General features: G+C 32.1%; 13 protein-coding genes across 16 annotated transcripts; 5 read left to right on the top strand and 8 right to left on the bottom strand.

Moving 5' to 3' along the window:
- Nucleotides 1-5,003: 5,003 nt before the first annotated feature.
- On the bottom strand, nucleotides 5,004-8,339 carry LOC105792560 (YTH domain-containing protein ECT3). Of its 2 annotated transcripts, none has more exons than XM_012621182.2 (7): nucleotides 8,192-8,339; nucleotides 7,425-7,501; nucleotides 6,811-7,320; nucleotides 6,156-6,710; nucleotides 5,856-6,068; nucleotides 5,604-5,750; nucleotides 5,004-5,525 (listed from the first exon to the last, which is right to left on the bottom strand). In XM_012621182.2, the coding sequence occupies exons 1-7, from the start codon at nucleotides 8,205-8,207 to the stop codon at nucleotides 5,343-5,345; spliced, it is 1,701 nt and encodes a 566-aa protein (XP_012476636.1). In that variant the 5' UTR covers nucleotides 8,208-8,339; the 3' UTR covers nucleotides 5,004-5,342. The 2 variants fall into 2 exon arrangements, with proteins under 2 accessions (XP_012476636.1, XP_012476635.1); XM_012621181.2 differs by having other exon boundaries at nucleotides 8,165-8,330.
- Nucleotides 8,340-9,128: 789 nt separating this feature from the next.
- On the top strand, nucleotides 9,129-10,689 carry LOC105792559 (putative H/ACA ribonucleoprotein complex subunit 1-like protein 1). Its single transcript, XM_012621180.2, has 4 exons — nucleotides 9,129-9,331; nucleotides 9,671-9,819; nucleotides 9,908-10,023; nucleotides 10,313-10,689. Exons 1-4 carry the CDS (start codon nucleotides 9,187-9,189, stop codon nucleotides 10,482-10,484), a joined length of 582 nt encoding a protein of 193 aa, XP_012476634.1. The 5' UTR covers nucleotides 9,129-9,186; the 3' UTR covers nucleotides 10,485-10,689.
- Nucleotides 10,690-10,849: 160 nt separating this feature from the next.
- On the bottom strand, nucleotides 10,850-12,980 carry LOC105792558 (probable glutamate dehydrogenase 3). The gene is made up of 9 exons (XM_012621178.2): nucleotides 12,765-12,980; nucleotides 12,529-12,642; nucleotides 12,221-12,442; nucleotides 12,048-12,122; nucleotides 11,843-11,959; nucleotides 11,517-11,767; nucleotides 11,343-11,418; nucleotides 11,177-11,263; nucleotides 10,850-11,106 (listed from the first exon to the last, which is right to left on the bottom strand). The coding sequence occupies exons 1-9, from the start codon at nucleotides 12,870-12,872 to the stop codon at nucleotides 10,921-10,923; spliced, it is 1,236 nt and encodes a 411-aa protein (XP_012476632.2). The 5' UTR covers nucleotides 12,873-12,980; the 3' UTR covers nucleotides 10,850-10,920.
- A 10,266-nt stretch (nucleotides 12,981-23,246) lies between these two features.
- Nucleotides 23,247-24,505, bottom strand: LOC105792557 (probable histone H2AXb). Its single transcript, XM_012621177.2, has 2 exons — nucleotides 24,209-24,505; nucleotides 23,247-23,626 (listed from the first exon to the last, which is right to left on the bottom strand). The coding sequence occupies exons 1-2, from the start codon at nucleotides 24,407-24,409 to the stop codon at nucleotides 23,405-23,407; spliced, it is 423 nt and encodes a 140-aa protein (XP_012476631.1). The 5' UTR covers nucleotides 24,410-24,505; the 3' UTR covers nucleotides 23,247-23,404.
- A 16,118-nt stretch (nucleotides 24,506-40,623) lies between these two features.
- LOC105792555 (gibberellin receptor GID1C) lies at nucleotides 40,624-43,035 on the top strand. Its single transcript, XM_012621175.2, has 2 exons — nucleotides 40,624-40,998; nucleotides 41,582-43,035. Exons 1-2 carry the CDS (start codon nucleotides 40,960-40,962, stop codon nucleotides 42,575-42,577), a joined length of 1,035 nt encoding a protein of 344 aa, XP_012476629.1. The 5' UTR covers nucleotides 40,624-40,959; the 3' UTR covers nucleotides 42,578-43,035.
- Nucleotides 43,036-44,189: 1,154 nt separating this feature from the next.
- LOC105792554 (uncharacterized) lies at nucleotides 44,190-46,484 on the bottom strand. The gene has a single exon (XM_012621174.2). The coding sequence runs from the start codon at nucleotides 46,348-46,350 to the stop codon at nucleotides 44,419-44,421; it is 1,932 nt and encodes a 643-aa protein (XP_012476628.1). The 5' UTR covers nucleotides 46,351-46,484; the 3' UTR covers nucleotides 44,190-44,418.
- A 4,336-nt stretch (nucleotides 46,485-50,820) lies between these two features.
- LOC105793716 (protein DMP10) lies at nucleotides 50,821-51,447 on the top strand. Its single transcript, XM_012622561.2, has one exon. The coding sequence runs from the start codon at nucleotides 50,821-50,823 to the stop codon at nucleotides 51,445-51,447; it is 627 nt and encodes a 208-aa protein (XP_012478015.1).
- A 1,352-nt stretch (nucleotides 51,448-52,799) lies between these two features.
- LOC105792553 (pentatricopeptide repeat-containing protein At1g63330) lies at nucleotides 52,800-54,743 on the bottom strand. Its single transcript, XM_052634900.1, has one exon. The coding sequence runs from the start codon at nucleotides 54,741-54,743 to the stop codon at nucleotides 52,800-52,802; it is 1,944 nt and encodes a 647-aa protein (XP_052490860.1).
- A 6,643-nt stretch (nucleotides 54,744-61,386) lies between these two features.
- LOC105792551 (protein FANTASTIC FOUR 3) lies at nucleotides 61,387-63,812 on the top strand. Its single transcript, XM_012621172.2, has 2 exons — nucleotides 61,387-61,530; nucleotides 62,872-63,812. The coding sequence occupies exons 1-2, from the start codon at nucleotides 61,387-61,389 to the stop codon at nucleotides 63,505-63,507; spliced, it is 780 nt and encodes a 259-aa protein (XP_012476626.1). The 3' UTR covers nucleotides 63,508-63,812.
- A 3,002-nt stretch (nucleotides 63,813-66,814) lies between these two features.
- On the bottom strand, nucleotides 66,815-70,850 carry LOC105792550 (uncharacterized). 2 transcript variants are annotated; one of them, XM_012621171.2, is made up of 12 exons: nucleotides 70,611-70,850; nucleotides 70,343-70,374; nucleotides 70,090-70,193; nucleotides 69,892-69,966; nucleotides 69,579-69,658; nucleotides 69,087-69,138; nucleotides 68,728-68,817; nucleotides 68,553-68,621; nucleotides 68,300-68,401; nucleotides 67,934-68,002; nucleotides 67,597-67,653; nucleotides 66,815-67,197 (listed from the first exon to the last, which is right to left on the bottom strand). In XM_012621171.2, exons 1-12 carry the CDS (start codon nucleotides 70,685-70,687, stop codon nucleotides 67,111-67,113), a joined length of 894 nt encoding a protein of 297 aa, XP_012476625.1. In that variant the 5' UTR covers nucleotides 70,688-70,850; the 3' UTR covers nucleotides 66,815-67,110. The 2 variants fall into 2 exon arrangements, with proteins under 2 accessions (XP_012476625.1, XP_012476624.1); XM_012621170.2 differs by having other exon boundaries at nucleotides 70,343-70,377; nucleotides 70,611-70,849.
- A 1,742-nt stretch (nucleotides 70,851-72,592) lies between these two features.
- On the top strand, nucleotides 72,593-75,879 carry LOC105792549 (uncharacterized). Its single transcript, XM_012621167.2, has 10 exons — nucleotides 72,593-72,865; nucleotides 72,942-73,011; nucleotides 73,171-73,299; nucleotides 73,390-73,450; nucleotides 73,545-73,632; nucleotides 73,929-74,013; nucleotides 74,108-74,164; nucleotides 74,643-74,759; nucleotides 75,107-75,177; nucleotides 75,345-75,879. Exons 1-10 carry the CDS (start codon nucleotides 72,765-72,767, stop codon nucleotides 75,772-75,774), a joined length of 1,209 nt encoding a protein of 402 aa, XP_012476621.1. The 5' UTR covers nucleotides 72,593-72,764; the 3' UTR covers nucleotides 75,775-75,879.
- Nucleotides 75,880-75,964: 85 nt separating this feature from the next.
- Nucleotides 75,965-77,983, bottom strand: LOC105792548 (U-box domain-containing protein 38). Its single transcript, XM_012621166.2, has one exon. The coding sequence runs from the start codon at nucleotides 77,888-77,890 to the stop codon at nucleotides 76,244-76,246; it is 1,647 nt and encodes a 548-aa protein (XP_012476620.1). The 5' UTR covers nucleotides 77,891-77,983; the 3' UTR covers nucleotides 75,965-76,243.
- Nucleotides 77,984-117,001: 39,018 nt separating this feature from the next.
- LOC105792544 (transcription factor bHLH94) lies at nucleotides 117,002-118,509 on the bottom strand. Of its 2 annotated transcripts, none has more exons than XM_012621164.2 (3): nucleotides 117,801-118,509; nucleotides 117,291-117,716; nucleotides 117,002-117,210 (listed from the first exon to the last, which is right to left on the bottom strand). In XM_012621164.2, the coding sequence occupies exons 1-3, from the start codon at nucleotides 118,263-118,265 to the stop codon at nucleotides 117,181-117,183; spliced, it is 921 nt and encodes a 306-aa protein (XP_012476618.1). In that variant the 5' UTR covers nucleotides 118,266-118,509; the 3' UTR covers nucleotides 117,002-117,180. The 2 variants fall into 2 exon arrangements, with proteins under 2 accessions (XP_012476618.1, XP_012476617.1); XM_012621163.2 differs by having other exon boundaries at nucleotides 117,002-117,197; nucleotides 117,801-118,505.
- Nucleotides 118,510-121,896: the final 3,387 nt, after the last annotated feature.

Below are 121,896 nucleotides of genomic sequence, written 5' to 3'. Positions count from 1 at the left end.
TACCACTACGAGTGTCATCAGAAATTCCAGGTCTTCTACCTCTTTGTGGAACTGAGCTACCTCTCGCAGACTGTTCTGTAACACTTTTTGACATTTTTGGACAATCTCTGATCAAATGATCTCTCGATCCACATCGAAAACAAGCTCGAGAATTTAGTCGACATCCTCCCCAATGATATCTTCCACAATACTCACATAATGGCAATGTTGGTTTTCTTCTGAAACCTCCAATACTATCTATAGAAGTCGTCTGCTGAGTTTGTATTGTCTGACTTCTAGATCTTTGCTCAACAATAGGAGAAGTGTATTTCTAACCTCTAGAATCCCTCACTCTTTTTGAAAACGGTGGTGGTGCGGAACTAGTTACTAATCTCTTCCCAGAACTCTTCTCTTTTGAACGAGCTAACCCTTCTCCTAGTCGTTGTGCTCTATCAACCAATATAGGAAATTCTTGTAGATGTAATGATATAAGAGGAACATAAATTTCTTCATTCAATCCCCACTCAAATCTTCTGCACATATCTGCTTCATCTGCTATTAATTCCTTAGCATATTTACTTAATCTGATAAATTCACGTTCGTATTCAGCAACAGACATGTTATTTTGCTTCAAATCCAGAAATTCTCTTTTCTTCTTCTCCAGATAAAGTTGACTCACATATTTCTTTCTAAATTCAGACGCAAAGGAATTCCAATTAATATTTTCTGCAGGATGAATATTCATGATAGTGGTCCACCATTGATAAGCCTCACCCTTTAATAAAGATACCGCACATTTCAAATTTTCATCCCCTGTACACTGCAATTCTTCAAATATTCTTTGACTATTTTCTAACCATTCTTCAGCCTCAGCTAGATCATCATCTTTCTTTCCTTTAAACTCTTTAGCTCTATATTTTCTTATTCTCTCTAAGGGAGATCGATGACTAGTTATAAATGATTGTGGACGTGGAACAGCAGGAGAAAAAGATGGTGGTGGAACAGGTGGAACATTATTAGTTCGTACAACTTGCTGCAATAACTGATTCATTGTTTGTAACAAAGCTGCAATTGGAATTTCTTCTCTAGGCGATATCGGCTCAGTTTCGGTTTGAGTTCTTTCTTTTAATTCAGGCTCCCTATCATCCCCTAAGTTTACCGATTCACTTCGAGCTTGGGCTCTCTGTTGATTTCTTTCCCTATCAAAGTTTAGCGCCCTACTCTCAACTTCATTTTCTGACTCTTCATGAGATCTATTTGACATCTTTAAATTTCTACAATATTCACCAATTTTACAATTAAATAAATAAACATCATCACATCAATACATAAAATGGCATGTACAGATAGACTCATTCTCGACCCAACTCTTCAGAAAACCTAGGCTCTGATACCAATAAATGTAACAACCCTATACCTGGTCTATTCGTACAGACCCGGTATAAGACTATTACATTTGGTGCCAGAACAGTTATGGCTAGATATTGTTTAATTAAAACATTTATACATAGTATTTTAACTTACCAACCATATTTGCAGACATACGTATAGTTTCATTAATTCATTTTATATATACCAAAATATTTCAAGTACCTCAAAATAGATAGAAGTTTAAGAGTTTACATTTTAGTTCCTAATACATGGGAACATAACTGACTACCTATGTACATGCCATTTTAATTCAAAATATGGTACCTACTTTTGAAGCTCTTGAGGATGTGATGAGATGAGAGATCTTCTAATCTAACTTTACCTCTTCGAGTCAAACTGTACCTATGCGTTAAAATTAAACGCGTTAAGCCGGTGAAGGCTTAGTAAGCACTACAATAATAAACAGATAAATAAATTTAAATAAAATATTTCAAACTCATTCTGTTATTACATATTTACATACATATAAACTTCATAAAACTTACCTTAACACATTAATGATTCGCTTTTGTCCACAAATCATAATCTTAGCCCAAAGTAGATTTTATAGAACACACCGGATATACGGACAAATACAAAGGTGCATTATTATGCACTAATGAACAGAGAGCACTAAAGTGCTATACAGAGAGCACATATGTGCTAAACAGATAGCACTGACGTACTAAATATCAAAGAGCACCAACGTGCTAATAATCAGAGAGCACCAACGTGCTAATAATCAGAGAGCGCGCTAAAGTTCCTTAATGGCATGCCACTAATATCCTAGTAGTTCTAAATTCCATCTACTTGGGCATTAAAATTGAATTTCATACATTTAAATACTTTATAGAATGATTTCGAAAAAGATTTCTCATTTCTCCATCATTACAATTTAGTGCACATTTCACAATTCACAATTATCACACCATTTTCACATATATATACTTTTGTCACAACATTTACTTAATGTTCAAACAATATACCATCTTATATTTTCCATCTATAATTTTCTTTACAAATTTCATAGTTCCATAATCTTTTATTTTACTTTATTTTATTTTATTTCTAAATAATTCTATACTATAATATAGACATTTAAATAAAATAATTTAAAAAATAATCTTGTAGTACTTACAACAAAAAGGTTGAGATGATGTCTTCCTTCACTCCTTAGCCTTCTCTTTTCCTTTTTCTTCAATTAGGTCATTTCCTTTCTTTTCTTTCTCTTCAATTTCATATAAAACATATAACATTTATATATTAGAAAAAACAATCAAATGACTTTCCTATATTATTCAATAAAATAAACATATATGATATCATAATTTCATAATTTCTTACCTTAGCTCATATTTCAATTTAATTCATAACTAAAATTATTTCTATTTCTATCACATTCTATACCTTATTTTTACTTAAATTCTACTTATAACTTAACTCTCAAATTTTCACTAATAAATCCTAATTTCAATTTCTTACAATTTAGTCCTCATTATATTAAACTTATAACTTATTTCACAATTTAATCCTTTTCCCAATCCTAGTCTGAATTTCCATCAATTCAATCTCTAATTCATTCACTAATTCAATATAAACTACATAAAAAAATTCTACTAACTTTCAAAATTTCAACATATACCTAATAGTATTTTGTTCTAGAATCATAAAACTCAAAATTTCAAGAAAATAACTTAATTTGACTTACCAATTTAAAATTCAACCTTAAAACCCTAAATTTCTTCTTTACTTTTCTTTCTTTCTTTCTCCCCTGTTTCTTTATTCTTTCTATTATTTCTTTTGTTATAATAAAATAACATTTATTAATTAAGTAAGTATAATATAATATATATTTTAAATTAAAAATATCTTAGATATTTCAACGTTAAACCGCCTAAATTTATAATAATGGTATATTTACCTATTTAGTCCTTTTACTTTCTTTAATTTATAATTAAACTTTCACACTTATTTCAATCTAATCCCTTTTCCTAATTACTTCTAATTAAATCAAATTCACCTAGTCAAAACATAATTAGACACACAACTAACTTCGTAAATATTTATAATAAATATTTACAAATCTGATTTACGGAACGGAGTCCCGAAAATGCATTTTTTTATTTAATCCATTTAAATAAATTTTACCATATAATCAATAAAATTTTATTATCAAAATTTTCATGCAACATTCCTATCATAATATAGACCATACCACAATATTAAAATAATTTTTTTTCTAGCTCGGATTTGTGGTTACAAAACCACTATTCCTATTTACTGAAAATGGGTCATTACAAAGAAAATAGTCGTAGCTAGGATATGTCCATTTCTTCTCATGTACTGAGATTTTAAGAATGTTGGTGTGATTAAAATTCTCCAAAAAGGTTTCATGATTAGCATCAAAAAATAATAATTCTCGATACGCCAAAACTTTTGATAAAAAAATTGCAAAGAAACCATCACCACCTTAAGCTTTGGTTGGATGCATGCTTCTATCTACATCAGTGACCTCCTCTATGCAATAATTTGAACTCAACAAAGTGTTCATCTCGCTAATGATATATCTTTTCACCTCAGAAAGTATGTGAGACAAATCATTCTGACCCTATGTAACAAACAAAGTGGCAAAATATCTCCATGCTATGTGCTCTACATCCTCCCTTTTTGTCACACAAGTTCCTTCCTCACCCTCCAACCCCATCAATGCGATTGACTCGCCTTTGAAACAAAGTAAAATTGTGAAAGAAAGTCACATTTCAATCACACTGCTTCAACCAATTCTCCTTTACTCTTTGCTCTAGTATAGTTCTTCTTTATCAGCTTCTAGACTTAATTCTAACTTAGCCCTAGCAACTTCTTGCAATATGTAAGAAGAAGGATACAACTCACTCAAACCATTAAGTCAGTTTTAAATTCTTGACCTTCCTTCTCTTACTAATCTTCAACGAGTTTGGAAAGGACATCACCCGTTACTCTCCCAAAGTTGTCGGACGTCTATTTCACAGTCTTCCTCTAGCACCCAATTCGCATCAAAACGGAAAGTCTCATCGGTAGGTGAACGATGTCGCGCCATCAATCCTCATCCTTCGTTAATCAAACCAGAAACACCCCAAGGTAGATGCTGCATACTATAATCTGGGGGAACAAACTCCACTAGTTTGGATTAGCCTCTCCCTTCTATTGTTTTCTTCAAACCTTCCCTTTTTCCAAGTAAACCATTACCCTTCGAAATCTTAAATTCCTTCGTTCAACTTCCTTCTTGTTTCTCTTTCCTTCAATTTTCAGATCGTTGTCACTTGCCATTAATGTTTTCTCCATAATTCAATTCCTTCCTATTTTGAAAATTTTACAGTATCCAATATAAATTAGGATGCCAATTAATTTTTACATTATAAATTTATCAGATTCAATTATTTCACCTTCTAAATCATATTTAAAATTTATTGGTTTCTTACTTACAAAAAAAGAAATTATTAGATTCTCCAAACTTATCTTGATTATTTGATTTTAAAATAAAAAAATTACACGTTTTCTCATAAATACCATTAAAAAAACAAAAGAAACGTTATAATATATATATATATATAGGAAATGATAAAATGCAAAAGGTGTAGGAGCAAAAATTTTCCACTCAGGGCAAATTCTTTTCCCTCAACTCATTTCTCATTAAAAAAAAAGGGGAAAACAGATCAAAATGATTAAAACAAAAAAGCTCAAGAGGCTATTGAGCAGTCACATTTCTGGCATTCTGCCCATAGCCTCGTACATAAATGATAGAACACTTTCAAAAAAAAAAAGGTGTTTTGCCTACCAGTCTCTCACCTCATAAAATTGACTCAAAATAAGCTAAATATGATATGATCACACTATCTAGCAACTAGAATTAACCAATCAAAAAGTACAATCCTATCCCATTTCTACCAAAGCCGACTATCGAAAACAACCTGGTTTCATTGAGAGCTGTCTTCAGTTGCAGCAACTGATCCTTTCTCTTCAATGGGTTTTGCGTCTCTGTTCGTTGCATTTACTGCTTCTGCTGTTGCCGTTCGTTCTGTCAAGGCTGCCTCGACAGGTTTTTCCAATGTCTCCTTTGCCATTGCTGGGTTTTCTCCTTTAGGTTCCCCACTCAGAACCTGTGAATGTTTAACCAGTTCAGGAAACATCATTCATAAGTTGGGGGGGGGGGGTTAAGAAACAAGATTCGGGCATACTTGTTTTTGTAACAGCTGATGCTTAGCCTTCCTCTCCTGGATCATCTTTTGACGAGCCTCGTAAAATTCAAAGTCATCAAGGATGCATGTCTTGCTGGAATGGTCCTTGAAGATTTTAAGAATTTGCATCCCTTGCTCGAAATTAACCTACAATAGCCACAATTGTTTTACAAAGAGAAGGATGAAAATCAGGAAAAAGAGCTAAAAAAGCACCCACTCAAACAAACATACAAAGAGAGATGAAGAAATTACCTCCTGGGTATCCCTGCTATTAGTTACAGGTTTATTCTCATTGTTCTTAAGAGTTATGTGCCTCAGTGAAGTGTTCGGGACATCCTTAACAATATGCCATTTCACAGGGAAGCAACCAGTCCACTTGTCTTGTTGCCAGTATTCAACAGTTCTGTTAAAATCAACGGCACCTACCATCTCAGCTAATCCGACAAATTGTCCACTGGTATTAACCTGGGAAAAATGAAGGCTTAGTTAAAATCAAGCAAATCATATACTCGGTAAATCGAGACAGAAGCCGGTAATGTTAATTATACTCACTGAGAACAATAGAAATATAGGGCAGCCATCAGGCTTCTCCTTGGCCTCACAAAATGCTGCATCAAGTTTCCTGTTTCCGTTAGGTGTACTGGCCCACACATTGTATTTGATGCTTTTGTGCACATCATCTTCACTATAGGATTTAATGACAAAAAACTTTGCATCCGAATAACTTCCGGGGAAATCTTCTTTATTATACTGCTCCATATCTAGAACAAGAGAAACACCATTGTCCTTACTATTCTCCATAGGTGGAAGGTTTTGATCCTTGACGGCTAGTGTTGCTGTTTCAAGACCATCCTTGTTCTTATACCCTTTCACTCTAGGCCCTCTGTTTAGCTCATTCAAACCATCCATATTCTCTTTTCCATAACCTTGGAACCTATACTTGTTGTTGCTGCCAACATTATACCAACCTAGTCCTTTCTTTCGAGCACCATAGCCATATGATCCAAAACCCGAACCACCTCTGTAATGACTGTAGGCCATGTTGTTAGGGTACATGTATCCATATCCTTGGCCTACACCCGATGATGGTCTTACATTGTGCAAATTCTGCAAGCATGTTCAGATCATTAGAACAGTTAGGTCAACCGACAATATACTTGCACGACATACAATCTACACAATAAAGCAATTTGGACTTTGGACGTACCATAACATGAGGGAAGGGATGAAGGTTCTGATTCCTGCCAGATGAAAGGTTGCTTGTATATGAAAACCCACCATTTGCAGCATGTTCGGATTGTCCATTACAAGACATTGACATATCTAACCAAGGAATCGGTGACTGAACCCCATCATAGCTAAATCTCGGATCCGGATAACCTTGAGATAGATTACCTGATGACAATCCTCCTCCTTTATAGAAAGCATTCGGATTTAGAGAAGAGCTCTTCAAAGTTGATTTTAATGACCCGGATCCACTATTACCAGTTGCTACAGTGCTCAAGTTTCCTTTATTCGTTTCAACAGGTAAAGAAGCTTGATCAACTGCACTTGGAACCTCCACTTGAAAAGCATCGGCTTGGCTAGTTTGCATAGGTGGTTGATAATAAGGATTTTCTGGATAATAGTATTCTTGCAGCGGCATAGTGTACGCTCCATATGGCATATAACCATATGTTTGAGGATACATATAAGAGCCATTATCACTGTAAAGATCCTGTGGATAGACATTAAACCTTATCACATCGTGCAACTAGTATAGATTCCAATGCAAACAACACATTATCGACTAAGAAAACATTTCATTAATCTAAGTATTACCTTCTTGACAGGTTCGGGAACTTTTGTGGTCTTGACCTGTGAATCCAGAGACAAATTCTCCATTGAATTTGCAATTTCTGTGATTGTAGAAGTAAAGGATAAAAAGAAAATCTGAGAATTTAAAATTTTAAACTCTATCAAAGTTGAAATATATCTAAAAGTACATATCACTAGAAGCAATAAACGAATCATAACTTGTAAGCTATCAATGTCACATAAATCAACCTAGAGATTTATCTCTATATGCAAATAACAGCAAACAAGGATCTAAAGATTAAAAAACAACACATTAAAATTCATAGCTTCTTAGATGAAAATTTTTAGGCAGAAATGACTTAATTAACCAGCAACCAAAAAATTAAAACACCCACACACCCACACAGTAAACCCTACTAAAACCCATCTACAGGAAAATCAAAGAACAGTTTCAGCAGAAAAGATCCAAAGAAAAAAAATTCAAATTCATGAACTTCAAAAACCCATCAGACCCAGATCCATAAAAACTAAATTTGCAAAAACCAGTAATGTAAAAAAAAAAACACTTCTGAATGAACCTCAGAAAACCCAATAAAGACAATCCCGCCCCTACCCCCTCCCCCCCCCCCCCAAAAAAAAAAAAACAAATATGAATGAGTTAACACCTCAAGCCAACTGAAAAACATCAAGAACTAAGAAATCAGAACCCCAAAAAAGATTTTTTTTTATCCACAAATCTACCAAAAAAGAAAACCAAAGCATACCCAGAGGAGTAAAGTTAGCAAGGATACGATCAGAGGTGGCCATGATCAAAGATCAAAGGGCGTAGATTTAGAGAGGGAATGAGAACTATGATAAAGAGAGGAAGGAGAAAAAGAAATTTAACCCTAGTAACGAAGAAACATATTTAAAGGCGTGGGCCGCGAAGAAGGGGTAGCCGCCAAAAACCCAAGAGCCATAGGTGATTGCCGGAGTGGGGTTTAAGAAATATATGAATACACGACACACAAATATATTCTCCTTTTTTAAATATATTTTATTTTATTTTCTATTTAAAATTAATTTAATTTTTAAAATAAATTAAAATTTAATTATATAATATAAAAATAACCATTAAATAAATATAATTGGATATATCAATTTAAAATTTATGTGAAAAATAAAAAATTGATAATATTGGACATAATATAAAAACTTGAACACTACAAAATATTAATCATTAATAAATTAAAATATAAATATATGAATTTATATTTTGATGCATTAACAATGAATCAATAATAGTAAATCATTTAAAATAATTTTAAGAGGATTTGTTTTTTAATAAAAAGCGGATTAAATTTTAAAATTAAATGATTTAATAAGATATGAAAATGCGCAAAGTGAAATATATAATATTATAGACATAACTAGATAGTTATTTAATATATAAATCTAAAATTTTAATTTCATAATATTTGAAAAATAATATATATATTGATATTTTGCGGTGTCTTAATTTCGTTTTGAAGTTAAAATTTTTTACCGTTTATTTATTAAATAAATAATTATCCTAAATATTATGCTTTTAACAAATGTAAAATTATTTAGTCTGTCCAAATGAGAAGAAGGCTTTTAGCCTACCGGGCCTTATGGCCCATTAAAATTTAGAATTAAAAAATGAAGATGGATATTATAGTAATTTAGTCTCCAAACAGAACTTCAAAACCCTACTTCTTTTCTTCAACTATAAACCCTTTGAGAAAAACCCTTGGAAGCCTCAGCTCAGACAAGCGAAAGAAAAAAAATGCGACCACCGAGGGGCGGCGGAGGTTTTAGGGGCGGAAGGGACGGTGGTCGAGGGAGAGGAGGTGGCCGAGGAGGCTTTGGTCGTGGTGGAGGACGTGGTGGCGGTGGGTTCCGTGATGAAGGACCTCCTGCTGAAGTTGTGGGTTAGTTTTTTTTTTTTTAAAGAAATTATTACCTCTGTTTTGCTTTCTTGTTTGGATGCTAAGAAAGTGAGAAAAGTATAAAAAGAGAACATTTTGATGTGATGAGGAGTGAGTAGAAACATTTTGTTTTTTTATTCATGATTGTTTATATTATTTTTCTTTGCAATATGTCTGTTTCTTCTTTTTGGGTGCTGAGGAAATGAAGGTTAATTATAAATAAATAAAAAACCGAATTTGATGCAAATTAAAAGCTAAAAGAAGTCGTTTTCTATTATGGATATTCTCAATTTACCTTATCAAAGAACTTAACTTGATTTTCTCATTTTGTTATTAATGCAGAGGTCTCTACCTTTGTTCATGCATGTGAAGGTGATGCAGTGACAAAGCTTACCAATGAGAAAATACCTTACTTTAATGCTAATATTTATCTACAGAACAAGACCCAAATCGGGAAAGTTGATGAAATCTTTGGTCCCATCAACGAATCCGTGAGTTCCGTTGCTAGTTTAAATTTGTATCTACTAAAAAGTTGGGACTTCGACTGAGTTTGTTTGTTTAATTTTCTTCTTGTTGCAGTATTTTTCAATCAAAATGTTAGAAGGTATTGTGGCAACTTCGTATGCTCCGGGTGATAAGTTTTATATTGATCCGAGCAAGCTTTTGCCTCTTGCAAGATTTCTTCCACAACCAAAGTATGTTTGCTATTCTTATACTCAAAGCCCCGAAACTGTTCTTATTCGAATCATAGAATTAATGATCGGGTCCCCGAGTTTGATTTGTCATTGTTAGTCTGCTTAAGCTTGCACTTGCATACTTTGTTGGTCTAGAATTCATGTTTATTTTCCCTCTATGTTTAGCATATTTTTTCTTCCCTAATGTTTGGCATTAGGTATTGAAATCATTTATCATTTTAATCTACTTAGGAGTTATCATTCATTCTGTTTCTTTAATTTGAACTTCCCCTATTATGTAATGTTGTAGGGGACAGGCACAAGGTGGTGGAAGAGGTGGTCGTGGAGGAGGCAGAGGTGGTGGTAGAGGAGGCGGTCGTGGAGGTGGTGGATTTCGTGGAAGGGGTGCTCCAAGAGGTGGCAGAGGTGGTCCTAGGGGTGGTGGTCGTGGCGGTGGATTTAGAGGTAGAGGTAGGTTTTAGAGCAATAACATTTTGTAACATTATCAAATCCCTTATCCGCTATCCTTTTCGGATGTCAAAGGGATACAACTTTGAGAATTTGATGCCAAGCTTTATTTGTGACTGTTGTGTTCATTGGAGATGTATTTATTTCGAATTTTTTTGGTTTACACAATGTGCAATATCTGAATTTGGTTGCTATCCATATTGAATAGGGTTCATGCTAGATTGTTTCGTGATCTTCATATATTCGTATTCCTTCCGTGTTCGTTTTTTTGTTGCCTTCGAAATTGCTACTAAGATAGAATTCAACATTAAAGCAACAAATACAAATGACAAAACTTCATTTGAAGCTCCTCAATATAAATGAGGTTTTACCACAATAGTGGGCAAGAATCAGAGGGGTCCATAGTATCCTCCATGTTTATTTCAAAACCAGCATTAGCACTAAGCATTCTTATGCTTCCCAACCTCTAAGAACGGTAGCCCGAGCAACGCGGTTAACTCCGAGGGTAAAGGCTCCCATTCGGAGGTCGCAGTTGTGTGTTTGGCACATCTGCTTAACATCTTTAAACCCTTTGGTCATGTATGTCTTTAGCTCACTGTTCACCTTCTCTTCATCCCACATGAAACCTTGAATGTTCTGCAATCGGAACACAACTGATTAGTGTCCAAACGAGCACTTGAAAGAATGTTTATGTTTAGTTGATTACCTGAACCCACTCAAAGTAACTAACAGTGACTCCTCCAGAGTTTGCATAAATGTCTGGCAGTATAATGACTCCTTTCTTTGACAAAATCTGCAGATTTATACAAAGAGAACACATTACAAGCTTTCATTTTATTGTAATTATGTAACTTTAAATCACAATGACCAACCTCATCAGCCTCTGGGTCGGTTGGATGGTTAGCTGCTTCAATAATGAACTTTGCTTTAATCTCATTTGCATTTTCCCTTCATTAAAAGATCAAATGTGCATCAATTAACGCCATTTTTCGAATCATTTCATATCAACAATCTTTCAAGTTCGAATCCAGACAAATGTTATTTACCTGTTGATGACGCCTCCGAGTGCTGCCGGGATGAGTATGTCACAGTCTTCGACAAGAACCGATTTCGGGTCGATGGAATCCCCACCATGGAACCCTTTGATACCCTTGTTTTCTTTCACATGTTTGAGCAATGAGGGAATATCAATGCCATTGCTGTTCTTGATGGCCCCTGTTATATCACTTAATGCAACAACCTTCCCTCCCTTTTCATGGATGAGTTGTGCAGCCCAAGAACCAACATTCCCAAAACCCTGAAACAAAAATCACCATTTTTGAACAATTCTCTCATTTTAAAAAATTTAGGGTTTTTTTGCTGAAAATCGTACCTGAATTACAAATTTTTGTCCAGAGATGGACTTGCCATGTTCATTAAGAAGGGCCTCAGTTGCAAACAGCACCCCTCGGCCAGTGGCCGCATCTCTGCCAAGTGATCCTCCAAGATCCTATATAAACACAAATCCGATCCGAATACACAAATGTCAAAATCTATATAACACGAATTATAAGGTGAAAGTGAAGTGAAATGCTTACAATCGGTTTTCCGGTCACCACAGCAGGTGAATGACCATGGAATTTTGAGTACTCATCTAGTATCCATGCCATTGTCTGTTTAACCACAACAAAAAAGCAAAATACCATTTATCAATGCCCGAATATGTTTCCAATCAGAATACTTTATGAATAACCCATAAAACATAACCTACCTGCGGACCAGTACCCATATCAGGTGCTGGAACATCGGTATGAATTCCGATAAGATCATGTATTTTCTGGGTGAAAACTCGAGTGAGGCGTTCTAGTTCGGATTTGCTCAACTCTCCAGGGTTACATCCTATACCACCTTTAGCCCCACCATATGGGATGTTTGCAACTGCTGTCTTCCATGTCATTAGTTGGGCCAATGCATTCACTTCATCAGGGTCAACCTACATTATTCGATTACAAAACCCGTGTTAAAGCTCGGATACAAGTACGTTTCCGACTCGAATATATTTGCTTTTCAATAACAGACCTCAGGGTGATATCTGATTCCTCCTTTCATAGGACCTCTAGCATTGTCATGTTGAATCCTAAAGCCAACAAAAGTTGCCAATGTGCCATCATCTTTGGGTATGGTGCATTCAACCTGGCAAGACATGTTCAAACATCCATTACAATTAGAATCTATGTTACTCGGACTCGGACATGTTTTTCCTTGTACCCGTTTTCAGATCTGCGTCAAACACGATTTTTTTTGAGAGAACTGACCTTGATTTCCCTGAAGGGAATGAGGAGACTCTTTTCAAGCTTAGAATCCAAACCAAGAAGCCTGGCTGCTAGCTTGAAGTTTCTGTTGGTTGCCACTAATGCATTCATTGTTCTTCTTAAAACACTTTCTCAGAAGCCAAACAGAAGATAAGAAAAAGACTTAGAAAAATCAGAAGATTTTAGAGATTTCTTGTTTATTGAGCTTCAAGATGAAAGATAGCAGAGTCTATTTATATCATTTCCATGTCTAAAGGACAAAATGTGAACCCACATGTTTATATTAAATGGGGTTATCGTCAATTATGTAAACTCGTAATTAATGCTATCCGATTAACGTGGCGACGTTTTTTTATTATTTTACATTTAAATTAAAGGTTAACCCCAAATTTCATCCCTCTATTTTATAAAAATTGAAAATTTAATCCCTTCACATTAATTTACCAAAATTTAATCTCCTAATTCAAAAACTAAGAATTGAGTCCACTGGTTAGTAAACAAATGAACTTGAAATATTGGTTTGTGCTAATTTTTTGAACTAAAGTTGAGGGACTAATTTCTCAATTTTTATAAAATAGATGGATGAAATTCAAATTATACCTTAAACACATACAAAATTTGGTACAACTTTCGTTATTAAAATGCAAATTGATGTTTAAAACAAACAGGTTTAGCCTTCACCAAACCAACTTTTTGTTGATCTAAATAAAATCGAACTTTGAACAAAATTTTAATCCTCCTTGCGCAGACACTGCACGAAATTTTGGGGATTAAAAGAAAGAGCCTATATTTTTAATTTGAATTTTAATATGGACTGTCTAATCTCTTGAATAATGAAATTTTATAATAAAGTTTTTAATAAAACATAAGATACATGAACCTGAATATAATAACGGAATACCTTAGTAAGCCATTTTCAGATTGGCTTCCAACTTTGATCATATAAAATATTTTCAAGATAGGGTTTTGAATAATAGGAGAGCTGGAAATCTTATCTGTGTTTGACTACCAATAAGGAAATTTCATGGTTATATCTAATAATATTAAACCACCATAAAATTATATATATGAAAAAGTGTATGGATCTTTTAAATATATATTTTACTAAGTTATTAATTATCCTAAATTTTAAAAATTTAAAATTATTGGATGATTCGTTTTAGATAAGTTTTTGAAGTGCCTTCCATCGAGCAGTCAACATACTGATCTTAGGTGGAGGTTTTGTCTCTTGTATTTCATTGAGAGCTGGTGTGTCTTGAGCACATGCTCGTGGGGACTTGGTTCATGGAGTTGGGAGTATCTTGAGGAGGCAAGATTCTACGAGGAGGTAATACCAACCATTGTCGGTGATACGATTAGTTACCTAATGAATGATAGTATGAAAATTTTTTCTAAAAATATCGGTTTTTACAAAAATATGTTAGATAAATTTAAATATATTATAAATAAAAACATAATATACATGATTTGATAAATTCTTCCGACAAAAGATTAGATTTGGACCACAAGTCATATAAAGTTGGCCACCAAGACTTGTCAATTTTGTATTTGGTACAATAGTAAATATATATATATATAAAATTTATAATTGTGTCAAATTAATATGTTAAAATTTGTACAAAATATACAATAAATTGTTGGTACGAAAATTAATATAAATATTTGTAAAAAAATTAATACCATACGAATTCACGAGGATTTCAAAAAATATTTTTTAAATTTACATGTATCCCTATTTAACCCATATTTCTATTCGTATTTATAAAAAAATACTCAAAATAGGATAAAATAAGCCCCCAGAAAAGGGAAAACAATGAAATTGCCTTTAAAATTCTAAAAGCAGCATGAAAATTAAATTAAATGTGGCATTGTAAAGAGAATATTTTACGTAAAATATTTCACTAATTTCAAGTTTGATTTTATATTAATATTCATTTTATTTATTGTTTTTATCTTTATAATAATACGGGAAAGTGATGATAGGGTTTGAATCCATATCATCTAAATGGCGGATGAAAATCTTAACAGTATTTCAAACAAGTATTGTCAATTTAAATAGTATTGTTTTAGTTGATTTATTGAAAGATTTCATGTAAAAAATGGGAAAATATTTCTCAAATATTATAATATTTAGATTTAATTGCTTCATTTTCAAACTATGACTTTCACATACGATTTTCATTATTAAAATCATTGATTTAACTGTTAAATGATATATCAAATCTTATGTGACACAATTTAAAATAGAAAATTTAAAAGAAAATGAATGATGTAGAAATCTTGGTCTTGAGGTTTTCGAATCTTTTCATAAACTATTATTCTCTCTTTTTTCTTAGTTTTACATTATTTTTAATTTCAAAATTTAAACTTTACACGATAATATTTACTTTTCTTTAAAATTTTTGTTTTAAATCATGTCACATAAGATTTCCGTATCATTTAATAGTTAAATTAACGATTTCAACAATGGAATGACCGATTGATATAACATTAATAATTTAATGATGTAATTAGAATATTATGAAGTTTGAGGATCAATTTAGAATAAGGATCATAGTTTGGAGATATTCAATGTAATTAACTCTAATATTTATTGTTTTTTTTAAATGATTTTCAGGTCTTTCTTAACTTAGTATCAAATTAACTCACGAACCAGACTCAACCATGTGTAGTATAATAATATATATTATGATTTTCAAAACCAGACTAATCAGTTGGACGGTGAACCAATCAAGGGTAGTGGTCCATAATAAAGTTCACTAATGAATTGGTATGCACTAATAGAATCAAGTTTTTTTTTATAATTTTATAATTATTTATTTAATCAAACCGAACAAACTAATCCAACTATATAAACAAGTGTATAAAAGATGCTATATACAAAATGTCTTACTTGAGTTACTGAAACTTTTGGGTTGAGAATTGATATACGAGAAAAATGAAGGTCAAATTTAACCCGTAAATCTTAAAATTTATATAAACCCTAAACTTAGAATCGAATAACATTAATAGCTTACGAATATAATATATACGAGTATCATATAATAGCTTACTAATATTATTTAAATTTTAGTTGTATTTTACACTTATTCATCTATGAACGAAAAATATACCCCAATCGAGCAATATATATATATATATATATGGATATCCGATACTTACAGTAGAGTTTGGATAACATGTAGCATAAGAATATGATGCTTTCCTTGCAGCAGACAGAAGTGTGTTCCTTCACATTCAATCCAAGTGATTTCTGAATATACAATTAAAAAATAAAAAATAATGTTGCTAATTCATCCTCAATTTGCTTTTCCAACAACGTGAATCCAACGCAAATTCCATTTGCTTTTCAATAATTTTCACCAAATATTACCCATCCACCTTTTTATTTTAAGTGTTTACATATAGAGAATGTAATGCTTAAAATTATTCAAAGTCCATTCTCACCCTTTAAATAGGAGGATGATACGTTTGAGCGTGCTCGAACTCATGTTCTCCTGCGCTATCAACAATACTAGTATCAATATCTATCAAATTAAGACTCAATTGATTATTATATTAAAATATCTTATGTTAGTATTAAAACGGGACAATAAAGTTTAGATTTTATTTTGATATAATTTTTTATCGGTAGGACCAATAGATAAGTACCTTCTAGTATAGAAAAACTTTTTTTTATTATTGTCTTTTTGGGACTCAAAATTTTGAATTTATTTAATGTATGCCTTATAATCAATCATGTGTAGCATGTTTTATATGATTGATTATTATTTTATATTTAAAATTTATTTTATATAATAACGATAAATCTAAAATAATATATTGGTACATAAGGATACTAATATATATTAATATCAATAAAAAATGAAATATCTATTAATACAGTACTAACTACCTTAATTGACATAAATTTTTGTTAAGCTTTGGGTGGCCATGGCCTTTGGTTTCGAGATTTAGAAAAGAAAATAAAACATTTTATTTGGGCTTTTTCTTAAGAAAAAAAAAAGGTAAATTATACAGATAGTTATTAAATTATAAAAAAATTATTTTAGGCACCCAAAATTTTCAATTTAAGCACTCATAATATATAGTTCGGTCATTTCGACCACTCCCGTTAAAATCACAAACGGCAAGTTAACGTGGCAGTTAAAGAAATAACTATAGTAACAAATTTAGCCATCAATCTTTTACATATTATATCGAATTAATAATAAATTTTAAAAAATTAACCTCAAAATTTACAAATATTCTCAATTTGATCTTAATTTTAAAAAATTTAAAAAATATATATAATTTTTTCAAAAAATATAATAATAAATTTAAACTTTTAATATTAAATAAATATAATTATATTAATATTAAATAAAATAAACCCCACCCTCGTCCCTCTCCCACCACTGTCCTTGTCTCTTGTCCCCCCAACCCTACCACCGTTCGGATGTCACCGGACTTCAATGATGTTTATAGGTGCACACAAAACAAACACACGGGAAGCAAATGCATTCGCTCTTTTGTCCAACAAGGGAATTGCTAAAAGAGCGAATGCTTTTGTTTCCCGTGTGTTTGTCATGTGTGCACCTATAAACATCATTGAAGCCCGATGGCACTCGGACGGTGATGGAGGTAGGGGGACAAGGACGATGGTGGGAAAGGGGGAGAGGGAGAGAGGGTGGGGCTTATTAATGCAATATTAATATGAAGATTTTTTAAAAATATTTATATATTTTTACAATTAAGATTAAATTGAGAATATTTATAAATTTTAGGGTTTATTTTTAAAATTATGGTTAAATCGATATAATATGTAAAAGTTGAGGGTTAATTGTTATTATATCGATTTTTTTAACTACCACATCAGCTTGTCGTTTGTTATTTTAACAAGAGTGACCAAAATAATCGAACTATGTAGCATGAGTGCTCAAATTACAATTTATTATTATTATTTTGAATGCCTAAAAAATTTTTAATAATCTGGTGACTCTTTGTATAGTTTACCCAAAAAATTCTTCTTCTTTTTATTCAATGAGAAGAAAATAAAAGTGTTGAAGAGTTCTCGATGATTGACAAATTAGTGTTCAAAGCTTATACTTTTTTCTAAAGCTAATGACATCTAACTTTTATGGATTTTCTTTTTCTTCTTTTTAATATTTGTATTTGAAATTTGATAAATATTTCTATATAAAAGTGCTAAAATTAAATATCTAACAGAAAATTTAAATATTAATATAAATCATTCGTCATAGCTTAATTAACAATTAATTATTAACTAATTTTTAATTTTGTTGATATCAATATTATTATTCGAATTTTCAGATAATTTTTATATGGAAAAAGAATTTCATAACTCGTTAAATCCATAGTTAATCGATTTTTTTTACTAGAAATGGTGAATAATTATTATTATTTGATGATGATGAGAGATAAATTCCACTAAATGTATAAAAAAGTAATTTTTTACGAGATAAAAAGGAATATATAAAGTGCTCCCCACTATGGCCTACGTTTCATCCACTCAAATGTTCATGTTAAAGTGTAGTGTCGTACAATCATGCATATATGGTTTATGTAAATATTACTAATATTCATATATGATTAAATCCCATTTATATTATTTTAATTTTATTTTTAAATTCTTTTTGTAATGTTTATTATTCTTTATATTTTATTTGAAATTTTTGAAAATTTTAAAGTTTTTATTAATTTTTCTTTATAATTTTTTATTTTTAAAAATTAACCAATCACAGCTCAACATTATGTATTATTGAAAATGATTAATAAATTAAACTATTATTTTCAATATTCAACACACTTGAAATGTTCCATAACCCATTTTCTATAATGATGTAGAAAATGCAATTGCATTGATCAAAAATCTTTTAAAAAGAGGTTAAAGGAAACAAAAGTATTAAAAGAGAATTTGAGTTTCAAATAACGTAAGGCTTAGTTTTTAAATAATTTTATTATAAGTCTTGATTTTATATATATGTATTATAAAATGCTTAGAATTACACATAAATAAGAGAATGATTTAACGCACTCGAATCTTCGTTCTCTAACATTAATAACAATATCTAAACCAGTTGAACTAAAACTTAATCATCTTAATATAAAACTATTTTTATTTTACTTGAAAGCTATTTCACATGTAACTAATATATGCTAAAGATGGAAATGACAAAATAATAATAATAATTGAAATGACATTTGAGCTCCCATCATATTGGGTGATGTTTTATTCTCTAAATTGTTCTTCATGGACATTAGAATTACTTAGTCAATGGACCAAGTTGATAGAATAAAGTAGGTATTATTATACCCACTAAATTGTTCAATTATGGGAAGCCCTTTTTCTACCTTTTTCCTTTTCCATCTACTTTTCAATTTCAATAATATCATTTGAAACCCCAATACCAAATAATATACAATATGAGATGAGATGGAAAATAATTTAGAACACTATATAAGTATACATTTCATATCATATATTATATTTTAAATAACATAAACATGATATAAATATAGATTTCATACCAAAATTTGATTGCAAATACAAGGATTTTAACTACAAATAAAAACAAGGTGGGGAACCAAAGGTCCAAGATGATGTTAGGAATGAAACAAACATAGGAGAAGCACTTGCAAGAATCTTATTGGAAATCCAATTCATTAACAACATATATATTATACAACATTCCATTGTCTCCACCATGATCATAGTTAGATTCCTTCTTTACTAAGATTCCATGCATTTTAAATCACATTAAAGAGAAAATAAAGATATTTTTTGCTTTGTCCTGTCTAATTATCAAAAGAACTATGACATGCGGAAATAATATGAATTTGCAATACGAATAAACAAATTCATTGGTCTACTGAACAATAATACCGAGCCATCAAGGTGTACAATAGACCAATATCCGAATGCTTCGAAATAAGTACATCCATCTAGAATCTTTAGCTTACAACATGGTGCCACGGACCAGATTGTGGAAGCAGAGTGAACGATGCTCTTGTCGGGACCGGACAAAATGATCTCATATAAATTGGGAAAGAATCCATTCACATACACATTGTTCTTCACAGTATTCTATAGAAGGAACCTTTTAAAGAAAGATTTTACATTTGTTCTTTAGGAGCTTTTTGCTATTCATGCCATTGATGCTTACTTTCAATGCCGCAGATCTCACTCAGCCAGCTTATGCAGAAGATGAAAACATCTTATTCTAGTTTTACAGTCTCATTAACAACTTAATAATCGACATAGCAAAGTATTTCCGGGTTTATGTTTGGTTAAAGCTGGTTAGCCAGATGAGGTCATACGATTCTAGTTTCCTGGTTTATCTAGCAACTTAATGATCAGCATAGCAAAGTATTCCCGGGTTTATGTACGGTCAAGGCAAAGTAGTTTCATGGTTTCTTTAACAACATAACAATCTAGATTGCTTCGGATAGATGAGAACATCTGATTCTAGTTTCATGGTTTCTTTAACAACATAACAATCTGCATAGCAAAGTAGTTCAGGGTTTATCTTAGGTCAAGGCTGGATTGCCTCAGAAAGATGACAACATTCGATTCTAGTTTCATAGTTTCACTTAGGACTTAATAATCGGCATAGAAAAGTATTTCCAGGTTTATGTTCAACGGAGGCTAGGTTGCCAAATTATGGTAATAACCAGTGCTAGTTAGCAATGTCAACTTAAGGTACCAACAAAACAAACAGCAGAACCAGGTTGAAACAGATCTGACCTCATTTGTTGAAGTGTTTATGAGACAAAGGTTAGCAGGATAAGCAAAAAAACCCATCAACAAGATCGAAACTATAGCCATAAACACCCTAAGAGGGATTTGAGTGTCATGCGAGCCTAACAGCCTCTGCTGGAAAACAAAAGACAATGTATTAAGCTCAAAATATTAGCAGCAAGATCCTATACGTAAAGCAGAAAAAGAAAATGTCTAAAAACTAATGCACTTGCCAGTACAATATGAGGGGCTAAACTACAAAACGAATTTTCTACACCATAATAAAATTAACAAAAAAATAGCCCGGAACGTTTAGTTTGTACATCATTAATAAACTAGAAAACGTAAGTCTGAATCAATCATACCTGTTAAAATATATACAACTTTCAATTCTTTCAATCTTCCAGCAAGAACCAATCCAATAAATGCAAAGAATGAAATGCCTGCAGAACACTTGCTACGATTTTAACATGAAATATGGAAACAAAATGCAGAAAATAGCTCATTTTTGTAGCCCATAGATCGGGACAAAGTAAGAAAAGGATGAGCAGTGCTCTTGATCTCAAACAAGGCTGAGAAATTGCAAGTGACTCATTAATGGACAAAACACAAACTCAGTTACTAGATTTAGATCATCACTTTAATGAAAAACAACCTCGATAGTAATGGAAATCTGGTAAATGTCAAAAGTACTAATCATAGTTAATGGTGGTTTAGGTCGAGTAACTAGAGGATGCTCATGTTCTCCAAGAAAATGTTACCTACTGCAAAATGAAAAAGGCAATTATGTAAACTAAATAGAAATACGGATTGCTAGCAGCTGATGCATGGTGAAGAATTGACCAAAAAAGAACAGCCAAAAGATTGTGTACTTCTCTCCCCAATACAATTATTCTGGACTAAAGTAAACACCATCTTAAGTAGACGTAAGAGTCTGATGTTTTTAATATGCTGTACATAGAACAACTCGCTAAACGAAATAAAATAAAGAAACAAAGAACAGTTGAAGATACAAACCATCCACCTACAATGATGACCAAAGCAGGCAACACATGGATTGCATATGCTGCAATGCTTGGATCTAGAAGGTCTGGATCAAAAGAACAATCTGATCACGTTTTAGATAATTAAAAAGACACACTAACAAACATGACACCAATACAATGAACTTTGGAAGTTTACAAGTCGAGCATTCTTTCTCTCTACATATTGTATTGTCATATGGATAAACGGATAGATACCGTGAAAAATTCTCTGCTGATACATTCCCCAGATCAGAAAAGCTAGTCAAAAGAAAAAGCAGAATCCCAATTGTAACTGCCAGCAAACTTCTGTACCTGAAAAATATTAGATGAAAACAAAAACTTAGAAGAATCAGGTTACAGCAAAGAAATCACTTCCTAGCTTATCATCTGTCATAACAACAAAGCCTGAAAAGGATGGCCTAAATATGAACAACAAAAATGCCTCTGTTTCTTGTATAGAACAAACCTCATCTTTCTCAACAATGGATATGTAAATGAAAATGAAGTGCACTTCTAGATCATGTATTGATACAATTTGAATAAGAAAGCAATTTGTTTCGATAATACTGCAAAGGTTTTGTTATATCTGACGCATGCAGGATAGCAGTGTGTTTTGAAATTTAAATGGAGTTCACTTCGGACTTCGACAACCCTTATAATCAAAGTAAGAACCAAGGCTTGGCCTAGTAACTAAAAGAATCATATGGTTTCAATGTTTTAGCATCAAATTAAGTGGAACTAAACATCATTAACAATGCTATATTGCTTTCTAATGCTCCCAAATAACATAACATTGGTGCATCTCTACTCACATTCTACAATACAACACATGCATATACAAAATCCAATCACAATCGTCCTTAAACATGCTAAGAAACACAAACACAAACTCACTCAAATAAGAAGTGAACCTCGATTACCAGGTGCTTCAATTCAATAATTTCCTTTGGTTAACCAAAAACTTTACTTGCAAGATATGATTAGACCTATTACAACGATAATACTCAACAGAAAGGATGAAATTTATTCCTTTGTATCCAAACACAGCCCCCGAAACTTCCTGAAACAAATCAAAAGAACCCAAAAATCAGTCACCCCAAAAATAAAAGGAACCCGCTGAAGATAAGCTCCAAAAAGGGTGAAACGATAGATAGAGCCGAAGGGAGTTCCTTGGAAGATAGCCATTGCCCACAAAGGAATGAGAGTATGAGACTACTGTAAGAGTTATCAGGCCATGGCATATAAGTTCCCAATGTTGTTTCTTTCTTCTTCTTTTTTCTTTTTTGGGTGGGGGAGGGGGGGGTTTCTTGGATATGGGGCAAAAAGAGGGAATTGGGAAAGAAATTTTGAAAAAAAAAAATTGATAGATTTTAAGACCCTAGCTTGTTTGAACATTTCAGTGTTTTTGCAGCTGTGTGGAGCATAAACTGAACTGGGACAAACGTTCAGACACTCGTGTTTTTCCCTTTGGATTATTTGATCCTGAAACTTTTATTGGTGTTCTGGGAATTGAAATTAGCAAATTTGGCATTAGATTAAGAATAGCTCATGAGCAAACAACTGAGCAGAAATGCAAAATCCCGAGCGAAACACGAAATTGCACCAAAATCCAACATGGATTCATTCTTGCTTGAACCTAGGAACAATATATATATTCATCCAAAATTAAAATCAACAATCAATCGTGCAGGAAAGGAAAAGAAAAAGGGACATTGGAGATTTAATATTAAAAAGCTTTGATATATTACTGCTTCCATCAAAAAGATAACATGGAGAGTTCAAGGCTAAAGCCATAAATAAAAAAATTTAGTACTAAACGTTGCATATCATACAACCGTTTAAAAGAAACTCATGGAAGCAAAAGAGCGAGAGAGAGTTTAAAACTCCTGAGAAGCTGATCCGATATCACCCTTATTTTTTCCCCCTTTACTGGGAAGAAGAGTCTGGTGAATATTCGGCAAAACACCTCCATTTGCAATGGTGACTGAACCCAAAAGCTTACTTAGCTCTTCATCGTTCCGTACAGCTAGTTGGATGTGCCTTGGAACTATTCGATTCTTTTTATTGTCTCTCGCTGCGTTTCCAGCAAGCTCTAAAACCTGAAACAAGTACAACGGGGATCGAAATTAGGGTTTCACTAGTGAAAGTTTTAAGAAACCCAAACAAAAAGCAAAGATAGAAGACGTTTCCGATTAATAAACTAACACTAAAACCTAGCAAACCATTCGTTTTTATTTTCTCGAACTATTCAAAACAAAGAATGCTCGGGAAACAATTTTATTTATCGATCAAAATAATCGAACAGATCGATTTACCCGAAATAAAAATTGAAACCACTTAAACTCTAATTAATAAAAGATGGAAAAGCATATAAAAAAACACATTTCTTATCTAAAAATAAACTACTCGCACAAATCAATAATCCACAAATCAGACACCGAAACCATTTGAAAACTCAATCTAATAACTAGTAATGAAATATATATATGATCTTATCAAATAACATTTTTTTCTCTAAAACTGTTAATCGCACAAATCACACATTGAAATCACCTGAAAAACAATTTAATAACTAGCAATAAAAGATTTAAATTTATAAAATGACATTTATTTTTCTAACAAAACACCACTAATCGCTCAAATCAAACAGCTAGAAATCGAACATCAAACTGAAAACTCACCTCAGCAGCAAGATACTCTAATACGGCGGAGAGATAGACGGGAGCTCCGGCACCAACACGCTCAGCATATTTTCCGGCTTTCAAGAACCTAGCGATCCTCCCCACCGGAAACTGAAGCCCAGCCTTATGCGATCTCGATACCGCCTTGGTTGACTTGGGCTTCCCTCTCCCGCCTTTCGTTGATCCTTCGGTGGGACTCATCCTTCAAAAATAATCCCTAACCCTAAAACTTCTTGTTGTAAATTATGAAAATTGGGGAATGGCGAAAGTGTCGGTTTAAAATTTTACCAATGGAGGATTCGAGAAGAAGGGGCTGCCCGGTGTACATTATATAACAAAGGTTGGTGGAATTTGATTGGTGGACTGTAGGCTAACCAGGATTGCCAACGTGGCACTTGATTTTTTTTCCTTCTTATAATTTATGTTTTGAGCTTTTCTCGATATCTTTGGCGGGCACTTGTCCCTTGGTTTAAATATAACGACGTCGTATAGATATTAGAGCCCATTGTTGTAAATTCCTTTTTTGACAAAACCCATTGTTGTAAATCCATGCCTTCTAAAAGGAAGCCCAATTTGCCTAAGTCCAAATATTATTTGGACTCTAAATCATTTATAAATTTTCATTATACTTTTTTACCTTAAAAATGCCTAAAACAGGCTATGGAGCGGATCGAAAGCATATATTGCTAAATTCATCATTATTTCATAATTAGTATTTCTGTTTCAACATTCAACTAGTTCTAACATATAAATTTTTTATAACAAATTATTATATTTTTATCCTTTTAATAATTATATATATAAAGATGAAATGTTAAATTCATATAGTGAAGCGGAGTGGAACGGGACAAGCAATTATCATAATCGCTTCAATTTATTATCCAAAAAAATCCACCCCACCCCACTTTACGTTCACTTCCTAAAAGAAAAAACATTCACTTCATTCAAAGCGAATTAATTCGAAATTAATAAAATGGCTTAAATTTTACCATCCCACCTAAATTATTATATGCAATCACCTCGTAAAGTTGATCATGTTGAGTGAAAAAAAGTAATCTTGCCAAGAGGAAACACCTTATCCAATTATGTATGATCGTGATAATTAGACTATGATCTTCATCGATATTAACTTTCTGGATAAGCAATACGTGGATTATCATCAAGTCATGTTGAAGTCCACCAAAATATTACATAGCAGCATAGCAAACTCTCGATCATGTCTAAATATATGTGTAGAAAGCCTACAAGTTAGAACTCCAAATGACTTACAGTAGCTCATTAACTATATAATCCCTCTAAACCTTGAAACTTTGTCAAACCTTCTTCAGGAATATTTTTTTGGTATTCTTTACGTATGTTTTACTGTTCATGTTCGAGGTTTGTGGTTGTCCTTCCTAACAATATTGTTTTCAAAGCTTGAATCTGTATCTCCCTTTGAGAATACCTTTGAGAATACAATGTGCCTTACCATTGTTTTCAACGAAACCATCCTAAATGGCTCCCAACACCAACCACCAACACCAAATCATATATAAAAAAATATTTAAATTTAATTATGAATATATAAATATTAAAAAATAAGGGATACTGTCACGTTTGGTATCTATAATTTTATACATCACATATCATAATAAAACATATATCGGTAGTTCAAGTATCACATTAAATATTTTCAAAATAAAAATATTAAATTAAATATTTCATCAAAATATAAGTATTAAATATGATATTGTCTCTAGAAAATAATTTAAAGACACTTAAAATGAACTGACGATTTTTTGTTACCGTTTTCACCATAAAATTCGTGAACAATTCCATTGTAACAGCCCGTTTTCAGTGAATCGGAACAGTGATTTTGGGACCACAAATCCGAGTCTGAAAGGAAATTTATTTTAACATTATTTTATGGTCTACCTTATGATAGGAACATAGCATAAAAAATTTCATTAAGAAAATTTTACCGATTGCATGTTTAAGTGCTGAAAGGACCAAATTGCATAAAATGCAAAAGTTGAGTTCTAGTAGCGAAAGGGATCAAATAGCTATGGAATTCAAAATTTGAGGTCCTTATATGACAAATAGACCATTAAGAGGAGTTAGTAGATAAGTATGATGATTCATCCATGGAAAAATAAATAAAGAAAATGATGAAATTGGAAAGTAAAATAATAAAATATGATAAATGATAAAATAATGAAAATATCATCATATTATCATCTTTCCCAAATTATTTTTACATGGAAACCCTAGTTAGAAGAGCTTGAAGGTAACAAGCTTATTTGGCTGAATTAGGTGAGTATTCAAGTTCCATTTTTAATGATTTTTGTGTTCCCGAGATTATAATAGCTTAATTTAGCTATATCGGGGATTAATTTGTAAAGTTATCAAAGTACTAGGGTTTTTACATGGATGAATATGCATGAATTATGAATTTTATGGTAGAAAATGAAATGTTGTTGATAGATAAACAACTTTTCTAAAGTGATTTTTATGAAATTGTGATTTTGGGACTAAATTGTAAAGATGTAAAATTCATGGGAAATTTCTGATTTTTTTGAAATATGTGGACTGTTATTGTTATATGTAAAAATCAGTTAGGCTTGGAATAAGGGTTAAATTGCATGAATTTCATTTTTCGAGCCTAGGGACAAAATCAGAATTAATTTAAAGTATAAAGGCAAAATGGTAATTTTACCTAAGATATGAATAGGATTGAATTGAATGTAAATTGTAGTAAATTGATGTTAAAATTCATTCGTATAGATCTGGATAGATCAAATACGAAGTTAGATTGAGGAAAAGAAAAAGTGTCGAATTAGTAGATTTTGCATACACGAACATTGTCGAGGTAAGTTCATGTAACTAGATTGTATATTTATATTTTTAAATTGAATGTTGTGTATGTGAATTAAATTGTGTAATTGCCATGTATGAAAATTGAACACACATCCAAATATATCCGACAAGTACTAAGTCTCGTTTGAATAAATGAAATTCGATGGATACAGGGTTCCCGATTGGTTGTGGTCATGCATATGTTGCGGACACACCACAGCTCGAAAGAGCGTCCCGTTATTAGCTTTATTAAGCTTCCCGTTATATGGTTCTTGCGAGCTTCCTGTTAATAGCTCTTCAGAGCATCCTAATCGGTTGTGATCTTGCATGTGTTGTGGACACACCACAGCTCTTATGAGTGTCCTGATATATGGTTATTCGGAGCTTCCCGATTAAAGGCTCTTTGTGAGTTTCCTGATTTATTGCTCTCCGGAGCTTCCCGATATGGCTTGCTTGAACTTCCCAATATATGGCTATCCGGAGCTTCCTGATTAATAGCTCTTCAGAGTTACTCGTTATTGGCTCGTATGAGCTTCCTGAATATGGCTCTTATGAGCTTTCCGTTATATAGCCCAAATAAGCTTCCCGTTATACAGATCACATGAGTTTTTTGTTATATAGCTCGAGAGAGAACTTCCCGTTTATGTACTCATATGAGCAATTCCCAAATATGAATTGACGGATTACAGTTTTGTACACTTCAAGTGTACTACCTGTGTATCCATCGATATTTCAAATAAATTCAACGGATAAAGTTCCGACATGGGATAATCTGAACTTGATATGAATTATTATGGAAATGTATATGTTATATGAATATATGGTGTGTAAAACATATGTATATAAAAATTGTTACATGATGAGTTCATCATTGTTTCTTGATATTCACATGAAGTACATGACTAACATGTTTCTTAAGGTTATATTTGTTTAGGAAAATTGTCAGATTTCTTTAGATGAATTTTACATGCTTACTTTAAATGTAAATGAGTGGTAAGTTAATTTCCCGTTATACGAATTTACTAAGCATTAAATGCTTACTCTGTTTTATTTCCTCTATTTTATAGCACTCGGAGGCTCATAAAGGTTGGAAGCTGGTCGGAGCCACATCACACTATCTCTCAGACTTTTCGGTATATATATAGTAAACTAATTTTGGTTATAATGACATATATAAGCTAAATATGACCAATGATGGCAATGTCAATGTTTGGTTGTAACTAGCCATTGGAATGGCTTGTAAATGACATATTTTGATGTGTTTATATATGATCTTAATGTGTTTGACGAGTCCTTGAATTGGTTAAATGATGGAAATTGTATAGGCTCGTTATTAATTGATTTGAATTAGTATAAATGGTAAGATATGCATGTATGTGAATTGGTTCAATTAGAGGAAATTGAATACTTGGATACATGGGATGTTATAATATGTACTAAACTTGGTTTTAGATTGATTTGAATGATTGTTATTGCCTTGTGTATGTGTTAAAGTGTTGATGTAGGTGGAAGACAATTTGGGTGAGAAAAGTGGCCTTGAAAATTGCCTATTTTAGTCCACATGGGCGTGTGTCTCAGCCGTGTGTGACACACGACCTAGCACATGGGCATGTGTCCCATGCATCTTAAAAATTGAGAAACAGAATGCTTAAAATTATCCACATGGCCTAGCATACGGGTGTGTAACTTGGCCGTGTGACCCAAGTCAGAGAGTTACACGGGTACGGACACGGGTTGGTACGCGACCGTGTGCCCTATTTTGAATGCCGACACGGCCTGACCATACGGGCATGTGTCCCCTGTGTAATAGCCCGATTTTAGGCTTAGTCGGAACAGTGGTTTCGGGACCACAAATCCGACGAAAAAAAAAATGTAATGGCTTGAATTTTTAGAGGTGTCGGAACGGTGATTCGAGATCACTAAATTCGACAAATGGGTAGAAAATATTATTAATTTAGTAAGTATAAGTTAAATATGAAGTTAGGAAAATTTTTGAAATAGTGAATAGTGCACTAGAAATAAATATTAAAATAATTAGAATCGAAATGAGGTATCAAGACCTCGGGGATTTTAAACTGAGCCATAAATATTTTTATAAATATTTATGGAGTGTTAAAAGTTAGTATTAAAGTTTCGTTAAGAAATTTTAAAGTTCCGATAATTAATTGAACAAAAGGACTAAATTGTAACAAATGCAAAATTTTGGGAAATGATTAAATAGCTTAAATGATAAAAGGAAGAGGGCTTAAAGGAAAATAGACCCAAGGTCTATTTGGGCTGGACAACAGAGGCATGAAATCAGCAAGAAAGTAATGAGAATTAAGGGCAAAATTGGAAAATTGCAAAATTTGCTTAATAAAGTTAGGACCCAAGTGGAATTATCTAGATTTCTCTTCATTTTCTGAATTCTCATCAGCTAAAACACCATGGAAGGGCTTCTTCAAGCTGGTTCTTCATATTTTTATTACAAGTAAGTTCAATTCTTGACTATTTCTTGAAATTTTTGTATTTTTATGACTTTTACAACTAGGCCCACTTGTTAAATTCATTAGTTTTGATTTTATGAAAGAATTTGAAAGTTGATATGAATATGTGCTGGAAGTATATGATGATTTAGCATGAAATTAGAGCTTTAAATTGTTCATATGCTGATTTTATTGAAAGAATTGAATAGAAAGTGAATGTTTGGGACCTAATAGTAAAAGAGTTTGAAGATAGAGTTATATGTGGAAATTCTGAATTTCAATAGTTGTGTAACAACTTATAATGTCTAGTAAAGTACTAATTGAGAAAATTAGATTAATTGAGGGTTAATTGAGAAAGGACCGAATTGTATAAACTGTGAAATTTGGGGCAAAATGGAAATCAACATTTTGCACTAAAGCAGTTTTGGACAGCAGCAGTAGTGTAACTTTGAAAATCACCAAAATTGTAGAGATTGAATTAGAGGATGAATAAAATATGAAACTAAAGCTTATTGAGTCTAGTTTCTTATAAAAGAAATGATGTGAGCAATGGAATTGTAAATCATGAGATATAATAGATTTTGTGAGACAAGGTCAGAATGAATTCAGGTTCCCTGTTCTGACTTTGGAAAATCATTAAAATTGTACAAAAATGATTATGAGTTATAGTTTATATGGTTAGAATCCTTAATGAGTCTATTTTAGAAGAAATAAGCTAAAACATCATCCGAATTCTGTACAATGAGATAATTAATTTTTAGTGAAGAGTGGTCGGAACTGTCAGACAGCGAAACAGGGAAACTTTAAAGAATAAACTGTACTATTTGGCTGAACCAAAAATTATGAAAATTTTATGGTATGAAGATATGTGAGTCTAGTTTCAGGGAAAATTAACGGATCTTAATTTGGAGCTCTGTAGCTCCGGATAAAAATAATTTGGTGACTCTGACTCGGATAAACAGCTTTGAATATACATGTTAGTGAATATTGAAATTATGGTTAATGTTGTTTAAGTGTGTTATACACATTAAGGAGGTGGAATGGAGAGGAGGAGGAGGAAAATTGGGAAATATATGAATGATTCGTGTATAAATGATGAAATATGAATGATGCTTATTTTTGTGCATTATTGGTCATGGTTTAAGCTCATGTGTGAAAATAAAGTTTCATAGTATGTGTGTATGGTATATTCAGTATATGATTTGGCATGAAATAATACCATGAATGGTTTATGAATTAACACATGTTGGTAAGCCTGATATATGAATAAATGATCAAATTGAGCGAACGCGGATTTGAGTACTTCTGATCAAGTGACAAAGTGATAAGTGGTAGCTTTAGCTACACTTATCTGATCAAGTGACAAGTGGAAAGTGATAAGTAATAGCTTCGGCTATACTTATCTGATCAAGTGACAAAGTGATAAGTGATAGCTTCGGCTATACTTATCTGATCAAGTGACAAAGTGATAAGTGATAGCTTCAGCTACACTTATCTGATCAAGTGACAAGTGGAAAGTGATAAGTGATAGCTTCGGCTACACTTATCTGATCAAGTGACAAGTGAAAAGTGATAAGTGATAGCTTCGGCTATACTTATCTGATCAAGAGACAAAGTGATAAGTGATAGCTTTAGCTACACTTATCTGATCAAGAGACAAAGTGATAAGTGGCTACACTTATCTGATCAAGAAACAAAGTGATAAGTGGCTACACTTATCTAATCAAGAAACAAAGTGATAGGTGGCTACACTTATCTGATCAGGGACAAGTGATAAATGATCATACGTAAGACCATAGTTATACTATGGCAAAGTGAAAGTGAAGTACTCAATTTTCTATGACCGTTCCCTAATTTGATTAAGGATGGTAAGTGACAAATGGGCCCAAAAGAATTAAAGTAAATGGATAAGTGGTAGTGTATTTATATCAGGACGATGTTGTTATTCAAACTAAAGTGATATTTTCATTGCTAAATTGAGAATTTCATAAATGTGTTATTGAATGGTATAATCAATAAACATTGAGTTAAATGGTAAATACGTATTAGTTTTGAATTTGATGTCATTGAATTGTACGTGAATTAAATGGAAATTGCTAGTGATATGATTTAAATTATGAGCATGAGAAATTGCGAATTGAATGAAATGGAAATGAAGCATTAAATTGCATGAGTATGTATCGGGTCTCGCAGGCCCTAATTATTATGATTATAATATTTTGAGGATATATTGTGAAAAGTTATAGAAACATGTTAATTATTTTGAAAGTTTTAATTTTGATGAAATTTTATAACTCGGTTAAATACGTTTACAAGTGTATGTGTTTTGGTAATGCCTCGTACCCTATTCCGGTGTTGGATACGGGTAAGGGGTGTTACACCCTGCACCTTGGAAAAATTTTAAAATTTTGCGAAAAATTCTCTGAGTACCCGATTTAGTCCCGACTTGTTTCTAATTTATGTTTTGGGCCTCGAGTGCTCATATAAGGGACTTTATGAATAATTTCTGACAGGAATGTTAAATAATATGAAATGTCTGTATTTGATATATTTCGATAATGCTCCGTAACCCTATTCCAACGACGAATATAAGTTAAGGGTGTTACATCCATCCTACATTATCTCATGCTTTTAAATACATATATTTTAAAATTATTAAGACATAGTTAAGAGAAATAAGATCAATATCTAGTAAATACTTCTTATTATTTGTACCATAACCATTTAACAAGCTTTTTTGTTCTCCCTTCTATATTTTTCATCTATTTTATCAAGTAATCAAAGCTTAATACATAAGAGTTTTGTTATACTTCTTTGCATATATTAACAATTGATATAAGGTTCTACAATATATCTCTAAATCCACCTTTCTTTACTTAGAAATTATAACCACACTTAATCATGAAATAGCTAATTGAATTTAGATTAATAAAATAAAATATATTTAAACAATTTTATCAAAATAAATATGAATTAAACTCACGAGCCGGTAAGGGTCTTAATTATACTTGTCTGTGGTTCAAAGGTTTGGTTGAGAAGTTAGAAAGATTGAACAAAAATATAGGCCTGAAAAATGAGATTGGACAAAAACATAAAGGTCGTTTTCAAAACGAGTCAAGCATTTGTGTAAGCTTTTTTGGCCTAGTCCTGACCCGAATTTGCAAAAAAAAATAATTGTTGTTGTTTTTTTATTGTTTTGCCACTGTTTTTTCATTGCTTTGCGATCATTCCGATAATTGTTGTTATTTTATTGTTATTGTTTGGATATCGTATAACTCTTGCTTTATTATTAATTTTGTTAATATTTTAGAGGTATTTGCTTGCTAAGTTACACTTATCTTAGTGTTATTTAAGTATTTTTTCATTTGTTTGGGAAACATTATTTTAATGCTTTTAGTCTATTTGATTTATTATATTTTTAAATTTATTTTTATATAAAAATTTTAATATAGGTGGACTGGATTGGGCTCGAGTTTCAGTATTTTTATCTGAGTCGAGTTTGGGCAAAATTTTAGGCATATTTTCGGGTTGGGCTAGGCCCGAGCCTAAATCTTTTTATTTGGCTCGACCTGAGCCCGACCCATGGACAACTTTAGTCTTAGTCCCCTTAGTTTGGTATATTTACCTTTTAAGTCTTTAAATTTAATGAATTTTAATTATAAATGATAAAAATTTTATTTTGACCCTAAATTTTAAACTAGAGCCACGTGGAATCCACTTGGATGAAAGGGGATGGTTGAATGTGTTATTTCCACAAAAGTGCAACTTGATTGGTTGCCAAAAAGGGAAATCTTGATTTAGAAATGGGCTGAACTTTCCCAAATTTTCCGCAATTTTGCTTGCCAACAATTTCTCATTCATCCATCCTAACCCTAAAATGGCAAAGACATCCCCCACTTACCCATTTTTCGTCTACATCCAATTTTCTAGTATTTTTTTTCCTTCTTGCATATATATATATATATATATATATATATATATATATTCATATTTATAAATACAAAAATAAAGAATGAAATATAAATATCAAGATTTGAGAGTTATTAAAGATAGTAATAGATTAGGAGAAAGTGACCATTTATATGCATAACATGTTCTTTTTGTACTAATTATATAATTCTAAATATAATAAAATACATTAAATATGTTGAAAGTTTAAAGTTTAATACAATATGTCATTAGTGGTGCTGTTTTATAGTGTTTAATCAATCTATACAAGTAAGTTAGTGAGTAATTTTGGTTTCCTTTGTATATTCTACTGATACAACTATCGACATAGATTAGAACTCTTGAAACCCTCAGGTTTCTATCGATACAAGCACACTTTTACCGGTGGTTTGAGTTGCAATGGCCCAATTTTTAAAGACTTCTACCAACACCAGTCCACTTGTACCGATACAAATTGCCTGCAATCTACAATTAATGCTCAAATCTATTGCTACAACGGCTCTAATTTACTCCCGACATTTTCAAATGACTACAATGTTGTTAGAAGTCATAAATGCAAGTTAATAAATCCATATTGAAGCCAATAAACAAGTTTGTAAAGTTAATTGTACAAAATTTTAATCTTTTCATTGATATTTTCTTTGTTCTTCCTACGCATATTTTAGTAACAATTTCTTTCATTATTTCAAGTGTTGTATTGTCATTAAGTGAGCTTGGCCATTATAATATCTTCCTCTGAGACGTGTCATTAATTAGTATTCTTATTTATCATATTTGTAAAGGTTTGCTTAAGGTTTTAGATTAGAAAACCTTAAGGGAATTGACTTTATATTGCTTATAGAAAAGATGGTGTTTGTAAAGGTTAAACATTGTACTTGAAATGTTCAAATTTAGTGATTTGAGAAATCATTAGTTGTGGTGAGCTAAAGGAGTGAAGGTGGTAGACAATTAGAGCCTAACCACTATAAATTTTTAAGTCTTCATTATTTTTCATATTTTCTTAAATCTTTTAAAACATCAATTTACTCCCACGCTTTAGTGATTATCGAGCTTAACATATTTATATAAAATTACCATAAATAAAAATAAAATAGAAGAAAAACAAAATATAGTTTTCATTGATAATAATTTATTAAAAATAAAATCACAACTAATGTGGCCTTGACTTAATGCCAAGGTTAGCAATTTGGGAATTTTAAGATATGTAAACCAATTGTATTTGTAACTTTATAACAAAAATATATTTATTTGTATTAGTTGAAAACATGTTATGTTTAACATATGGTTGTATCAGAATGCAGTGCAATTTATAATTTAATTTAACAACAATTAAATTATTTTATAAATAATTAACTTTTATTATTTTAATTGGAATTTATTGAATAGAAATTTTTAAAAATAGAATAATAATTAATAAAGGGTAAAGTTGTCTTATTATTTAAAATTTATTCAATAAATATACCTTAAAAATTTAGCCCTTAACATTTATATATTTTGTTAAATTGGTTATTATTATTGTTTTAGCTAAATTTGGCCATCAACCTTTTAAATGGAATCAATTTTGACAATTAATTTTTCAAAAGAATTAATTTGATATTTTTTCAACGAAAATACTAATTAAAATGCTAAAATTTTAAAAATAGCAACTCATATGACAATCCACGTGCACTTAATGTTATTTTTTAAAATTTTATGAACTTTTTATATTTTTATTTTCAAATTATTTGTTGTTGTGATATATAAGATAAATCGTGTCATGTCAGTGTAACACCCCCTAACCCCAAACCGTCATCGGAACAGGGTTACGAGACATTACCGGATATATTAAAAATTTACAAATAAACAAATCATAAATTCATATAAACATTACTAATTGACTTCATTCGGTTTTTTTTGTTTTACTTCCTTACTATATTTCTTTTATTTTAACTAATAACATTAATAATATATTATTTAAAAAATCTTTTACTTATTAATTAAGCACATATTTATTTTTATTACAAGTGTACCTATGTAATTATTACTATTACACATGTCTTCAATTTTACCATACATTTGTCATCTATTTACTTTATTTAATATATATAATAATATAATATAATATATTATATTATATAATAAAATAATATACATAACATAAAAATCTCATATTTTTATCACTTATACGCCTATTTTTTTAATGGCTTAATTGCCATTTTAATCCTTTTATTTTCTATTAATCTATAATTCAACTTTTACCCCTAATTCAATTTAATCCTTTTTCCTAATTTCTCTTAATTAAACTAAATTCACCCAGTTAATACCTAATTAAGAACTCAACTAAACTCATAATTATTTCAAGTAAAATTTTTTTTTGACTCAGTTTACTAAGACGGAGGCCCGATAATGTACTTTTCCGATGCTTGTAAATTTTGGGTCATTACAGTCAGTATGAAATACATGTGGATTGCCATGCAGTTGCAACACCAATATCATTAAAAAGATATACGTTTTAATAAATGTTTCTATTTTAAAAAATGATTTAACTATTTTTTATAAGATTAATGGTCAATTTTAACTAAAAATTAAAAATTAAATTGATAAAAAAACATAAATATTAAGAATTAAATTTATTAACATACTAAAATTTAATATATTTCACAATCAAAAGTGAGAAGAGTAGATGGATATTTTTATAAGCAAAACGAAATAAATGAAAATTATTAAAAAAAAAAAGAAGTCCAAAATTTATCCTTATGGAAAGAGGCCAATGCAAAAGAAGCCGAAAACCTATTCATAGTTGTTGACCCAACACACCCCAAAGCTGCCCCTTGACAGTGAAATTCATAGACAAGGACAGCAAGGCTAGATGCTCCCTGTTGGTTTTCTTCTTCATCACACTTAATATTTATTTTTGCATTGGACCAAAATAAAATATTTATTTTCCCAATATGATTGATTATATATATTATTTGAAGTAAAGTTAAGTGATCATAGGTGGAGTAATTATATTTGAATTAAATAATTTAAACAACACATCTATATTTTAATGGAAATCTATAAATAATCCAAAGAGACCATGTGATTACCATTAATAAGATAATTATATACATTATTATAAATGTAAAGGAAAGCTCATTGAAATTTCACAAGGTGAACAGCTTTTCATGCTCTTAATTCTTTTATTTATTTCTTTTGTACATAAAAGCTGGAGTAAAGGGAAATTTTATTTATTTATTTATTAGTTGGAGGGCATGCCAAAGCATGCACATGCATGGCCATTATCATATAAGCTACATATCATCAGGGACTAAATTGATTACTCTTAAGTTACGTGGATTGATTTGAACAGATCTATATAATATAAAATGTTGAGGGAAGGCAAATTCCTTCAGATTTTGCTGTCGGATTTCCGTCTCCTAAGAGATAAACTTGTGATCACATACTTGCTCAACTCATTATATTCTATTAAGGGTTCAAATATAAAAAAAAATTGTAAATATGAGAGTTTTTTGGCTCGCCTTCTTTGGCATTCGGATGAGACGTTCGTGCTTTGTGAATTGACCACCTCTTTATACACTCGAACTTTTGACAAAGTTAGGAAACAAAATTCTTATTGTGAACAATACTAGACGTATTAAGTGATCTATTAACTTCAAGTGAATGAGTCTTTATAGATTTCTTTAAAAAAAATTCCTTTTATATAAGGACATATTGATTGTATTTTAATTAAAAGATTCAATATAATAACTAATTTATGTAATGCTAATAAAAAAGTATGAATATTTAATATGAATACATATATTTACAAAAATTACGGGCCATCGTTGCGGTGTGTGAATTTATTAATGTATTTACGTATAATTATTGGTCGAGTAATAATAAAATTTATTCTTTAAAATGGAATTTAACCCGATTCGATTTTGAATTTAATAAGTCTGTGTATAAAAAGGGTAAAAAAAGAGAGTTACGATTTCTTCAAAAATTGTTTTTCCGCATGGAGATGTAGAAAGATGTGAACTTGTTGGTTCATAAGTACTTCAACGTACATACCTTTTCATGCAAAGGACAAATGTACATTTTTTAAATTATTTTTGGAAAATAACAACTCCTTCTGATTTCCTCGATTTTATAAACATAAATACAATATAATATAAATTGAAAAAATATTTAAAACTTTGAATAAAATATAAAAGATAATAAAAATATCTTATTTATTTTTTTGAAAGGATTATGAAATGTAGTAAGTTTATTTCGTATTTTTATAATATATTAAAGAGATTATCACATTTAATTGTCGTGATAGAGATGGATTGTTCATATTTATTCACACGTGGAAATAAATAAAAGTGGGGTTATAAGAAAAAGCCAAGAAGGGGGCAATTATTATAGGGATTGATCCTTTGGGGCATTATAGATTTTCTTTGGCTGAATGGGACCACATTGTGTAAATTAATTAATTAATTAAATTATAAATTATGGTGGGGATAAGATAGAATCTCAATTTGCCAAAATGGTTCTGGTAAATACTTTTCTTGTATAAAACACCCCTAACAAAGTTCAAAAATTAGATCCGAATTGTCTCGTTTTTCTTTCGATTGGTTTAATTAGAAGTGTTGATGAGTTCAGTCAAATTAAGTTTGGATCGAATTATGCACAGTATTAATATTATGTATAATTGTATAAGTTTACTATTGTTTAAATTTCTAATTTAAACTCGTTTAAGGACTCATAATTTTATTTAGTATTTATGTATATATTTTACTGTCACTATATATAACAACAATGTTTGAACCGGGTCTTTTAAGTGTTAAAAAATAGTTTAATTATTACTCTATTATGATATAATTTAACATGTTTTAAACTTGAAAACATGTTAGGTCGAGATGTTCTTGGCTTTAAATAATTTAGTCTAAACCCAACTTTATATTTTAAATGAATCTCACTTTTTCAGACCTATTTTCTTTAAATTTCAAATGAATATTCAAAAGATAGGTCGAGGAATGAAAAAGCCTATCCTTATATTTTCAAAACATGGTAATGAAGTGATTAATGAGATAACTATTCAAGACAATTTATGAAGATAATGCTAGCACTCAAATCCATGATAAGTGCTTATCAATTTAGTTGGATGATCACCTGAAGAGACCTATAAAGCAGTGACATAAGTTTTTTAGGGTTTTCTTTTCGATTACTTTGTCTAATAATCTTAGTTGTGTAGTTCAACCCTTTTTAAATAATAGAGTTTTGGTATTTAAATTTTAATATGGTTTAATCCAATAAGAATGCATGAAAGAAACCACATGTTGTATAGTCAATTTGTTAATTTGTTAATGGTAAAATTCTCATTATATATTTTAGAATTGAATAAAAATTATTTTCGCTTAAGATTTTTATTTTTATTTTGTATTTTCTATGTTCGTTTTGTAGAAAAATTTATATTTAAGGTTCATGTCCTCTTAATAATGTTGTCTCCAAAATTTAAACTTAAATCTCTCAATTTATAAAATTAATATTTTATAAATAATTAATATATCTTAATTTTGATTTTAATTTATTTTTCAAAAAAATTCAACTTAATATATATTTAAGTTTAGTGTTAGTATTTGGTAAATTAATAATATAATTTTTTTAATCTCGACGGAAACAAAGTTAAAAATTCTCATGTGTTCCATTTATTATATTCATGATTATTGAATTATTAATAAGTTTATATTTTAGTCACTCAACTTTAAAAGTTACAAAATAATTACTTAATTTTACGAAAAATTTCATTTAAGTCAATGAATTGTCAAAATAGCTATTGTATGGCCTTCTTCGTTCTCAGCTTCGGCAACAATCAAAAGAGTAAACTTCACCTCGTCTTCTACATTTTAGTTTTTTTTATGAAATAATTTTGGAAGTCATTAATCTGCTAACTAAAATCCGAACAACTTTCATCTTCGACATCAACTATTAAATCAACTTGAATTTGAGATATGTTCTTCTACTCATTGATGGGTACTGTTCCACCCTATTGATCATCGAATCTTTGTTTAAAGCTCGTCGACCGAATTTTGAAAAAGAATTTAACAGTTGAATAACTTAAATGAAAACAATTCAATAATTCAATGACTATTTTGTAAATTTTTAAAAGTTTACTAAACAAAAACTTGATTTATAAAATTGATTTTTTTTAAGGGTAAACTACACCCATGGTCACTTTTGTTTACCTTAGGTTACATTTCAGTCACTTATGTTTGAAATATTACGTTTTAGTCACTTACGTTATTGTTTTGTAACATTTTAGTCACTGAGCCGTTAATTGTCGTTAATGATGTAATGGTAAGCTGACGTGACACGTTAAATTATCATTTCAAACAAAAACTTTAGGTTAAATTGTACAATTGGTCCCCATAATTTTTCATTTTGAGCAATTTAATTCTTTTATGTTATTTTAACTTTCTTTCTTTCTTTTCTTTATTTTCCATTCTCTTCTGCTTCTCCCTCTATTTTCCTACCTTCTTTATTTCTTTTAACATACCAGGAAGTCGAATTGGTAGTGAAGAAAGAAGCATGGTATGGGTTTATGGGTTTTAGTTATAGGGTTTTGGTTATAGGCAAATGATGACAGTCGACTTCCTACTTTTTTCACTGCCAATTCGACTTCCTAATATGTTAAAAGAAATGGGAAAGATATGAAAACAAAGGGAGAAACAAAAGAGAATGGAAAAAAAAGAAAGAAAGTTTAAAGAACATAAAAGAAAAAAAATTAAATTACTTAAAACGAAAAATATATGGGAATCAATTGTATAATTTAACTTAAAATTTTGTTTGAAATGATGATTTAACGTGTCACGTCAGCTTATTATTACACCATTAACGACGATTAATAGCTCAGTGACTAAAATGTTACAACATGATAACGTAAATGACTAAAACGTAACATTTCAAACATAAGTGACTAAAATGTAAACTAAGGTAAACAAAAGTGACCATGGGTGTAGTTTACCCTTTTTTTAAATCCACATGCAAGGGACCCGCAGAACAGTTAATCTTTCGGCTACTTATTTTGTCGCGTCGTCTCTCATGTCCCACATTCACACTATGTATATGTTAGCATTAGCCCTTGACATTTTCTAACCTGCGCGCACTTTCTTATCCTTCACTACACGACACACATAAAATACATGTTACAACCTTCTCTGTTTTATTCCAGTGAGATTTATGGTTTTATGTTTACAGTTTACTTTCTCTTTTTATCTGTTTTTATTTAAGAGATTATTTTTTTTCTAAAAAAATCAGTTTACTGCTCTTATACAGTTATACTTATGAAGTTGAGCAGCAAAAGAGAAAAATGGAAAAAGGAGGGATAATTGGAGTGGAGAAAAGAATGAGAAAAGGTTAAAAGCTTTGTTGGACTTTTTTTTTTTCATTTATTTGATTTTGATTTGTGATATGAATTATGGGTTTCTGAGTTTTTTTTTCAAAAAGATCTGTTTTTAGCTCTTGGGTTTTGTTTTTGAGTGTTTAAAAGAAAGGGGAATGGCCGGAAGTAATGAAGTCAACCTCAATGAGTGCAAGGTAAAATCTTGTTCTTCTTTTTTTTCCCCCTTAATTTCTTTGGTCAACTTGTTTAATTTCTATCTAAATTGGTTGTCAAAGATGGTTTATTTTAATGGATTTTGATATATTATTGGGTTTTTTTGGTTCAATAAAGTTGAGTTATAGCTTATTTTTTGTTAGAGCTGCTGATCTTATCATATCTTTTCTTATTGATTCCTTTGCTGTTTTTGCTGATTATTATTATTATTGTAATGATATATAGGATTGGGCTTTTTCTGTTTGTTTTCCAAGAAAGTTGGAGTTTTTCTGATTTGGTTAAGCCTTTGTAGTAGTTTTTTTCATTCATTCATTTCCTTTTTTGGTGTTCTTTGGATTTTGAAAATCATTTGTATTTATTGATTTGGATCACCTTGCTTTAGAGGATGATAACATTTGATTTCAATCTTTGTGAAAATCATGGACTTACATGGCCATATCTGCATTGCTTGTTGGCTAGCATAGATTCTTGCTAATTTTTGTGTATCTCTGCAAAGTTAGTTCATGTATTTGATGAATTTTGTTTGCTAACATGCTGTATGTATATCTTATTGAACTTTGTTAGATGGTGGTTCCCCTAAATACATGGGTCCTAATCTCCAGTTTTAAGTTGGCTTACAATCTTCTCCGTCGACCGGACGGCACTTTCAATCGTCACTTGGCGGAGTTTCTCGATCGTAAAGTCCCTGCTAATTTGAACCCAGTTGATGGAGTTTTCTCTTTTGATGTCCTCATTGATCGTGCTACAGGCCTCCTTTGTCGGATTTACAGACCAGCTACTGCTGAAGAGCCTGAGCCGAATATCGTTGAGCTTGAAAAGCCTGTTGTAGGGGATGTTGTCCCTGTTATAATTTTCTTTCATGGTGGGAGCTTTGCACATTCCTCGGCGAATAGTGCTATTTACGATACTCTATGTCGACGATTGGTAGGTATCTGTAAGGCTGTTGTGGTTTCGGTGAACTATCGACGTGCACCTGAGAATAGGTATCCATGTGCTTATGATGATGGTTGGACTGCTTTTAAGTGGGTTAACTCTAGATCATGGCTTCAAAGTCGGAAAGATTCGAAGGTTCATATATATTTGGCTGGGGATAGCTCTGGTGGTAACATCGCACACCATGTTGCGGCACGAGCTGTGGAATCCGGAATTGATGTGTTGGGTAATATACTGCTCAATCCAATGTTTGGTGGACAAGAAAGAACTGAATCCGAAAAGCGTTTAGATGGAAAATACTTTGTTACTCTACGAGATCGAGACTGGTACTGGAGAGCTTTTCTCCCCGAAGGTGAAAACCGTGACCATCCTGCATGTAACCCATTTGGACCTAACGGTAGAAGTCTTGAAGGAATCAAATTTCCGAAGAGTCTAGTTGTGGTTGCCGGTTTGGACCTTATTCAGGACTGGCAATTGGCTTATGTTGAAGGGCTCAGAAAGGCTGGCAAAGAGGTTAAACTTTTATATATGGAACAGGCGACAATCGGTTTCTACTTGTTGCCGAATAACAATCACTTCCATACGGTTATGGACGAGATAAGTGAATTTGTGAGTTCTGACTGCTAAATATAATAAACTTTTCACGATCTCGGGGTGATTAAGAAGTTTGCAGTTACTGTCGTGTGTGTGCATATATATATATATATATCACGAAGAAGAGGTATTTCAGCGTGTAGCTGATAAACCCGCCACTCGGACAATGGATGTTATAGTTTTACGAAGCTCTCTTACAGGTACCCGACCAAAGGGTTGGTGCTCGGCTAATGTTACATAAAGCTAATATTTGAAGACGGATCCGAAAGGTTCCGCCGTTTTGTATGTTTATACATATGTGTTACTGTTAGTATATGTAAAGACGATGGCTTCAATTAGTCTTGTGTTTTTAGCTTCTCTATTTCCTCTATTTTTGATTTATTGCTGTTCTGTTTGCTCTAGTATTGTTTGAAACTCCTTTTCAGGCAACTGTAAATACAATTATATTGTTCCATAAGATTGATAAAATTTTAGTTTTGTGATTTATGGCTTATGATTGTTTATATTTACCATAAGACAAGCAAGTATCTGTGTTCAACATTCGCGTTTGATGCATATCCGGATACAGGTATAAAGATAGGACTTCTCGAGGACCTTACTCGTATCGGATGCATTCTTGTCATTTTTGGAGTGGAAAGTATCAAATTGGCTTGTTTGGAAAAGGGAAGAAAACCCAAAGAGATACATTCAGTTCAATTGATTTTATATTCCCCAAAATAAAACCTAGAAAAAGAACTTATAATAGTGGTTGCAATTTGGATTTGCATTGAAAGGGACCCATTTTTGAGAAGCACACATTTAGGATTTGCTTTCATGGTGTGCTTAAATATTTAGCATAATGATAAATAATAGCTAAGCTTTTGATGAAGACATCAAACCTTTAGTCTATTTGACTTTTTTGTTCGGAAATTCATTTTGGTTTTATTTTGTCCTAATTTTTGTTATTTTCTGCTTAATTTATTCTCCTTTGTCCCCCTCCTAATTTCAGACAAGAATTAGTTTTGTTTCTAATCATGTGCTCTAACTAGGGATAGCATCAGCAGCATGTGAAATTTCATATGATAAATTTCAAAATTCGGAATAATCTACGCGTTTAGTAGAGTTGGTTAATGCAAATATACCGAATTCAATTTTCGATATCTACATGCTCTTTTCCAGGGAGTGCATTTACATGAAACACTTAAAACACACCCGTGTCAAGCACATACTCATATCCAACATTCAAATAGAAATCCGAGTAACATAGGAACAAGGTACAACGAATACACAAATGATTCAACCCCTAAAATCCAAGTCCAACTACCATCAAAGTGAAAGCATGAACAGTTGAAATTGTATGAGCTCTTTGCTTATGAATGTTCCATTGATACATGTTCATGTATATGTACACATGTCTATATTGGATTAGTCATCATGAAAAATACCTAGTCAACAGATACATAGAACTTTAAGCAAACTATCTATCTTCGAGTTTTCATTTTTCTTAAGCAATACTCATGTCAGACACTCGTGTTGGACACATTCCCGTATCTAAAACTCACGAATGAGTCTGGACAACAAAGATTAGCATGATCAAATCAAGCTCTAGTTTAACCAAACAGTATAAACAACAAAATAACATATAAGCAGACAACACGGATCGATATACCTAAACATGAAGCATCAACATATAGATATTATGATCATAAAGCAGTTAAAAAAGTATCCTTTTGAGGTTATGATTCTTGACTTATTCAAGAACCTATTATTTATCACTGAGCTAAGGTTCAAAACTAGACAACATACTATGTCGTCACATTAGAGTTTTCTCAGTTAATCCTAAAAGTAAAGGGGGAAAAGACTGTAAAACTAAGTTAACTACCAAACCAAACCGTTCAACGTCCTCTTGCAGCATATGCAACTGTAATTGCAGCCAAAAGAGTTGTTGCCGACGACACCAAAGTCCAGAAACTCTTTTTCTTTTGTGCTTCCACCATGGATTTCTCCATTAACTCAACTTTCTGCTTCAAGTCTTGAGCCACTGTCTCTTTGTTCTTAAATGCCTTTTTGATTGCTTCCAATTCCATTGCATATAGTTCGATTTCATCTTCGAGTTTCTGTTCAGCAATAGCAGCTTCTTCTGGCGATTTTTCATCTTTAGATTGACATAACAGTGAAGCAGTGGTCTTCAACAGAGTCAATGCTCGCTCATAATTAATAGTTGTGGATTCCATTTTAGCTCTCAAATCATTGAAACTTCTCTTTCTCTCCAAAAGTTCCAAATGCAACCTATCTTTATCTTCAGCCAGTGATCCAATGTGACTCCCCATCTCTTTCTTTTCCTCGATTAGGTTCTGCCATTCGGTCCTCTTCCGCGCTAGCTCTTCCTCAGTTTTCTTGAGCATATTCTCCATTTCCGAAACTTTTGATCTCAAGCTAACACCATTATGCTTCTCCTTATCGAATCCTTTCAAAGCATTGTCCCTCTCAAGTGTTACTTGATCAACTAAAGCTTTAAACCGGCTAACTTCAGAAACCAATTCATCCTTCTTCTTTTGATGATCCAAGCATTCTTCTTGCAGCCTATGCACAATATTCCTCAGCTCACTTACTTCATTGTGCAACTTGATGTTTTCGTTCTCGCCATGGATTTTGGCCTTCTCGATCTCCGTTTTATCTCCAAGCAATTCCTTGATTTTCTTACGCATATCCCTTAATTCCTTCTCATTCATTTCCAACACTCTTCTATTTGCATCACTTTCCTCCAATAACTTCTCAATTCTTCTCTGCCTATCCTCTGACTCCACCATTATTGCCTCCAATGATCTTGACATAAAATCCTTTTCCTCCATTAGTCTCTCAATACTCCTTTCTTTTGCTCTCTTTTCTTCCACCAATGCACCGATCTCAATCGCCCTTTCTGCCTCCCTATCCATTGCTTCCCCACAGTTCTTTTCCAACTCAAAAATTTTAGACCTCAAAACCCCATCTTCCTTCCTCAAACTCAATATAACTTCACTCATTTCCTTTTCCATCTCATCAATCTTCACTCTTTGCTCATTTTTCTCAATCTCAATCTCTTTCTTCTCTCTCACAACCTTTCCATTCTCCCTTCTCAAATGCTCAACTTTCCCAGCCATATCCTTCATGTTTTTCTCCAATAAATTTCTATCTTTCACCATTGAACTCTTCACTTTCTCCAACTCCTCTTTCTCCCAAACCAACCTATCATATTCCACTTTAAGTTTCCCAATTTCTTCCACAAATTTCCTCTCATTCCCCTCCATTTCCGTCAGTTTCTCTTTCATCAACTTACCCTCATTAACCTGCAGCTCAAAATCATTCCTTACCAAATCTCTCTCTTCACAAACCAAACTCAACATTTTCCTCTCCTTTTCAAGACTACCCATTAGTCCACTCACCTTATTTTTCAATGCCCCAATCACCGTTTCCCTCTCAACACCAAGTTCCTTCATTTGGTTCACCATATAAACAGAAACCAACCCATTCTGCAGCTCAAAGCTCACATTTTTCTCACTCTCCTCAGCTTCAAGTTTCTTCCTTTCAATCAACTCAACCTCAAGAGCTTCCTTGGCTTGAACCAAGGAGTCAATCTGTTGCCTACTCTCAAAGGCTTCCTTGACAAGCAAAGAGTTAAGAGACTTTAGATTTTGGATCTTCTCCTTAGGATCTTCCATGGAAGATTGGCGGCTCAAAGGGTTGGAAGCTTTAGAAAAGGTTGAATCTTTGGCAGTATCATGGATTTCCTGAGGCGGGTTTCGTTGTTTGGGGTCATTGGGCCGATGGGTAACTTTCTTTTTCACCATTTTTGGGAGTATTGAGATGAGATTTGGACTTCGAAGGCTAGGGTTTTTATGGTGGTGCAGAAATGAGATATGGTGGTGATAGACTGATAAAATAGTACATAAGAAGAAAAAAAAGGAGGGATTTTTGAAGGCAGAGTAAGGCTAGTTTTGAGATTTAAATTTTGGGCCCAAATTTCAAGGTGTGTGAGGAAATTTAAAAAGTTAATAAAATATTTATGAGATTTAGGGTTTCGTCAACATGTGGGTGCTCTTTAAAGCTTCCGCAACACCTTAATATTTTATTTGATATATTTGTTTTAACTTCAATATTAAATTTAGGGTGAGTTTGGATGGACGGTGCGTTTACCTGTGGTTAGTGTAAAAATAGCGGTGGTGGTGAGATTAGATACTATAGCGATACTGTAGCGTGAGACAAAAAGTAAACTAAACGCATCGCACTGCATCCAATCGCCTATCCAAACCCACCCTTAGTATATTTAAAATTTACTTGACTTTTTTTATAAACTAAATACTTAATTTTAGTTTCAATGTTTAATTTGCATGACTTAACATACATACTGACTATGTTGTCAAAAATTTTGTTCGTTTGATCAAATATTTTGTTCGATGAATGGGATGCTTACTTAAGTCCATAAATGAATCTTAGTAATTTGTAGACTTTATGCTCATTTCATTTGACAACATATTTAGTGGGTTGAGTCATGTAAATGGTCTCATCAAGATAGCCATTAAAGAATATTGTTTTGACATCTATTTGTCAAATATCGTAATCGAGAGCAGCGACAATGGATAAAAGGATACGAATAGACTTAAGCATGACTACTAGAGAAAAGGTCTTATGTAATCGATGTCTTCTTTCTGTGTGTAGCATTTTCCTACAAGTCTAGATTTATGTCTTTCCACTTTCCCTTCCGTATTTCTCTTCTTCTTATAGATCCTTTTACCCCCTATGGGTTTAATCCCAACCGGTAAGTTTATAAGTTTTCACACCGTATTAGATTTCAAAGAATCCATCTCGGCACCCATGACTTATTTCCAGAGCTTGGAATCATTGTCTTGCATAGTCTCCTTGTAAGTGAGTGGATTATCATCCTCATTATTGACTTCCGCATTATAAATACTACTATCATAGATGAAGAAGTCCAGCTTCTTAGAAACTCTTCCACTACGATGGATTTCCCTATATTGTTGATTGTTTGTAGGTCTTTCTACAACTTTCTCGATAATTGAATTTGATGATTATTCTACAACTCTCAGAAGTTTCTTAAGCACCACTTTACTTCGAGGCTTAAAGTTATCCATGTAGCTTTTCTTAAGAAAATTTGCATGAATAAAAACTTTAATTGTATTCTTTTTAGGATTGTAGAATAATCCACCATTTGTTCCTTTCGGATATCCTACAAACATGCACAATTCTATCCGTGCATCCAACTTCTTTGCACTCTTATCCAAAACATGTGCTGAACAACCCCGTATTCTAAAGTGATTTAGAGTGAGTTTTATTTCATGCTACAATTTGTAAGGTGCCTTACAAGTGGACTTGCTTGACACATCATTCAAAATATATATAGGAAACCGTTTGTATCGCATATCCTCGGAAGGAAGTAGAGAGTTGTAAATAGCTTAACATTGAACAAACCATATCAAGTAATGTTCTATTTCTTCTCTTAGCTACATCATTCTATTGTGGAGTGCTAGGCACAGTCAACTAGGATAAAATCTCATTCTTTATGAGGTATCCTAAGAACTCGTTGGACAAGTATGCCCCACCTCGGTTAAATCAAAGATTCTTTATGAACAAACCTAATTACTTTTCCACTTAACTCTCAAAATTTATCATAAATTTCACTTTTACGGTACATTAGATACATATAATCATATCAAAATTGATGGATATTGTTGCTCGATTGTTACTTTTGTTTATATAAGATCATGCAGTTGCTTTATGATAGAGTTGGTGTTCATGATTGGTCAAATGATTCGTTGATTGTACTAACTTGTTTTTTTATGTGTCCCCATATTCCATTTGTTTTGAGTCCCTTATTGATTTTTAAAGTTTGTAGGCACTCAAAATTAGATAATTTTATCAACAATATTCATGTATCATTGAATGTTGAATGCTTACCATTACAAAATTAAAATTTTCAGAAAACATGTTAAACAACGGAAAATATTTTACGCAACATTATTTCGACGTAAAAAATATAAGTTTTTTCAAAAACAAGTCCATTTTCTAAAAAAATTCATTTTCATAAAATATTTAGAAAAACACCCTAAATGAAGTGAATAAATATTGGAATATTTTCAAAATATTTATAATATTCCGATAATTATAATTGAAAAGTTACGAGTGATCCAAAAATTGCCATTTGATTCTAAAAATTATATTCTTGGATTATTAACAAAGTTTATGATTATTCAAGTAATATTTAACGAATAGTTGTATCCAGATAGAGATCTATTCAAGAGTTATGTCTTTGTGAATAATCATGAGAATTTTTATAAATAGGAGACAAATTTCATTGATAAGATATAGTTAAACAAAACTAAATACTCGAAACAAAAATTCTCTTTTCTCCTCAATCTTTTAATATCCAAATATTATTCTATAAAAATTACTACTAATTTTTTTATAGAATTTGATACTATTATTATGCTTCAGTAAGTGCTTAGGCTCCTTTATAATTATAGAGAGAGTTAGTTACAAAAAAAAAAAAAAAGAAACTAAAGGAAAAAGAATTAAATTTCTAGAAATGTATAGGGATCATTTATGCAATTTGATTTAGATTTTTTGCCTGAAACCATGTCAACTTGCAGTTATATCCAATGTTGTTTGACTGGATTGACTGGTTAGATCATGAATTGATATGGAGAAAGGTTTTGAATCAGTTGATACGAGAATCAACATGGACTGATTGAATTATGCAAAACAGTGACTGAACCAAGCAGTTGAATCGGATATTTTAAATTTTTAATAATTTTTTAATCGGATTAATTGAACTTAAAAAACATTGATTATATCATTCATGATGGATAATGGCACAATGACTAATTAATTAGTGACTATATCATAACTTTTGATAATATCAGTGGATATATTATAATTTTTAAAGTTAATTTAATCCAAAAATAAATAACTAAATTTAAAAATTACCCAAAAGAAATTAAAGAGCCCACCCCAATATTTATGCATCTACAACCATCCATAGTGGAGTAATTGGTTTTTTGAATTCTCTCATAATTGCATCCGATTCTAAATGGTCACAGTTATTGCCCATTGGTTGGCTTAAATCATTTCATTTTTGGTTGATTTTGGTGTGGATATATTCCATTTTTTAATGCATTATAATTATTAATTTCTATTATCAATTAGCTCTTTAGTATATAAATTTAGATATAATATTATTTGCGCTTGTAATGGTAACTCGAACAAATATATATATATATATATATAATGATTTTTAATTTCTAATTTATAAAAAATATTTTAGCTCTCTATTTTTCGACTTTTTAGTTTTTGAAATTGCATTTTGTCAAACCACTTCAAAATAGATGGGAAAATTTTGTTAATTTTCTTGATGAGACATACATGTGAATTGTCACGTAGATAACACATCAACATTTAATTAATTTTTAATGATTTTAAATTTTAAAATAGTTTTTATAATTTTTTAACATTTAATTTTAAAAAATCAATTAAATACTAGAGTGTTTAAGAGTAAAAGTTAAAGAATGTTAAATTTTCATTTATTTTAAGGTAATTTAATAAAAACGCATAAGTTTAAAAGTAAAATGTACGAAAAATCAATACAAATAGCTAGTGAAGTGAGCGAAGCATCCAATTTCCAACATATTTCAACGTTGTGATGTGTAAGTAAACAAAAAATGTGGAGAATATGGTTAAAATTTGTAAAATGTCGGATACAAATATATCTGAAAATTATATATGATATTTATGGAGAAAGGATTGTATAAAATTGTGATTTCACGTCATCTTTATCTCTTTCCAACGAGAGAATGACAAATCAAATTTTTTCTCCTGATTTTCAGCTTTTTCGTCTGGACAAAATTCAAATCAAACTAAAAACACTAAAAATCAGGAAGAAAAATCTAATTTGTGATTCTCCTATTAGAAAGAGATAAAGTAACATAGAATCACAATTTCAATTAATCCTTTCTGGATATTTATGTTTGGATATATATGGAGCGTAGAACTAACTTCCATTATGCGATGATAATTGTGGTGGAAACAATAGTAATATACACGTTGCAAAAATTGGAATAAGCAAATGTGACATTTATCATTTTTTGGGAAATAAATTAGGTTCATAAATAAAGGAATCCATGATGCATTGTTTATGATAAAAATGGCTTACGCCCTAATTTATTCCTTTTTTATGCATAAAATCCATAACCCACAACATATGATGATGCCACACAAAGACAAATCTACTTCAAAAGCTCATATCCATGGCAATGGCAATCACCAAAGCTTCTCCGAAATCTGCCCACAAGGCACTGCCGCTCTCAGCCAACCTCTCGAACCTACTTCCTACCGGCACCGTCTTTGCATTCCAAGCCATTATACCTTCATTCTCCAACAATGGAAGATGTGAAATGGCTCATAAATACATGACTTTAGGTGCCATTATTCTATGTTCACTCGCTTGCTTCTTATCTTCTTTCACTGACAGTTTCATAGGCAGCGATGGGAAGCTTTATTATGGAATTGCCACCATCAGGGGACTTTGGGTTTTCAACTCTGAGCTGGATGATGATTTCGGTTTGGACGACCCAAAAGAAGCCGAGGAAATATTAAGGAAGTATAGGCTTACACCCATTGATTTTGTTCATGCTGCTTGTGCTTTAACATTGTTTTTAGTCATGGCTTTTAGTGGCTATGATGTTCAGCGTTGCTTTTTTCCTAGACCGGGACCTAATGGTAATGCATTGATAACAAATCTGCCATTAGCGGCTGGGATTTTGGCTAGTGGATTTTTCATGCTTTTCCCCACCAAACGAAGAGGGTTAGGGTATGCTGACAAGCCTGATCGTGATGATATAAAACAAAACAATAAGATAGATAACTCAAAATGATATAACTATTATATGTCTAATTTTGGTTTTATCTATGTGTCCTTATGTTTAGGTAATAAATAATCATGTTTGTTTTACGTTCTATGTTCGAGGTTAATTTGGGATTATCCCTTTTAAGAATGAATTTTTAAATCTTTTAAGGCACACACATGTATATATACTAGACTTGTTGATTAGGTAAGTTAGGATGATTTTGGATCAAATCAATTTAGATAGGATTAATTCAGATCAATTTAAATTTGAATTAATTTGAGTTGAGATTATTTACATGCCATTAATCTATTTTTACAAATGAATAAAAATCCTTAACACTCTGATAAACATTTTGGATGAGTTAGCATAGAGTATAAGTTTTGAAGTCAACAAGTTTTCTTTTATATATTTTATGTTATTTTTATTGTCTACGATTTGAGATTCGTGACTATCCCTCTTAATAATGTTATCTTCATAGTTCAAATCCATGTTCTCTAAAGTTCGAAGTGAACAATTGTTTTCTCACCAAATACGTGTAACTCACAAGTCACAAAGAAATGTGAGTATTAGAATCATGAAAGACTTGGGGAGATATTTTGGATTTCCCTATCCACACAAATAGAGTATAATCGTGTAAACCCCATAAATTAACAATTTAAAAGGACATGGTTCCTACATCTGCATATAAATATAATCTCACCAATACAATCTGATAGGTTAAAGGCATAAAAGCAAGTCTTTTTGATCCAGTTCAGAAAACCAGACACCGAAAAGGGATACCTTTTACAAATGAGAAAACATTGGAACTCAATAAAAGAAGCCAGTCAAGATCATCAAAGATCAAAATATAACTCAATACTTTCACACCTCAAGCAAATGGAAGGAACCTCAAATGAAAGAAGTCAATCCATTTTAAATGAAACTCAAAATGTACGAATCCAAATAACAACACCATCCTCAAAAGATTCGAACAACATTTTAACAAAAGCAGGACATAAAGCTTCATCAATATTAGAATCATCCCACACAACTCACCATAGCTGGCTCTTCACAAATTCTGTTTTCCCTGCAGCTCCATATGCTACATCAGCTTGAGATCAACTTATGGTCTCCAATGGATCAGTGGGCTGCTTTGACTTCATAAAATCATTCTAAAAACATGCGTACATGTGCGTGCGTGCGTGTATTTGAAAAGTGAAACATGGCTTATAATACTTATTTGTTTCATACTTTTAAAGTACACCAAATTAAACTGAAAATATAACTTTTAACATTCATTGTAATTTCCAAAAGGCTTTAACTTATAACGGCAGTACAATGGGTTATGAACAAATTGATTCCCATTCACAAGTGACGATCTTTACACTATCTGTGACACTTTATACCAAAATTGAATTATTAGATCGTAAGATGAGATCCAAAATTAAAGTGGCAGTGCACAAATTTGCAGAAAAGCCTTTACCAACCATTTCCGATAGAAGTTGTGTTGCCTTTAGCGTATAGCCGTTTCGAAGAAATCCTTGGATCATTACATTGTAACAGAAGCTATCAGGCAAACAATCATTATCTTCCATGCTCCTAAACAACTGGTATGCTTCATCTGGCAATCCGTCTCTACAGAATCCATTAATCATTATAGCATATGTGTAAACATTAGGTTTTAAACCATTGACAGAGAGTTTATGAAATAATTCCTTTCCAACTTCAATATTCCCAGCCTTGCACAAGCCATCAATTAAGATATTATAAGATGCAACATTAAGTTTCAACCTACTGTTCTGCATTGCTCGAAAAAGTTTCAATGCCACTTCAAGTTTACCTCTTGTGCATAAACTATCGAGCAAAATCAAACAGGTCACTAGATTTGGAACTGGCCCAGAAGCAAGCATTGTCTTGAAAAGTTCACATGCAGCAATAACTCTCCCAAATTGACACATACCTTGCATAAGGGTGTTGTATGTCACTGTATCAGGGATTGGTCCGTTTTGAGCTATTTGATGAAAAAGTTCCATTGCTTCGTCCAACCTCTTAGATTTGCAATATCCATTGATCATGATGTTGTAACTAAGTATATCAGGTGCACAACCTTTCTCAATCATCAACGAAAATACTCTTTTAGCTTTACCCATTTGGTTTTGCAAGCAATGGCCGTTTATTATTGCATTATAGGTAACAACATCAGGCTCAATACCCTGCTTTATCATTGTGTCAACAATATCTTCAGCTTCAGAAACCATTGCCTTGTTAAAATATGCATAAACTAATATATTATACGTGATAACATTAGGCTCAATGCCTTGCTTTCTCATTGTGTCAATGGTTTCTACAGCTTTAGAAACCATCCCCTCCTTGCAATATGCATCAATAAATATATTATACGTGACAATATTAGGTTCAATGCCTTGCTTCACCATTGTATCAACGATATCTACAGCTTTATAAATCATCCCCTCCTTACAATGTGCATCGATCAATATATTATATGTGACAATATCACATGAAATATTGTTATCCACCATTTCATTCAAAAGTTGCCTTGTCTCCTTTTGCTGACCCAAATTACAAGTAGCATGAATTAAGCAATTATAACTAACGATATTTGGTCTAATGCCCTTATCCTTCACTTCGGAGAAGAGATCGAAAGCCTCTTTTAGTAAACTATTCTTACAAAGACAGTCAATAACAGTATTATATGCTACAATATTGGGTTCAAAACCTCTTTCTTCTATCATCCTTAGAAACCTAACAGCTCGATCGGTATTCTCGGTCTTACACAACCCATTAAGCACGGTACTGTAAACAATTAAATCAGGTTGATACCCTCTTCCAACCATTTCATCAAACAAACTCACAGCTTGAGAAATCTTACTTTGATTACAAAGTCCATTAATCAAAGTGGAAAAAGTTACAACAGTAGGTTCAACACCTAACTTCAGCATTTTCCCCAAAATAGAAAACCCAAAATCAATTTGACCTAATTGACAGAAACAATTAATCAAGATGCTCAAAGTATAAACATCACGGGAAACTCCGAATAGTTCCATCTGGCTACACATCGAAACAACAATGCCATAACGTTTCATTCGAACAATGGCTCCTAATAATTTGTTGAATTCCACAACAGAAGGCATTGGGTACTTGTGAATCATCATATTAAACAAAAAAAAAGCATCATCAACATTATCCAAACTATCATGCTTTTTTTGCTTTTCCCTTACATGGGAAGCAATGGTGTTAAAAGAATAAGAAGAGTGGAATTTAGAAGGATTCCTTCCGCCATTAACAATTGAACGGAAAATTAATGAAGAATGAAGCTTACCCATATCTTGAAATGAAGCAAAGTGGATATAAGAGCCGAGCTTGAAACGAAACCACAAACGGCGACGGCACTGACAAAGTAGCTTACGTCCTCAGTGTTCAAAATGTGATATCCGTACGGGCTGAAGACATTTTTTATATCAGAAGCGATGAGGAAGATTCACATAATATAATGGTTAAAATATTTCTCCAGTCCTTGTATTTTAATGAACTTTAGAATTTGATCCCTATATTTAAAAGGTTAAAAGTTGAGTACTCTCACATTTTTTTTATTTGAAAATAATAGTTGAGTACTTAAAAACGTTAATGTTTTCGTTCAAAATTTATTAACTTCATGTGTTTAGTAAGATGCAAATTCTATTCATAAAATTTCAGCATGATGTCTCGAGACAATCTATATTTTATTTTTAGAATTTTTACTACGATAATGACACGTTTTGATATATTAAAATTTATGTCTCAAGACATGGCTATTCAAGTCTCGAGACTTGATACAAGCCACCCTTGTTTTGCTATTTTTGCTTTGATGTTTGGATGTCTCGAGATAAGGGGTTTCTATCTCAAGACTTGAAACAGGGCAAAACTAGTTTAGCTTTGATGTACAATTGTATCGAGACTAACATGGAATGTCTTGAGACATTAAGGCTTATACGAAAAATAAGATAAATTTTATTCTAATGATCTCGAGACTTGTTCTTCTTGTCTCGAGATTAAATAGCAAAATGACAAAAAATTACCAATTTTCAAGCATTCAAACCATAGCAAGTTATACAAAAAACATGCCTAAACATAGCACTAACCCAATAATCATCGATTCAACATATGTAATCACAATCAAATATCATCCAAACATACAATCCAACACAGCTAAACAAACGTATCAACTAACATATTTAAACTTGTACAACCATGCATAATTAGCTATCGAGCCAAGCTTGAAAATAACCTTGGAAGCTTTGTAGGTCACCTTACCAAGTATACCATAATATGAGCATATATATAGAAACAAAATATTATAAGAACTCCAAAATACTTCCTAATGACTTTGGTACATGCCACATGTACTAAACATAGTAAAAACATTACATTAGACGGTTGAGCTGAGTATTATTCGCTTGGATGCTGACAACTGATGATCACTTTAAAAACCTACGAAACTTGCGCATGGAAACAAACAAATCTGTATTTTAAGTATTGATTACTTAGTGGTACTAACATAATTTGAAATTAAACTTAATCAAAATAAAAAGAATATTATAATGACATTAAAAGAAATCATTTTTCAGAATAACCTAATATAATTAGAATCATAATGATGCTCGTTTATCAAAATCAAAATGACATTTATTTACAATAAGAATAATGTATCATTTCTAGAATCAAGATGACATAATAAACATTTACTTATAGCCCCTATTAACTAGATGCAAACACAAGTATGGGTATGTGAATTTATCCCCTTACATCCAATCGTAAGCACTGTGGTGCTAATTGGGCATAAATGCATTGATCCCTTTAACACTCCACATAATATAATGTACCAAAATGCCAGAATGAATTGCATCATAGTGCCAGAATACTACCACCAATAACATATGCAATCCTATGCATGCCAACTATACCTTAACCATGTCTAGTATTGTTTAATAGGGGAAATTCATACTTTTACTGTAACACCCCTTACTCGTATTCCACATCAAAATAGGGTACGAGGCATTACCAGAACACATACACTTGTAACGTATTGAACCGAGTTATAAAAGTTCATCTAAATTAAATCTTTCAAATTATTAACATGCTTTTATAATTGTTCACAATATATCCTCAATATATTATAATCATAATAAATAGGGCCTACGAGACTCGGTACATACTTATGCAATTCAATGCTTCATTTCTTTTTATTCAATTCACAATTTCTCATGCTCACAATTCAAATCCTATCACTAGCAATTTCCATTTAATTCATGTACAATCCAATATTAGTAAGTTCAATACTAATACGTATTTACCATTTAACTCAACGTTTATCGACTATACCATTCATTAACACATTTATGAAATTCTCAATTTTGCAATGAAAATATCACTTTAGCTTAAATAACAACATCAATTAAACTCATCATCCCTTTTTTCGTCATTTTTCACTTCAAATATGAACTTACTATTTCATTACCTTTCCACACCCGTTTCCTATGCATATCACACAAGACATAAACATATCATTCAACCATAGTCGCAAGTTAATGCATTTAAACATATTTCTTTTTAGAACTAACCACGTGATAAACCATTTCACTAGAGATTACATAATTTAAACCTTACCACCCCTGTCATGATCATAAGCATATTTCCATTTAGGCACTTACCATCTCAATGCATAACTTATAAGTTTAACGTGGCATAATCCAACCACAACTTGGCTAAAGCCTAAGCATTTACACCAAATATGTTAACCCAAATAAACATATAGCATAAGCATTATAAGCATGGATGAGCACAACATTTGTTCATGTATCAAACTTACCAACAAGTGTTAATTCATAAACCATTCATGACATTACTTTAAGCCAAATGATATTCCAAATATACAATACACACATACTATGAAACTTTATTTTCCCACATGAGGTTAAACCATGACCAATCATGCGCAAATATAAGCATTATTTCTATTTTATCGTTTATCAATCATAATCGAGCATATGACCAATTATACACAAATCATTCATATATTTTCCAATTTTCCTCCTCCTCCCCTACATTCCACATCCTTAATGTGTATAACACACTTAAATAACATTATCCATACTTTCACTATTTTCTTGTATGTAAATTCAAACTGTCTGTCTGAGTCAGAGTCATTAATTTATTTATATCTCGAGCTACCGAGCTCCAAATTAAGATCTGTTAATTTTCTCTGAAACTAGACTCACATATATTCTTACCATAAAAATTTTCATAATTTTTGGCTCAGCCAATAAGTACAGTTTATTCTTTAAAATTTCCCCTATTTCACTGCTCGACAGTTCTGACCCTTCTTCACTAAAAATCAATTATTTCATAGTACAGAATTTAGATAATGTTATCGTTTGTTTCTTTTGAAAATAGACTCATTTAGGATTCTAAAAATATAAAGTTTATCCCATAATTATTTTTGTAAAATTTTTAATGATTTTCCAAAGTTAGAACAGGGGATTTCGAAATCATTCTAGCCCTGTCGCACTAAAATTCAAATATCTCATAATATAAAATTCTTTTGCTTGCTTTGTCTCTTTTATGTAAAAATAGACTCATTCAGATTTAATTTCATATATTATTCAGCCTCTAATTCAATTTCCACCATTTTTGGTGATTTTTCAAAGTCACATAACTGTTGCTGTCTAAACTGTTTGTTGCTAAATTTACTTTTTCATAATTTCACTTTTTCTCACTTTTTTTTTTCACTGATTAAAGTCAGTTTTTCATATTTCTTGATTTATAATAACATATTTAACTTGTTTAACACTCTCATTATTCAATTTAGTCCAAAAATATACTTTAGAAAAATCACATTTTTGCCCCTAAAGTTTCACAAAATTACGATTTTGCCCCTAGGCTCGAAAAATAATTTTTATTCAATTTCTTTACATTTTAGGCCTAGCCGAACCATTTTAATAACTATATTAGTCCACAATTTTCACTTATTCACACACTTACACACATTTTACAATCTTTTTACAAACTAGTCCTTTTATGCATTTTCACCGAAAATCACTTAGTAAAAGTTGTTTCTCTAACCATAAACATGCATAATCTACCATTTACCATCAAAATACACAAATTTCTAACATGGGTCAAAACCTAGACCTTCATCATATCTCAAATAAATGGTAGAAATAAATAAATCATGTTACAAGGATTTCAAAAACGTGAAAATCATTAAAAACGGGGCTAGAACGGACTTACAATCGAGCTTGGAAGCTTGAAAAACCCTAACCATGATTTATCCATGCAAATTTCGGCCCCTAGCTTGAATATGGACAAAAATTGGCTTTTAATTTTGTTTTTAATTCATTTTAATTATTAAATGACGAAAATGCCCTTAATGAAAAACTTTGGAAACATGCCTAACCATGTCCATTTTTGTCCATCAACTTAACCAATGGTCTAATTACCATATAAGGATCTCCAATTTAAAATTTCATAACAATTGGACACTTCTAACATGTAGAACTCAATTTTTGCACTTTTTACAATTTAGTCCTTTTTACTAAATTGAGTGCTCAAACGTTGAAATTTTTGAACGAAAATTTCAAAAAATTATTCCGTGAAATTTTAGACCATAAAAATATAATAAGAATAAATTTTTCCTTGTCGAATTTGTGGTCCCGAAACCACTGTTCCGACTAGGCCCAAAATCGGGTTGGTATATTTACAATATTAATACATGTATTACCACATACTTCCCAATATGACAACCAAGTAGTTAATCATTTTAGCACCATAATGAATTTTATATACATATATGTACTTGTCAAACTTATCTGTTAAGTCAACATTTAATACGATACATTCAAACGTAGTTGTATACATACATCACTAGCAATTTAACAAGACTAGTTACCTAATTAAAATTCACAAGAAGAAAAACAAATTATGATAGTATAAACAGTAAATAGCAAGTCCTCAACTGTTTTCACCTTCCCATTATCTCTCAATGGTTTAGTCTCGTCTTTAGCTACATTCAATAGATTAAAATACAAATACAAAGTTTAAATCACGCATTCAATTACTCACATATTCAATTTAAACATGTTATGCATTTATTCAATTTAGTCTCTAAAACCCTATTATCCGAAATGCTTGTATATTTCAATATTCATTATCAATTTAAAATCGACTTTGAATATAATCACTAGAGACCTCGTACTTTCATTCTATAGAAAAATTTCTAGCGACTTTAAACTTATTTAATTCAGTCCTAATGAAATAAAATTAATTTATATAAGCTTAATTTGACACTATCTACTATAATATTAACCTATTCCACCTAAACTTAATTCATACTAGCTTGCATGAATTTAAACCTTTAAGCTCAAACATTCTCAAGCTTTCTATCAATGTTTCATCTAAATAAACTAAACAATTTCTAAATTCATTGCTTGAGTTGTAATTATCTATTAGTATACACTAATAATCTACTAAAAGTTTACAGGAAAAAGCCACTTACCAAGAGACCTTGGAAGCTCTCGGCAATGGAGGAAAATACCTAAACTTTTTCTTTCTTTTCTTTGCTAGGGACGGTGAAGAAGAAAAGATGATGAAGCAATTTTATTTTCCCTTTCCCACCTCCACTAACTCAACTTTAATCATGGAATCATTATTTTTAAGGACATGATAAATTGTTATCAGGGACATGTATAAAGTTTCAATCAAATTTTCATTTTACTCGCCTTATAAATTAATCCATGTACTATTTATAAAACAATTCGGTCTACTTAATTACTATTTGGTTCAATTTGTTAATTCTTTATTTGACTTACTAATTTCTCGATTTAAAATTTTGAGATTTAAAAAAATTCAATCTTGAATTAGGTTTTTCAACACCAACAAAAATTAGGTCATTACAGTGAAATCACTGCATGGCTACAATCGTGATTTGGAACTACTTGTTAAAGGCACTTGAGATGGCTTGAAATTAGCAAGTTTTCTTGATGGCGATATGGTGTCCCGAATCTTGGGTAATCGACCTTCTTCTAACAATGTTGGGCCAGATATTTGTGGGTAGTGTTTGGTCGGATTCAGGGCTTGTCACGGCAAAAGATGCTTACCGTTCCCTTGTTAGTGACTTTCATTTTCCAATTTGCTTCATATTTACTGATTTCATGGCATATACAATCAAATTGGTTCACCTTTCCTACCCTGCATTTTTCATTTTTCTAACTTTCCTAAACCAAACAGTATAATGCAGTTTAAACAAGGTACAATGAACTCACATATGCTTCCACTTCTAATATCTAAAACCATTCATCCATAAAAGTCGAGCACAAAAGTGAAGAATGATATCATGGCCATACAATACGAATAAGTTGATTCACATTCACAAGTGTCAACCTTTTACACTATTTGTGAAACATTTCAAATCAAGATTAATTTATTAAATCGTAAAATAAGATCAAAAATAATATGGAAGTTGATATATCTGCCTGCAGAAAAGCCTTACTCATCAATTCCTTAAGAAGTCTTGTTGCCTTCGAGGTATAGCTGTTTTGAAAAAAATCCCCGGATCATTATAATATAACAGCAACTATTAGGTAAACAATCATTTTCTCTCATGCTCCTAAACAACTAGTATGCTTCATCAGACAATCTCTCTCTAGAAAATCTGTTAATCAATATAGAGTATGTGTAAATATTGGGTTTTAAACCAGAGCTCATATTAATTATTTATATTCTTTAATTTGAAATTTAGTCATATTGCCAACAACACCTTAATGTGGCTGTTTTTTTAATTTAACTTTTAAAAGTTTATTAACTTGACTTAAATTTCATTTAATTCGATTTGATTTAAAAAATTTTCAAATCAAATTAGGATAATAAAATAAAACTCTATCAACTTTCATCTCTATTAAATCCCAAATAACTGCAAGCCACGATGGTGCTGCCATGTTAGCCCTTAAGAAGACCCTCGCCCCCCCCCCTCCCAATCTCTCGGGTGAACCGACCCGGATCCATGCAACAGGAAACACGTTTTCTGCTCAGAGGACAAGCGCGTCACTCGGATCCAAATTGGTCATCAGAACCTACAAGGTACACTTCCTTCAGATCTTCAGAACCTTGTTGAACTTGAGCGTTTAGAGGTACAATGAAATAACATTTCAGGTCCTGTACCTACCTTAAACGGGTTAAGCTCACTCCAAGTGCTTATGCTCAGCAACAATCACTTCACTTTTTTTTTTCCTAATTTTTGTTTGAACACTTTATCTGAGGTTTTTTTCATTTGAAGGAGGAGAAAAGGAATCAGACCCAGATTGGGTCAGGTTGAGATATGAAATGGGTCACTGAAGATCAAAGGTTTTAGGGTTTTTGCATCGGAGAAAACACCAGTTTCTTCTTCTTCTTCTAATTTGATGCCAACGTGACCAGTTAACATGACATGTGGTTACTGATAACTGATTTATTATTTTTCTAAAATTTAATAATTGAGTTAAAAATTGAGTCACTTTTAATTAAATCCGAGTGAATGTCAGGGTAAATTACATTTCTTTGAACACTATATTAAACTACAAAGATTCCATCTTACTTATAAATTTATGAATTACAAGGCAATCCATTATGCGGTTTTATGTTGTACAATTTCTTTCTTAAAATATCCACATTCCACATTTAAATATGATATAATAATATAAATGTTAAATACATATTAAACACATACGCATAATGTAATATATAATATAACTAATTTTAAAATTCTCAAAAAATTATAGTATTAATTTCAAATAGATACATATATCTGAAACTCATCTTCAAGTCCAAAGTATCTTTAGCAGCCATTGCCAAATGGCTCATCCCATTAATTTGACTATAGAATTATAAGAAGAAATCAAAGAAACTAAATAATTTATTAAGATGATACCGAAGGTTAAGGCAATAGTTCATGGGACCCGGCACCGTTTACTCTATCATTCACGTTGGCACACTCTTCACCATATTTTCTCTTTAATTTTTGTTTTTTCTTTTAATTTTTTTTTCTTTCCCTATCTTTGGCTTGAGGATGTTATTAATAACCCCATCTCCTTCTCTTCTTCTTCAAATCCTTTTTTAAAAAATTAAAATTTTTGTTTTTATTTTTATTTTTCATATGAATATGATCCTTTTCTTTCCATTTCCATTTTCATCTTCTTCTTATCTCTTTTTTTCAACTATTTTGCACTAAAACTTACTTGTATCAATGCTTTTACTACTCACAATTCATGTTCAAGTACTATTTTTGGTTTATTAAACATTAGTATGAATTCTCGTAATTATCTTCGTTTTTCTAAATGTGGATTAGGGTTGATTTTCAATGATGAAACACCTAGGGTTATTAATCCAAATGTTATTGTGTCCTCTTCATTAGTACTTGTCAATGATATTAAACTTATATCGCAGCCTCCGCCGCCGCCACCGTTGCCACCTCCGTCATTGAAAATGAAAGACCCTGGTGGGATAGGATTTATAGATGATATAGGTGGTGGGGTTGACGGGCTTATGTCTTGTACAGAGAGTATAGGGTTGGAGAGTTGTGAAGAGAGAAGGATTCTTGTTGATGATGATGATGATGATAATGATCATCATTATCATCAACAGATGGTGGAGTTTTGTGAAAGAGAAAGGGATAGATGGAGAAAGAAAAGAAGTAATGGAAAAATGAGAATAGAAAGGAATTATAGTAAGTTGTTTCCACCACCACTTTCTTCATTGAATGAAAATGGGCAGCCATGTTTTTACCTAAAACCGGTGAGAAAAGATGGGAGACTGGAGTTAACTGAGGTTAAAATACAGAGACCTGATATTTTACATGCTGTCAGGGAAAATGGTCGGTTGAGATTGCATCTGTTTAGAAGTCATAATGATCAAGATATTTCCTCTAAAATCAATGAAGAAAAAGAAGAGAAAGTTGAAGAATCATGGAAACATAGAGTGACTGAAGATGGTTTGAAGAGATGTCAAGAGCAGGTTATGAACCATCATCAAGATCATCATCATAATCATGGATGGAGGCAGCCATGTGTGACAACAAGATGAATAATCAAAGACATGGAGGATTATTATATAACCAAAAGTTTAATTTGAAAAACAAAAAAAAAATTGAAGTTATATGTTTTATAGGATGATCAAGGCAGAAGGAAAATTGCAGGTGAAATATGGTTAATCTCCATTCTCCACTTGTTAGTATAAATAATTTTTTCTTTTTAAAAAAAAGGAGAAAATGATTTGAAGACTATTTTGCCAATTTCAGTTACTAAACTATTTGACTTTTTATTTTCTTTAAAAGTCACTTATGGAACTTTACCTTTAATTTCTTTTAATAAAATGTGCGTACTTACATACATGTGGATCATTCATATACATATATAAATGATGATAATATTTCATGCATATATATAGATGATATATATTAATACAAGCCAGTTTGTTACTGAATTGTTCAAAGTTTGAGAATGTAAAACTGCAGACAGATGTGTTTACTTACATGTGTATCAAAAATTCCCTTTCATATATCTTCGAATTCAGATAAATATTGGATACATTTTATGCAAATATAGTTAAGTGTCAAATGCAACATATGTCTGACTTAAAGTATGATTCATTTACCCTCAAGCGTAAGAGATACAAAAATAGCAAATTATAACCATTTAGAAGGTGAAATGGAGAAACATGCAATGCACTATTCTACCACTGATTACCTAACATAACACACAAGACAAGCTAAACAATTAGAACTCAAAACATGAAGTCAAATTGTATTTTATCATTTCTATTAAAAAATGAGTGCCTTAAATCAAATAGCAAATCAATCATTTCTATTAAAAATTTCATACATTTTTACAGTTAAAACTAATGTAGCTAACGAAATAATTAAACAATGACAAGTGACGTGCCACGTGTACCTCATACTGATATACAATAACCAATATTTAACAGTAAAAATGGATAGAATTATTAACAAAATGACCAATTTGCTCTTTGATCTAATGTACAGTGACTAATTTGCCCATTTTTTTAAGTAGAGGAACAAAATACAATCTAATTATTAGTGCAAGAGCTTCCATGGTACTTTTACAGGTTTTTATCATACATACCTGGTTCGGGCAAAATGGTTTATTTTTCCCAAGCTCTAAAGCTTTTGCCCCATTCCAATTCTTCTCCTGATAAATAAAATAAAATTTGACTATTATATTTCTTGCAATCTAAGAACACAGTAAACACTAAAGTTTGGGTTTACTAAAAATGCCGCCATTAGAATTGGTTTGCCACCCCAAAAGTATTTGTTATCATCCAAAGTAAAACAATGAAGTCAATTCTGAATATTTGTGTATTTATTGATGGATATATGCAAAGCATGCCAAGCAAAAGTGTTGCCTATGTCATGTTATCATCCCAAGTTAAAAACCAGGAAGACTACTTTGCTCCTGAGTTAATTTCATTAGCTAGAAATAGCACTTCATTTAGGCAAAACATCAAACATCTTTTCAACATAAAACTTTGAGATAATATAGTGAAGAAAAGAAGAGCAAAATAAAATAATTGAAATTCAAAAGAATTGTTGCTCAAATAGAATGAAATTCAATAAAGTTACAGATCAGATTGATGTTGTATATCAATAGAAATCGATGAAAAATAAAATAAAAAACTGAGATCGTTGACGAGAGAGAAAATATAATGTACCAAAGCAGTAATAGTTACGAAATTTGAAGCAACCGATAAAGCTCTCAGTTTGTTCTTGATTCCACCAGCAAAATCCAATATTTTCTCAGGAACCAAACAAATAATGAACGAGAGAATCGAGCAGAAGACCACTGGCAACGCGAGTCTGATAGCTTGCCAGTAAGAATTCAAATATTGATTTTGTATTTTCCTCAAGTTATTTTAAGCTTTTTCCCGCGCATTATTTCCTGGTAAAAAGGAAAAGCTTAAAATATGCAGTTAATCCCTGTACTTTGAAAAAAATTGAGATTTAGTCTCTATATCTTAAAAGTTTAAAATTCAATCCTCCTACTTTTTTTATTTAAAAATCTTAGTTTAGCCATTATCTCGGTTAGTAGGTTTCATTAAAATTTGTCAACTTAACATGTTTATTTTTTCCAATCATATGCCACATCACATGGGGACAACCTAATCAACTTGTCAATTTGATAAATTTTGACGAAAAATATTTAAAATTTTAATAATTGAACCTAAGATTTTTAAATTAAAAAGTAAGACTTAATTTTAAAATTTTAACTACATGAGCTAAATATCAAAATTTGTCAAAGTGCAAGGACTAACCTTATGTTTTAACCAAAGGAAAATGATGAAGTTTTGGGTAAAATAATAAAAGCCCCTCAAATTAAAGAAGCCCTTGTACATATTTTGGAGTTAAATAAATAAATAATTTTAATTAAAGTATTCTTTTATCTTTTATTTTATTTTATATATGTCATAATTTTATTAGTTAAAAAGATTAAAACTCTTTAAAAATAGCATCAACTCTGAATAATTTGTAAGTATTAGGATTAATATTATTGACACCCACGAACTCCAAGATCATTTTACATGTTACACAATTTTCTAGTCGTCGCTATTTTTTATTTTTAGTTTTTAATTTTGATATATCAAGCTTAGGAAATTATTTAGATTAAATATTTGTAATTAATAAAATTATGACATGTTTAAAATAAAAGATAAAAGATATTAATTTAATTAAAATTAATGGATTTAATGATTATGACATCTTTCTATTACAAGCTAAGTATAAGATGTTTGAATAGATTGCAATAGTTTAAGAATATTCCTCAATTTTCTTCACAAGTTAATGATGTATATAGTTATTAGATTTGTGGCACACTTTCAGAGTGGGTGAAACATTTATCATACATGATGTTCTCGATTCAAATTTTATTATGATCAATTTTATCCAGTTATTATCTAAAAAATAAAAAAACTTCATAAAAATATAACTTAACAGGTATAATTTTATAAATAAAACATTTAAAATAATTATTCATCTCCACTAATACTAAATTCTTTCGAGTAATGATTAAAACCTTTATTTTACAAAAGAAATTATATTCTTTCAAATTTATTTTTTTACTTTTTGCGATTTCATATATTTTATACAGAATAATAATAGGATTTAAACTAAAATGTCTATAATTTTAATAATTGTATTGAGCCTTATTTATTAATCATATCAATTTTTCTAAAACATACTTCTTATATAATTCTATTTTCACCCACATAATGAGTGTACCATAATCTAATATTTATAAATTTAGAAACAACACAACATTGTTAGGAGGAATAACTAAAACCTGAACCCAGACATGAAAAATATCAAAAAACTTCAAACTGAAAACTTAAACAAAAGTCCTTATTACTCTATCCAATAGACATTGGTTCAAGTAGTTAAAACTTTTCAATATTTTGATTGAGGCAAGTTACAGATCCTGAAATATATGTCATTCTGAAAACTGTGAACTGCTAATCAATTTTAGTCTCTTTAAGAAATCATTCCATGGATTGAATCTATCAATATGCATAGAATTAATGTACAAGAAGCTCGGCAAACAAAATCGGGTAAGCGTAAATTATTCGTTATTGCCATCAGAACTATCAGTTTGAACTTTGCAGTAAATAATAGTTGGCTCACACTTTAATTCGTCCGCAGAGACGCCAGTGAGCCCCAGAATGAAAGAGAGACTTCTCGAATACCCAGATGGAACGGACAAGAACCTGCAGATCACAGAGACAAGATTTTTACATGGATAGTTCGAAGCAGAGGAAGTCAGACATAGTCATGGTATCAGCTGTGATACAGGATACATAGACAATAATGCATGTGAATATGGAGTGGTGATGGTATACCATCTAAGTGCGCCCGACTTTTCATGAATGCCTTTTCATTCCACAGTCCTTTTTTTTGACACAATATATCTTTTCAAATAGGTTAATTCCAGAATCTCCAAGTATCTAACTGACCAACTTAAAATAGATTCTTAAGCAATTCGAATTTTAAGTCTTCTAGAGTGAAGTCAGAATGTCGCAAAAAATTAAACCGAGCAAACAGAGGAGAACTTAAAAGGGAGGAAACAATCGAGGGTCCACATCATATAAAAGAATAATGAACAATACCTCCTTAGTTTTATCCCCAGCAACAACAGCGCCTTTAGAATCATATGCTTCGAATTTCTGCCAAAACAACAGAGACAATATCAAGGTCAATCCATGATCAATGATATTAACAAGTGGTCTTCTACAATTGTCGCGGAACCATCAATAACACAGTATAATGTTCATCCGATAAATGACAAAGGATATGACTGCAATGTCATATAAGCAGCATATCAAGGATGGATATCTTCAAAGTATGGATCGACCATGTTCTGATTTAAATAGGTTAATCGATATCTAATTAACAAGCATGTAACCATATGAAGATGTGTAGGAAATTGAAGTAGGATCAGTTTACCTCCTTAGTCAGGAACTCGAGAGTAAGTTGGATGAAAGCTTTATTAAGGTCATTCTTATCAACACCAATCTGTAATGTAGAAACACCAAAAGACAAGCCACTAGTTAGAATAAAGAAAAGGTGACACCGGTAATTAATTAAGATTAGGAGTTTAATCTATATTTTTCCTCCATTTTTATAAAATATTCTTTATGATTTAAAACTATATGACAATCTTATATAAAGGGTCTGATTTGAATATTGCAAGCATACAGACAGCATTCATTATGCTGATTGAAATATTTTAGTTACCATGCCAAGATGCAAGACCTAAAATTTGTATTGGGTCAATGACACCTTCAAAGAAATAATGAATTGGGTACTAACCAATCGGGCTCGCAAAGTTCGTATTTTAACAATAGGTTCGACCAACTCCCAGTAAACCTTACTCCATATAGATTCCCTTTGCTTAATTTCATTCTTGAGTGCCTATCAGATATCAAACAATGAATCACGTGGAATTAGGTATAAATTAGAAAGCAATATGCTGTTAGTAGCCTAACCAACCCATAAAAAGAGGAAACACGAGAAGTTTAGAAAACAAACAGAATGACCACATGTAGAAGGAGCAGAGACATACAGAGAACATATTTTCCGTAACTGCTTTCCGTAATGATGTTTTGTCACCATTTGCTACTAGAGTACTTATCTGTGAGAAATGAGAAGTAGTTTCAGCAATGGAGAGAAAGAAAATCAATGGAATAAAGTGAACAACATAATTGTAATAGCAAATTCAGGTTATTGGATCCGCATACCTCTTTGTATAATTCTACGGCTTCCTTATAGAACTTCTGTTTTGAGTACCCCGTTTTCCTTAACTTAGCAATTGCATAGGCACTCTTGAGCTGCAAACAAGAAACTAGAATGTAAGTTCGCTAAACAATGATGCAGTGGATCTCTTCTAGTCTATATCTTCATTTCTACAATGCATTTTGATTATGATTCACATTATTATTATCTTGTATTCACGGTATTATAAAGGAAAGGAGAAGAGAGATCGTTCAGAAAAATAATATATCATGTCCAGATGGTGTTGCAAAAGGATGGTCATGGCATCATAAAGCAAGATTTTTTAACATTATAAAGTTGAGTTAGAATAAACAGTATAAAGTACCTCAGACTTGATATCTTCTTTTGTTTGTCTCCAACCGGTTCTTGTAAAATACCTGATACACCACAGATTAGAAGACATTTGAGGAAAAATGCATATTGATGATTTGTATGGGAAAATAAGTTGAAAAGGATGCATACTAAGACGTAAGTCTAATGAGAATGAACCGAGCGATTTTCTAAATTTCAACACAATATGAAGTTGGACCGGTTCTAACATGGCAACCAAGCCATTTTTAAAATTCTAGTTTGCCCTAAATCTTGAAATTTATTAACCTTGTCCTCGAATAGGTATGTCCAGAAAAGACAACCACCCAATTTAGTTTCAAGCATTTTTTATCTGCTTCTTCACAATATCGATCCCGTCCAACAAAAAAAGCTTAAATATTGGGTTGAATAAAATAGACAGTTGACTTTCAATATAGTGCTACAGGTGCTTTTAGGAGAATTCTTTTTAAGCATGGTCTGATAACAACTTCACGAAAGTCAGACTAACCTCTTCCAAAACGGGATCGGTTCACGAAGTGCATAAGGTTCATACACAAATCCAGGGCTAGTCATAGAAATTTGAGCTCCCTGAAATTAAAAACGATGTGAGCATAGGCTTAAATTAATTTGTAAACCTGATTATAGAATAATAGAACACCATTATAAATTCCCTCCATCTACGGTCCAACTAAGAACAAATCAGAAAAACATATATGCATAAAAATTGCATCATAATAGGCACCATGAAGGAAATAACAATCATTCTGAACCTGAATAGAAATGAATAAAAATAGAATATGGGCAGTTCAGGTGTTACAAACCACTTTCCGTGTTTGTGTAGGCGCTTGTGTGGATAAGGACTTTTTGTCATTCAAAAAGATCAACAATTCAGCAGCCTAAAATCAAAAAAAGAAAAAAAGAAAAAGATGCCACATTAACTGCCTCAGCATCTAGCATCAAGAGATCTAACAAAAATAAAAAATAAATTAATTTATGCATTTCATACTTCAGAATGTTACCATGGTTGAACGAAGTGTCAGTGTGTTTCTACATGTCCAAGGAAGAGCATTAGTTTGTGTCTTATATAAGCAAGAAGTTACACCTTGGCCGTAGAATTGAGATACTGAGAACAATGAAAAGGATATAAATTTATGATCAAAAGAAATACTTTCTATTTATTTATCTATTTTTTGGTGGCATATGAAAATTAACTCATGTTATAAACTAAACTTATCAGATTCCGCAGAAATTTACAAAGTGAAATTTACTTACCATTTGAAAACCCACTGGAATAGCTTATTGAGCTTCTGGTAGGAAAAAAAAAATTCAAAGCTTCAATATATAAAAAAAATGGATATTCTTCTATTTTCTATCCAATTTCCCTCCATTTCTCAGTAACCAAACATTGCATTTTATAATTTCTCAAATATGTAAGACAAACCCATAAATTAAAACATTTGTTAACATTTGAAGGGTTTTTTTTTTCCTTCTTTTTGAAGGACCCAAAGTAGAAAATTCAAAGAAGTAAATGAGAACTTACAGGAATGAAGAAGATTGATGCATCTCAAGGGTTTGATAAAGAGAACGAACAGTATTGAATCTTCTTAAAAGAGCCATCTCCTTTTGGGTTGTAAATCGAACTTCGAAACTTTTATTGATTTGAGAGATTTTGATTTGATTTGATTTTGATAATTATAGAGAGGGCAGAGGGGTTTTGGTTCACGATTCTTCAAGGGTTTAAGGAAGAAAAAACTACACTACATGGAAGATCTATGCAGCATAAATTTTGGGCTTAATAGGCCTTATATTGGACATATGTTGCTAAGTTCTAGAAAAGGGTTAATACATTTTTTTTTTAACTTCCACATCTATTTTTTTTTCAAGTTAGTCCTTGAATTTACCAATTGTTATCATATTGAGTCTAAAATTTATTTGTCTAATTTTTAAAGAAAATATCAAGAACTAAGTTAAACAAACAAAAAAAAGTCTAAATATGAGAACAATTGTCAAGATTAGACTAACTTAGATAAAAAGTTCAAGTCCTAATGTGAGAGCAATAATCAAGTTTAGGACTAATTTAGATAAAAAGAACTTCAAACCCCAATGTGAGAACAATTGCTGAATTTAAAGACTAACTTAGAAAAACTTTAAGTCCTAATACGAAAAGATTTGCCAAATTTAAATCCCAAATAATGCATTTCCCTTTAAAATAAATATGTGAATATATATTATTTGTATACAAATTCGGAATGAAATAAATCTATATTATTTTATTCTTTTATTAAAAATAAAATTATTATAACTTTTTTAACTGCATTGAATAAAGTTAAAAGTGAAATATTTTAATTTCACCTATACTATTATAGATAAAAGGAAGGAAGGAAGGAAGGGCCTTCCTTTACATGACATTTGTCTAGTATATTTCCTTTCTCTCTTTTTACATGAAATAATAATGGTTAAATTTCAATTATAATCCTCTATTTTTTAAGGTTATATAAGAATGATTAAACTTCAATCTTAATCCTTATATTTTGTTCAAATTTGAGATTTAATCTTTGTATTCTAATTTGACACCTCAACTTTTATAACATCATTAGTTAATTTAAGTATTCTATTCTAATTAAAATGCTTATGTGAATATTTAAGAATTATTATCTGTTACAATTCTTTATTAAATTTAGGTCTATTATAATATTATTCTTTTGCTACACTTGAAAATTTTAAAATATTACACCTGTAAATTTAACAAAAATAAATAGTGGTATTAACAAATGAAAAGAGATTAAAATCCTGAAAATAAAAATATAAAAATTAAATTTTAAATATATAAAAAGTAGATATGATAACCTTTAAATTTTTATTATATGATTTAAGTAATAAACTTAACCAGAATTTTTTTATAATTTTAATTAGTACATTAAATTATACCTTCTAAGTTGCTGAGTTAAGTTTTTAGCTCAAAATATATTTGAAGTTTTTATATTTAATAAATTTGTGATTTAATTTTTATTCTTTTAATTTAAAATTACAGTCTAATCATTAACATTATTAATATTTTTTTATAAAAATTCAACCTAGTAGGTTTATTTACTGTCCGTCTGTCTACATCATATAAAATAATTTAATCAATATGTCATATTGTCAAATTTAACCGAAAATATTAATGATTTTAATAATTATATTAATATATATTTTATACTTTTAGTACATAAGTTAAATCTTAAACTTTGTCAAAGTATAATAATTAGCAATTAAGAGTGTGATTAAGTTGAAGCGGTTCAAATATTAAAATAATAAATTTGATGTTCGATACACGTTTGAAATTAATCGAACACCGATATAAAATCGAGTAACTTATTCATCAAATTTTCATATTCAAGCTCAGATTCAAGATTAATTATTATCTCAATAATTAAACTTAGAGTTAAAAATATATATTAGATGTAATAATGTAATTTAATAATATAAATTATTTAAAATATATATTAAAAAATGAAAATCTATTTGATTTGATAAAATCGTGTTGGCCATTTGAAAACAATGTTAAACAAGATCGGATTGAGCTCGAGATAGGGCTTCTGAGCTCGACTCGGAGAATTGAGTCAACATGGACCGAGTCAGCTTCTACCTGGATAATAAAACCTAAAACCTCCAAAAACCCTGGCATATCCCAAAGAAACGCCAACGGGCAACGATGGCCGAAAAGGAGCTGGATTCGATGTCTCTTTCGGAGCTCCGCCTGCTCTCCGCTTTTCTCGCCATGGAAACCACCGATTCTCTGCTCTGTGTAGCCAGGTTTGCTTTCATAAACCCTGCGCACGTGAACAACCATATTTATTTTTGCTTGTTTCATTTTGAGATATTTTGCCAGGGAATGTGGTGGAGGAAAGTTAACTGAGAAAGTTCAAAGCTTTATTTGGGATCATTGCTTAACCAAAGCTGTGAGTTCTACTTTTAATTTCAAATTTTCATATTTTAAGTTTTATTTTGGATGATAAGGGAATTTTAGTTTTATGAATAAGCCAATCTTTTGTTTTGTTTGTTTCCTTCTTTTTATTAGTGACCATTAAAGCATGGTTCAGTTTTATGAATTATAACAGGTAGGGAAAGGCTATGAATCTTATTCGAAGAAGTTTGTAAAGAAGCTTATTACAGAGATTGAATCAAACCATGGTAATGTGTTGGATGAATTGTATGAACAATATGCTTCCTACATGATTTCTTTCAAGGTAATGATTTTGGTGCAATTCGGTTTTGTTTTGATCTTCAAACATTAATCTTTATGCAACTTCTATTGTTTTTGATGAAATCTTTTCTAGGACGATAATCCAGTCAAAGAAAATGAGAGAGTCTGCAAATGCATTTCTTTTCTTTTCCCTGGTAGTAACAGATACTACTTATCTCTTGCTGGTTTTGAGAGCTTTTACAGTTTATTTGCATCAGCTCACATTTAACTGTTTACTGGATCACATAGATTGTTTTAAACTATCGATTTGTCCAAAATCACGGAAACTGGTTGTCCCGCTACAGTGTTCACTCAACATGCTTGAGGGAGATACAGGGTATGTTTAGTTTGTTCATATTTGTCCTATAATTTCTATCTTGCATGTTGTATTTTCTAAACCGCCTCATTTTTTCATAATCACAAACAAGAAAAACACATCCTTTTACATGTAATCATACGAGGAATATCAAAGTTTTTTCGTAAGCTTTTAAAAGTCATTGTGTCTAAAACTTCACAATTATGCATAAAATGGTTTTCAATTATGCATGTAATGGTTACTATTCTTTTTGCATTTTCCTTTATTTAGCATGTAAGTAAAGATGAATTTGTTTATAATGGCTTTGGTTTATACAGGTGTTCAGTTTGGCCTTCCAGTCTTTTCCTCTCTGAGTTGATACTTTCTTATCCACATATTTTCTCGGGGAAATCATGTTTTGAGGTTAATTACTCGTTCAAATTCTGGTTGATTGTATACTATATCATCTCGAATTCGACCTTTCTATTTACTTCAGGTTTTTATTATAAAAAAACAGGTCGGATCCGGTGTTGGTTTGGTTGGAATTTGTCTAGCTCATGTAAAAGCCTCCAAGGTTTGTTATTTAACTGAGTAGTATAATTAAAAAATTATCTCCATTATTAAAGCATCGATGTAGCTTATGTTGAATGAATCACTTATTTTCTTAATATTTATTGTTTGGTTGTCTGCTTTGGTGAATTATATAGTTGAACTGGAAATCTTCCGCCACATGAGCTAGGACATGTTTAAGTAGTCACTCTTTATGAGTCATACAACCGTCAAAAGTATGTGCATCTTCAAATCTAAAAGCAGTTTAATAGTTGTTCATGTTAGTTAATCTTTCATTTCCTTTTCTATTATTCTTTGGCAAAGGCTGCTCAAAGCACATCTTCTGTTATAACTGATAATGAGATTGAAAGAGCATGTTTCGTGTTTCCTGGATCGAATGTCTCCTAAATTTTTTCGTGAATCTTTACCATCATAGAGTTCATAGTCGTTTGATGATAAATGATAATCAGCAGTCAACACCGTGGTAATTTTATCTGGTGCAGGTGATATTAAGTGATGGCGACTTGTCGACTTTAGCTAACATGAAGCTTAATCTGGAGAAGAACCGGTTGAATACAGAAACCAATTTACCCGAACCAAGTATCGAAAATCAAAATGTGGTGAGTTCTAGTCACGGACATTTCATTCCTTGCCATCAGGTATCTTGATATTGGTTTTATTACGACATTCCCGGATATAGACCTGTAAGCTGAGATGATGATGATGGACCATAACCATGAAAAGAAAGAATGTTCTATTGAGTTTATCATTGGTGACAACAATAATGGAAATAAATGAAGTGATTCAGTCTTCAAAGATCTGGCATCGTTGAAAAATCATTCCGATGTATAACTAACCCGATGAATCATTCTTCTTATCATTGTAGCTTGAATCTATTTTAACCAAATTGAAAAAGAAAACAAATTATCACGTCACCGTCAAAGCTGAAATAAATTGTTATTCGTAGGTTAAATGCATTCATTTGCCTTGGGAATCAGCATCAGAAAAGGAACTGCAAAACTTCATGCCAGAAATTATGTGAGTATACAGTTTATTATCTAATTTGCTCGTTTTCATTGATCGGGAATAAGAGAACTTTTGCCTGTTCTCTAACACGAATACGTTGATGAACAAATCCGCACTTTTCTAATATAATTTTGGTTTATTGTTAGTTAAAACTGATGCAATCTTTGTTCATGATTCAGTTTAGGTGCAGATGTTATTTATGATCCATCTTGTCTTCCACATCTTGTTAAAGTACTAGCCATTCTTTTGAACAAAAAGAAGTCATATATCGAGAATCGGGAAGGAAGTATTCCAAACTCTTTTCCCGGTGATAGTAAGGTAAATGATGCCCATGATTTAGATGCATCTAGTTTTCATGCTCAACGAATCAATACGAGTGAAGTCAAAGGAATCATCAACAATGCTGTTGATCTCGTATCAAGGGCAGACCCTGTTGCTTATATTGCTTCTGTTATTCGGAATGCCGATACTTTCGATCGATTTCTTGCATTAGCAGATCAGGCTGATCTTAGAATTAAAGACTTAACATCTACACTGAGGCCCTTTGATTTGCTTCCGTACATGAAGTCTTATGATCGTTCTAGCATAAGATTGTTTACTGTAACTTGATTTGTATCTTGGGTTTATTGGTGAATCTTACACATGATACTGAATGTGAATATTTTACAATTTTTCAAAAATAAAATGTAGAAGTAATGTAACATTTGATTTTAACTTACTGTTTTTTCTTAATTTCAATTTCTTGCAGCTTATTTTATTTTAAAAGAAAATAAAATTGTTTGCATCAATTTTGGAAGAGTTGAAAAAACGTAGAAGTTTCCAATTTCATTAATTTATAACATAAATCATATTTTCTTTTAAATACAAAAATCCAATTAAAGTCTAAAAACCTAAAAACCCAACAGGAAATTGACCTATACACACTAAAATCCCAAATTATCAACAAGTTTCTGGAAAAAAGACCCTAGAAGTTCACAAAATTTCTTCTCATAAAACTAAATTATCCTCCCTCTTATTACATTTACATGCCCAATTACCCACCAACAAAAAAGAAAAAAAGAAGGGAAGGAAAAAGGTGCTAGAAATCAGTAGAATTTGCAGCAAAATCATCTTTACCAACTCGGTAGCGAGTCCGACTGAGTCCATCCGACTCTAATGCTGCTTCCCAATCAATCTCATCATCTTCATCTTCCTTTCTATCTTTCATTATCTGCAAAATCCTTTTGGCTTTGTCTTTGGCCCTTTCGCTCCCTCTCTCTTCCACCTCCCTTAAAACCTCCACCGCTCTAGCTTCTTTCGCCAATCCCTTGAACCTCATGCTACCGTGACTCAGAGCAAACAACGCGGCAACACAGTTCTCCCGAGTTGCCTTGCAAACCAACTCGCTTTCTCTCAACATTCCCACTAATATCGCTACCGCATTGGCGTCCAGCATCGCCGATTTCCCCTCCGGGCAGGCAGCTAAATTACATAGTACCAGTAACACTCGACTAGCTGAATCCCCCGATTTCACCATCGATAATAGAGTCAAAACGGCGCCGAGTTTCACCAATTTAACTCTATTTGACTGAATCAAGGAGAGATGGTAAAGAGCGAGCGCTGAATCGTGCTGAGTGCGCTCGGACTCCGATCTCAGAGCATGAAGCAATGGTTGCAACGCGCCTAATACTCCAATCGCCATCTTATTTTCTTCTTCTAAAGCTAAACTGAAGAGCGCGCCGGCAGCATGTTCTTGTGCCTCACTGGATCCAGCCTTTAACGCATCTATTAAAAGAGGAACAAACCCTGACCGTACGATCACGACCTTATTCGATTTCTCCAATGAAAGATTAACGAGTGAAGCAATGGCGTTGGTTTGAACAACGCTGTATCTGGAAGTGATTAAAGATCGGAGAGCTGAAAGTAGCCGAGGGGAACAAAGAGAAACCCTAGCCTCTTCTTTAGTCCTCGTAATTTTCCTTAACAAAACCAGACCTGTTTCTTGCTCGAAAATATCGGAGCTTTTGAGCTTTAAAACGAGCTCTTGTTCTTCCAACGAAGAAGAAGATTGGGACTTGAGATTTGGAGTTTCAGACAAGGTAATTTCAGTAGAAGAAGATGAAGAACCGGAAGCTGAGAAACACGCGGGGCGGGTAGAGAGTGGCAACGGCGTGTAGGGACTACTGGCAGTTACGATAACAGATTCATCGGACGAAGAGGAGGTGGAGGTGGAGCACAATAACCTACTGTTAACGGACGGACCTATTTCCGTGGCGGCGTGGGAGAATAGAACAGGCGGATTTTCAGCCACGGCTTTCAAAAGTTCCCGTTCGGAGACCCGAATGTCAGGACCCGAAGTCAATCTCGAAGAAGTCTGTTCTGGAATCTTGGAAAGGACGATTTTTTCAACGGAGGAATAATCAGGTGGGGCAGGGTCCTGAGCATGCTGGTCACGACACCAAGCGAGGATGGTGGTTTTGATGGCGAGGTTAGGGATGATGGTGGAAAAGTCAGGGGTAGAGCCGTCCTGAAGAGTAGGGGTAAAGCCAAGGTCACGGCAGACTTGGATGGAGATTCGATCGAAGGATTGACCTGAAGGGATTACAACAGGGTCGAACATCAAAGACCCAGAAATTGGACAAAGGAATTCACGTGGAGGTAGGGTTTTGGATTGCTTTGGAGAAGATGATGAATTAGAACGTTTGTAAAATGAAAATATCCATCTGTGCTTTCCATTTCCTCCCATATCTAAACTTTTCTTGAGGGTTTTTTAGCAGCCAGAAATGGGGAAGGAGAGAATATATGAGCTGGAAAGCAAAGAGCAGATGTAAATGGTAAGCCTCACAACTATTTGTTCGAAAGATTAGACTGGGTCTGTAGCATCTAATTACTTAATTGTCCTTTCCTGCTTTTGGCTTTTTGCTGCCTCTGGTGGACTTTTTGTTTGGGGGCGGAAGGTTTAGTTTGATATTTCACTGTTTTCACTACTAGTACTATAATTTTAATTTTTGGTAAAGGTATAGAAAAGTTGACCGATTCTTTAGAATAATGGTTGGGAATGGATTTTGTTAGGGTTTATCTAAACAATCTGCACAAATCAGCTAATTATTTATTTTTTACTTTTGGGTTAAAAAAACTAATTTTACTTTTTAACATTACATGCCACTGACTTGGTCCTCTCAAAAGTAATTTTTGTTTTTATTTTTAATTAATAATTATATTATTTAGTTTATTAAATCAATTTTTTTATCAAGTTTGAGAGCTCTTGTTATGTCTTATTCAAAGGAATGTTATTTTCTTTTTAATTTTTATTCATATTGTCTTTAATTAATTATATAATTGCAAATTATTTATTAGATTAATTAGATAAATATGCCGTTTAAAAAAGTTAAGAATTTAGATCATTTTTTTCAAATTTAAGGAAATAAATTAATTTTGGTGAGAGAAACTATTAACCGTCTTGAAGATTTTTTTTATGATGCACACCAAGTTGAGATGCAAGGGCCAGACCCCCTCTAAAATGAGAATTTTCTATCTAAACTTTTTTAAAATTGATAAAATTCTATATTAATAAAGATAAAATTACACTTTAGCCCTTTAAAATACTAAAAAAAAATTGATTTAACCTTTTAAACTTATAAAAATATAAGTTACTAAAATGATATTTTTTTATTACCATAAAATATAAAATTCTCAAAAAATTTCGTCCTTCTAAACAAATTTTTGACTTCACCATGTTGAAATGTATTTACCATTATGCTATAATTGAATTGCCAATGTCAAATTAGAATGAATATGATAATGGTATTAGTGTTTGGTTTAGTGGAGTAGATAAAGTCATAGCATACAAAAATTTAAATGACAAAATACCCTTTAATTGGTTTTTCAAAGTGTTAAAAATTTCAAATATATTAATATATTCATGACAAATATATCTTTTAAAAAATTATTATTTTATTTAAAAAATCTGAGAAAATATTGAATTAAAATGATTTAAATTATATCAATCACAAACTTAAATTTATATAAAATTATAAAATATTTTAATTGATACATCCAGCGAAACATGTGTATGGTTGAGTAAGAAAGTAACACTTTTTTTATTCTAAATATTGTTATTTATTTAAAATAAGTAATTCATTCTCCAAAAAACTCATTAACCTATTTGGGTTCAGCTCTTGAAATATAAATATGTATGGTAATTAATGATGGATTGATGGAAAAATTAAAAGTAAATTAACATGGAAATGGTTTTCCTCTATTTACAAACCTGTCTATGCATCTAGTAAAAAGTTGAAGTTAAATTATAAAATGGTTTCATGATAAGTACTAAATTGTTAAAAATTGATAACTTTTCTTAGATATCTCTACATTCTTCTTTAAAATATCTTATGTATATCTTATAAAATAATAAAATATTCAACTAACCAAATTTCAACACTTTTCATCCTTGATTATTATACCATTTAATTCTCTAATTTGGGTATTGGTTATTTTACCCATCATGTTTCTTCAAAATCTCATCTTTGACTCGCAACTCAATTTTGATTAATAATTCCATGTCATAACAAATTGGTTTATTTTCATTCTTGATCCTTTAACTTACTCATTTTTATACTTTGACCCTCCAATTTTGAATATTACACTGAAGCCATAAATATTTCATAATTTTACAATTTAGTCCTTATTTGAAATTAATGTATCACACCATACTTCTTAATTCAATTTTTCTTGGCATCACTCAACCTTTCTTTTATCATCTTTATATCATTTTCTCACTTTACCAGAAAAATCAATTATACATCATTCTATTTAATACTATTTTTTTTAATATTGATTTTAGGGGTGTGGCAAGCTTCTACCATTGTTATGAAGATCAAGAGTTGAAATAATGAAGATGTTCAAAAAGCATAAGAGCGCCACACAAAGAGTTAATAATTATCACAACAATTTGCAACAAAACAAATCAAATTAAAATACCTCTCATACAACATACAGATACTCCCAGAACTTTTGAAGGTAAAGTAGTATTTCTGGGACCAACATGAAAATCTTTACTAGGTAGGCAAGTCAATGGCATCTGTTGCAGCTTATGGCATCATGGGTAGCCGTTTGTGATGTGTGGTACCTGGAGACCTAGCGAAACACCAATCGAATTTGCAGAGAGGTATGCTTAAGTCATCTCTTAGTATTAATAGACACAAGGTCTGGCCTTCGTATCGTTATCTAGAAAGCAATAGCTTTGATTCAGTTGATATCCTTCTATACAGGGTCAGAGACATACGAACAAATAAAGAGCTGTTGTTAGACTCTGCATACTCTATTTAGCTGCTGACTAAGGCTGTACTTCATATTCCGCGTACCTGTTATTTTGTTGACACTTTAATTTTATTATTAATCTATTTCACCTGTTCACAGTAACATCTTCTGCAGGAAAAGAAGTCAGCAGCGAGCATCCCTCTCCAAGCTCGAAATGCAGCTTCAAGTTGACATAAATATGTGAAGTTATTTTCATTTGACATTGGTATGTTTGCTTAATTCATTGTCATTGGCTATCTCGAAATAAGTTCCTTCTCCGAGCCACCTATGTTGTTGTTCTAAATAGCTTGCTCTGATGGTTGCGGCCTTGCGGGTCAACTGCACTTTATTAATCCATAAAACTGGCTATATGGAGATGAAAGTGCCACCCAAAATGGAGCACTAAAAAACTTGACAATTCGATTTAAGCATAATCCTTTTTTTTCCCTTGACTAGCACGATTTGAAGTTAAAATAGCTAAACAGGAAATCAAAACTTTGAGGCTTATATTCCTGATGGTAAGAAATGTACATGATTAAATCCAGCGAATCCTCTTCACCCTGTCAGCAACCATTGAAACTATGAAACTTTTTCTTTTTGCAATTCATAGAACTTATCTCACTCAGGGTCATGAATCTTAGGATTCAATCTCTCTCATGAGCATTTCCGTATATATGACTTAATGCATGGAATGCTGGAGATATCGAAGGGATTTATTGGAATTACAGACTTATATAGCTATGGCAGTGGTATTTGGTAGGTGTTTAAAGTTTACAAAGATTCTTTGCAGAATGTTTATAATGTGAATGGAGTTAAAATGAAAATTTTGGATCTTTAATTTTTTTTAGTTTGTTGGAACAAATTATTCATAGAATATTTAGATCTTACTAGTTTCAACACAACCGAAAAAGCAATTCGAGGTCTCTATAAAGATGGAGAACATTTTCACCACCCTTTCTCAAGCAATAAGAATAGCATTCTTCTTGACTTTAATATGAAGAGTTGAGACAAAGGAGGTGACGAGCGACCACAAAAAGCATGTTTATCTGATATTGTTTCAGATTTGGAGGAACAATGGCTACACTCGCTCAATAATCCTTAAAGCAGAGGGGAAAAGGAAACTGCATATACTTTATCGCTTCTTTTCCAGATGATGAAAATGTTAATGCTTTTGGGTTTGAAGATGGGAGTATTTCTGTTTCTTTACCATTTCCAGAAGTAGACATGAAGGAACTTATTTCAAGATAGCCAATGACAATGAATTAAGCAAACATACCAATTTCAAAATCTAATAAACATATAAATTTATTAGCAGTAACGAGGGAGTAGTTTTAGATTGATTAAAATTAAGCATACATAATCTATCATTTTCTCATATTATATATGATATATGATAGTATAGGTCTGTGTGATGTATTGGGGTTATAAACTAATTTTTTTTTTACAGTCTTATTTATTATAATAAGAAAGCGCTCTTAATTTAATTCGGTAGAACGTAGGTCTCCAAAGCCCAATGTTGTAGGGTCAAATTTAGCCCTTGTTAGGTCGAAAATTACATTGGACTGAAAAGAAAAAAAGAGCAACAATTCGAATTTGACCTCTTTGGATTAAATTAAAATTAATTAAAATTTAAAAATTAAAGAATTAAAGGGGTCAGTTAGAAAAAGGTATGTTAATTAATCAAAGGTCCAACTAATCACCACGTCTGTATTGTAAATATGCAGTTACGAATAATCCAACCAATGTAAAAGCAATTAGACCTAAGAGGATTTCAAATAGAAAAACTTCAATCATTTCAATTTATTTGAAAGGAGAAAAAAGAAAGTTAATATCTATCCTAAATATTAATTTCTATTGCCCGTGAATATCAATACCTAATAATTGATAATTAACATGGTAAGGAGCTATAGAATATATGGAATAGGACAAAAGCTTTGCTTTTATAAATTGTTCGTTCATTGAATTAATTTTCAAAAAGTCGCACTTTACTCGGACTAATAAATAAAGTTGAGGTTATACTTAAAGCCGCTAGTAAAAATCAAAATAACTAATTATAGTAGGCATGAAGGAGCTAAATGAAATATGTTCTTTTTATACATATGTTGATAAAACACTTACCTAAGTTTTAATTTTTAAACGAGAGCGGGATAAACAAAATACCAATTGATATAATAAGTTCAATTGAAATTTTTTGCTTCATCAATCATTATAAACTGTATTTATAAAAATAGAGCAGTAAGGCCAGAATACAAAAAGGCCGCCTCACAAATATTTTTTATTTCTTGCTGTTTTTTATTATCTATATCTAATACTATAGACTACTTTTACTTATTAGTAGACAACTAAACAATTTCTTAAAAAAAGAGGGGCTTCCAACAAAAAAAAAAAAAGATTGTACAACTACGAAAAAAAGTTAATTTTTAAATTTCGCATTGACTTGTAAAAATATGATAATTACCAAGAATTATTATAAACCAACTCAGGGTAATAAAGGAACTGACGTGAGCTTTTGCACATGAGGGTGGTCAAGCAATTTTGTTCACAGAATTGTCAGTCTCTTTCGCTCATATTCTCTCAACTCTCTTTCTCTGTTTCTTCTGCAAATTATCTGTTATTTTCGTTACAAATTTCTCTGTCATTTCTTTGCCCCGAGGAAGAAAAGAAGAGCTGCAAATGGCGCGGAAAGCCAAGCAAGATGATAATGGCAACTACCAATGCAGTAATTGCAATAAACTTTTAGTTCTTTCGACGAGATGAGACGCAAGGTGGTTGAGGTGCATACTTTAGAGATGCGCATGAGGGAAAAGAATCGAGTTACTTATTTGAAAAGGAAAGAGGAGGCACGGAAGGAGCAAAGGAAACGTGAAGAAAAGAACAGAAACCTAGCTAAAGAACTGCAAAAAAAAAGAAAGAAAAGAAACAGAAACAGAAGCAAAAACAAAAACAAAACCAGGACGAGAAGAAGAAGATGAAATTTCGCTCTAAGAAAGGTAAAACTTTAGTCTTGGAATTTGTGCAGCCTAGGTAATTTTTTGCTAGAAATCCTCCAAAAACACTGAAAATAAAACGGAAGTAACTTAAAATGAATGAACAACGAAAAAAACATAAAATACCACGACAAATTAAAACTTACAAAGTGTTTTGAGTATATTCTATTACAAAGAAAGAATATAAAGAATGAGATAATTAAAAAGAGTGAGAATGCCTTTAAAAAAATTAAATATTATTATATTACAAATTTTCTCAAATTACTTTCTATATTTAGGAAGGTAACTTCCACAAATCTTATTATATTTTATTTCAGTATAATTTAAGATTTTTTACCTCCACCAGTGACGTCCATCTGTTTACCCGTCCCGCTCTAGCCCATCAGCGTCCGTTCCAGTGATCTCCACTATCGCCTTTTCCGCTTCTAGTGATCTCCTCTGTCGCCTTCTCCGCTCCAACCTGTTGAAGAGGTTGGTTCCCACTTGAAAATTCATTTCTATATGCATCCTGCTGGATTCTTATTGTTTTGCAAAGTTCATTGAGAAAGACTTTCCTTTTCAAGTTTCCATAAGGACGAACAAAAGACCAAACAGAAGATAAACATACAAACAAACAAAGAAAGGGTGTAAATAAGGAAGGGGTTTTGGACGTTGATGGAGCAAAGCACAGCCACTTTGAGGGTGTTTTAATATAAGTTTCGATTTGTTATTAGTTTTAATTGGTCGCCATACGGTTTTCATTTATTGAGATTAATAGTAATAATTTTGGTACACTAATTTTCATTTTTTATTCTTTCGTTTCCTTTTTCTTTTAAAATAAATTAAATACCTTTCTTGTTCTATATATTTAATGAAAATTCCCAAACATAAGAATTATATTACTATTATCAAAATATTATTATTACTTATTAGTATTAAATTAAAAAAGTGTATGAAATGAAAAACTAATATAATTTGTATTATGTTAATATAATCGTGAATAAAAAAAATATTCTCTGCTATATTTTTTAAATTTATTTTATATAATAAAATAATTTTTTAAAAAGGTTGTGCAGGGTCGAGTCCGGATTTAGCATATATAATTTGGGTCTGGTTTGGATAAAAATTTAAACCTGTTTTTTGGGTTGGTAAAGGGTTTAGAAGTAATTAAATTAGAAAAGCTTAGAGTAACTAAAATAGGAGAAACCTCATTTTAGAGTGACTATCAATATAATTTACCCTCATTTCTATATAAAAATTAATTTAAAATCGAGTCTCATTTTATGTTTTGATTATATTTGCTCTTTTTTATACAATGTTGAATAATGCATTTCAATACACTTAAATTCATGTCTTATATTCATGCTAATTGAGCTAAGACTCAATCGAGTTGAGATAATATAATTATTATAAGATAAATTTCAATTTTAAAAGTACAATACTTTAATAACACTTTGTTGCTAACATAATTTATGTTGGGTTTCCTCACAAAAATAACTTTCAAAAAATTAATTTTAAAGAAAACCAAATGATAAAAATTACTTTATTATAATTTCTATTCTCCGGAAATCCAAAACAGACTAAAATCACAAACAAGCATCCTTGTTAGGTATCCAACAAGTCATTGAAGACTGGAAAAAGTGTGAAAAGTTGGAGTAGCTATAAAAATCCACTCTTCCCGCCTTATTCACAAAAACTCTCAAGTTTCTCTCAACTTTCCCTCTTTATTATTATCGATAAAGAGTGAAAATTAATCGAAAACTTTTGTGTGGTTTACCGTCTTTGTTTTTAGAAAGAATAAGGTATTAGGGGTTCCATGGCCAAGTGTAAATTCTTAACAGCTGAACAGGTGGGACAATGGTCTAACCTCCCTGATGATGTTTTAACTATCGTCCTTTCTCATCTTTTTGGTAAAGATTATGTCAATTTGCTATCTGTTTGTCGTTCATGGAGGTCAGCTCCACCTCCACTGAGATCCGTCCCCAATCCTTCTACGAGTCCGTATCCGTCTCTTTTCCACTTCTCCGGTAACAATTCCATGTGCAAATTCTATGACCCTTTTTACAATGGCACATATGTTGCTCAGATTCCTGATGAATTGATTGATGCAAGAATTTTCTTCTCCAACTACGGCTGGTTGCTCATGTGCCAAGATACTCAACTCTTTTTCCTCCATCCATTCGCCAATCAAAGGATTGACTTACCAAGCATAGAACGTCACGACTTAGAAGAGTATGGCAGAATGTGCTTCTCCACTCCACCCACTTCACCTAATTGCATGGTTTTCGGTATTCTAGATGATTGTCCAATAATAAGTGACGTAACAATCATTCGTCGAGGCGAAAGTTCATGGGCAAACATCTGTTACAAGACAAATAATGTAAGGTTCTATACATCTCATGGTAATCCTGTTTTCTACAAGGGTGCTTTCTATTGTTTGGGCATGGATGAAAAATTGGGCATCTTGGGTCCCAACAAAAGGGGAAGCCGTTGTTGGAAGATAATTGACAAGCTAAAATTTCCTTGCCACTCAATCCAGTAGAACTTTTTAGATGAGTCCAATGGAGAACTGATTTCGATCTGTATGGGCCATACTGGAGAGTATGTCAGGATTTTTCGACTTAATTATCACTATGAGATTAGGTGGGAAGAAGTTCACAACTTGGGAGATGAGATGATTTTTGCTAGTCGAACAGGTAGTATGTGCATGCGAACTCATTCTATGGGGAATACTATATATTTTCCGAACTTCGACAATGGAGGTAATGGGCTGTTTTATTCTCTTGCCTCACGTAAATTTCACTCACTTGGGGCGGCATTACCTAGAAAAGATTTGTATAATACGAAATTGATGTTACATTGTGCTTGGATTACGCCAACCGCATTGGAAGTTTATACGGAAGATGAGCTTAGATGGTTTCTGAATCGTGAGAATTTTACTCCTTCAAGTGGAAGAGTGAACGTCACGGAGGTAACTCAACACACATCCCTCATTTGTCCTCACAGATCTTGAGGACTCGAACAATCAACTCTTCTTTAACATGTTCAATACCCCTCACAATGCTAAGGGAATACTTGAAGTTCGTCAAATGCGCACCGGAACATGTGCTTTCTGTTGGCTATTTCAGGTTGATTGGGATTGTTCAGTTTGTTTTTGTTGCTTAATCCGCAAACCATGGAGAAGATCCACCTGCCTCGATTACCTTAAATATTCAATATATGTGTAATCTCATCGTCTCCTAAATATTCTAATTGCATTGTCTTATTCATTGTTATTCTTTTGAACATGCTATGAGTATCAATTTTATTTACTGTAAGCTTGGTGTGAGTGAATTGATAATTGTAACAGTATCGAAAAAGGTGAATTCTAGCTCGGATGAATTCGAAAATTTAATAAATTTGGATTATGTGAAGAAGAAGAGGAAGTAGAACTGATGGCACTAACTAAAGCTAGAATCACCAATGTAATTGGGTACCAAGGTAAGATTTATGGGCTATGTAGGTCAACATTGGTGATTTTGATCCAATTTTTCAAGTGAAGCTTGTGAAAAGAGGTGTATGGGCTAAAGTTGAGTTACCCTTGGTATCCTCTCTTGGAATCGTAGGTAATGAGATTTACATGGTTGAATTGTGTGAAGAACTTTTCATGGTTCGAATAAAAGATATTAAAAATGCAAACAAAATTACGGAAGTGGAAGTTTTCAAGTTAAGTTTGACAAGAAAAATATGGGAGAAGGTGGGATGCCTCGGTGAGAATACCGCTTTCTTTTGTTATGGTCATAGTTGCTGCGTTGCAAGCTCATGCATGGAGAAAGGAAAAGGAAACTGCATATACTTTATCGCTTCTTTTCCAGATGATGAAAATGTTAATGCATGGGAGTATTTTCTTTACCATTTCCAGAAGTAGGTACATGAATGGTTTTGAGTGGACTGCTTTAACGTTAAGCTAATGATCTAATGCATGTATCTTTATAGTTTTATGTTTTATCATTATTACTTTTTTTTTTTTTTTGTATACAAGAACAATTATGTTTTCTTATTTCCCATTAATTATTTCCATATCGGCTATCAAAAGTATATAAAGTATACAAGAACGCTATTCTTCCTTTAGAATCAAACTGGTTTTCCTTTTTCACTCTCTTAAAAAATATTAAGTTATGGTATCAATTAGATATAAATCCAAATATATAAATTATAGAATGGGACTAAGTTGGATTGGGTTAGTCCCAAACAACCAACCTAGAATTTTATCTAAGTTTATATATATATTATTTAAGTATATTGCAATTATAAATAGAAGTCTGAATAACTACAAGTATCAAGCTATTATAAATGGAATTGTTCGAGTAACCGTAAAGTAAAATCAAACTATTATAACATGAACGGACTAAAAACTAATACAATCCAAATTAAAACTAACAGACTAAGACTAATTGAACTAAAACTCCTATACATGATGAGACTCCAAAACTTATGCATATAATTCCACATGATAAATCTCGAATTTGGGTACTCAAAACTCAGGACATTCACCTTTGCCAACTATATATTTTTGTTCAAACTCTCTCTCTCTCTCTCTCGTATGTCAAGCGGATTTATGAGTTTAGATAAGTAACCTTTTGACTAATTTATAGTTGATCCACTTTTTTCTTTTTCTTTTTTTTTTATTTTTCAATTTTTACCATTTTATTTTAGTTGGATGAACACAGAATGAATTTTTGGGTAAATTAATCATTTTTTTTATTTTAGTCTCTAAATTTTTTTTTAAAAAAAAGTTACGGTATGATTAACGTTATTAATTTGTTACATTTTGATTTTTGAGCGGTTACTTATTATTAATGATGCAACAACAAGTTGACTTAACACGTTATATCATCGTTTTGACAAAAAATTAAATCAAAATTTATAACTAATCTCTAAATTTTTCTTTTTGAGAAGTTTTATTTTATTTTTGTTGGCTTAAATACATGTTTATTCCTTAAACTTGACTCATTCTCCATACTTATAGTTTGGAAAATTATAAGAATATAAAGATGAAAAAATCTAATAAAATTTAAAATTCCTAAATAATATAAATTTATACAAAACTTGATCGAAAATCAAACTCAAGAATATGTAATAAAAATAAAGCTAATAGAGAATTCCTTAAACTCTTTCAAATAATTTCTTTTAACATTTTTTGTCCTAAAAACCCAAATTTAGAAAATTATAAAAATATAAAATAAAAATTGATAGGTACTACCAAAATTAAATTTCATACCCAAAAATCGAAAGTAGGGTCAGATCCCACTTAGACTAGACTAATCAAAATTAAATTATTACACTATCAACTATAGTTAGTAATTTAGTATTCAAAATGAAACAAATCGATAACATTAATGTTCATATCATTACTTTGGGGGCTACTTCACTAATTCACAAATTGTAAACTTTGATAGGGAGCATATGCTACATTTGGACTGGGTTTCGATTTTTTATATCGCCAATGACACTTAAAAAGTTTAACACGATCCAATTAAAGGTCAAGAAAGGCATGGTTTTAGTTCCTCAATTTGCATGCAAGACCTGGCTGGATCTCCGCATCATCAACCACCAACCAGATTTGTTATCTACCTATTTACTGGGATGAAAATTGAGATATTTAAGTTTGAAGAGTGCATGAGACTTCAATTGTGAGATTAAAGCTGATAAAGAAGTGGTAATAAGGGGATATTAACAACTGGGGAGCAAATAGTATGCAAGGATTTTGAAAATTTTCTTATGCTCACACAAAGTCTATGCCCACCAACATCCATCTCATTCCAGCTACTTGGTCCTGTCAATAAACAAGAACCAGCCACTTATTTGGCAAACAGAATACTTGAAGCCATTGTGAAGAAAATTTTCAAAGTCCTTACATACTATTTTCACACCAGTTGTTAGTATCCCTTTATTACCACTTTTCCATCAGCTTCAATCTCACAATGAAGTCTCTTGCACTCTTTCAACTCAAATATCTCAATTTCCATCCCTCAAGAATAGATAGAAAGATGAAATATGATGATTCAAAGCTTTTCTAATAGAGATTTCGGTGTTAAATCCTGGAATAAAGGTTTAATGCATGGACCATATGCCATTGCCTTTCCCTCTCTTAATAAAAGAGATGAGGTTTTTCTCATCAAATAAAGATGTTGCTTAAACTTAATGTAGGCTATGGTTGAAACTTCTTATCGCAACTTATATAATTGTCACAGCCTTAATGCAATACCATTTTCCAAATGCACTCATTGTTTATTCACCTTAAAAATATTAATATCTCTTTTACTACCTTGGATTTTTTTACCTTTTACAGTCAACTAGATTCCCTATTTAATAGCATATATAAACTTCCTAATTAGTTGCACTTACCAAAACAATCAAGTTCTCAACTAGATGAATGAAGTCTGATTGTTTTATTAATAGTTGAGACTCAATTAAGAGACGTTTAGATATATATTCCTACTAACGTAATTTACATTACAGATAGACAAATATCATTATCCGACGATCTATTCATTGTTGGAATCAAACCTGCTATTATTGTGGAGATTTTCATCTCCAGAGTGGGACCCATAGCTCAAATTAAAGCTATGGAACAATTTATCGGTAAATCAAAATTGGAATTGGCCTAATTCGTAAAATTAGAAACTTTTATGCATGTGCGTTACACGTGTAATATATGTAGAAAACAATGAATGAAGTTAGTTGGATTTATAAGTTCTAGATTAGGATGCATCTATTAACTAACGTTAGACCTTCACATAATGTGCAGCCATATTCGGCATTTGCAAATGGATAACGCATGCATAGCATGCACGTGATTCTTAATTTTCAAAGAATCTTTCAAATAGAAAACACGTACATAGCATACACATTATTAATAATTTTCAAGGACCAATTATGCTACAATAAATAAAGAACTCTTCAAACCACACAATCAATGTTCACATCCATCATTCTAAAAAAACTCTCTATTACGCATTTGAAGTTTAATTGGGGAAATGCGAAAGAAAGCACTAGTATATTAAGTTTTCTTTAGACAACATGGTGAATAATGAACAAGGTTAGATTGTGTTAGACTTAGATATATCGATTTACTAATATTAATTCAAAGATAATTTAACCATAGTGCATTTATGCGTTGTAACCCATGTACATACATTTTACTTTACACATGTCTTCCTATTTCAAATAGAGAAGGGCAAGCTCGGACACATAAAAACCTATAAATTTAAGAGAAATATCATTTTAATGAATCCATCTAATTTAGTACCGATTTGTAATATCAATTTTATTTTAAAGAGTAAAGCTTTAGAAGTCCTTCATCCTATATTTCATATCTCGGATAAACTATATTAACTAAAATCTCTTCATTTTAACTAAAAGTATGGATACATTATACTCATATTGCAAATCATGAAATAGATTTGTCAACTTTCTATATAAAACCTTAATTGTTCTATCGTAAGTAAAGAACTTTTTAAACTACAAAATCAATGCTTAATCTTTCTAAGAAACTTTATTATGCATTTAAATTTTATTATAATGAAAAGGCTTGAATAAATTTAGCAATACATCTTGCTAATTGCAATCTATAGACTTAGTTAGGCGGACCATGGATGTGAGATCGTAATGATTCAATGTCCTTTTGGAATATATAAATTACTTTAAATTTAAATCAATTTATTATCTACATTAAATTTGATTATTACTATTAGAAATTGAATCGGTTAAATATTTGAATTTAGTAAATTACTTTAACAAAAAGTTTTAAATTATAAATAAGATAATGGTATTATCCACAAAATACTAAAGTATATCTATAAAAATTGAGACATTTCAAAACTAATAATATCTCACAATCTCTTAACATTCTTATTTATAAGTAGCTATACTTCATTAGTTAATAATAACCAAGTTAAGAGGTTAAACTTATGCATTGAACTCAAAAACTAATGTGGCGTGCATTTGAACTCTTATGTTTAAAAATTCTATAAATACCATGCATGTTACCTTCAACTCGTATTCTTGATTCGTTAAATTGACGAATATCTAAATTTAATTCTACAATATTCGAATACGTAAAAAGTAATTTAGATACTCACGATTTCAATGTATTTCGAAACACTCTTGGAGTTCGGACTAAATATTATTAAATAAAAAAATGTTTGGCTCTATTTTTAGAGTTAAATGTCTTTCAAAACACTCATCTTCTCAGTAGAAAGTTTTGGGTTGATGTTGTTCCTTCGACGAGTCTTGTTCCTTCAGTTCTTGCTGTCTAATTCCTATGGAGAATGCTCTCCAAATGCCCTTATTTTCTTCTTCTCTCTTTTCTTTTATATGCAATTCCCTAAGTAGAGATAGCAAAATAAATCATTTGACCATTATTTTATAAATGATGCTGACATTCTTGATGCCGATGCTTTGCCCCTTGCTTTGAATTGTGGGTCAGCCCTGTGCTAAATAAATCATTAGGCCATTATTTTATTAAAAAAGGGTAGTTGTTATTAAATCAATATTGTTTTTGTAGATTAGAAGATAGTTGAAATCACGGCAACCGGTATACTGATTGGCAAAAATCAAGGTAGAGATACTTACTTTAGGGGGCCTTGAAGGCAATGGAAAATTTTCATTCTGCTCCAATAATTCACAACTTGTAAACTTTCATGAGTAGCATATTAGGTTTTGATCTTTTATATGACAAGTGGGACATAACAAGTTTAACACGAACCAATTAAGGGTCAAGAAAGGCATGGTTTCAGATTCTCAACTGATCACATTTTAAGAAGCTACGTGCAAGACTTGGTTAGATATGCGCATCATCAACCACCAACCATATTTTTTGTCTATCTATTTGTTGGGATGAAAATTGAGATATTTAAGTTTGAAGAGTGCAGGAGACTTCAATTGTGAGATGAAAGCTGGTAAAGAACTGGTAATAAGGGGATACTGACTACCGGGGAGCAAATAGTATGCAAGGACTTCGAAAATTTTCTTATGCTCACACAAAATCTATGCCCACCAACACCATTAATCTCATTCCAGCTACCTGGTCCCTTCAATAAACAAGAACCAACCACTTATTTGGCAACTAGAATGCTTGAAGCCATTTTGAAGAAAAATTTCAAAGTCGTTGTATACTATTTTCTCACCAGTTGTCAATATCCCCTTATTACCAGTTTTCTTTATCAGCTTAAATCTCACAATGAAGTCTCCTGCACTTTTTCAACTCGAATATCTCAATTTCCATCCCTGCAGAATAGATAGAAAGATGAAATATGATGATTCAAAGTTTTTCTAACAGAGATTTCAGTATTAAATCCTGGAATAAAGGTTTAATGGAATGAACCATTTATCGCGACTTATATAATTGTCAATGCCTTAATGCGATACCACTTTCCAAATGCACTCATTAATATCTCATTTACTACCTTGGATTTTTTTCCTTTTAAAGCAAAATTTTATGTTTCCACCAGATTCCGTATTTAATAGCATATATAAACTTCCAAGTAATAAAAGCTAATTAGTTGCACTTACCAAAACAAACAAGTTGTCAAGCTTATCCAGAAGTTACTTTTTTATTTGCATTTACGTTTTTTAGAAAGAGCCGCTAAATCAAGTTCTCAATTAGATGAATGAAGTATGATTGTTTTATCAATAGTTGAGACCCAATCAGGAAACGTTTAGACATGTATTCCTACTAATATAATTTCCATTACCGATAGACAAATATCCTTATCCGACGATCTATTCATTGATGGAATCAAACATGATATTACTGTGGAGATTTTTCGTCACTAAAGTGGGACCCATAGCTCAAATTAAAGGCATGGAACAATTTATTGGTAAATTAAAATTGGAATTGACCTAATTCGCAAAATTAGAAACTTTTATGCATGTGCGTCACACGTGTAATACACGTAGAAAACAATGAATGGAGTTAGTTAGATTTATAAGTTCTAGATTAGGATGAATCTATTAACTAATGTTAGGCATCCACATAATGTGAAGCCATATTTGGCATTTGCAAATGGATAACGCATGCATAGCATGCACGTGATTCTTAATTTTCAAAGAATCTTTCACGTACATAGGATACATGTAATTAATAATTTTTAAGGACCTCTTATGCTACCATAAATAAAGAACTCTTCAGACCACACAATCAATGTTCACATCCATCATTCTAAAAAAAACTCTCTATTATGCATTTGAAGTTTAATTGGGGGAATGCAAAGGAAAGCACTAGAATATTAAAGTTTTCTTTAGACAACATGGTGAATCCCTAAACCCTAAATTCCTAACTCTAACCCCTAACGTCTAACCCCTAAACCCTTAACCCTTAACCCTTAACCCCTAAACCTTAAATCTCAGCCCTTAAACCATATTCCATAATCCATACTCCCTAAACCTCAAAATAGTAACTCCTAAACCGGCCTTAAATCTTAAATAAATCATATACCCAAAAAACAATTAATACTATCTCTTTTATGATTATATAAGAATTTTTTTAATATATAAATTAAAAAACAATTAGTAATCATGTACCCAAAAAACTTTAAAATTATTTTAAATAATAGTATTTTAATTTTTCCATGTGCTTTATTTCAAATTATTTCTACGTGTCATTATTTTTTCTGAAGATTTTAAATATTCAATTAGAAATAAATTGAATTTTATTTAATTAATATAAATAAACCAATTAAGATAAAATGTTTTTAGTGGCGCTTTCTCAAAAACGGCGCTAAAGCCACCAACATTAGCGGCACTTTCTCAAAAACGCCGCTAAGCCCCCAGCATTAGCGGCGCTTTTTCAAAAACGCCGCTAAAGCCCCCAGCATTAGCGGCGCTTTTTCAAAAACGCTGCTAAAACCCCGAGCATTAGCGGTGCTTTTTTGAAAATGCCGCTAAAGACTCGAAAGGTAAGAAAACGACGCCATTGGGCTTTGGTTTTTTGCGGAGTTTCCATAAAGCACCGTTAATGCTTGATTTCTACCGGCGTTTTTTGTCCAAGCGCCGCCAAAAGCCTGTTTTGGTGTAGTGGTAGTTTAACTGTCCAAATCAGACTTCCTTCTCTTCACAACCAAAACCACAAATTTTAATGCAAATGCAAATTGCACACAACATGCATACAAACATACAAAAACATAAGTACACATATCCAGTTGAACAGATTCAGATTTGATTGTACTTGTATTCAATTACTGAGTTATGATAACAACAACAAACTCAAATCTATTCATCACATCACATTATCACTTAAACGAACAATTAAGTTAAAGCCTATAAGTGCACATACATACATGAATCCAAGTTGTACCGAGTCCCAAACACATTTACAGAGGCTTAAACAAGCACTACACCAAAACAGGCTTTTAGCGGCGCTTTTTTAGGCCTTTAGCGGTGCTTTTTAGCGTCGCTAATAGTCAAAGCACTGCAAAAAACGCCGCTATTGAATGCGTCGCTAACTTTTAGCGGTATTTTTGGAAATAAATGCCGCTAAAAGTAATGACCTTTAGCGACGCTTTCCCCACAAACTCCGCTATAGACCATGACCTTTAGCGGCGCTTTTCCCACAAACGCCGCTAAAGACCATGACCTTTAGTGGCGTTTTTTCCACAAACGCCGCTAAAAGTTATGACCGTTAGCGGCGCTTTTCCCACAAATGCCGCTAAAGACCATGAGTTTTGGTGGCGCTTTTCCCACAAACGCCGCCAAAGACCATGACCTTTAGCGGCACTTTTTCGCACAAACGCCGCTAAAGAACAGAGCATTAGCGGCGCCTATTCAAAAACGCCACTAAAGATAAGAGCATTAGCGGCGCTTATTCAAAAACGCCGCTAAATCCCCAAAAACTCACGAAAACGACAACGTTAGGTTTAGTGGAAAACGGCACTTTTTGGAAAACGCGTAATGATTGATTTTTAGCGGCGTTTTTTAGGTAGCACCGCTAATGATTGATTTTTAGCGGCGTTTTTTATCCAAACACCACTAAAAACGCCGCTAAAAGTCTGTTTTGGTGTAGTGAAGTGTTGGATTACACATGAACTAAACGAGTTAGTTTACAAACAAAGAATAAAAATTGTAAAAACAAGGCCACATAGCCATGTGCCCAAGTCGTGTGAAAGGGTCCAGACCGTGTGACAAGGGTACACGACCGTGTGACTGATACACATGCCCGAGTGAGTGAAGCACACGACCATATGGTAGGAACACATGCCCATGTGACTAAGTTACACGACCATGTGGCTGATAAACACTTTCGTGTGATTGAAACACACGCCTGTGTGACAGATATACACGGCCGTGCGACAAAACCCACGCCAATGCGTGAACGACAAATTTCCCTACATGGGTCACACGACTGTATGACCAGGCTGTATGACTAAAGAATTACCCTAGTTTCTACAACAGCACACACCCGTGTGGCTGCTTGTGTGCCCCCAAAACCACTCCAAATCTTGTTTCGTTTCACGAATTTCAACACCAAATCGAACCCTAATTTGCATAAGTTTAGGAAACACACCTGAAATTACAATTTCAAGCACTCGAAATAATCAATACGCCTCAACATTACGAATCTGAAAACTCAGTTTTTCAACCATTCTTAACCCGTAAGAATTTTGATCATACCAATGTAAAACCAAGAAGAACGACACTTACTCCGTACTCCTTTTCCAACACTTTATTAAACGAAAACAAGAGAACTAATGAGATGGCTTAAACTATTAGAACTTTGGATTATAAAAACCGTGGAACAATTAGATAAAAATAAAAATAAAAATCAAGGAAAATGGTGACGGAAAGAAACATTATGGAAAACAAAACCAAAATATGAAATCGGACTGTGAAAATAAAGAAACAAACGAAGGGAAAAGATGAGGGTAACGTACGTGGGAGAATAAAATTAGGAAACTTTTCTGTTTCTTTTTCTTCTTTTTTTAAAACAATAAATTGAAAATACAAATACATAAAACAAAAAATTAACAACACTTTAACCCATGAGATTTTCTTTAAAATTGGGTCCAAAAATCAAAACAAAATTTTATTTTATACACAAGGTATTGGCAAGTATGCAATCTTTGACTTTTCAAAGATATGAGTGTCAGGATTTTGGCACCGAAAATCTGAGCATTTAAGGTACCAAAATTGGGTTGAAATTTTGGCATGGGATAATTGCAATTTTGGTCCCTAATTGTATAGGGACTTTGCAAGTTAATCCTTGAGCTTCAACTATAAATAGGCCTAGCTATTTCTCATTTTCTACATCCCACAAATGCCATTCTCTACTTAAGGCATTCTTCTCTCTCCTTATTTGTAAATTTTCACTTGTATTTTAGAGTGAAATATATTTGGTAGTGCCCGAGGACGTAGGCAAAATTTGTTGAACCTCGTTAAAATTCTAGTGTTCTTTATTATTTATTTTGCATATTTTGTGAGTATGATTGTAGTGATTTATTGTGCTATTAAATTACGATATAGGGATATTCTAGCTAGGAAAGACCTGTTACTTAAGCGATCCTCGTGATCCACCTATCTTTCCTAGGAATTGAACTTAGTGTGATATTTTAGTACAATAATTTTACTCTTTTACACACTTCCGCGCAACAATTGGTATCAGAGCTAGATTCGTACTTGGGGAATACGACCGTTTATGATACTATTTACGTATACGGTATTGTTCATCCACAGCACTATTCACGTAGACGGTACTGTTCACGTATACAGTAGTTGGGATCGAGGAGAAGAATGGCAGATGCATCGTCATCAACAAAGACTACCGTGACCAATGCAAAATTTGAAGTAGAGAAATTTGATGGTACCAATAATTTTGGTATGTTGCAGTGTGAGATCCTGGATGTCTTATGTCAGCAAGAGTTGGATATAGCCCTTGAAGAAAAACCTGACAAGATGGATGACAAGGAGTGGGCCAAGATTAATAGACAGGCGTGTGGTACAATCCGCCTATGTTTGGCCAAAGAGCAGAAGTACTCTGTCATGAGGGAGACATCAGCGAAGAAGTTGTAGGATACACTGGAAGAAAAGTTTCTAACGAAAAGTCTTGAAAATAGGCTTTATATGAAAAAGAAACTTTTTCGGTTCACGTATGCACCCGGTATGTCGATGAATGACCATGTGAACTCATTCAATAAAATTTTAGCAGACTTGCTAAATTTGGATGAGAAATTTGAAGATGAAGACAAGGCATTATTGTTGTTGAATTCTCTTCCCGATAAATATGATCATCTTACCACCACATTGCTTCATGGGAAGGATACGATCACATTTGATGCAGTCTGCAACGTGTTGTATAGATCTGAGACTCGAAAGAAAGATAAAAGAGATCACAGAGATACAACTACAGAAGTCTTAGCAGTAAGATGTCGTTCACACAGCAACAAACCTGGTAGAAGGGCAAGTCCAAAGGAGACCCGCCAAAGATGAATGTGCTTTTGTCGTGAGAAAGGGCCTTGGAAAAGAATTGTCCTAAGTTACAAAAGGGCAAGGCTATTTCGATGCATGTGTGAGCATGATGAGGAGTCGACTTTAGCTTGGTTGGTATGGCAATGACATGTCATACGAGATGAGTGGATCTTGGATTGGGATGTACTTACCATATGTGTCCTAATAAGGATTGGTTTTCTAGTCTTGAAGAACTAGAAGGTGGAGTTGTTTTTATGGGCAATGACAGTGCTTGTAAGATAATGGGAGTAGGTACAATCAAATTGAAGAATCACGACGGCTCAATCCAAGTCTTGACTGATGTTCGCTATGTACCTAGCTTGAAGAAAAATCTCATCTCATTAGGGGCCCTAGAATCTAAAGGGCTCACAGTCACTTTGAGAGATGTATTACTAAAGGTAGTAGCTGGGGTATTGACGGTGATGAAAGGCACTAGAAGAAATAACTTGTACTATTTAAATGGAAGTACAATTATTGGATCAACATCAACAGCTTCTGTGAAAGATGCAGATTCAGAGGCTACCAGGTTATGGCATAGGCGATTGGGACATGCTGGTGAAAAAGTTTTGCAGACTTTGGCGAAGCAAGGCTTGGTGAAAGGTGCAAATTCTTGCAAATTGGAATTCTGTGAACATTGTGTTCTAGGCAAGCAGACGAGGGTAAAATTTGGTTCAGCAATTCACAGTACGGAAGGAATTCTGGACTACGTTCACAGTGACGTGTAGGGACCTACCAAAGTGGCTTCTTTGGGAGGTATGCACTATTTTGTTACTTTTGTTGATGATTATTCAAGAAAAGTATGGGTGTATCTAATGAAAAGAAAAAGTGAAGTTTTGGATGCATTTCTGAAGTGGAAGAAGATGGTAGAGACTCAGACTGGTCGAAAGGTTAAACGACTTCGATCAGATAATGGTACTGAGTACAAAAATGATCCGTTTCTACAAGTATGTCAAGATAAGGGCATTATGCGACACTTCACTGTTCGGCATACGCCACAGCAGAATGGGGTGACAGAACGTATGAATCGAACTATACTGGAGAAAGTTCGATGTATGTTGTCCAATGCTGGATTGGGAAAGGAATTTTGGGCTGAGGCAGTTACATATGTGTGCCATCTGATTATCCGGTTGCCATCAGCTGCAATAAATGGAAAAACTCCTATAGAGATGTGGGCTGGTAAACCTGCTACTGATTATGATTCTTTACATGTTTTTGGTTCCACTGCATATTATCATGTAAAAGAATCTAAGTTAGACCCAAGAGCAAAGAAAGCATTATTCATGGGTGTAATAGCCCATTTTTGCCCGGCCCACTCAGAACAAGACCAACCCAAATATTCATTACACCAGTCCAAAAATTAACCCAAATAACTAAGGCCCATTATCCAATTTTTCTCAAACCCAAATTAGCCTAAAACTAAAAATAAAAAACCTAGAAGCTTGACATCCGGCCGGTCTTTGCACGACCCGCGTTAAACAACTGTTTCACCCACGACGCATTCCTTCCCCGACCCTCATACTGCGAAAAAGCGATCCAAACGGCAATAGATGTAAAAATAATGAATAGATTTGGATTTTTTGGATTATTTTTTGTGGGGGTTACGAAAAAGAGGATTTTCAATTTGTAAGGGGGATGATTTTCGTATCGAAAGTTAAAGAAAATAAAAGAAAAAGAAAAGCAAGGCTTTTGGACAAAAATATTGTATGAACATTAATAAGAAAATACAAGAGAAAGAAAAGGATTTTGGGAAGGTAATGATTTTGTTTTTCTTTCATTTCTTTTATTGTTTTCATTTGATTTTGTTTTCCTTTGTTTTTGAAAAAATAATAAGCGGAGAGGGAAGGAAAGGAGAACTTACCGTCGTCAGGCGCCCTCGTTCGTCGTTATTTGGTCGGGGTTGGGAGAATGGCGAGAGAAAGGGAGGTCATGCGCAAATCTTCAAATGGCGAAGGAATTGATTTTAGGGTTCTAAAATGGGATTATATATGGTTCAAAATGGACTCTTTTCGCCATTAGTCCTCATGATTTTTGGTGCTTTTAAAATTAACTTAATTATTTGTTCTAAATCATTGCACCTTTTATTTTCGTTTCAAATTGGTCCAATAGTGTGCTGCGTTTTAGGGTGGGTTGGAAAATTACTTTTTCGGTCCTTTATCTATTACTGTTTTAATTTACTCCATTTCTTGTTTTTATTTTCAAAATTGGCATTCAACTTCATTTGATATTTTAATTTAGTCCTTAATTTGTTTTTAGTTTATTTTATTATGTTATTTTTATTGTTTATTTTGTTAATTATTATATTATTATTGTATGTATATAAGCGTATGCATATAATATATATATATTAAATGTTTTAAATATATATGTAGTACGTATTTTGTTATTATTATTATTACAATTTTTTGTATATAGTTTATATATATTATATACATTCATATTTTATAATTATTTATATTTTCATGTTTTATAATTCATATGTTTATACAATTTTATAATATGTACATATCATAGATTTTATTATTATTTTATTTTTCTTAGCCTTATATACATATGTATGCGTATATACTTTTATAATATATATATGTTTTCTATATTTTATGATCCAAATATTTTTATATATACGTATACATAGATATATATTATTCTATACCTTTATAAATATATTTTTAAATTTTTTATATACATATGTCCATATTTTTGATAATTACTAATATATTATGTTTATACATTATTATGTTTATTATTTTTTAAAATGCATGTACATTGTATTATTGATTCATTTTCGTGATTTTTGTATATATATGCACGAACGTTTTATCATACTTTAAAAGAAAGTATATTTTTGGTTTTGTTAATATAAAATTGTTTTTTAAAACATTTTAATATTTGGCAATCATGATTCTCGAGAAAGATCGTGTCCTAACTTCTTTGGATCGTGATCATTTTTTCGATGAATTTAACGAGCTAAGTATTCATTTCACATTAAATTTGCAATTTTCAAATAAAAGCTTATTCTCAGGAATTCAAAATGTCGGGTCCTAACTTACTGGTCGTGACATTTCGTTATCTCGAAATAAGAATTTCTAAAACAAAAAGCAATATTCGGTATTTTGAAGATATAAAATATTGTGCCCTAACTTACTGGGTGTGGTGTTTTATTTCTTTGAAATGAGAATGCTTTATCATTTTAGATCCATTCACGGGTTAAAAATTTGTATTTAAAATCTTTTCAAATTTTCGACATCAAGACATAAAATAATCAAATTTGGTACCGATTTTTGGGCGCCACGAGGTGCTAACCCTTCCTCGTCATGTGAATCGACTCGAACCTGTTTTCTCAAATTTTGCAGACCAGAATTGTTTTTTTTGGTGAGCCGATCACACCTTAATAAAGGATCGGTGGCGACTCCAATTTTTGTTTTTAAAGTCGATAACTTATTTTTGTTTTCAAAAAAAATGGTTTCGACAGCTTGGCGACTCCGCTGGGGACCATTAGAGAGTCGAGTCATGAATTGATTATATTTTGTCTTTTTTGTCGAAAATTAAAGTTGTTTTAAAATCTGATTTTCTCTTTGCATTCATTAGTTTTAATTGTCATATGCTTGTTTGGTTGGTTTAAGTCTGTCGGTTTATTTGCATTTTTGCATTTCATGGTCAAATTTACCCCTCTAAGTGGGAGTGAGAAGCTACTCCTTCGTGAGGTTTTCACCTCCGTGCAGGATAGTGGATCGCTTTCGGGATACATCTGTACCTATGTCTTCGTGAGATTTTCATCTCCGTGTAGCCATAGGGAAATGTATTCCCTTGAACTGAACTCGGTCTATATGAGCCTATAATGGGTGAATATCGAGGAATCTGCTGGTTCAGGTACCCTTGCTCTAGAAACCAAACCTCATATAGTGAACCTCAGGAACTCACCTTAGGTAGAATTACTCTGAACCTTAATAGATACTTGACTAGGAGTGTAACAACCCGGTTTTGACCCTAATCGGAATAGTGGTTTCGGGACCACAAATCCGAATAAAAAAATAATATTTTAATATTATTTCATGTGTTTATTATATGTTAATTTACATGTGTGAAAATTTCGTGAATTAATTTTATTGTTGTGTGCTTAATTTAATAAAAGGACTTAATCGCGTAAAATGTGAAATTTACTAATTAATGTGTAAAGTGCTAACTTGCTAATGCCTTTATAATGTGAAGTCCTTAATAGGAAATTAGGCCATTATTCAAGATAGTGGATGACATTATGCTTATAAATTATAGTTTTTATATTATGTATAAAGGTTATAATAATATATTATATTATAAAGTTAATATATTAAAAGACAAACAAATTAAAAGCCACACTTTTCATCTTATTTTGACCGAAACTAGAGAAAAGAAAAGAAAGAAACCTAAGCTAGGTTCGCCATCTTTTGAAGCTTAATTCAAGGTTAGTTTTTGTTCGGTTTTGATAACTTTTACGTTTTGAGATCGTTGCTTTGAATACTACCCGACCCATGCTTGAATTTCTGATTTTAATGAATATTTTGAGTTATGCCATTGATGAATATTTGTGCTTTGTGATGTTTGATGATGAATAATGGAAGATATGTCTTAGATTAACATGTTTTGTCTTGGGATTTTTGATGAATTTGAGTATTTAGGGCTAAATTGTGAAAATAAATTTTTGAGGGACTAAAATGTGAAATAAATGCAATGTGTGGACTTGTATGAGAAGCATGAATATTCGGCCCTTGTGTGGTATGGGCAAATTTTGTGTATTTTGTGTTTTGTGCAAAAAGGACTAAATTGCAAAAAGTGTAAAATGTTAGGGCAAAATGGTAATTTTCCCATTTATGTATTTTGGACTTAATTGAATGTTTTGATGAATAAAAGGTTAAATTTGATTATGTTTAGATCAAGAAACGAAAAAACGAATTTGGATCGGGAAAAGCGAAAGTAATCGAATAGTCGATCGTGTCCGTGATATCCGAGGTAAGTCTATTAGCAATTAAAAGTTATTAAGTTAATATTTACACATGTATACTAATTGTATTTTGTGTTGAGCTATATTTAAAAGTATATTGATTGAATAAATTTTGAAGTATGGATGATATTTATATATATAGCATGTTCGAATATACAAGTATAATCTTGTATAGATTTATGGGTTGAAATAAAGGTAAGAAATGTATAAGAGTATAGTTGATATTTGAATAAGCATGTATATGTATATGTATATGTATATATAATGCTAGGATATATATACATATATATATAAGTTATTGAAATTAGTTAAAGTATGAATGTTGCATAGGTATAAATTCTTGATTTTAAGAGGTATGTATAATACATATATATGGTACGAATATATATATAAGTGGTTCAAGGTATGTTTCAATTCTTGTGAAATGAATCTAATGTTATGAATTAAAGATATTTATATATTGTTGAATATATGTGTATATAAATATATAGGGTTTTTGAATTGATTGAAGTATGGAAGTTATGAAAATATGTATATGAAGTCTCAATATATATATGTATATAATTGTATAAATTTTTTGGAATTGAATTTAAGGTATGAATTATATATTATGGAATAAGTGTGGTTTGAATGGGTATAAACGTATATACAATTATTTGTATTGAGCTAAAAGTATGGATTGTAAGTACGAGATATAAGCTGAGCTATGGTGCGCCAATTTCTTGAAAGTGTGGTTAATGCTACATGAATTATACGTATATGTTTTAAACATGTGTAATGCCAGTATGAGAAATTATTCTTGTATTTGTGATATTCAGGTTCTGTACCTAGCAGGCTTTATGCCAGTGAATTTTTCAGACTTTAAGTCTAGCAGGCTACGTGCCGGTGATCTGAATCAGGTTATAAACCTAGCAGGCTACGTGCCGGTGATCTGAATCAGGCTATAAGCCTAGCAGGCTAAGTGCCGTTGAATCTGTTTAAATTAAGTGATTCTATGTATTGAGTATAAATATATATATGATTTTGTTTATATGAAATGGATAAGTTTATGAACATTGTATCAAGGTGGTTGATGATTATATAATCGTTCGAATCTTTGTGAATAGTAAGTATGTATATATATATATATCGGTTGTCATGAAATTGTTGGATATATATATGTGTGTATATATGTATGCATTCGGCATAGGTGGGTATAGGTGTAAATGTGCATTCGGCACTTATAGTGGATAAGTATAAAATTATGCTTTTGGTATATGTATTTGAACAATTATATTTAAATGGATCGGATGAAGTGCGAACAATAAGTACTATAGAAATCGGTATATGCGTTAATGATTATGTTAGTAAATTGATTATATGCATATAATGTATATACATTTGTTCGTTTATGTGTATTAGATAAATACACATCCATTTAGATTTAAACAAAATGACTTAATATAGCAATGTTTGATTAGTAATTATTATTGATAATTGTGATTTCAATAAATTTAATTAAAGAATTATATGATTCTTTTATATGTATTTTAGATATGCTATAGACTTACTAAGCTATAAAAGCTTACTTTGTTTGTTTTCGTCCATTTGCTTTTATAGATTTTGGAGGCGCATTCTGAGCTCGGGGATCATCGGCATAGTCCATCACACTATCGACTTCTTTTGGTATTTTGTTAAATATTTGAACTCAATCTTATGGCATGTATAGGTTTGAGTACGATGTTAATTACATTTTGATTGTAAATTATAATAGCTATGCGAAAGTAATTAAATTTTTACATTGTGATCAGTTTGGTTTTAAAAATGTTGAATTTGTTCGGTAATGCCTCGTAACCCTAATTCGGCGACGGATACGGGTTAGGGGTGTTACAAGGAGTTATTATTATTATTATTATTATTATTATTTATTGTATTGGATTTAATGTTTATACCTGATACTAACTTGTGTTTTTCTTTGATTGCATGACATTATGACTGCATAGCATTTCATCCTAAAAGGCGTTGAATCACGTTCAGTTGCAAAATAGAGAGCTTGTCATAAGAAAATGAGTTTCTTGATAAAGTGGAAGATAATACGGCTGCCTGAATATATTCCGAGAAACACAATAAGGGCGATGAAAGAGTTTGTAACTTTACTTGGTGGCCCGAGGATTCAAGATGATTGTCTAAGAGCTTTCAATATTCCAACTTCCTTAAAAAAAGCTAATGAGCATTGCGAGGATAGGCAGACAACGGATTGCGACCAGAATCAAGCAGAAGGAGATAGAAGAGACACCATTTTGAAGAATTCGAAAGGTTTATCTTAACATTCGGATGAAGAAGGAGAAGATGTCCTCGCCTAGAGTATGAGGGCAAAGACGTATATATATCCGCTTTATGTAAAGAAATTTGTCTTCTAGTAAAGTTTTCTAAATGGAATTGAATCAGAATCAACGTCTCTTTTATGCATTCATTTCATGCATTTGCATTGCATGACATCATATGCATTAAAATCCATTAAAAAGCCCTAATTGGTTAAAATCATTCCTCAGTTAACCTGGAAACCAACCAGCCAACCCAGCACCGTTACGGTACAAGAGCGAAATTAAAAAATATGGACCAAAGGTTGGAAAAGCTCGAGCAGTTTCAAAAAGAAACGTAGGATCATCTTCAACAGCAAATGAAGGGACAACTCGATAAGATTCAACAAAGTTTGATGGATAAAATGAAGGAATCACAAGGAAGCATGATGACAAAGTTAACGCGATTGTTGACTAAAGGAAAAGATAAGGGAAAGAGCCCTGTAACAAATATTGAAGAAGAAGGTGAGGATGAACTCCAGTATCCTCCAGGCTTCACTCCTCTACATGTGCAGCACCAAGCGGAAGTGTACCCCCGTAAATCTTCTGTTACGATTAGGCCCCAACAATTTCAGGCCGATGCTTCGAGGTCAATGAATTTCCAGGTCGGATCAGGCTTTATTCTTGAGAACAATCCTACTAATCCTATTATTCCTGATTTCGATGAAATAGTTGAAAAAGAGAGAACAAAAGAGGAATTACCAAAGTAATTGGAGGAAAGATGAAAGTGGATTGAGGAGAAATTCAAAGCAATGGAAACTACTGAAAAATGCCATGGGATTGATGCTAAGGATTTAAGTTTGGTACCGGATTTAGTGCTCCCTTACAAGTTTAAAATGCCGAATTTCGAGAAGTATAATGGGACCACTTGCCCTGAAGCCCACATTACTATGTTTTGTAGGCGAATGACTGGGTATGTCAATAATGACCAGTTATTGATACACTATTTTCAGGATAGCCTCACGGGGGCAGCGTCTAAATGGTATAATCAATTGAGCCGTGCTAAGATTAGTTCTTGGAGGGATTTGGCACAGGCTTGTATGAAGCAGTACAGTCATGTGGCAGAAATGGTTCCTGACAGAATTAATTTGCAAAACATGGAGAAGAAGTCGAATGAAGGTTTCAGGCAGTACGCTCAGAGATGGAAGGAGGTTGCAGTTCAGGTCCAACCACCGCTCATTGAAAGAGAAATGGTGATGCTCTTTATAAATACGTTGAAGGCCTCATTCATCACACATATGTTGGAAAGTGCCACAAAAAGCTTTTCTGACATAGTTATGAGTGGTGAGATGATTGAGAGTGCTATTAGGAGCGGAAAGATTGATGCTGGAGAAAATAACAGAAATCAAGCCCCAAAGGAAAAAGAAAATGAGGTGAACAGCGTGAACACGTACAGCAAATTGATTACGGTGAATCAGCCAGGAAGGATGGTTACTAATCAGCAGGGTTCATCAAGATAAGAATCAGGTGTGAAGCCAGGTACTTAGAAGCTCCAGTTCACACCAATTCCGATATCCTATAAGGAGTTGTATCAAAGCTTGTTCGATGCGCATGTTGTTGCTCCTCATTACTTAAAACCCCCACAGCCTCCGTACCCCAAATGGTATGACGCAAGTGTACAATACGATTATCATGCAGGAATTACGGGACATTCTATAGAAAATTGCATTGCCTTTAAAAAAGTGGCTGAAAGGCTTATCAATATGGGCGTTGTCAAATTTGACGATTCATCCAGTGCAGAAAATCCGCTACCTAATCACATTTGATAATGGGGTGAATGTGATGCATGTAGAAGTGTTGAGATACGTTCACATCAATGTCATAGATGAAGACACAATTGAAAAGGGTCCTTTTTAGATATTCGCCCTTATCAACTTGGAGATGTTCTAAATAATTGGATTGCGAAGGAAATTCCTGTAGTTTTAGAGCTTACTCAGAGTAATGTTCAGAACATTCTTATTGCTTTTAGCCTAGAAGTGATAAGAACACCTTTGTGAAATAGGCTCCTGTCTGAAAGTTATTATTTTAATACATCATTGTGATCATTTTTTGAGCTAATATTCTTTTATTCTTTGCAATTCTTTCATTCTTTTGGATTTTCTTCCACATCATTCATTCATTCATAATCATATTGTACATATAGTTCTTCATAACTTTATACATTCTTTTGTATATTCTTTGGTATTTATTATGGGCCCCCAGATATCAATGACTTGAATGACACTGCTACAAATTTAGAATCTCCTTTTGAGCAAGACATGTGTTTAGAGGGATCTCATGACTTTGAAGATGACATAGATCGTAGTCTATCTCCAGACTTGTTGAGGATGGTAGAGCAAGAAGAGAACAAATTTTACCTCTTGAAGAGACAATAGAGATTGTGACTTTAAGAGAACATGCATAACCGGATAAACGAAGCAAGACCTTGTTAAGTTACTTGAAGAGTTCAAAGATGTCTTCGTATGGTTATACCAAGATATGCCCAGGTTAGCCACTGATATTGTAATCTGAGCAATAGCACAACGTTAAAAATTTACAGTATGTTTAGGATTCACATCGTGAACGATGCAGTTAGAATTCTTTGTTGGGGCAATACCTTCTTCTCTGGCTTATCCCGTTGAAGTCAAGTTGTCATTTTTCTGTATTTTTGTTGGATTTCATCTTAATCGAAGAGGAAAATCTAAAATTTTCTCGTCATAGTTTCGCCCCAAAAGGCTCTATGAGAGAAACCTGATGCCAAAGAAGATCTTTCGCATACGAAACGAAAGTGAAAGATCTTATGGGGAAGACCTTATCTGGAATAATATTGATTCTGATCGAATAGGATGACCTGGACTTGCCTAATCCTATGATTGAAGATTCAGTTCAAAAAAAAAGAAAAAAAAACAAAAAAAAAACAAAAAAAATAGACAAAAATAAAAAAAAGAACAAAAAAGAACAAAAAATAAAAAACAAAAAGAAACAAAAAAAACCTCTACCGGGGCAATGTCTTTCTCTTTAGCTAATCATGGTTTTTCCATTGAAGTTAAAATTATTTCTCTTCGGGTATTGGCTGAGCTAAAGTAGGATGAAGATCCAATCTTGATAAGATCAGTTGAACTTAATTGAAGGAAATTGGCTAAAATTTATTCGTCACGGTCAGATGTACCAAAAACGGATAATGCGAGCTTACAACAAAAAGGTTCGTCTACAAAAAGATTTAGAGAAAAATGTGTGCCAGATTGGGAATGTCCTTATGTTGTAAAGAAGACATTTTCCGGAGGAGCATTGATCTTGAGTGAGATGGATAGTAAATATTTTTCTAATCCTGTAAACTCAGATTTAGTCAAGAAATGTTTCGCTTAAAGAAGAAGAGGACCAAGGTAAAAAACCCGCAAAGGGCACTTTGAGTCGTAAAAAAAAAAGATGAGAAATGAAAAAGTGAAAAAATGAAAAATGGAAAAGTAAAATGGAAAGGCTAAGGTGAAAACCCGCAAAGGGCACCTTAGACCAAAGTGGATTTGAGTTGAAAACCCGAAAAGGGCGGCTCAAATATTGATCAGAATGGGCATGAGGTAATCAGAGCAGCTCAAATGTTGATTAGAATGGGACATGCTGTGATCTTGATATGCCTTAGTCAGCAGGAAAAGGTACGCGACATCTTGGGGCATCGACAGAGTAATGTAGATCTCCTAAACACATGTCAAACTCAAAATGGTCTTCAAGAAGTTTGTACAGAGAAGTTCAAGCTGCGACATCTGGGGCACCTCGTCTCCATACTATTTATTTTGAATTTGTTATTCTTGGAATACTTCATTCTTTTCCAAGATACGCATTCCCAATCAATTTCTTTGTTATCTTTCTTTACTATTTTTGATAATTTATTCATTTCGAGCTATGCTCAAAACTAACTTTATTCTTATCCATTGTTATGAGCTTTTTGCAAGCATATTGCATTGGAATAATGATTAATGGACTAATAAAACTTTCACAATGGAAGTTTTGCATATTACTCTAGAAGTTTCTAAACAATATAGGAGCCTGAAACAGGACTGTTGTTTAGAACGCACCAGGTTTAAAGGTTGGAAATCTGAGAAGGAAAAGTCTAAATTAGGACTTTCTTTTTGATTTTGTTGTCAAAAACATTGAACAAAATGACAGGATGATAGGTTGGTGGCAAGGCTTAGATGAACAAACAAGCAATAATCACCAAGCAATAAAAAGGGGTTTCTTTGGAGAGGAGAATCCTTCATTCATGCATAGGCATTTGGTATGACACCCTGAGATTGGTATGAAAGACCAAAGTGCTTCACATTTTGCATCCTTGAATTGCGATAGATGAGGATTGAGAAAAGACCAAATTTTTCTACCCTTGGGTTACAGCGGGAGAAAGATAGTACAAACTTTACGTCCCAATGAATGAATCTTTGAGGTTTACAGTGGGGGGTAATTTGATCAAGCGTTTCTTTAGAGATATGATCCGAGCAAAAGACGTTGTAGCACGTCAGTGATACGACTTTAATAAACTTCGAGTAATGACAACCTAAGCGGGATCATTCTCGGAGAGTAAAATTTTGCATTCATGCAAACACCATTCACACATGTCTAGTTAGGAGCATTTGATTCATTTTGATCATGCCATCCTAATCATTAGGCATCATTAGGTTCATTATACAGGTCATGTTCTCCAGAGAACAGATCAGTGAAAGTAGCAGATCTTGCCTTCCTGCATCGACAGCGAAGGAGATCGAAGATAGTAATTCTATCTCCCTAGTTGGCAGTGGAATAGATTGAAGATTTCAGATCTTATCTCCTTAGGCATTAGTGGAGCAGATCGAAGATGGCAGATTTTACCTCCCTGAGGTTACAGTGGAGTACATTGAAGCCAGTAATTCTATCTCCCTGGGCAGCGGTGGAATAGATTGAAGATTACAGATCTTATCTCCCTAGGCATTAGTGGAGTAGATCGAAGAGGGCAAATTTTACCTCCCTGAGGTTACAGTGGAGTACATTGAAGCCAGTAATTCTATCTCCCTGGGCAGCGGTAGAATAGATTGAAGATTACAGATCTTATCTCCCTAGGCATTAGTGGAGTAGATCGAAGAGGGCAGATTTTACCTCCCTGAGGTTACAGTGGAGTACATTGAAGCCAGTAATTCTATCTCCCTGGGCAGCAGTGGAATAGATTGAAGATTACAGATCTTATCTCCCTAGACATTAGTGGAGTAGATCGAAGATGGCAGATTTTACCTCCCTGAGGTTACAGTGGAGTACATTGAAAGCCAGTAATTCTTACTTCTCTGGTAGTGTAGTGGAATAGATTGAAGTCATGACGGCGAATCTTGTTTCCCCGACATTGCAGTTAAATGAATTGAAAACCCAAATCCTATTTCATTGTTGTTGCAGTAGAGTGGATGGAAGCACTAGTTCCTATACCTCTGAAGATGCAGTAGGAAGGAATGAGGCTATTTAAAGAAGAAGAGGAGCACCAAGGTCTAGTATGACCGGGCAAAATTGGGCTTTTTAGTCTTTGCTCTGTTCCCATTACATGACAACGAGCAAAGAGGGGCAGCTGTAATAGCCCATTTTTGCCCGGCCCACTCAGAACAAGACCAACCCAAATATTCATTACACCAGTCCAAAAATTAACCCAAATAACTAAGGCCCATTATCCAATTTTTCTCAAACCCAAATTAGCCTAAAACTAAAAATAAAAAAACCTAAAAGCTTCAGCATCCAGCCCCGGTGCCGCACGACCCACGTTGCAGCAACCGTTTCCACCCACGACGCATTCCTTCCACGACCCTCATACCTGCGAAAAACTGATCCAAACGGCAATAGATGTAAAAATAACATAATAGATTTGGATTTTTTTTGGATTATTTTTTTGTGGGGGGTTCTGAAAAAAGAGGATTTTCAATTTGTAAGGGGGATGATTTTGGTATCGAAAGTTAAAGAAAATAAAAGAAAACAGAAAAGCAAAGCTTTTTGGAAAAAAAATATTGTATAAACATTAATAAGAAAATACAAGAGAAAGAAAAGGATTTTGGGAAGGTATGATTTTGTTTTTCTTTTCATTCTTTTATTGTTTTCATTTGATTTTGTTTTCCTTTGTTTTGAAAAAATAATAAGCGGAGAGGGAAGGAAAGGAGAACTTACCGTCGTCAGGCGCCCTCGTTAAATCGTTATTTGGTCGGGGTTGGGAGAATGGCGAGAAAGGGAGGTCATGGCGCAAATCTTCAAATGGCGAAGGAATTGATTTTAGGGTTCTAAAATGGGATTATATAGGGTTCAAAATGGACTCTTTTCGCCATTAGTCCTCATGATTTTGGTACTTTTAAAATTAACTTATTTATTTGTTCTAAATCGATTGCACCTTTTATTTTCGTTTCAAATTGGTCCAATAGTGTGCTGCGTTTTAGGATGGGTTGGAAAATTACTTTTTCGGTCCTTTATCTATTGCACTGTTTTAATTTACTCCATTTCTTGTTTTATTTTCAAAATTGGCATTCAACTTCATTTGATATTTTAATTTAGTCTTTAATTTGTTTTTAGTTTATTTTTATTATGTTATTTTTATTGTTTATTCTTGTTAATTATTATATTATTATTGTATGTATATATAATATGCATATAATATATATATATTAAATGTTTTAAATATATATGTAGTACGTATTTTGTTATTATTATTATTACAATTTTTTTGTATATAGTTTATATATATATTATATACATTCATATTTTATAATTATTTATATTTTCATGTTTTATAATTCATATGTTTATACAATTTTATAATATGTACATATCATAGATTTTATTTTTATTTTATTTTTCTTAGCCTTATATACATATGTATGCGTATATACTTTTATAATATATATATATCTTCTATATTTTATGATCCAAATATTTTTATATATACGTATACATAGATATATATTATTCTATACCTTTATAAATATATTTTTAAATTTTTTATATACATATGTCCATATTTTTGATAATTACTAATATATTATGTTTATACATTATTATGTTTATTATTTTTTAAAATGCATGTACATTGTATTATTGATTCATTTTCGTGATTTTTGTATATATATGCACGAACGTTTTATCATACTTTAAAAGAAAGTATATTTTGGTTTTGTTAATATAAAATTGTTTTTTTAAAACATTTTAATATTTGGCAATCATGATTCTCGAGAAAGATCGTGTCCTAACTTACAGGATCGTGATCATTTTTTTCGATGAATTTAACGAGCTAAGTATTCATTTCACATTAAATTTGCAATTTTCAAATAAAAGCTTATTTTCGGGAATTCAAAATGTCGGGTTCTAACTTACTGGTCGTGACATTTCGTTATCTCGAAATAAGAATTTCTAAAACAAAAAACAATATTCGGTATTTTGAAGATATAAAATATTGTGCCCTAACTTACTGGGTGTGGTGTTTTATTTCTTTGAAATGAGAATGTTTTATCATTTTAGATCCATTCACGGGTTAAAAATTTGTATTTAAAATCTTTTCAAATTTTCGACATCAAGACATAAAATAATCAAATTTGGTACCGATTTTTGGGCGTCACGAGGGTGCTAACCCTTCCTCGTATGTGAATCTTGACTCGAACTGTTTTCTCAAATTTCTGAGACGAATTGTTTTTTTTGGAGAGCCGATCACACCTTAATAAAGGATCGGTGGCGACTCCAATTTTTATTTTTAAAGTCGATAACTTATTTTTGTTTTCAAAAAAAAATGGTTTCGACAATGGGTATAACTGGTGGAGTAAAAGGATACTGTCTCTGGTGTCCTGATACAAGGAAGATTGTTTTCAGTAGAGACGTGACTTTTGATGAATCAACCATGATGAAGAACAAAGATTCACAAAAGGATGACAAAACCAGTGGCGTTTTGCAGTAGGTGGAGCTTGAAAAGGTTAATGATGATCCCGCTATCTTGAAGGAACAAATGATGAAGAAGTTTCACCCAAGAACTTCCACAACAACAAGATTCAATTGCATATAGGAGGCCAAGAAGAGAGATTCGTAAGCCTGCTCGCTTTGATGATATAGTGGCCTATGCACTTCCAATTGCAGATGATGATGTTTCTTCTACTTACACAGAAGCAATAAGTAACCCTGATGATGTAAAGTGGAAGCAAGCTATGAATGAAGAAATGCAGTCTCTTCATAAAAATAGGACTTGGGAGTTGGTAACACTGCCCAAGGGAAAGAAGGCAATTGGATGCAAATGGGTATATGCAAAGAAGGAAGGATTTCCTGGTAAAAATGAAATTCGATATAAGGCTAGATTGGTAGCAAAGGGTTACGCTCAGAAAGAAGGAATAGACTACAATGAAGTGTTTTCTCCAGTTGTGAAGCATTCGTCTATTCGGATTTTGCTAGCCTTGGTTGCGCAATATGACCTTGAACTAGTTCAGCTTGATGTGAAGATGGCCTTTTTACACGGTGATTTAGAGGAGGAAATCTATATGACTCAGCCTGATGGATTCAAGGTTGCTAATAAAGAAAATTAGGTTTGCAAACTGACGAAGTCGCTTTATGGATTGAAACAATCTCCGAGGCAGTGGTACAAGCGATTTGATCAGTTCATGAAAGGGCAAAGGTACACAAGAAGTAAATTTGATCATTGCGTGTATTTTCAGAAGCTACAAGTAGGAACTTTTATATACTTGCTCTTATATGTTGATGATATGCTAATAGCATCTAAGAGCAAAGTTGAGATTGAGAAATTGAAGACTCAACTCAATCTTGAGTTTGAGATGAAAGATCTGGGTGAAGCTAAGAAGATTCTTGGTATGAAAATATGTAGAGATAGAGCTCAAGGCAGAGTTAGTTTGTCTCAGAAGCAGTATTTGAAGAAAGTACTACAGCAGTTTGGCATGAACGAGCAGACAAAACCTGTAAGTACTCCGTTGGCTTCTCATTTCAAGCTTTCTGCACAACTATCTCCTTCGACGAATACGGAACAAGAATACATGTTACAAGTTCCGTATTCTAATGCAGTGGGTAGCTTGATGTATGCAATGGTGTGTACAAGACCCGACATTTCACAGGCAGTTAGTATAGTGAGCAGGTATATGCATAATCCTGGAAAAGGGCATCGGCAAGCTGTGAAATGGATTCTACGGTATATTCTGAAGACCGTGGATGTTGGATTACTGTTCAAGCAGGATACTACACTTGGTAAATGTGTTATTGGGTACGTTGATTCTGACTATGCCGGTGATTTGGACAAACGAAGATCAACCACCGGTTATGTGTTTACACTTGCTGGAGGACCAATAAGTTAGAAGTCTACACTACAGTCTACAGTTGCGTTGTCAACCACAGAAGCCGAATACATGGCTGTAACAGAGGCTGTAAAGGAAGCTATTTGGTTACAAGGTATGGTTAAAACATTGGGATTAGTTCAGGAGCATATTAACGTGTTTTGTGATAGTTAAAGTGTTCTTCATCTAGCAAAGAATCAAGTCTATCATGCAGTACAAAGCATATCAACAAACGATTTCATTTTGTGCGGGAAATTATTGATGAGGGGAAATTCGTCTTCAGAAGATCAAGATTGCAGATAATCCCGCAGATATGATGACCAAGGTGGTAACAACAATCAAGTTCGAACATTGTTTGAACTTGATCAATATTCTGCAAGTTTAACAGTTGAAGAAGGCACTATCAAGTATTGTTGTCAAAGGCAGAAAGAATTGTGTGAAGATAAGATTATCCTAATCAAATCTTCAAGGTGGAGATTATTGGCAAGCATGCAATCTTTGACTTTTCAAAGATATGGGTGTCAGGATTTTGGCACCGAAAATCTGAGCATTTAAGGCACCGAAATTGGGTTGAAATTTTGGCATGGGATAATTGCAATTTCGGTCCCTAATTGTATAGGGACTTTGCAAGTTAATCCTTGAGCTTCAACTATAAATAGGCCTAGCTATTTCTCATTTTCTACATCCCACAAATGCCATTCTCTACTTAAGGCATTCTTCTCTCTCCTTATTTGTAAATTTTCACTTGTATTTTGGAGTGAAATATATTTGGTAGTGCCCGAGGACGTAGGCAAAATTTGCTGAACCTCGTTAAAATTCTAGTGTTCTTTATTGTTTATTTTGCATATTTTGTGAGTGTGATTGTAGTGATTTATTGTGCTATTAAATTACGATAGAGGGATATTCTGGCTAGGAAAGACCTGGTACTTAAGCGATCCTAGTGATCCACCTCTCTTTTCTGGGAATTGAACTTAGTGTGATTTTTTAGTACAATAATTTTACTCTTTTGCACGCTTCCGCGCAACACAAGGATTCAAACATAGAACCAAGAGTAAGCTGAACATCTAAGCATTGAACCACCAAACTCCTTCAGGAAAACATATAAGCCTAACCGAAAGCTTTGCCTCCCAAGCCTATAGCTTGGTTCTTTTAACCCCCAATTTTAGGATGTTACATATGTATAGTGGAACAAAGCTAAATCCAAATAAAAATTCAATAATAAAATGGATTTTTACTTTTTTATAAATATTATATAACTAGTGATATTGTAATATTTTTTAATAACAAAATTAATTTAATAATAAAATGGATTTTATTTCTTATAAATATATAGAAGTAGACATGAATTGATTTTGAGTGGACCGCTTTAAAATTAAGTTAATCTGATGCATGTATTTTATAATTTATCATAGAAAAGAATAGTCAAAAGGAAGACTAAAGTTAAACCATCGTATGTGAAAGAGTAGATATATATGTTCATGGCTAATGATTGAATTTAAAAGTTAATTATTAAAAATATATTATTTTATATTAATATTTATATATATTATATTTATATTTAACTTAAAATTGGGTTGAATCGACTCGAAAGACAAAAAATTTTTATTGAAGTCCTGTCCATATTAAATTGGGCTAAACAGACAATCTGATTTACGAATAGATTTAATCAAGTGTGTATACCCAAGTTCATCATTGGATGTAAGTGAAAGAAAAATCCTCAATCTTATGTTAATTCATTTTTATCTATTATAATAGTGTATTATTAGTTTTACCTCAAAATTATACTTTAATTTAAGGGTTAATATATGTGGAGGTATCTGAACTTGGTAATTTTATTTATTCGGTATTTTTTTTTTGGAATTAATTGATACTTAAACTTGAAAATCATAAGCCAACTTGATACTTTATTAGATACCTAACTAACATCGTTAAAATATATTGATGTGGTACTAACAATCACTAGCATAGTGACATGAAACAATTCCACATTTTGGCATGTGGCAAGAAATGTGAGGCTATCATTTGTCACTATGCTATTGGTCTTAGATACCATGTCAGCGCCACATATCAACATATTTTAACCATATTAGTTAGGTTCCTAAAAAGATACCAAGTTGGCTTAAGATTTTCAAATTTAAGCACCAATTAAATTCAAAAAAAAAAAGAAAAAAAATACCAAATAGGTATAAATTACCAAAATTCTTCTATATTTATTTTGAAATCCTTTTAACTTGTTTCTATTGTGAAAAATAAAAAAAAATACCGAATTTGTTTTCATATATTTATTTTTGAAAAATAACTTTTCCTTCACCAAACTACCTAGGAGCCATATATTCTACTAAATCCCAAAGTTGTATCTACAATTCTTGGGGCCTGACATAAATATTTATAAAAGAAATATATCAAAAAGTGAAATCCCAATGTAGAAGATTTAGGGTTCAAATTCAATAACTTAGAAGGGTGAAGTGGCCTAAGACAAAATAAACCAAAACTAAGGATTAAAAAGCAAAAAAAAAAAACTGAGAAAAGGACCTTCATATAAGAATGTGAAAAAGTAAAGAGAAAGGAAAATACAGTGAGGTGAAATTTAAAGAAAAAAGAAAACTGGGTGTCATGGAAAATTCCTAGTTAACAAAGCATCTTCAATGCTACCTAATAACTGGTTCACTGCTGTTGCTATGTCATCCGCTGAAGTCAGCTTACAATCTTCTTCTACCTGCATTTTGAACCTAATTATTTCGCGGTTTCAATTATATCCCTTACATCCGCAACTGCGACAATGTGGTCCGAAATAAATCTAATAAATTACCTTGACACTGAGAGAATAAAGGACGGTTTGATCAAGAGTTGTGACATTGAGATGGAGGATGCTCAGACGCATACAATTCAACCCGGAAACAACCTTCAAGAGCTGCGCCGGTCGCTTTTTCGATCTTATTCGTAGGTTTACATGTCTTTCCACCATGGTAACTTCGATGTCAGCTATGGCAGATTGAGTTTCAACCGTTGATTGATCATTCATGGAGATCGAATCTTTACGATCACCCTGTTTTGAACTAGCTGAGTACTGTGGAAATGTGAAGAATTCATCGAAAACCGACGAGCAGCTGCGGCGACCACCGTTAGTAAGGTTCGACCTTTCTTTTACCTCTTTTTCGGCACTTAGGCATTGAAGACGGTGCTCAAGCTCCTTCACAAAATTGATAGCTCCTCCTATAATTGATGCTTGATCACCCTAATCAAAGAAAATACATTATTACTTTGAGATTTGGTGTTTATCGCGATTACGAACATAACGATGGAAAGGGGGGAAAAATACCCTTTGAACATAAGATTCAGGCATTAAAGATCGAAGAACAGAAAGATAATCATTCATTTGCTTTCTTCTATTGCGCTCCACAGCAATGTGAGTCATCCTTTGATTCTCAATCTCTTGTTTGTTTTTTCGAGCTTTGAATCGACGTCTTTTGGGACGAGGTGTTGTTGAAGCATCGAAAGGGTCACCTGAGGATGATAATCCATTAACATTAGCAGCATCCGAGGATGAATTTGGGCAATGATGTTGCAGTTGATGATGATAGGGTACTGGTGCAGCCATTGATGAAGTTGGTGTTGTAGAAACCCAGTAATCTCCATGAACAAAATGATTAATCTCTGGTGTTTGGTTGTCAGGAAAACATCCAAAAGAATCTTTGGATTCTGGTTTTCCCAGGCCAAAATCATGGCTCCAATTGCTGTTGTAACCAAGCAAATCTTGCTGAAAAATTACAGCTTCTAATGCCATTCTTTTAGGGTAAGAACAAGCATTAAAAAACAAGAATAAATAAATAGAAGTTTATTGTTTAAATAGGAAAAGGAGGAGGGGATGAGCTTTGGGGGTGAAGAAGTGAGGCTTTTAAAGGGAGTTGATGAGAAGATGATAAAAATGCATAATTGAACCTGGAATTGCATTGAAAGAGAAAAGGAAAGGGCAGAGGGTACAAAAATATGATTCCCCTTTGAACATTAGTTGGTGGAAAGTCCCCTACGCTTTGGGGGGTCTTTAGGCAACATAATCTCTTCTGCGTCTATTCATTCATTTAACTAAAATTCACCATTTTAATTTATATTATACTTAAAATCTCTACCCTTTGAAATATCTTTTTATATTTTAATATTTCAATCAAAATTTCGTTTATTTTTTATATAAATTTTTAATAAATATATTTTCCGCATGCACATATAGGTGATTACTTTTAAAATGTGATTAGATTTAATGAATATTTTACTTAACTCTCGATCAAAATATGTCGTATGTTTTTGTATTCTGGTAAATTTTGAATTTTAATGCATATATTAATTTATTGTTTAAAAATAATAAAATATAGAAATAAATATTAAAACTATACATGAACTTTGATCCAATGTTTAATTTTATATATAAAATTTTGATTTGATTTAATTTTCACAAATCATCGACAACACTACCGAATTAGCATCATTTTACGTTTATACATTACATAAACAAACAATTATACTAATTTAATATGAAATAAATGTATGTATTCATTTCTTTAAATGTATACATATGAACCATAATTTAAGTTTCATGTATATAATTGCACCAAATCAAAGTTCATATATCAAATTTGATATTTATCTCTAAAATACACAAAATATTTATATGATATTTATAAATAAATTTAAATGAAAATGAAAATAATTAACTATTTTTTATATTTGGGTGAGAAATGAAAAACCTTAAATATTTACAACATAATATTTTTATCACTAAATTAACAATATTTTATTATATTTTAAAATCCTTTATGCTGGTTACACAAAATTGAACCCAAACTCGAGCACCACCAACTTTTAAAATTCAACCAATGCATCCATAAACACTAAATTTATAAAAGAGGAAAACCCAAGTTTATGTTATTATTTCTTCCTCATTTTAAGGAATGTTTGATGGGTAATTAACTCCAACTTTTGTTGTTTTTCTTTCTTTTGCTTTCTTAACCATTAATCAACATTATTATAGTGGTAGGCTAATTGTTTCCAGTAGGGCATGGGTCCATGTAAATAGGGGCCACAAGCCGGCCAAAGAAGGTGGCGCGTGGCTTTGAACAGTCTAAACAAAAAGAGTAGAGGGGAGGTCGTCATTTGGTAATAATATGGTCGCGGACGTACGATTCACATTGATACCAGAGAAAATGAAATCAATAACTCTGACATTGCAGAGATTCTTGCAGTGTTATCAGAAAAATAAAATTAAAATTCATTTGGCGTTGTGCTAATTCAGTCTTCTCTTATGTGTTTATATTGTTGATGGAATTGCGATGAGACATACAAGGAGCCTCAGTATCTCACATCTTTTGCTTGTAGATGGCAGCTTTTTCTTTTTCAAGGCAACCTTGGAAAGGTTGGAAGCTATCTGAATTTTGTAGTGCATTATGATCGTAAATGTAGTTTACTCATTTAAATATATTTGTATTCAATTTTATATTGAATTTGCACAATTTAAATATGATTTATAATATTCTTCCTTATCACGAAAGATTATAGGTTGAATTGGATCGGATCTAATATAATATAAATATTAATTTGTATTGAAAATATGATTCTCAAATTTTATTCAATATTATCCGTATTTGTAAATATATAATTGTTAAATTTCAATTTAGTTAGGCTGGTTCAATTCAGAGGCGAAGTCAGAAAAATTTTTAAAGGATTAAATTAAATTTTTATAATTTTAGAGGGCAAAGTGTCATTTTAACTTTATTAATTTAAAATTTTTAAAGGGCCTAAATAATAATTTTCTATTTTAGCGGGTGTTGGGACCCCTGTCAACCCCCTACTTTAGATTCGCCTCTAATTTAGTTTATATTTTATCGTTTCCAAACCCTAAATTTAACAAGCCTAGAAAAAGTGTTAAAAAAACAAGCCTAGTCAATTAGAGAAATTAAATGTAGTGGAGGACATAAGTTCGAGTGTGCTAAAGTACATTATCCTCCAACGTATGAGTTAGGAGAATGTTATAAGTAATTCTAAGCATTATATGAAAAAGAATAAATATGATCAAAATCTATAATAAAATTGTTAAAAAAATAATGGAATGATTCCAACCGAAACGACATACAGGTGGATTTGAAACAGTAGGGGAGAACTTTTCAATGATATATATTATGATATGATCCCGATAAAGTCCACTTTATTGCATTATTATTAGCAGTGACCAAGACCAACACCATCTCACTTTATGTCAAATAAAATGATGATTATGCAGCTGGCTGCCCCCTTTGGGATGACCTCATTTGCCTTGCTAAAAAAGAAAGAATCAAACTGTATATATACACATATGCCCTTGGTTTGTGATTAAATTTTTCTAAGTTATAATCAATATATATATATGAAGTCATGCTACGTAGTAATTGAAATGTTAATGGACTTAAATTTCAATAGAATTTATATAAAATTTGAAGTCTAAATTTCAAAATTTTTATGATGATTAATTACTAGATTATTATATGTACACTGCAAGCGTATTATTATCTTTTATATTTTTAAGATTTAATGCATAATTTATGGAACTTGTGAAATTTTTAATTCACTTAGTAAGTCCATGCAAAAATATACTAAATTAGTATATACCTATTTTTAACCATTACCTTTATAGAAACCTTTTTAGTCTAAACAAGGTAGCTCATCTTCCAACTTCTTTTTAATCATTTCCCCCCTTTTGCTCCAATGAATCAAATTGTACACAGAGAGAGGGAGTTAATTATACATCAATTGAGAGCCCACAAATTGAGTGGTGCTCTTTCACCTTACGAAAATATTAAAAGCAATGAACCTTTATGGATATCATATCTCCATCTTTCCAAATATCTTTTTTTCTTTCTTTCTCTTTTCATATATAGCAATGGGTTTGTTGGAAAATAGTGATTTGCCACAGTAAATGTTGTTCCTAAGGGGGGGGAGATTGACCCGATTAAGTAAGGAACAAGTAAAAATAGTAGAAGAAATTGAGAAATTGAACACACAAATTTAACGTGGAAAAACTCCTCCAAAGAGGATAAAAAACCATGGGCAAATATAATTTTACTAAAATGGCAAAAAGAAACGAAGAGTACAAAAAAATATGGAGATAAAAACTAAACCCTGAAAATTCAGAAACAAAGAACCCTCAAAACGTAAACACAAAATTCTCTAAATGTGTTATGAGTTCTAATATCTAATGGGTGTGTTTTCTAAGGTTGTAAAGAGCCTATTTATAGGCTAAATTCAGTGTTTGATTGAAACAAATAAACAGAATTTAACTAGAAAATTATTTCTCAAATTTGACTGAAATAGAAGTCATACGAATTCTTCATGTGCGAGAGCTTTTGGGATTTCATGTTTAAAATTGTTTCCAAGCTTAGCTTGGATGATTT

This window comes from Gossypium raimondii, chromosome 8 (assembly GCF_025698545.1).
Source record: "Gossypium raimondii isolate GPD5lz chromosome 8, ASM2569854v1, whole genome shotgun sequence".
Lineage (NCBI taxonomy): Eukaryota > Viridiplantae > Streptophyta > Magnoliopsida > Malvales > Malvaceae > Gossypium > Gossypium raimondii.
The sequence above is the reverse complement of the archived record's forward strand: the minus strand, read 5'-3'. Positions and strand labels throughout refer to the sequence as shown.

Bases quoted from the DNA above. Each gene is read 5' to 3' on its own strand.
- LOC105792555 (XM_012621175.2), top strand. From the start codon at position 40,960: ATGGCCGGAAGTAATGAAGTCAACCTCAATGAGTGCAAG. The intron at 40,999-41,581 runs GTAAAATCTTGT...GAACTTTGTTAG, and splicing joins TCAACCTCAATGAGTGCAAG to ATGGTGGTTCCCCTAAATAC.
- LOC105792553 (XM_052634900.1), bottom strand. From the start codon at position 54,743: ATGGGTAAGCTTCATTCTTCATTAATTTTCCGTTCAATTGTTAATGGC.
- LOC105792548 (XM_012621166.2), bottom strand. From the start codon at position 77,890: ATGGGAGGAAATGGAAAGCACAGATGGATATTTTCATTTTACAAACGT.
- LOC105792549 (XM_012621167.2), top strand. From the start codon at position 72,765: ATGGCCGAAAAGGAGCTGGATTCGATGTCTCTTTCGGAGCTCCGCCTG. The intron at 72,866-72,941 runs GTTTGCTTTCAT...ATATTTTGCCAG, and splicing joins TCTCTGCTCTGTGTAGCCAG to GGAATGTGGTGGAGGAAAGT. The intron at 73,300-73,389 runs GTAATGATTTTG...AATCTTTTCTAG, and splicing joins CCTACATGATTTCTTTCAAG to GACGATAATCCAGTCAAAGA.
- LOC105792560 (XM_012621181.2), bottom strand. From the start codon at position 8,207: ATGGCCACCTCTGATCGTATCCTTGCTAACTTTACTCCTCTGG. The intron at 7,502-8,164 runs GTATGCTTTGGT...CTACAATCACAG, and splicing joins TGCTAACTTTACTCCTCTGG to AAATTGCAAATTCAATGGAG. The intron at 6,711-6,810 runs GTACGTCCAAAG...ACATGCTTGCAG, and splicing joins ATCCCTTCCCTCATGTTATG to AATTTGCACAATGTAAGACC.
- LOC105793716 (XM_012622561.2), top strand. From the start codon at position 50,821: ATGGCAATGGCAATCACCAAAGCTTCTCCGAAATCTGCCCACAAGGCA.
- LOC105792557 (XM_012621177.2), bottom strand. From the start codon at position 24,409: ATGAGTCCCACCGAAGGATCAACGAAAGGCGGGAGAGGGAAGCCCAAG. The intron at 23,627-24,208 runs GTGAGTTTTCAG...TACTTGTTTCAG, and splicing joins TAGAGTATCTTGCTGCTGAG to GTTTTAGAGCTTGCTGGAAA.
- LOC105792550 (XM_012621170.2), bottom strand. From the start codon at position 70,687: ATGGCTCTTTTAAGAAGATTCAATACTGTTCGTTCTCTTTATCAAACC. The intron at 69,967-70,089 runs GTAACATTCTGA...TTTTGATTTTAG, and splicing joins TGACACTTCGTTCAACCATG to GCTGCTGAATTGTTGATCTT. The intron at 68,402-68,552 runs GTATGTCTCTGC...GATATCTGATAG, and splicing joins TTACGGAAAATATGTTCTCT to GCACTCAAGAATGAAATTAA.
- LOC105792544 (XM_012621163.2), bottom strand. From the start codon at position 118,265: ATGGCATTAGAAGCTGTAATTTTTCAGCAAGATTTGCTTGGTTACAAC. The intron at 117,717-117,800 runs GTATTTTTCCCC...TTCTTTGATTAG, and splicing joins CTGAATCTTATGTTCAAAGG to GGTGATCAAGCATCAATTAT. The intron at 117,198-117,290 runs GTAATTTATTAG...TTCAAAATGCAG, and splicing joins TTTATTCTCTCAGTGTCAAG to GTAGAAGAAGATTGTAAGCT.
- LOC105792558 (XM_012621178.2), bottom strand. From the start codon at position 12,872: ATGAATGCATTAGTGGCAACCAACAGAAACTTCAAGCTAGCAGCCAGG. The intron at 12,443-12,528 runs GTCTGTTATTGA...CGAATAATGTAG, and splicing joins GAATCAGATATCACCCTGAG to GTTGACCCTGATGAAGTGAA. The intron at 11,768-11,842 runs GTACGATTTTCA...TTTTTGTTTCAG, and splicing joins GACAAAAATTTGTAATTCAG to GGTTTTGGGAATGTTGGTTC.
- LOC105792551 (XM_012621172.2), top strand. From the start codon at position 61,387: ATGTTAGCCCTTAAGAAGACCCTCGCCCCCCCCCCTCCCAATCTCTCG. The intron at 61,531-62,871 runs GTACACTTCCTT...CTTATATCGCAG, and splicing joins TGGTCATCAGAACCTACAAG to CCTCCGCCGCCGCCACCGTT.
- LOC105792554 (XM_012621174.2), bottom strand. From the start codon at position 46,350: ATGGTGAAAAAGAAAGTTACCCATCGGCCCAATGACCCCAAACAACGA.
- LOC105792559 (XM_012621180.2), top strand. From the start codon at position 9,187: ATGCGACCACCGAGGGGCGGCGGAGGTTTTAGGGGCGGAAGGGACGGT. The intron at 9,820-9,907 runs GTGAGTTCCGTT...TTCTTGTTGCAG, and splicing joins TTGGTCCCATCAACGAATCC to TATTTTTCAATCAAAATGTT. The intron at 10,024-10,312 runs GTATGTTTGCTA...GTAATGTTGTAG, and splicing joins AGATTTCTTCCACAACCAAA to GGGACAGGCACAAGGTGGTG.